This window comes from Ranitomeya variabilis, chromosome 1, assembly GCF_051348905.1.
Source record: "Ranitomeya variabilis isolate aRanVar5 chromosome 1, aRanVar5.hap1, whole genome shotgun sequence".
Lineage (NCBI taxonomy): Eukaryota > Metazoa > Chordata > Amphibia > Anura > Dendrobatidae > Ranitomeya > Ranitomeya variabilis.
This window is the reverse complement of record NC_135232.1, coordinates 1,012,648,768-1,012,767,032: the sequence shown is the minus strand read 5'-3', so window position 1 is coordinate 1,012,767,032 and position 118,265 is coordinate 1,012,648,768. Positions and strand designations below refer to the sequence as shown.

General features: G+C 44.7%; 1 protein-coding gene and 3 long non-coding RNA genes across 4 annotated transcripts; 3 read left to right on the top strand and 1 right to left on the bottom strand.

Annotated features, from left to right (window-relative positions):
- Window positions 1–4,027: 4,027 nt before the first annotated feature.
- On the bottom strand, window positions 4,028–58,480 carry NEIL3 (nei like DNA glycosylase 3). Its single transcript, XM_077279541.1, has 10 exons — window positions 58,294–58,480; window positions 44,783–44,910; window positions 42,903–43,037; window positions 40,972–41,185; window positions 35,509–35,583; window positions 35,199–35,365; window positions 34,054–34,145; window positions 27,602–27,971; window positions 10,463–10,637; window positions 4,028–4,305 (listed from the first exon to the last, which is right to left on the bottom strand). Exons 1-10 carry the CDS (start codon window positions 58,393–58,395, stop codon window positions 4,147–4,149), a joined length of 1,617 nt encoding a protein of 538 aa, XP_077135656.1. The 5' UTR covers window positions 58,396–58,480; the 3' UTR covers window positions 4,028–4,146.
- LOC143792996 (uncharacterized) lies at window positions 22,084–22,919 on the top strand. The gene is made up of 3 exons (XR_013220021.1): window positions 22,084–22,371; window positions 22,455–22,507; window positions 22,633–22,919. It is a non-coding gene; the product is annotated as an uncharacterized LOC143792996 (long non-coding RNA).
- A 142-nt stretch (window positions 58,481–58,622) lies between the features above and the next one.
- LOC143792997 (uncharacterized) lies at window positions 58,623–84,271 on the top strand. The gene is made up of 3 exons (XR_013220022.1): window positions 58,623–58,803; window positions 81,465–81,615; window positions 81,739–84,271. It is a non-coding gene; the product is annotated as an uncharacterized LOC143792997 (long non-coding RNA).
- A 14,213-nt stretch (window positions 84,272–98,484) lies between these two features.
- LOC143792998 (uncharacterized) lies at window positions 98,485–111,991 on the top strand. The gene is made up of 3 exons (XR_013220024.1): window positions 98,485–98,829; window positions 108,756–108,837; window positions 111,829–111,991. It is a non-coding gene; the product is annotated as an uncharacterized LOC143792998 (long non-coding RNA).
- Window positions 111,992–118,265: the final 6,274 nt, after the last annotated feature.

Here is a 118,265-nt window from a genome sequence, read left to right as displayed (position 1 = left end):
AAATATTTTTACAATTAAATTATTTTTTTTTTACGTTTTGCCACTATGGGACTATCATCCCCATGCTGTACAAACTGTCAGCTCTGCACTGACAGAGAAAGTTGCTGATCATGCACTGCGCATGATCAGCAAGTTTCCTATCTCTGGTGTCACGGATGTCATTACGACATTGGGTCACCATGGCAACGATCGGGACCCTGCGTCACGCTGCGGCGTCTCAGCTCCAAAGGCAGAGGGGCTTTCAGGCTTCTGCCGATGCCCAGAATGCTGCAATCGCAGCATTTCCGGGGTTAAAGTGTCGGGAGTGGTGCATTTCTGCTCCTGGCACTTAGAGCCGGGTGTCAGCTGTCAGAATCAGCTGATGCCTGACGGCAATCGCCTGTGCACGGATGATCGAAATGATGCAAGGATCTGTCCCTGGTCAAATAAGCCCAGGGCACATGCACGGATTATTACATCAGATTAAAGGAAGAAAACTCACTGAGAAGCACCATTCTAGAACATGAGTCAGATTGTAATCTGGTACCCTCAAAGCAAAGTAGAGAGACTGTGATAAGTACAGACTAAGCTTAAGGAAGTTTTAAACAACAAAAAAAAAAAGTATATGGTCCAAAAATCTCTCTCTGAAAATGTTAAGACTGGTAAAATATTGACTGGGATTATGAGAAATCAGGGAAAGCCACAAAATCACTTCTATTACAACCAGGCTGCTATCATTTGAAATATACAGGAAGTATGGGAAGAAGATATTGCCTCCTATTAGAAGTTTTGAATGGTTCCTGGGAGGAGGGAGCGTTGGCTGAGTTGATGATAAAAGGTATAATTGCACTCATACTAAAGGGAAAAACAACCATAATGTAAGAAAGGCATATAGGCCATTTATGCTACTCAACACTAACCTAAAAATATTGGCAATGACATTAAAGAGTTATTTCTAATTTGGTTCATGCTGGCCAGAACAATTTCATACCAGGCCGGAATGGAGTTTTGAATGTATGCTGCCTCTGGAAGTATGCAGTTGTGACAGGGGGATCACCGTTCCATTATGTCACCAATACTTTTGACAGGGTGGAGTGAAGTTGCCTCTGGAGGGTGTTGGTAAGCTTAGGACTTGGTTCTAAAAACATTGGGATGGGTAGTTATTACACCAAAAATCCTCAATCCCATCTATGAAGGCCAAAAAAGCATACAAGAATCAAATACTTATAAAGATGAGGCTTTATAGAAGGATAAACATATGTTTATTAGAACAATTCATTAAAAACAATAATGCAAAAGCATACATAGTGTAATATAAACGGGGAGTACAAATACAGGAAAAAGGTGGGTATACTTGGATATAAAACCTATAATGCTTTGCGATATCTCTTAGAGGACTGTTTAGGTATTAAAGGGAATTTGTCACCCCAAAATTTGAGTATGCCACCGGCATCAGGGGCTTATCTACATCATTCTGTAATGCTGTAGATAAGCCCCTGATGTACCCTGAAAGATAAGAAAAACAGGTTATATTATACTCACCCAGGGGCGGTTCGGGTCCGATGGGTGTCGCGATCCAGGTCCGGTGCCTCCCATCTTCATGCGATGACGTCCTCTTTTCTTCCCGTTGCAGCTCCAGCATACTTTATCTGCCCTGTTGAGGGCAGAGCAAAGTACTGCAGTGTGCAGGTGCAAAGCCTCTCTGACCTTTCCCGGCACCTGCGCACTGCAGTACTTGGCTCTGCCCTCAACAGGGCAGATAAAGTATGCTGGAGCTGCAACGGGAAGAAAAGAAGAGGACGTCATAGCATGAAGATGGGAGGCGCCGGACCTGGATCGCGACACCCATCGGACCCGAACCGGGACCGCCCCTGGGTGAGTATAATCTAACCTGTTTTTCTTTCAGGTTACATCGGGGGCTTATCTACAGCATTACAGAATGCTGTAGATAAGCTCCGGAGGCCGCAGCTCATGCTTGAATTTTGGGGTGACAGATTCCCTTTAAGACAAAATAATTATTCCTACCACATGATTATATGTGTATTTTTGTCTATTATATAATGATATCCTAAATAAGTAAAGGGAATCCGAACAGATTCTACAATCCTTACATCTATAAAGATCTCAGCACAGGAACATTTTTTTTAATCACTATTGTGGAGTTTATTTTCATTCCAAGATCTAGTGAATAAAATAAAGGGGTTTTCCAACAAAGAAAAGTTTAAGTCTCTAATCTCTGTGACTCCATTACACTAACATTTTTGCGCGAAGGAACTGATATGTTGTCTTGATATCAGTAGCAAATTAACTTTTTAACCACATACCCAAACAAAATAGACTCATCAAGTCTGGTAGTGTTCAGAATATTTGACATTAGCAAGTTTATGGATAGGTGCAAAAAGATCTATCATTTACACTGTAAGCTGTTTGAGTACCTGCGGCTGTTAGGCTATCCCCGCATGTGTTGCGGCAGTCTAACATTTGCGAACCATCCAGCCGCGGGGACTCGAACATAGTATTCAAGCACGCCCAGGATACTTGGATAACACGTTAACCGAGCACGATCACCCATCACTAGTGATGGAAAAAACCCTGGATGTTTGCGTTCGACCTAACAGTTAACAAATAACTTCAACTGTTTGCCACGCTGTCATGTGCAAGACAACACGGAAAATACTGCCTCTAATCGACGGTAAAATCATTACTGCTGGTCAGAGAGCCGTGGTTCCCACACTATCAAATGATAGCATGAGCCCGTAGCTGTGATCGGAGGTAAAAAGTTTACCTACGGTTACTGGTGTCAGCTGCTGGGACTATTACCACCAGCAGCCTCTGCCTGCTGCCGCTTATAACTGTGTGAGCAGGCAGCAGCATATGGGAGTGATTATTACCAGGTGCCTGCATTACCCTGCGCAGCAACTCATTCCTCAGGGGTTCTCAGCCAGGATGGTTGCATCTTTGCACCGTCCAGGTTGAAAACTTTATCCCAGACATGGATTACGGCGTGTGACAAAACGACAGACAGGTGAGGGATATGGTTGGGTTTTTTTTTTACAGACCATGGCATCAGTGGAATATGCGTTATACTCTCCTAACTGTGTGCTATTTTTTAATGAGTTTTTTAATTTCAAATAAAAGATGTTATTGTGGCTGTGTGTTTATTACAATAAAACTATAGGATTAGTAATGTGTTATATAGATGCCTCTCCATTACTAAGCCATGGGCTTTTGATGTCACCAAACAATACAAAGGTGACATCAACCCCATAAATATGAACCCCACTTGCCATCGCCAAATGGCAAGTGGGAATAGCCGGGCTTAGTGCCAGAACTGGCACATCTAATAATGTACTTTTTTGAGCTGCTATTTTTTTATTTTTATAAAATGGCCCCTTACCAGCCTGAGAATGCCAGCCACCAGTGGTCTGCTTTAGCTTGGCTGGTTGTCAAAATTGTGGTTTTTTTTAACTATTTAAGTAATAAAAGTGGCTTGGCAGCTGAGGATTGCAGCTGTCAGTTGTGCCTGGCTGGTTATCAAAAATACAAGGGAACCCATGCCATTTAATACTCCCATCAGCTACCGCCTTCTCTTGCTGTTATTAGCAACAACAGCCATAGGCTGATGGGAGTAGTAGTTCCATCAGCCAACGCCAGTGACCAGAGGTAAACTTTTTACCTCTGGTCACAGCTGCGGGCTCACACTGTCATCTGAAGGCGTGAGAACCGCAGCGTTCTTACCGGTGGTATTACCGCCGATCAGAGCCACCAGTATTTCTCATGCTGTGATGCAGATGCCAGCACAAGAAACACCTGGTGTTCGGAGTACGGAACCCGAACAGTAACAAACTTCCTGGTGAAGTCCATGCCTGAACTTTACTGTTTGAGTTCGCCCATCTCTATTCATTGTTATTTTACTTAATAGACAGAACAGCACTGCTAAAGGTTGTATGTTTCTATATTGGTTATTGTGCCATATACTGTACAAGAGAACAATATAGGTGTTTAAACAAGATGTTACCACTGTAGCAAGCTGCAAAATAAAAATGTCTGCTAAAGAAAAAAATATTTTATTCTACATTAACTTGAGAACAAAATGACATTAAGTGTTTTCATGAATTGTGATTAAATGTATATGAGCGCGCCAAGACATTGACACACGCCAGACAGTTACTCTGTGGGTTTTGCCCATTCAAAGAATTTGCATTGCTTGTCTTTGCCAAAAGGACACACATAAAAATTTTTGCCATTGTTTGGACCAAGCTTCAAAACTGTCCTCATGATGCATCTCTTCTCATGGTTGCAGAATGGAAAATGCAGATCAGCCCACTGAAACAAAAGCAGAATCATTTAGGATCTTTAAACTCTTAACACAAGTCAGCTTAAAATTCAATGTGAACTTGTGTCTGAAATCCAAGACTGTCCGCTCTCATTTCTGACATGGGTTACGTCATATTCAACAGATGACTATTGACCCCGTTGCCATTTATTTATATTTTCATCTTTAATTAGTAGCATTAGACTTATTGTGCCTATATTTTTTTTCTACCGCATAAAAATCAAAGAAGAAATGGTTCATTACTTGTTAATGTGGTCAGAGAAAAGCAATTCACATGCACAGAATAAAGGGTTAAGGCTGCTTCAAACGTCTGTGCAAATCGTCCCGAGCACAGACAACAATGCATGGACCGGCCGAGGCTCTCATCACCCGAATGTCACAGCCTCATGGACATATGAAAAGCCATCATGCTTGGGTTGGGAGATCTTAGGCCAGTCCATGCTCTGACATCTTAACAAGCATTGAATATAGATTTTAGCAGTAAATCTGACACATGTAGAAGAGGCCAGGCTTGTTACAAGAGATTAGGAGAGAGTTGCACATTGCAACCAAAAAAAATCACTTATTTTCAGAGGCTCTTTAAAATGTAAAGATATGAGTAGTTTGGTTGTCATTTTCTTTGCCCCATTTTTGATACACCCCACCCAGTAACTGGATATTTCATATATGTCTCATCTGTGCTGGACAGACTGGAAGTAGTCCACAGAATCCTCGCTGGACAGTCAGTGTTAGGGCTCATTTCCACATGCGAGGCACACGTCCGTATCTCGCATGTGGAAACCAAGCTGTGGAGCCGGCACTGAGGAGCGGAGCGTGCGGCCGCATAGGAACACATGGAGCTGCACAGCTCCGCTCCTGAGTGCCGGCACCAGGGCTTGGTTTCCACATGCGAGATACGGACGTGTGACTCTCGCATGTGGAAATGAGCCCTTAGACCATATGCGTGCCTGCAATTTCTACAGTGGATGGAGTCTTGGTTCAGAGGAGAATAGAAATCCTAAGTATTTAGCAATGACAGGTTTACACGAGTGTGTAAAAACAAATCGGTTTCAGGCTATGTTCACACATTGCGTTTTTGCGGCTTTTTTATGCAAATTTTAAGCTGAGTGGTACAGTACCAGCAAAAGCTATGGCATTTCAGAAATCTCATGCACACACTTTGTTTTCTTGACTGAACTGAAAAACTGCTGCGTTTTTGCAAGCTGCTGCATGTCCTTTCTATCAGCGTTTTTCACACACAGAACCCAATGAGTAAGTGTAAAAACGCAGCAAAAAACACAATCAGGTTTTGGTGCAAAAACTGAAGCTGAATCATGTTTTTAAGGGTGGAACAGTAAATATTATCGGATGCACAAGAGACAACAAAAACACCGGAAAAAAACGCAGCAAAACTTGCTTTTTGTAAGCAGCTTCTTTATTGCTAAGAGAGCAGGTTTTGCTTGAAGAAAAAAACCTCAGCGAAAATACAAGGTGGGAACATTGCCTCAACCAGAAATCATTTTTTTTTTTTTTTAAAGCAGCAATTACTTTACGCGCTTGATTCCAATTTACTATATTAAAGAATTACAATGTATCAGTAAAAAATGGATGCTATACGAGGGCTCCATATGGCATTGATTTTTTTTTTGTGCATCCATCAATTTAGAACTAGGGAAAAAAACAAGTGCATGCCGCTATTTTTTTCATAAGCCGATGAAGTCTGTAAGTGACTTACCATTAATTTGATGTTCCTGAAACCCATGACCGCACTTGAGAGTGGGAACTGCCCCTATCACTGGACTGGAAGCCAACAGCATAAAATAAAAACGCAATTCACACTTCCTCGCTCAATGTGGTTTCCAAGAAGTCAAGGAGGAGTCACCAAAATAATTATGATTTTTGTTAAAATATACATGTGCTTCTCACAAAATTAGAATATCAAAAAGTTAATTTACTTCAGTTCTTCAATACAAAAAGTGAAACTCATTATATAGAGTCATTACACACAGTGATCTATTTCAAATGTTTATTTCTGTTAATGTTGAGGATTATGGCTTACAGCCAATGAAAACCCCAAAGTCATTATCTCAGTAAATAAGAATAATTTACTGACACTACTAGAATTTGAACACTGGATCTCTTCTTGACAAGGTGGACGCTTTAACCAACTAAACCACAGCACACCTAAAACGAGAAAGGCAAGGTTGCAGGCTAGGCTGCAGGCCAAACAAGAAACAGCAGGCTGCAAGACATGCGAGAATCACAAGGCTCCAGGCCAGACATCAAACATAGGTAGGTACTGAAGCATTAAATCTAGATATTAGCATTTCAGAGAACAACTGTACTCACAGCCAATCTTACTAGAGGTGGCTTTAGAACAGACAATGGTGTTCTAGGATTCACAGCTGCTCCAGCCGTGTGCCTAAGGCTCCTACATCCAAAGGACATAAAACCATATTGAAGGAGGGAGTGAGATATGCCTTTTTATTGTGCCCTTGGCCTCCTGTCCAGTGATGGGGCAGATCCCTCACTCTCTCTTTCACGTGCTGTCATGTGTAAGGGGAAAAAAAATGATCACCTGCATGGCCCACGTTGAATAACATTGGTCCTATTGCGGTCAGTGTGCTGTCCATTTTTTACAGACAGAATTCGGACCGAAAATAGTTGCATGAGTGAGCCTTTATAGTGTCTTCTTGACACAAAAGGATTGTTTAAACCATGGCTGAGCAGTTAACTGCACCCTCCCACCTACTCGTTAGACATCCATCAAACTTCCTTGATTGACAACTCTGGCTTCACAAGAACCAGGAGGAGATCAGAGATAGACGTTGGTGATGAGCGAAGGTGCTCAGATATCATCAGAGTATCTCTGGCGTGTTCAAGTAATATGTTTGAGTCCCCGTGGCTGTAATCCACAACACATGTGGGGATTGCGTGTAAAAGTTTCAATATTATTGCAAAACTGCCAAGTTGTGCAAAAATATTGCCCCTAAATACATTTACGCCAGATTTTTGATGTAAGCACCTTAATGAACCACACCCTATGTGTGTATACCGTATTTTCCAGGAAAGTGGCAATACTGTGTGAATGCAACATATTACAGATTTTGTACAGTTCCTGCCTTGCATCATGTATTGTAAAACCCTTATTTTGTATAAAGATGGCCGGACCATACATGACAAGCACGTTCTACCTATTGTGTTCCCCATATTTCCTTGTAGATTGGAAAGTTGCAAGCAGGGTCATCACTCCTCCTGTAACTGTTGAAATGTGCTACATTGTATTTTTCCTTTCTGTGTATGTCCCCCGCTTAATTGTAAGGTGCGGAGCTATATAAATAAAAATGATTATTATTATTAATAGCTCAGAGCAGCATTTGAAATTGTGCAGGTTTCTGTTGAAAATAGGCACCTCCATAACACATTCTATAGTGATGTGTAATAAAATTATATATTATGGTATACGATTTTCTATATGCATGTACAGAGGAACATATCGTTTATATTTATGCAGCCCTTAGTCGTTTGGGCTTAGTTACCATTAAAAAGACATAGGAATCAATGGTATGGATTCCAGTAGACACTTTATATTCTCCTCTATTACAAGGTTGCTACAGCTGAATCTATGCAATGCGTTCCATGATTTTATTTTACTCAATACTGTACCATCCTAAAAAAGCAGAGGCGAATGGGACAGCTACTGCTGCCATACTAAGGATTTGTAGAGCACTGATCTTTTAAAAAGCCATTGGCAGAATACTTAATTCTGCTTTTCCAAATTGGAGTGAAGTTCCTAAACAAAAAACTAGGATACGAAAAACACATTTACAATTCTGTATTGAATCTCCTTGTGTATGATCAATATTTTCTCTATAAAGTGTTACTAGTCGAGCCTGCACATTAACAGAACTGTGTAGTATGTATTGGTAAAAAAAAAATAATTAAGTCTACGCTCCACTACTAAAATGCCATGTTTTTGTCACGTAAAAGAAAAAAAAAAAAGTCATACTAAGCAAAAACAACATTTCAGGACTTTTTCCACCTTTGTCACCTGAAATCTGTATAATTCAAATAAAAAGTAAAACTGAAATCTTTTTAGGTGAACCCCCCCCAAAAGAACTAAAAAAAAATGTGGTTGCATATATATTCGCACCCTTAAATAATACTTTGTTGAAGCGCCCTTTGATTTTATTTTTTATTTTTTGCAGCATTGTCTTTTTGGATAGGAGGAGTCCATCAGCATTGCACATCTAGAATTGTCAATCTTTGCCCACTCTTTCTTGCAGTAGTGCTCCAAATCTGTCAGATGATGATCTGTCAGATGATGAGTAGTAACGAGTGAGCACAAGGTGAGAAGGTGCACAGATTTTCCATTAGGTTTAGGTCAGGGCTCTGGCTCAGCCATTCCAAAACTTTGATCATCTTCTAATGAGGCCATTCTTTTGTTGATTTGGAGGAATGCTTGGGGTTGTTCTCATGCTAAAAAAAAGTGAAACTCTTCTTCATCTTCAACTTTTAAGCGCAGGCCTGACCAGTATTTGGAACTGTTCATAATTCCCTTCATCTTGACCAATGCCCCCAGTTCCAGCTGCTCAAAAACAACCTCACAGCATAATGCTGCCTCCACCATCCTTAACTGTGGGTGTGGTGTTCTTTTGGAGATGCGTAGTGTTTTTGCATTAAACATTTTTTTGAATTATTGTGAAAAATGTCAAACTTGGCATCATCAGACTATAGCACATTTTCCCACATGCTTTTGGCAGACTTGATGAACGTTTTAGCAAAGCATGGTCAGGCATGGATATTTTTCTTTGCAAGAAACGGGTTCTGTCCACAGGCTAGACATATCAAGAATATGGGAGATAGTTGTCACATGCAGTAGAAAGCAGCTCCTTTAGCATTGCTGTAGGCCTCTTGGCAGCCTCTCGGATTAATTTTCTTCTTGCCTTTTCATCAATTTTTGAGGCATGTCCAGTCCTAGTTAAAGTCAATGTTGTGACAAATTTACGCCACTTTGATGAGCGTCTTCACAATGTTCCATGGTATATCTAGTGCCTAAGACTTTTTGTGTACCCTTCTTCTAACTTATAACATTTAATAATGAAATGCTTTGCTGTGTATTAAGCTGTATATTGATTATGGCTTTTGCTGTAAAATGCAAGAAAATGTCAGGAAAATCCTACCAGAACAGTTAGGCTATGTGCACACGCTGCGGATTTTGCTGCGGATCCGCAGCGTATTTGACGCTGCGGATCCGCAGCAGTTTACCCAAAGTTTACAGTACCATGTAAACCTATGGGAAAAAAAAACCACTGTGCACATGCTGCGGAAAATTCTGCGCGGAAACGCAGCGGAAAAAAAGAAGTAGCATGTCACTTCTTTCTGCGGATTCGGCAGCGGTTTCCAACCTGCACCAATAGGAATGTGCAGTTGAAAACCCGCAGAGGAATCCGCAGAAGAAACCGCGTGAAAATCCGCGGTTTTGCACGGCGGATTTTCCAAATCCGCTGCGGAAAAATCCGCAGCAAAATCCGCAACGTGTGCACATACCCTCAAGCTTTCTATGCAGATAATCAAAATCACTAACATGGCATTGGTGTACTGAGTACTATTTAACATGAATGTTAGGGCTCAGTCACATGACTATTTTCAGTCTGAATGTGGTCTGTGAAAAAAACAGACAGCTTTTGGACCAAGCTAATTTTATCAGCAAGTTCAGATAATTTTTTTATGACCGAATCTGCGTGTGGTAGTTGAAGTTCTTTGTGCCAAATTCTACAAAACACCACAAGTAGTTCATGAATTTTGCATAAGGTAAAATAGGCTTTTCTGTTTTTTTACCTTTTTGCGACTTTAAGGCAAAATGTTAAATTTTTTACTAAAATGTCGTCAAATCCGCACAAACAAAGGAAGGTGACTAGAGTCATTTGCACAAAGACGTTATGTTTTTTTAAAGTCACAATTGATGATGCAACCGTAATATCTAAAAAAAAAAAAAAAACTACACCCACAATGACAATCATAAAACAGACTTAAATTAAAAGAGAATAAAGAGCAACTGAAACAACAAAAAACATGCAAAAAAAGGCAGAGATGCGAAAATGAATTTGCCCTAATACATGAGGGACTGCAGGGCACAGCTGAATGTGAAGACTCACAATTACTCACTTCAAAATAGTCACATTGTCTTTCCTTTGGTAAAGCACAACTATAAAACTGTCTTCCTTTGTTCTCGCCATCTTTTCTCACAACACGAAGAGCAGAGGGACGGTTGTGTTTACTGCAGTGGGGGCCATTTGCATTCAGCGGAGAGGAGCCCCCCGTCATGTTAACAGGTGGTGAACTGCAAGAAAGTCATAGCAGTACAATGAAGAAATTGGATATATACACGAAAATTTAAAGCTTTAAAATTAGCAGATAAAGGAAATCTGTCAAAAGGTTTTCGCCACCTAATCAGAGACCAGCACGGGCAACAGCTGTGCATGACAACAAACACCTTGCGGTATCGGCACCAATTGACCCATTCAATACTGCTGTCAATCACAACAGCGGTATCTAAGGCTACGTTCACATTTGTGTTGTGCGCCGCAGAGTCGGCGCCGCAATGCACAACGCAAACAAAAACGCAGCAAAACGCATGCACAACGTTGCGTTTTGCGCCGCAGGCGTCCTTTTTTTGATTGATTTTGGATGCAGCAAAAATGCAACTTGCTGCGTCCTCTGCGCCCGGACGCGGGCGCCGCAGGGACGCATGCGGCGCAAAACGCAAGTGCGACGCATGTCCATGCACCCCCATGTTAAATACAGGCTGCGGCGCAGACCGCAAATGTGAACGTAGACTTTGTGGTTTGACCAGATCAACCACAAATGATTATCGTTGCCATGGCACCCCAAGGTCACGTGATGACCCCAAGGTATGGTGGCCTATAAGATCCTGATTTATAAGCAGAGTCTTACAGGCTCTGTCAGCAAGTCACTGACCGGTCCCAGGCACTGTAGTACATGAGAACTATTAGGGTATGTGCACACGCTGCGGATTTTGCTGCGGATCCGCAGCAGTTTTCCCAAAGTTTACAGTACCATGTAAACCTATGGGAAAAAAAAAACGCTGTGCACATGCTGCGGAAAATTCCGCGCGGAAACGCAGCGGATTATTTTCAGCAGCATGTCACTTCTTTCTGCGGATTTCGCAGCGGTTTTCAACATGCACCAATAGGAAAGTGCAGTTGAAAACCCGCAGAGGAATCCGCAGAAGAAACCGCGATAAAATCCGCAGTGAAAATCCGCAGCATAATCCGCAACGTGTGCACATGGCCTTATTGCACTGCTGTCCATTTATTCATTCTACCTCCTAAAAAGCAGAATAAGGCTTGGGTCATATTTATCCTGTGCTCTCCGAGCTCTTACAATGGGTTTGTGTAAATCCCAAAAACCGCAGTTCAGACAAAACCCCTGACGGAAGCACTCACTTATGAGGCAGAAGAAGACACTTTGGACTCCGTCTGGTATCTGTCCCGGTGGTGTTATGTGATTTTAGGTATCTTTTTAGTGCACAAATATGGACGGCCCACGTTCTGTGCATGCCTAATAAGATTTATACCAATGGACCAGAAGCAAAAAGGTGTAAAAAGTGTCTCCATCTACCTCATTATACTTAGTAGTTCCGTTGGGCGTTTACTCTGAATAGCATTTTTGTGGAAACCCTGACGTAAGTGCTCGGTTTTATTTTCTCTGCAGAAAGAGTACCATTCTTGATTATGGGATGTCTGACATTGCAGAGCCATTGACTTGAATGGATGATAAGCTGCAATAACAGACCCAGCCCATGGAAAAGAGTGGCGCTGTTTTGGAGAAAAAAAGACATTTTCATAATTTAGGACTAATAGGACTAAGAATAGGAAGATTTGTTGCAAAAATGTCATGAAGTGTAACATAATCCCTTCCAATCATCTCAATGTGGTTGTTTTTACAGGAGGTGCATTGATTTCTGTAAGCCCAGGTCAGATAAATTGGCAATTCTCACAGATATCTCCATAAAATCTTCAGAGTGTGAACATTTTCTTGAGCTCCTATGGGCATAATTAAGAAACAAACCGTGCTTTTCATAAAGAGATATCCTAATGAACTGAGGGTACAGTATGTAGGCTGCTAGAAATATGACAAAGGCGGCCCAGCGTGTCACGCACAGGAATATCTCATCTATTTTTCATTAACGCTGGTCACAAATGCACACAATGGTTTAAACATGTCGCTGCGGCTCGTACTAGTGCCATGAATAAATGATACCTATGCAGGGAGTGTTTGCACTGACGGAATAATATTTGAATCGTTTTCTGAGGTTTTGTCACAGGAAAAACAAAATGACATTTCTAGAAAGCAATTACAGAGTCACATTGTTCCGATGCCACCGAAGGAGATACGTGCCGAGAAACTGCGTTAACAAGGATCAGAATAGGGGAAAGAACGATCGCGACAGTTTTTATTTCTTTAAGTTAACAAAACATGAAGGAAAAAAAAAATCATTAGATGAAAAGAAAAAAGGGTAGAAAATGTACTTTTAAAGGGACTTAAATTAAAAAGGGATGCTATTAACTTCCAGATATAGGGTTAATCTGAAGGCTGTAAAGCTTCCCGGGCCGCCACACTGAAAGCTCGACTATACTTCTACTGAGCGAGGCGCCGTCCATCTAGTCGGCACGTGAACGCATGTATGCAAATCACATACTTGTGGTCTCTCGCCCGCCGCCGGAGAATCCGGCGCGCGATGTGAGGATTAACAAGTCTTTAATCTTTTCATTGTCACAATTTATATCCATTTTCCAGGATAACAGATTTCACTTTTAGAACTTCTATCATTTTCAGTTTTTATGGTATTAAAAATGTCCGAATTCATATTGGCGCAAATGTCTTAATTCAGCCTGAAAAATCAGACCAGAATAATGCAATGTCAATAAATTAGAGCACCAGGCATCCCTACGGCGAGCCACGATCGAGGCAGAAAAACACTACCAACAGTATGATCAAGATTTCTAAAATCTCCGTCACACTGCTTTTATTCTCTTTAACAAAAACAAAGGGTGTTTTCACGTTACTTGTAGCTAAAACCTCTTGAAAAGCGACATGCCCTTCCCCCTAGTCCAGTGAAATCTGCGATCGTAAATCCAAATGGACCTTGCAGGCCATGCAGATAACATCCACATTTGGCATTAATACAGGGGGATTCATGTCTCCAGAAGCACAAGCTTGCATTACTTCCATCAAAGCATCAGCAGGGTTAAGAAATAAATATTATTTGAAAATGATAACACTTGTGGGCTTTCCAATATAAAAAGGCCCTCAATATCACTTGAAAACTAAATAGGGCTATAAGTGTTTTTTAACCTCTTCGCCCCAGAGCCTCTTTTCACCTTCCTGATTAGGCCAAATTTTTCAATTCTGATCAGTGTCAATTTACGTGGTAATAACTCTGGAACGCTTGACGTGATTCTGAGATTATTATTATATTTTTTTTATACAATGTAATTTAGGTTGATGTGATTTGCAATTATTTATGAAAGAATTGTAAGTTTTATGAAAATTTAGAAGAAATGGCAATTTATTAACTTTTAGTTTTTGTGCCTTTAAAGCAGATAGTTATACCACTTTGTCACGGGTCTACTTTACATCAGCATAATTTTTGAAACATAATTTTTTGTTGTTATGAAGTTAAAAGGGTTAAAAAGGTTATTAGAAATGTTGTCAGCACATTTGAAGTGAGAGGCCTCTGTGACAGAAAACACCCAGAAGTTACAACCATTTAAAAGCTGCTCCCCACAAACTGCTCAAATCCATATTCAAGAAGTTTATTAACCCTTTTGTTGCTTCAAAGGAATTAACCCCTTCACGACCTTTGACGTATAGATACGTCATGGCGATCGTGTGGGGCACAGGAGCAGGGCAGTGCGATCGTCGCTGGGAGCTTGGCTTAACTTAAAGTTGAGACTCAGCTGTCACTGTGAGGAGCGGTACCTGCAGTAAGACTAATGTAAGTACTCAACATAGAGCACAGGTAAGCATTTTCCAAAATATTATGTAAATTGTTCCCAACAAAACCTTCCTCTCAAGCCATAAAAAAAAGAAAGTAGCCACTCAGGTCTATCACCTGTTAACAGAAATATAGGGGGCTTCCACATTACAGGTTGCACAAAGACTCCTTCCAGTCTGAGCTTTCCACTGTGTCTCAAAAGTAGTTTTCAACCACATATGGGGTGTTGGCATACTCAGGAGAAAATGAACCACACAATTTCTCCTATTATCCCTTTTGAAAATTGAAAACTTGGGGCTAAAGCACCATTCTGTGAATCTCTTGAGGGTTAAAAATGCTCTCCTAGTTGAATTCCTCTAGAAGTCTAGTTTCCAAAATGGGGTCACATGTGGAGGTGTCTGTTGTGACATGGCATCTGCAATCAATTCCAGCCAAAATTACGCTCCAGGATTCAGTTGGCGCTCCTTCCCTGCGGAGCCCTGCCTCGTACCCAAACAGCAGTTGTCTACCACATATAGGGTTATCTGTGTACTCAATAGAAATGGCACAACATTTAAGGGTCCATTTTCTCCTGTTACCATTGTGAAAAGTTAAATTCTGGGGCTAAAGCAACATTTTTGTGGGAATGTGATTTTTTTTTTTTTTTTTGCACGGCGCAACCTTATAAAATTTCGTGAAGCACCTTTAGGTTCAAGGTATGTGTGTGTTTTTCTGATTTTTAGTTTTCGATTGTCTCTCACAGTTTAAGTGTACCTACGATATAAATTACAAACCTAAACATTCTAGATGGGAAAACTTGCGAACAGTACATGCATAATCAGCTCTGCTACATACAGACTGTATAAACTGCCACATTTTAATGTTCCTTCCAAGCATGAGACTGCTCACATGACTCGAAAAGGTGCTTCTGCTTTCCAGGTGAAAGGTTGTTTGGTTACTCAGGATGTTCAGAATCTGTGCAGGTCCTGGTAGCTTTCTCTCCTCCCTAAACATATCAGACAGATCAGTGCAGGGCAGAAGGAAAGCCATTCTCTCAATGATCGAGAAGGACATTGTCTCAATGTTTTCCTCGATCACAGAAAGCTGCCTCTGGTAGGTATTTTTAGCAACCATGGATAGTCTGCTGTCACCTGGAGGCACTTATTGCACTGAAAGTGAGACACTTATTGCAATGAAATAAAATGGGCTCCTCCCCAGCAGACTATATCCTGCTTGCTGGAGCAGGCATCCTCAGTTTAGTGTCAGTTGGAGGCAAGGTCTATCTCAGACCTATCTTAGCTTATGACCTAATCACTTTGTTTTTCAGATGGATGTCTCAGGGTAAGAGTGTAATTGTGCACTCTGTTTCACCCACGTAGCGGAGAGTACAGGCTGTAATTTTCAGTCCATATCCTCTCAAATCGGTGTGGCCGGACCAATGTATCTTGACAAAGTCGGTGCAGTAACTGGGGAGGAGGTCCGTAGGTCAACTAGCTCTTGCCACCGCCCCACAGAGCTGTGTGCATACAGCAGAAATAGGGGGATCCAGAGCATCGGGACAGGCAAGTATATCCTTGTCGTAAGCCTGATTTCCAACCCTCCCCTCCTAGGGTGGTGGTTACCAAGAGCTTTGTAGGGGGCAGGTGCTGCTGCTGGGGGTCCTACTCATCCAGCTGTTCTCTGGGCTTTAGTAGGTCACAGACTAGCCGTTGGTCGAGAGTGCGCCCATCGCAGAGGCGGTGTCTGTATTGCCATAGTTATCGGGGGTGTGGTCAAGGCATGGACATGGAGTGAAGCCATTTTGCAGGCAGGAGGTTTATGCCAATTGCAAAGATAAGAAAAAAAGAATGCGGCACTTATCAGTTCAAAAGAAGGTGCAATAGTCCTTTATTCCGTACTGTGGGATTTGGACTTAGAACATGACGTACAGGTTTTCAGAGGCATGCGGGGAGAGGCAGTGTGGACAACGGCCCTTTTGCATAACGCTTCAACGGATCCAGGTGTGTAATTCCATTGAAGTCACTCCCATTTAAAAAGGCTGGACACAAAGTGCAATGTGAAAAAATACAGTGTTATTTTTAAAGAAATAAGTGTCAATGATTGTAAAGTAATTACACTTTTTACAGACATATCGTAACTTTAGAGGAAAATAGAAAGATCCGGTTTGTCATTTAATCCAAAGTGACCTTGCGCTTTAGTTTGCATGATCTATTTAGATCTATTTAGCCTCACATCTAAGGGTACTGTCACACAGTGGCACTTTGGTCGCTACAACGGCACGATCCGTGATGTTCCAGCGATATAGTTACGATATCGCTGTGTCTGACACGCTACTGCGATCAGGGACCCCGCTGAGAATCGTACGTCATAGCAGATCGTTTGAAACTTTATTTTGTCGTCAAGTGTCCCGCTGTGGCGGCATGATCGCAGCGTGTAACAAAGGTGTGCACGATATTCCCAATGTCCCGTATGAATTCTACATCGCAACTACATCATGAAATTATCGCTCCAGCGCCGTGCATTGCAAAGTGTGACCGCAGTCTACGACGCTGGAGCGATAATCAAGCGACGCTGCAACGACACGGATCGTGCCGTCGGAGCGATCAAAGTGCCACTGTGTGACAGTACCCTAAGGAGTATATTGTTGTGGTTAACACCTTGCGGTGGATACTTAACCACTTCAAGCCCTGAAAAATGCAAGGTCTCTGGATCCAAATTATCCTGTTTTTGCATGTGGTTACTAAGCCCTAAAGAGCCTTTTGCTGATGAAATAGAACGATAATGTTCACATTTTTTCTAATGGCTGAATGTATTATTTTATCCATGGGACCAGGGCCGTATTTGCCACTAGGCACTCGAGGGCACGTGCCTAGGGCGGGGACAATGCAGGGGGCGGCACCTGAGCAAGTTTAAGAAAAAAAAAATTTTTTTTTTTTTTTTTTTTTTTTTGAAAGTCCGGGGTCGCCCCACCCAGGGGCGCCGCTATAATGAGGCGAGTTGAGCACTTCACCTCTAGCGGCATCCAGTCCCTCAAAACAGGGGGCGGCAGCACAGCGCCGCCCCCTGCAGTCAGATCAGATGTGCCGGGTACTAGCAGTAGCCATAAGCATGCCCAGGCAGCCAGGAAGACGAGCTACTTGAACGAACTAAGCACAGCCTGTGGGCGGGGACTGTGGCTGCTTGCCTGCTACACAGTAGCGTAGCGACTGGAGGGGGCCATCGCCCGGGCCCTGTCACATGAAGGGGCCCACCGGGAGCCAGGGCCACTTCTGTGACATACAGAACACAGCATAGGAGCAGAGCAGTATGATGTCTGCTCTGCTCCCATCTGACGGAGACTCTGCAGGCTGACTAGCACAGTGGCCGGCTGCAGTCTCCCTCCTGCAGTGAATGGTTTCGCCCCTTCTGACCTGATCATGAAGCTTTTCCCCGGCTGCAGTTCTTCCCTCTGTGCACGCTGGGATTGGCTCAGGCACTCTGGGTCCTAGTGCCCACATGTTGCATTTCACCAAGACACTTCCTGGTCTTGTCTGCAAACTTTATCAGTAATGCTGGGGATGGAACATTTTAGGCTTATTAAATTCAGGTATGTCACTGTGATGTGAATGTGAGACCATTGAGGTATTGTGGGAGCTGAAAGTGGGTGAGGGGGGACAGGGTAATGAGGGGGTGGATGTGAGACCATGGGGGTATTGTGGGGGAGGGAGACAGGGCACTGGGGGGTGAATGTGAGACTATGGGGGTGTTGTGGGCGCTGAAAGTGGGTGAGGGGAGACGGCACTGATGGGGTGAATGAAAGATGATGGGGGTATTGGGTACTGAAGTGGGGGAGGGGAGGCAGGGCACTGGGGGGTAAATGTGAGACCATGGGGGTGTTGTGGGGGCTGAAGGTGGGTGAAGTGGGACAGGGCACCGAGGGGTGGATGTGAGATGATGGGGGTATTGGGGCTGAATATTATAATGTTTAGTTATGAGATTATATGTGCTCCATCATGTGATATTTGCTGTGTGGGGAGGCTGGAGATGGGGGGCAGGGGGCTTTTGATGCGTACCACCTGGGTCTTTATGAGTATTAGTATAAGGAGCCGCATACAGTAACCAAGAGCTGCATCACATTTACAGCACCACTCCAGCATTATTATTTATTTCATTGCTGGAGCGGTGCTGAAAATCCACGTCCCCTGCTCCCTGTCTGATCCTCACCTTCTGGCGTTTTCATCTGTTTTTGTCTTTGCTCGGCTCCGTCTCTTGCAGTGTGTGTCCTGTCCGAGGCTCCAGTGTTTCATGAAGCGGCGCAGAGGTCACTAATCAATTTAAGTCTATGGGAGCCTCGTTCTGGCCTGTTCCTCACTCTCAGGCTATGTGCACATGGTGCGGATTTGGCTGCGGATTCGTAGCAGTTTTCCATGCGGTGTACAGTACCATGTAAACCTATGGAAAACCAAATCCGCAGTGCCCATGGTGTTGAAAATACCACACGGAAACGCTGCTTTGTATTTTCCGCAGCATGTCAATTCTTTGTGCGGATTCCGCAGCATTTTACACCTGCTCCTGTATAGGAATCTGCAGGTGTAAAAACGCAGGCAAAATCCTCACAAAAAAGCAGGAAATCCGCGGTAAATACGCATGTAAAACGCAGCACATTTTACCTGTGGATTTTGCAAAAACTGTGCGGGAAAAATGCGCATACGAATCCGCAACGTGTGCACATAGCCTCATAGTCTTACATTGAGCGCTTGTGACATTGCTTCTCACTTCTGGCCAGTCAGAAGCTGCACTCACAAGTTTGAGCGTGCCACAAAATAGTGAATACACCGGAGGATGAGTAAATGACTGGGAATGGGGACCTGCGCTTAAAGCACCACTCCAGCGGTGGAAAAAAACCCTGCTAGAGTGGTGCTTTAATAATTTAATAATAAGCAATTTAATACTATAAAGTTGATAAAGATTTGGAATAAATGTCTGCAGTCACTTTATGTGACTGCAGACTGCCAAATCATGACAGGGAGCTGCGGGCCCATCATACTGTGTATAAGGGAGCTGCGGGCCCATCATACTGTGTATAAGGAAGCTGCGGGCCCATCATACCGTGGTAAGGGAGCTGTGAGCTCATCATACTGTGATAAGGGAGCTGTGGGCTCATACTGTGTATAAGGGAGCTGCGGGCCCATTATACTGTGTATAAGGGAGCTGCGGGCCCATCATACTGTGTATAAGGGAGCTGCGGGCCCATCATACTGTGTATAAGGGAGCTGCGGGCCCATCATACTGTGTATAAGGGAGCTGCGGGCCCATCATACTGTGTATAAGGGAGCTGCGGGCCCATCATACTGTGTATAAGAGAGCTGCGGGCCCATCATACTGTGTATAAGAGAGCTGCGGGCCCATCATACTGTGTATAAGGGAGCTGTGGGCCCATCATACTGTGGTAAGGGAGCTGTGGGCTCATATTGTGTATAAGGGAGCTGCGGGCTCATACTGTGTATAAGGGAGCTGCGGGCCCATCATACTGTGTATAAGGGAGCTGCGGGCCCATCATACTGTGGTAAGGGAGCTGTGGGCTCCTCATACTGTGATAAGGGAGCTGTGGGCTCATACTGTGTATAAGGGAGCTGTGGGCCCATCATACTGTGTATACGGGAGCTGTAGGCCCATCATACTGTGTATAAGGGAGCTGCGGGCCCATCATACTGTGTATAAGGGACCTGCGGGCCCATCATACTGTGTATAAGGGAGCTGTGGGCCCATCATACTGTGTATAGAGGAGCTGTGGGCCCATCATACTGTATATAGAGGAGCTGTGTGTCGATCATACTGTGTATAAGGGAGCTGTGGGTCCATCATACTGTGTATAAGGGAGCTGTGTGTCGATCATACTGTGTATAAGGGAGCTGTGGGCCCATCATACTGTGTATAGAGGAGCTGTGGGCCCATCATACTGTGTATAGGGGAGCTGTGGGGGCCTTATACAGTGTATATGGAAGCTTTGAACTCACCATACTGTGTATAATGGAGCAGTACATGAGGGACTTAGGGGACATTATTAAATGTAAAGTGGGCACTTCAGCATTATTGTATTGTTATAGGGGCACTCAGAGTATTGCGACCATCAGAGTTGCATATTGTCACAATATGGCGGTAAAATCAGTGTTCGTTTTTGTATATAGATTTATTTTCAATAACAGCGAGGTCATATTCTGAGGTTCCCCTATATTCACAATTAGAGTGCGCAACCGTCACTGTAATTCTCTCGTGCCCCCCCCTCTGTTCTCTCGTGCCCCCATCTAGTCTCCTATGCCCCTGGTATTATGCGCTTGTCACTGTCACTAGAATATAGCAGTGATGCCAGCAGGGTGAATCCCACGTCATAAATTGCTTCCTTAATATGACAATGGTACCAGTCCCCCCTGGCTGCCTGCTGTGTGCCCTCTTTGGTACACACCAGGTAAGCACAGGAGCCACAGGCAGCAGGAGACTGTGCGACCATGAAGGTAAATAGAAGAGGATGTGTTATGTTTGTATTGTGTCCTGCCTGGCATTAAAGGGGTTGTCTGAGATGGGGAAATATACAGTATATACATACTAGTTTATTTAAAATAAATCCTACACAGAGAGATATTGCCCTCCTGTCACCCCCGGAAATTCAGCCACAGACCTCTCTGGTGGTCGACAGCGGTTCTGGAAGTGATGACTGCACCATCTGGATGTCACAGAACAGATAAAACCTGTGATTAACTGCAGCGGTCAGGTGACTGTGAGGCTATGTGCACATGTATTTTTGAGGGCTGCGGATTTTTCCGCAGAGGATTTCAGAAATCCGCAGGTAAAAGGCACTGCGTTTTACCGCGGATTTACTGTGTTTTTTTTTTTTTTGCGGATTTTGTGCGAATTTCACCTGCGGTTTTACACCTGAAGATTCCCATTATGGAGCAGGTGTAAACCGCTGCAGAAACCGCACAAAGAATTGACACGCTGCGGAATGTAAACCGCAGCGTTTCCGCACGATTTTTCCGCAGCATGTGCACTGCGGATTCCGTTTTCCATAGGTTTACATTGTACTGTAAACGCATGGGAAACCGCTGCGGACCCACAGCGGCGGATCCGCAATGTGTGCACATAGCCTTAGACGCTTCTCTGAAGGGGGGCCTGTGCCAGTCACCTGACAGTTGTGGGCTTTAATTTTCTCTTATTTTGCCAAATTTTCAAAAGAGTAAGGGATGGTCTTAAAAAATAAAATTGAAAACCCCCTATTACATTATTTAGTGATTCTCATTCGTGTCGGTGTTCCCCTCTGGTACCAAAAGTGATGTCGACCTGTGCATTATTTACATGACCGCTGCAGCCAATCACTGACCTCACAGTCATTTGCTGTACATAATAGTACGACCACTGCAGCCTGTGATTAGTGGGGGTCAAATGGTGAAGGCCCCTGCAATCATTATTATTTATCGTACATCTGGATACAGATCTACAGTACGTAGCAATTAAAGGGGTGTTCAGGGCTGTAGACATATTTCTGCACTCTATGTGACTTCAAACTACTGAATGCATGTAAAGAGTAAATGTAATGTAAATTGAATGTAAGTAAAGAGTAAACCAGATTTATTTATACTGATTTTACTATGGGGGGGGCGCCATTTTGCAGTTCGCCTCAGGCAGCATAGAGGCTAGGTTCACCCCTGGCCCCACCCACCCACCTCAGTCTTGGCTGCTGCGGGGGGAGGGGGTCTCGGGCGCAGGGCCGCCATCAGGGCATTACAGCCCTAACTACTGTATGGGGCAGAAATGGGTGCTGTACCTTTAAGCAGCAGGCCCAAGTGTATCACGGTCCTGACGCGGGTCATGTGACACGCTGCGCGCTCTTATGTAGGAGCACTGGAGCAGACTGGAGGTGTGAGAGCCCTCAGGAATACTCCGCAGGTGACGGCACAGACAGTAAGGAGTTAACTGCTGTCAGCCCGAGGATTTCCTGTCTCCTCGGTAACAAGGAACCTTTCTGTGTCATCTGCGGGGGAAGTGTTTCAGTGCTGCACTTCTTGTGCTCTGCCAGTACTGTCCCCCATGTGGTGAGAAGGTGACTGGGGGGTTTGTACAGGGAGCATCAGGGGGGTCTGGGGATATTGGGGGTCTCACCTCTGTGCTTGTCTGCCCCCTCAGATGTTGCCTGTCAGAGGGGGGACCCTGCTAAGGTCCATGGCTGCTGTCTGCAGGTAAGAGCCCTTCTGTCCTTTCTCAGCTGCTGTGCCACTATAAGTCTCAGCATGCACATACAGGGGAGACACAGATTGTGGTGATTTACACGTTTCAAGCTGGAAGACATTTTGCTTTTTTGTAGAGAAGCAGGACGGACATGTTTGTGGGAGACGATACTGAAGTCGGCGGTGAGCAGGGAGAGGAGGCGGGCAGTGTGTGAGGACTCAGGAAGCTGCAGAGAGGAGTGAGGTGAGAGAGGAGACGGGAGTCTGCTGATGTGAGTGAGGAGAGGGGAGGCTGGTAAGGGGAGGAGATGAGAGGCTGGTAAGGAGAGATGAGAGGCTGGTGGGGGAGGCTGCTGAGGAGATGAGAGGCTGGAAAGGAGAGGAGATGAGAGGCTGGTGTGGGGAGGCTTCTGAGGAGAGGAGATGAGAGGCTGGAAAGGAGAGGAGATGAGAGGCTGGAAAGGAGAGTAGATGAGAGGCTGGAAAGGAGAGGAGATGAGAGGCTGGAAAGGAGAGGAGATGAGAGGCTGGAAAGGAGAGGAGATGAGAGGCTGGAAAGGAGAGGAGATGAGAGGCTGGTGTTGGGAGGCTGCTAAGGAGAGGAGAGGCTGGTGAGGAGAGGAGATGAGAGGCTGGAAAGGAGAGGAGATGAGAGGCTGGTGTGGGGAGGCTGCTGAGGAGAGGGGATGAGAGGCTGGTGAGGGGAGGCTGCTGAGGGGATGAGATGAGAGGCTGGTGAGGGGAGGCTGCTGAGGAGAGGGGATGAGAGGCTGGAGAGGGGAGGCTGCTGAGGAGATGAGAGGCTGGTCTCATGCTGTATATGGGGAGGTTATGTGGGTCTCATGCTGTATATGGGGAGGCTGTGTGGGGCTCATGCTGTATATAAGGGGCTGTGGGGGGTTTAAAGATATATAGCGGGTGTCAGCATACTTAATTCTCAATATTAAGTGATACAATTAATACTAATTAATATTGAGTAGAATTATTTTCATGCTATTTCATGCTCCACAACAGTCATGGTCTTTCATCTGGCCCCTCGGGGAAATAAATTGCCCACCCCTGATCTAGAGACATGGAGTGAGAAGCCCACAGACGATAGCAACAGATTAGTCCGTTCTCTCACTAAATTACCCATCCAGCTCTTCAAACTGTTCTCTCTGAAACGTCCGAGCATTGCAGAGATAAAGGTCCCTGCTTGCAGTCTGACTGATGCTGCCCGTGGTTTTGGTAGTATGAATCGACTGACAGGTTGCCCTTAAAAATCTGTCAGCCAAACCGTGCAACCGTGGCAGAATCAACTGACCATGTACTGTGTATGAGATCCACCAGATTCTCACATGACAACTAATGGAAAGGTTTGCTAAGGCTACTTTCACATCAGCGATTTTCTCCGTTCGCGGCAAACACTGCAGTTTTTCCGCATCTGTCGCGTAACATATCACTTACGGGCCGGCAACTCTGCGATCGGCCTCATTCATTCCCTATGGGACTTGCGGACATGTGCGGCACTTGAGGCGAGACAAAAAAAAAACACTGCTAGCATCATTTTTTTTTCCTGTTGCTGCAAGTACCGCATTTGCCGGATCGCAGCAAAACCGCAAGTGCCGCAAGTCCTATAGGGAATGAATGAGACCGAACACAGTGTTGCCATAAGTGATCCGTTACAGATGCGGAAAAACTGCCGGATCTGCCGCAAATGTCAAAAATCGCTGATGTGAAAGTAGCCTAAGTCACTGCCGATAGTGTCTGCATTAGTCATACTCGCCAATGGGGGAGGCAGCACGAAAAGTGCCTAGGGCAGCAGAAACTCTAAATACGGCCCTGCATGGGACTACGCTTGAAATAAAAAAATGAAGCTGTGTATTTTTTTTCCTTGGTTGAATCTGTTCTACTTTCCTCCTCTTTTTTGCTGTTAGTTTTATTAAGTAATTCTGCATGAGAAATTTCACGGGCGCATTTATACGCTTCATCTAATATAGATTATGGGCAGCCACTCTTAGAAAAATGATATTTTAGTTTGTCAATTTGTTGTTCAAATATCTTATTATTAATTTTGCGTGATTACAGCATTTGACTATAAGGTAGTTCTTTCTTTGTGAGCACTACTGTAGTGTAATAACATTTGTGAAAGTGGTCTTCCGATAAGACTCAGTAATGATTTTACCTTCTTGTATGTTAATTTTGACATCTAAACATTCTATACTTTTACCTCCAAATTTCGATGCAAAACACATTTTCTATATTAATAGTATTGGGGGCCATTGTAAAGTCAGAAAATTTGTTTTTCTGTGCCAGCCCATATGATAAATACACCATCCACATACCTAATGTACTGTATGTATGGATGTATCTAAGGATTATTGCACATTCTTCTGAACTGGTGAGTGCCTCATTCTTTAGTCTCTTATTTTTGCAAATGGTATAAACTAGATGCAGAGCACCTAGTACCATTCGATCAGCAGCTGTAGCTCAAACAATGCGACATCCTTCCTTCCTTGGAACTTTCCACGTTGTCTGGTGCCGCTATTTCTTTCTCTCTTCGAACAGTTTATGCCAATCACTGGCCAGGATGTTTCCAGCCAATCAGTGACAGTGTTCTAACCTATCAGTGGCAGTGTCTCAGCGTACCAGATTCCCGCCTCTCTGGCTTTGCCCCTTCCTCAGCACAGCACTATGAAAAGGTGAGGTGCACAGTCAGAAGCAACTCAGCGTCTTCCTCCTCGTGAGATAGCAAGCAGACAGGGAGAACAGATTCCTTCAACATGGGTATGGTAGGCTGTTGGCTACTGGGGGCTGACTCTAGGCACTTTAACTTTTTTGTGTCACTGTTTAGTGGAGTCTTATATTTTTTCAGTTTTTTTGTTTCACACACACAATGTCTGAGTCCAGAGAGGACCGTGCATGCCCAATAGCGCTGGTCACTTATTACCCTTGTGGGACTTGTAATAGTAAGTCTTCCAATAGTCAGTCTGTGGTCTATTGTCCGTCTTATACCTCTACTGCCTCCTTGCTGGAAACTGCTCAGGAAACCTCTTTAACAGCTGAGGAGAATGTAGCCCCCCTGCCTGGGCTCATGATTAGGAAAAGCCTGTAGCCGGATTAACCAGGATGTCCAGGACGCTGGTTACTGCTGTGGAATGATTGCTGGTGACTACTGCTGCCTCGGGAGCTCCGACTGCCGATGTAACTGGTCAGATCCTCCAACCACCCCATACCAATATGGCCTGTCATAAAAGCAGTCCAAACAACCATGGGATACTTCCTTGTCCTGGTCACAGTCATAGGGGAGGTGCAGAGATTCCTTTTCCCCTTCCAGACTTTCAGAAGCCTAGCCATCTGGAGGTGTTGTATACCAGCAGAGCTGGTGGCTGCTTGGTCTACTCCACCGGTGGTACTGTACATACAGTACTCTGGTATCTTGTTTATCTAAATTGACCACTCTCCTTCTTGCCAAGATTGCAGCAATTAAGGATCTCTCGGACAGGCGTATAGAGTCTGTGGTGAGGTCCAGTTTGAGGCAGAAGGTTTTGCCCTTTGTTCAACCTTTTCTGGTACTTGGGTTTCTAAGGCGATAACAGCATGGGCTAGGCATTTGCGACAAAGTTTGTTGCCGGTTCCAAGGATCTGGGATTACACAGGCATGGAAGGATCTCTGGTCAGCAACCATGGATGTGGCACAGTTCTCTGCCCAGGAGGCAAGCAATTGCGCTGCAATTCGCCGCATGCTGTAGCTGAAAGTATCGAGGGCGAAAGAAATCTTTAATGCGTCTACCCTTCTAAGGGTCTCGCTTATTTGGGACCAGGTTAGACAAGATCATTTCAGATGCAACAATAGGTGGAAGCACTCTGCCACCTCAGTCCAGGGCCAGCCTTCCTTTTCGGAGGCATGGGGCCTTGCAGGTCCGTCTCTTATGCTAGTTTCCTGCACCGTTTGAGTCAGGTCGGCAGGTTAGACCAAGGTCTCCCAGGAGAGCTACCTTTACAGACACTCATCAGATGACCCGCTGGGTCCAGGGGTGGTAGGAGGGTCGATGCTTGACAGGCGGCCTTCTCTTGGGGTTTCTTCGCAAGTGGGTCTCCGCCTCCTCCTTTTTCAGGAGGCGTGGCTGGAGCAGTCAGCGATCTTTGGGTCAGCAAGGTCATTTTTTTGGGTTACAGAATAGAGTTCACTGCTCTACCTCATGATCGTTTCTTTTGCTCTCGCCCTCCTGAGTGCTCAGCTTGGAAGACAGTTTCCTCCAGTCGATAACCTCCCTGCTTCAAGCATGGCTGATTATAAGTGTGCCCACTTTAGAACGCTTCAAGGGGTTTTATTTAAACCTATTAGTTATCCCTAAAAAGACAGCTCGGTGCGTCCTATTTTAGATTTAAGAAATCTGAACAGCTGGGTTCCACTTTGACTTTTCGGAATGGATTTGTTCTGATCAGTGGTCGCAGCTATGGAAACTGGTGTGTTTCTTTCTTCAACAGAAACTGGAGATGATTATTTGTATGTGCCAATTTTTCCGGTCCATCAGCAATTGATGCTGTTACAGGGTGGCTATATAACATAGTCAGTAACTGACCGATATGATGTGGGCTCAACTCCTGAGCCCACTCCATTTATGGGTACTGAGATTGGAAAGGACATAGATTTCTTGATTTGGAAATCCATGTTAGAATGGCTATATAATCCTGAAATGTAAGTTAGTGTCTTGGAGAGAACACATTTGCATTAGTATTTCTTGATTTCTGCAGTTACAGGATAGAAAGACATAGCTGGACAGCAGTGATGCTTTATGGACCCATTTACTGTGAAGGGATCCATCAGGTTTCCATCATTACGTCAGTAATTTTACCAGAACAAACAGCTTATGCTTTTCATGAGCTGAACCCCATCTCTGCTCACCCAGCCTGACTTACAGCTTCAGTTTGTACTGGGCAGTGTGAGATTTCAATAGCAGTAGGAGAAGGAGATGCTGAGGGGATGTTAAGACAAAATCATGAAAGCAATTTTTTTTGTTTTCACTTCCTGTCTTCATCTCCATTTAAAAACACTTATGTCACTCCAGGCTAGGGAGAGACATAAGAAACAACAGATTGTCATACCAGAGTGGAGAGCATTACCTTACAGACAAGATTGGATTGCTACTTGGTGAGGGGTGTTCAGTCTTCTGTTTCTTCTTTTGTTGAGTGAATGAACTGGTGCAATTTGCGGCATTCACTGTCCAGTCTTCATTCCCACTGCTTCTTCTCTTACTGGACACCTTGTTGTGATGTGTACTAGAAGAGATGCTTGCTGGAGACATAGGAGTACTCAGCGGTTCTGTAATTGTATTACTTTTCGGACTGAAATCGCTCAACACCAATGTTGTAAATCCAAAAGCTGTTTTTCTATTAATCTTCACTTCAGATAGCGGTGTTCGAAAATTATTACACGGATATTTAATCAAGCCCGAGTCAGAGGCGTCATCTTCATTGCCTAGGTTTCTGGGAGCTTGAAAAGAAAAAAACATTGAAGAATTATATAACAATATTACACCCGAGCACATCAGATCACCTGCCCTCATGCCTTTCATTATTGATCACAGCTCTTGGTTTTTCAGGAATAGTTTTATATTAAGTAAATAAAAAATAAAATAAACACCGTTTTCTCCATACTTTTTCCTGAATTACATCAGGGTCTATCAGTAATGTAAAAGAAAACCTTTTTACTTCCTCATAGTATGCACCAATGAAAGGTTTATAACTTCCCTGTGTTAACCCCTTCACCCCCAAACCTGTTTTCGCCTTCCTGATCAGGCCAAATTTTACAATTCTGACCAGTGTCACTATGTGAAAATAACTAACGCTTCAAATGATCCCACTGATTCTGAGACTGTTTTTTTCATGACACATTGTACATTGTGTTAGTTGTAAATTAAGGTAGATTATTTTTGTGTTTATTTGTGAAAATATAACAATTTTGGTGAAAATTTAGAAGCATCTATCAATTTTAAAACTTTCGTCTTTTAGATCATCAAACCAGTTACAATCTGTACAAAATAACATATATAACATTTGCTACATGTCATCAGCATAATTTCTTAACCCATTTGTGCCTGTACAGTACTACTTTGTCATACTGTGAGACTCGTGAGGGAAGGAGTGCTATTTGATTCTTGGAGAACAAATCATTGTAGAATGGTTTGTAAACTCCATATACGGAGCCCTAAAGTGCCAAAAGAGCAGAATTCCCCCTCAAGTGACCCCGTTTTGGAAACTTCACCCCTCTGGGAATTTATCTACAGGTATAGTGATGCTTTCGACTCCATGGGCATTTTTAAGAAACGAGGAGCAATGGATGTTGCCAAGTTAAAATTACAAATCTGCTTTTGTAGTGCCCAGTATATTATTCCCAGTTTCAGCATCTGGAGATACGCACCTGAAAATAAGGAGGGCTCTTATCCCTACAAATATGCCAAACATTTGGCTCAGAAGGAAGAGGGACATTTGGATGTGGCAGAGCAGAAGTAACTGGATTTCTTTTAAGGAACTGATACAGAAAAGATATACCGTATTTTTTGGATTATAAGATGCACTTTTATGTTCCACAAAATTAGGGGGAAAATGCTGGTGTATCTTATAAACCGAATACTGTTCTTACAGAGGAGTCAATGCTGCGGGGCCCGGAGCTGGGGGTGTTGCGGTGGTGGTGCGGCAGTGAGCGGTGGTCCTGCGGTGGTGCGGCAGTGAGCGGTGGTCCTGCGGTGGTGGGGTACGGTGGCGGCGGCATATGGCAGCCGCCATTCTTCTTCCGGTGTCCGGCTTCTAACTCAGCGCAGATGGAGGAAAGCCGATATCGCCATCCGCTCCTGCCTCTATGTGATGTCTCCAGGAAAATGGATGCGGATGCGACGCAGATGGAGATCTTGGCACCAAGATCTCCATCTGCGCATGCGCCACCCAGGCAGCCATTTTCCCAGAGTAAATGCATAGTAAACAGTGCGGGGGCTCTGGGCTTTCACAAAATGTCAGCGGAGCCACCGCACCACCGAACATCTGAAGTGCCACTCTTGCCTCCTTCAGCAGCGACCTTGGGACCCCGCTTCACCGCTGCCACCACCCTCAGTAAGTAATAAGACACCTAAATTGTAAGAAGCACCACCATTTTATTAAAAAAAGTTTTTTTGTCTTATTTTTCTCCTCAAAATTTGGGGTGCGTCTTATAATCCACTGTGTCTTATAAACCGCAAAATACGGTACCGTATATCTTTGTACAGTGTTAGACAGTAGATAAAAAAATATTTAGAATTGAAAGTCCTCAGTGGCTGATACCTTTTAATTGGTAACTGAAGAGATGGTAACAATTTATTACCATTAGTGATGAGGGAATATACTCGTTACTCGAGATTTCCCGAGCACGCTCGGGGGCCCTCCGAGTATTTTTTAGTGCTCGGAGATTTAGTTTTTCTTGCCGCAGCTGAATGATTTACATTTGTTAGCCAGCATAGGTACATGTGGGGATTCCCTAGCAACCAGGCATCCCCCACATATACTTATGCTGGCTAACAGATGTAAATCATTCAGCTGCGGCAAGAAAAACTAAATCTCCGAGCACTAAAAAATACTCAGAGGACCCCCGAGCGTGCTCGAGAAATCTCGAGTAACGATTTTATTCGCTCATCACTAGTTACCATCTTTACCATTAAAAGGTATCAACCACCGAGGACTCAATTCTAAATATTTTTGGGAAGTGAGGATCCATGGCGTTTTTCCAGAGACTTATACTAACAGTAACATATAAACACCTATATTTCCATTTACCGATAACGGACATGTGTGGTTTAAGTTGAACCTTTTATTGGGAACATTTTACAGTAACTGGTGTTTTCCCCTCAAGCTTTAAACATGCCTCAATCACACCTATCCTCAAAAAGCCCTCTCTTGACCCATCCTCTGTATCTAGCTATCGCCCTATATCACTTCTCCCATATGCCTCAAAACTACTGGAACAACACGTCCATCTTGAAATGCCCTCCCATCTATCTTCCTGCTCCCTTTTGGACCGCTTACAATCAGGCTTCTGGTCACACCACTCCACTGAAACTGCCCTAACTAAGGTCACCAATGACCTCTTAACCGCCAAGAGCAAGCGACACTACTCTGTCCTTCTCCTCCTCGACCTGTCCTCTGCCTTTGACACAGTGGACCATTTCCCTATTACTACAGACCCTCTCATCCCTTGGCATCACAGACTTGGCCCTATCCTGGATCTCATCATACCTAACTGACCGAACATTCACGGTCTCCCATTCACACACCACCTCCTCACCTCGCCCCCTATCTGTCGGAGTCCCACAAGGTTCAGTTCTAGGGCCCCTGCTCTTCTCTATTTACACTTTTGGCCTGGGACAGCTCATAGAATCTCACGGTTTTCAGTATCACCTCTATGCTGATGACACACAGATCTACATCTCTGGACCAGATATCACCACCCTACTAACCAGAATCCCTCAATGTCTATCCGCTATTTCATCCTTCTTCTCCGCTAGATTTCTAAAACTTAACATGGACAAAACAGAATTCATTGTCTTTCCCCCATCTCACGCGACCCCCCAACGAACCTATCCATTACAGTAAACGGCTGCCCACTCTCCCCACTCTCCCCAGTCCCACAAGCTCGCTGTCTCGGGGTAATCCTTGACACTGATCTCTCCTTCAAACCGCATATCCAAGCCCTTTCCACTTCCTGCCGCCTTCAACTCAAAAATATTTCACGGATCCGTACATTCCTAAACCAAGAATCTGCAAAAACCCTAGTCCATGCCCTCATCATCTCCTGCCTCGACTACTGTAACCTCCTGCTCTGTGGCCTCCCCTCAAACACTCTCGCACCCCTCCAATCTATTCTAAACTCTGCTGCCCGACTAATCCACCTGTGCCCCCGCTATTCCCCGGCCTCTCCCCTCTGTCAATCCCTTCACTGGCTCCCCATTACCCAGAGACTCCAGCACAAAAGCCTAACCATGACATACAAAGCCATCCGCAACCCGTCTCCTCCATACATCTGTGACCTCGTCTCCCGGTACTGTCCTGCACGCAACCTCCGATCCTCACAAGATCTCCTTCTCTACTCCCCTCTTATCTCCTCTTCCCACAATCGCATACAAGATTTCTCTCGCGCATCACCCCTACTCTGAAACTCTCTACCACAACATATCAGACTCTCACCTACCATCGAAACCTTCAAAAAGAACCTGAAGACCTACCTCTTCCGGCAAGCCTACAACCTGCAGTAACCACCGATCGACCAAACCACTGCACGACCAGCTCTATCCTCACCTACTGTATCCTCACCCATCCCTTGTAGATTGTGAGCCCTCGCGAGCAGGGTCCTCTCTCCTCCTGTACCAGTTGTGACTTGTGATGTTCAACATTATTGTACCTGTTTTTATGTATACCCCTCCACACATGTAAAGCGCCATGGAATAAATGGCGCTATAATAATAAATAGTAATAATAATAACATTATTGGTCACATTTATTCGGTCCTCTACGCTGAGCACTTACTTTGGGGTTTCTAAATCTCCAAATGGCACGAATCAAATGAAATCCCGAAGGATCCATTCACTGTAATAAGGCAGCAGAGTTACTCTGGACTCAGTCTGTCCTATGTTGTCGCTGTGTGCCTCCATCTGCCTCATCATAGGAAATGTTCCATCAGGGGTTCCGTCTGAATCACGTATTTCAGAGATTTACACAGAAAACCCGGGGTAAACGCTCAGCGCAGGATAAATGTGAGCCGAGCCTCACTGCGATCTTTGTGAGGCAGAATGAACAAATCAACAGCAGATGATGAATTGGTTTCATTTTTTACATCATTCCTCGTGCGGTATAATTGATTATACAACTTTATTCTTTGGGTCGGTGAGATCACAGTGAAACCAAATTTATATAGTTTGTTTGGTTGTTCTCACACACTAAAAGACACTGTTCACCATGTGGTAAAAGTGATAAGACAACTTTATTCCTCAGTTCAGTACAATTAAAGAGATCCCACATTTAAATATTTTTTTTCAATGGTTTAGTACTTTTTACACAAACGTTTATAGAAAAAAAGAATTGTTTTTACATTGCTCTATTTTCAGAGCTATAGCTTTTTTTATTTATTTGATAACGGAGCTGTATGGTGACTAGATTTTTGCTATACCAGATGTTTTCAGCAATACCATTTTTATTTACGTTGGACTTTTTAATTGCATTTTATTCCACCTTTTTTTGGCAGTATAATGAAAAAGCAGTGGGGTTTTTTTACCCCTTTTTTTACGGTGTTTACTGAAGGGGTTAAAAGTGACAGTGTGATAGATCGGGTTGTTCTAGATGCGGTGATAACAAATGTGTATTTTTTTGGTTTATTTTTAATATGTATTTTATGGTTTTTTTATTTTGTGATATTTTTTACAAACATTTGTACAATTATTTATCTATTTTTTATTTACTTAGTCTCTCTATTGGACTTTAACTTTTATGACCTTGATTGCTGATATAATGCATTGCAATGCATTAAACCTGTCAGTGTTGCACCGACAGAAGCCCTCCTTAGACCATGCTTCTGGTACGGTCCAAGCAGGCTGCCGTAGCTGGTAGACCAGGAGGTAGTCATATAAATGATGGGGCCCTCACAATGATGTCATGGGGAAGGGGGGCGTTTGTAAGGGAGAGGGAGCCACCTCCCTCTCCCAACCTTCTAAATACTGCAATCTCTACTGATCACAGCATCTGGGGCATTAAATGCCCTGGGACAGTGCTCACACGGCTCCTGGCTGTGACAGCTGGAGCACGGCTTTCACTTAGGCTAGTTTCACATTTGCGGACGGGGGCTTTGCGGAGGGCTGCGTAGTTCCTCCGTTAAGCCCCGCCCACTGCTGCGCCTCTTCCTTCAGCTCCGCCTACGTCGGCATGCATCCTGCGTACCCCATCTTTAACACTGGGTACGCAGGCCATGCGGATGTATGCGGATGCCTCCGCATGAGTCGTTTTGATACTGCGCTGACCGCAACAAAATGCATCATGTTGCGTTCAACACAGGTCGGCGCAGCGACAAAACGACGCATGCAAAGGCATCCAAATAAATCTGCATGGCCTGCGGAGCCAATGTTAAAGATGGGGTACGCAGGACGCATGGCGACGTAGGCGGAGCCGAAGAGGCGCGGCAGTGGGTGAGGCTTAACAGAGGAACTATGCAGCCCTCCGCAAAGCCCTCGTCTGCAAATGTTAAACCAGACTTAAACAGAGCTTCCAGCGGCGATCATGACAACTCTGCTCCTGTGCCCTCATGATGTAAATTTAGGTCATTTTTCAGGTACCCCTTACCGACCATGACAAACTTACTTCAAATGTAGTGCAGGGGTTAATAGAGACTGCCATCTCCTCTTGACAAGTGTAATTTATATCCAAAATGTAAACCTTATGCCAATAATTACTTTGATTTTGTCAACTATTAAAGGTGTTGTCCCATAAATAACAGTAAATCACCCATCCACAGGACAGACCATATATGATCAAAAAGCATTCTGTACACAATAAGACCTACACACCTTCTGGCCTAGGAGTAAGGCAGGCATCACAATTGTTGTCTGATGGTTTATTAATGAGAGTGCAAACTTCACATGCCCAATCTTCCTCTTCCCTTTTGGACAAAAGTAGAAGAAAATAATAAAAAAAAAAAATTAAGAAAGAACACACAGCATAAGTACTAAAGTATGCGTTCACTTTCCAAATTATGAATACATCTATTTATCTGAACATTCTGAACCCTCTCACAAGAAAGTCTGAGGACCTTTCCCCAAATGTTTCATGTTGAACTGGATACACAATGTAACAGTGGCCTAAGGGCAGATTAAACCTTTTTTTTTTTATTTTGACTACTGCAAAGATATTAGCAATCAAATATTTGGCACCTAGTAATTTAACTGGTACTGATTTACAGCAGCGTATTTGCTCATTTTGTTTTTATCTTAGTTTGCGTGTTTAATGGTCAGGGTGAACATGTGCCTGCACGTTGCATGCATACCAAATTATTTTCCAGTTCATCTCTTTAGGTTTTTGCATAGACTCCCTTTTCTTTGAGCTAGACATTACGTTTATATAAGCTTCCCTTGGCTGGGTGTCCATTAGTCGGGGTCTAGGGCCTTATTCATAGTTATGTCGTTTGACATATGGTAAGGCTTTAATACTAGAGGTTAGGACCATCCCAAATAGGGTCACCTTGACACGATGGGATGGCTTTTACGTTTTTATTTCAATCAAATTATGTTAACTACCGTAAGTGCCCCATGTTATTTTCATGTACTACTGCTATTTATTTATTTATTTATTTATTGCAGGGTATTTGCTCGTTTTGTTTTTCTCTGAGGTTTTGCAAGTATGGATCTCTGGATCAGAGGGGTCCTAGCGGTCAGATAACAGTCATAAGTATGAAGAACCATTTCAACCAGTTTTAAAAATAAAAGCTATAAATCCTGTAATTTTGCAGTAGTATTTACCATGTCTGTGTGAGGATGGTGGTACAAATCACCAAAATGGAATTATTGTCCAAGAGTAGTATTGTTTATGGATTCAGATGTGTACTAAATGTCAGAAAATAGTTTTGGAAATGTATTTTCAGCCCGTTTTGGACCAATAAAATTCCATTCTAATTCAATCTTGATGGTTACAACAGTCGAGAAGGTCTGTTCTGTACCTTAAATCATCCTGTTCAGGTTTATCCTTTTGGCAGTTTGAGCAAAAGTATGTCATTCTATTGTTTTCTCCCAGACGACACACTGTAATTTTCGTCCCACACTTGCTACAGACAGGTTTTTTGTACACCCTGTAATGTTGGTAGACCGCAGAGCCATTCTTTCTACACTGCAAAACACAAGATATATTTTTTCTGAATGAACCAAGACCTGCAATCCAGAGGAAAAGAACAGCTGATAGTAGCTCTACAGAAAAATAAACACATGTAGCCACAGCCTAAATGACCCCACTGAATATACCCCAATAACTACCTTATAAAAGAGTATGGTGAAGTCCCGTGTCATTTTGACCAAATGGCTCACTTGCTTGTCAGTTAGTAGACCAGCCTATGATGTAGGACACAAAAGACGTTTTTTTTTTTTTTCTACTTTTCCCAACACTTAACCTGAGAACGAAAAAAATAACTGTTCCAACATACTAGATCAGAATTATAAGATTAACATTTATTTAATCCATCTGCAGCTATTAAATGGAACAACCTTTTTCAGTCGGAGATTAAACAGTTTAAATGCACTGTGTGCAGAATCATTAGCCAATTTGTATTTTCGACGATTAATTTTTATTATTAAACAACTACAATGCTGTCGGTCAATACAAAAGGTTAATAAACCTGAATATTTAAGAAAGTAAAAAATGAGGTTTGGTCTTTCTTAGGAGAATACCTATGTGTGCAGAATTTGTGTCTAATTAAAGTGAGAGTTATAATCAAACAAGTCAAAATTGTCAAAATACACTGTGCGCGCAAAAGGGAAACAAGGTTTTGAACTTCTCTCTTTCAGGCTCCATATCTCACCATCCACTAGTGCTTCAAAAGTGAGACTAGGGGTAAGCAGGATCAGATAAAATAAAAAGAATATTTAAAACAACACAATAATTCTTCTGTGAATTCAACCTGTCCAGTTATGAAGCAACACTGATTGTCAATAAATGTATCCTGCTGTTGTGCAAATGAAACAGAAAACAGTAGAAATGATAGACAATTAGCAAGACAAGTTTTGGTCACTTTTGCATTGTCATTGCGCTCACCCTAGAGGTTCAGAAGCATGAGGCTACAACCCACAGCTGTGTGTCTCAGCACAGTGTCCAGAGCATGGGAGCAGATACCAGGAGATGTGAAGGGGGCCGTAGAAGGGCAACAATCCAGCACCAGGACCACTACTTCCTCCTTTGGGCAAGGAGGAACAGTGCCAGAGCCCTGCAAAATGACATCCAACAGGCCAGCAACATCCACGTGTCTGCTCAAATTGTCAGAAACATACTTCAGGAGGGTGGTATAAGGGCCTGACGCCCACTAGTGTGTGTTGCGCTTACAGCCCAACACCGTGCAGGGCGATTGGCATTTGCCAGAGAACACCAAAAATGGCATATTCAACATTAGAGCCCTGTGCTCTTCACAGATGAGAGCAATTTCACCCTGAGCACATGATAAAAAAAAAACTGACTGGCACTTCCAAGCTAATGTGAACAGGATACCTCCTTTACAATAAACAAAAAAAGTTGCACTCTGTAGTGCTAAAGCATGTCTATGTGAAATATATGAAATATGAATAGCAATACTGCTTCTGGATACTAGGAAAAAATGAGACCCTTAGCACATGATTTGGCCAATTCATGCATGCCGAACAATCAACAACAAGGTGGTCTCAAATCTGCTGGGTCCTAACGTGTCTAGTGTGAATACCTCTCTAAAACTGTAGTCTGAATTCCTAGGTAGATGTGAATACCGCTCTTCGATGTCTGAGTACCTACCCATAAAATCAGACTTTGAAGAGAGGTATTCACATCTACCCAGGATTTCCGACTTCAGTCTTAGAAAGGTATTCACACTAGACACGTTAGGACCCAGCAGATTTGAGACCACTGTCGTTGGTTGTTGGGCATGCATGAATTGGCCAAATTTTGTGACAAACATTTCAATTTACATTGATTATTTTTATGTTTTATTGTTAGCAAAAAACTTGGCACTCATGGTTTTGCAGAAAAAATTGAACATTACTTTTATTGTGCATCCAGTTCCAAGATTTTAAACGTTTTCGGTCTATTCACAAGACCTTCATAAGAATAATCTTTATCAAAACTGAAATATATACAAAATCACAAACAGATTTAAGAGATAATCTGAATGATGCACAGTCAGAGACAACAAAAATCACAATGAATTCTATCTGTAACCAAATTCCGTCAAACAGAAGGCTAAAGGTGACAACTGTGGCGGCCGAGAATCCATGCTAGTGCTCCGTAAGCCATGGAGGTTCCAATTAGAAAAATCTATAGGCTGTGAGCGTGGATAAGGGAGGAATGAAACGTGATATAGACATTTGCTCATGTACGTTAGCATATAGCATTACTGCAGCTTCGATACCGTGAAGGATACGGAATAGGAAGAATATGAGGAAAACTTCCAAGGTGCTCGGCCGTAGCGCTAGATGTGAATGTGCAGCGGATATCTACAAGGTGAATACCTATAACAGAAATATATACACTATAAGTATCAATATACACTGCGCCTATATAAGATCCTGTGTATCGAGCTGCAAAAAAAGAGCACATAAGCACGTGACAACATAAAATACAAAGAAAGAAAGAACCATAGCATCTAAATAGTGAAGCCAGAGCTAACTACTGAGCCTGTGAGTTGAACTAAGCTACTGTGATACAATGGCAGTATGTGAAAGAGAAAATGCAATGCATGTAGTACCTGGAATAATGAGCACGATATGTGGGCCTGAAGGCCTGCGTATGGCGCCTGCGCATTAAGTTTTTTTTTTTCAGGCGTGCGCAGTTGCGCTGCCCTTTGTACTTACAGCGCAGGCGCCGGGGATGATAATGCAGCAAGAGGAGGCGGCGCCCGGCGCGCACAGGCCTGGAGACACGGCTGTGCTGCGTCTGATTAGGAAGGAAAGACCCATCTCCCTGGCGATTTCAGGGTATGAGGGAGGACATTTTATAAACGTTTATTTTAGCATGTGCAGGCATCATAACTAAAAGCCACCTTGTCAGAATGCAGCATTAGTGCTGCACAAGATGGCTCTTTTAGTTACAAACACCCGAGGGGGCTGACAGGTTCCCTTTAATGTGTTGACAATGTGTTGGGCAGCACAAACCACAACCCCCAGACACTAGTCAGATAGGTGACTGTTTTTCGTCACAGTAGATCTCCAGTTTTAATAAGGGCCCACAAGTTCTCAGTGGGGTTCAGGACAGGTGAGGAACGGTCCATGTCATTATTATTTCATTTTTAAAGGGAACCTATCACCCCATTTTTCGCCTATAAGCTAAGGCTACCGCCATCAGGGGCTTATCTACAGAATTCTGTAATGCTGTAGATAACCCCCCGATGTAACCTGAAAGATTAGTTAGATTATACTCACCCAGGGGCGGTCCCGGTGCAGTCCAATGGGCCTCGCGGTCCAGTCAACAGGGCAGACAAAGTATGCATGCGTAGGAGCCGTGACAGGAAGCAAAGAAGAGGACGTCATCGTATGAAGATGGGAGGCGCCGGACCTTGACGCCCATCGGACCGGACCGCCCCTGGGTGAGTATAATCTAACTTGTTTTTCTCATCTTTCAGGTTACATCGGGGGCTTATCTACAGCATTATACAGTAGAATGCTGTAGATAAGCCCCTGATGGCGGTGGCCTTAGGTTATAGGCAGAAAATGGGGTGACAGATTCCCTTTAAGGTCTTTACTGGCAGCCAAGCAGTAGAGTATTACAGTGCATGTGATGGAGCATTGTGCTGCATTAAAGTCATGGTTTCCTTGAAAGATGCAGACTTTTTCCTGCACCACGGCTTGAAGAAAGTGTCTTCTAAAAATGGTCAGTAGGTTTGGGATTTGATTTCGAGTCTATCTTTCAACCAATTAGCCCATTTTTAATAATAACAGCCCATAGCAGTACCACAACTCCACCTTGTTGGCATTTTGACCTTCTGAGTCGATGTCGAGGTCTATGCCTGTTACTGATACAGCCACAGGCTCATCATCTGGTCATCTGGTCCATTAAGAGTGTCATCTCATCAGTTCATAAAACCTTCATAAAATTTTTTTGGGTAAATGTCAAAAATAAAAATAGATATCACTAAAAGTAAAATTAATTGAGACATCAGTAGGTTAAGTGTTTTTGAATATCCATATTGAATCAGGAGCCCCATATAATGCTCCATGCAGTTATGGCCCCATAGATGCCCCATATAATGCTCCATGCAGTTATGGCCCCATAGATGCTCCATATAATGCTCCATGCAGTTATGGCCCCATAGATGCCCCATATAATGCTCCATGCAGTTCTTTATGGCCCCACAGATGCTCCATATAGCATTGTGCCACATGTAATACTGCTGCTGCACTAAAAAAAAAAAAATATATGACATACTCCCCCTCTCGTCGCTGCTCCTCAGCGTCCCGTCTCTCCGCACTGACTGTTCAGGCAGAGGGCGGCGCGCGCGCGCACACTAATACGACATCGTGCCCTCTGACCTGAACAGTCACTGCAGAGGATGCGGAAGACGAGGCGGCGGTGGAACGCGGAAAGGTGAATATGACATACTCACCTGCTCCTGGCGCGGTCCCTGCATGTCCCGCGGTCTCCGGGAGCGGCAGCTTCTTCCTGTAGTGAGCGGTCACATGGCATCGCTCATTACAATAATGAATATGCGGCTCCACCCCTATGGGAGTGGAGTCCATATTCATAACTTTAATGAGCGGTGCCAGTGACCGCTGAACAGGGGAAGAAGCTGCAGCGCCCGAAGACCGTGGGACATGTGGGGACCGCGACAGGAGCACTGGGAGCAGGTGAGTATTTGACAGGCGTCGCTCCCCCTCACCCGCTGACCCCCCGCCTTCCATGACTCGAGTATAAGCCAAGAGGGGCACTTTCAGCCCATTTTTTTGGGCTGAAAATCTCGGCTTATACTCGAGGATATATACAATATATATATATATATATATATATATATATATATATATATATATATATATATATATATATATATATATATACATACATACATACATACATATATATATATATATATATATATATATATATATATATATATATATATATATATATATATATATATATATATATATATATATATATATATATTTCTTTGCCCAGTCTTGAAATGTTAACTTCTGTGTCTTGTTCAGTGGCGGTCGGGTTTCTGCCTTCCTTACCTTGGCCAGGTCTCTGAGCACTGAACATCTTGTACAGCATTGGAGGATAATGGTTTCCTGCTCGCTTCACATCTGATTCTTGTCAAACCTTTGGCAGTTAATGTGCGCTTAGTTTCTCAACATGATTTTTTGTGATGCTGTCGACAATTTGCAACAAAACATTTGATGGTTCTGTGATTACGCTCCAATATTTTAGCAATTACAAGAGTGCTGCATCTCTCTGTAAAGACTTAATTTTTGACTTTTGACCATCTCTTTTGTCCCATTTGTCAGAGGAAAAGAAGCTGCCTAATAATTCTGCATACCGTGATAAAAAATAATTAAATAGTTGATATCCTTTCGCAACCCCCTCCCTCATGACAAAATTGCACATCACCTCGCCTGCTTCCCCCAATAAGCATTCACATTTATACAAGCTTGGAGTTGGAAAATTTGCATAAAAATGAGGATATGGTAAAAATACTCACTTGTCTAATAATTGTGAACACAATGTAATTAAACCACAGGCCAGAAGCCGAGATGATCACAATTTACCTGAAAGGCTGGATGGAGGCCACTGTCAAAAAGTGCTTCATTTTTAATAATGTTCCCAACTCCGGGCAGCACGGCCTGATCGAGGAGCACGTCACAGAGCATACGGCTGCCCTGCATCTTAATCTCACTCTTTGCTCTAGAGAAACTGAACTTGAAGGAGCAGACATCCAACGACTCAAAAGATCGGACTTTTTCTTTACAGTCTGATGCATTCCTTAAATAAATGAATAAATGGGGGGGGATGAATATTAATCCATTCATCTTCATGATTTTGGAAAGCGATGTTAGAAATTGTATCTTAATGAATATTTCTACTCATTTTCTATCAGAAATAACAAGGAGATAAAATGATTGGTAATCTATACAAATATATATATAAAAAAAAGTAGTGTGCCTCTCTATAGGCACTTACAATCTAAATGAAAAGGCAGAATGACCATATGTACAATGAAATACTCAAATTCCCTATAATTTAGTTAGGATATGGAATATGAAATAAAGATGTACCACCACTATGTGAGCCTACATGAGTATAATGGGCAGAGAAGGGTAACTGGGTGGATGTATACAGAACTGTGGTTATGTCACACAGATCTTGCAGAAATACTTCTTTTGAGGCTTTCATAAATTGGGAATGTTAGGAGCGAGCCTACTGATCCAGAGGCAGGAGGGAGAGGATGTAATGAAGAAGGCCATTGACTGAAGATAACTAAGTGGGTTGGTAGACAGTGATAGGTGTATATATAGGAAAGTGCCACATACGGGAGAGTTTGTCCCACTAGCAGAAGTGGTTTGAATCCAACACAGCCATAGCTACCCAGTACAATAAATACAGAGCAGATGTGTTATTTTTCACACTAATGAAAAAAAATAACCTGACTGCTGGATCCATGATAGATCAAAGCAGAGTCAGTCCGTTAAGTACAATGAATGAACTATAGTATTATTAGATTTTATCAAGGTTGTCCTTTTACAGGTGCGAAGGTCAGATCAGAAGAAAGACAAAAGATTTGTAAGGAAAACAGCGCAGGTCTATACACGTACAATACCAATAGTGGATAATGTCAAGTACTGCACTCACTTATTTTAGTTGCGCTGCGTAGTAATAGGTCACTGCCGTGTGTGCAGCTTGTTAGCTGTGCCAAATATGAAGATTAAATGACCACAGGATGGAGATGGAGCTGGGGGGGGCCTGATATGCATTACCAGCAGCAATCTTGAGACTTGTAGTACGTCAAGATTTTTTTTATTTTTGATTGTGCAAAATAACACGTTTTCAAACCTGAACTGGATTATTCTTCATTTAAAGCACAAATATTCATGTTCCTTTCTGGGGCACATGCAGAGTGAGCCAAGAACACTCATAGCCAGGAGCAAACAGCTTCTTCCCAAAGTTCGGGTTACTGTCCATACCGTTCATGAAGCTAATCCGTGGCCATAATTTTGGCAGAATGGGAAAAAAATAGCAGAGTGATGGGTGCTCGACTCTTGGACTAGTCAAAGTCATTAGCATGTCGGGCACAACAATATTAAATGGCCGTGTTTGATAAAGCGTAGGGAACTTTTTCTAAACAACTGCGATCAGTTTAGAAAGTAACATGCAGCAGCGTAATTGGCTTATAGGGTTAAATCCCGCTGACAAGTTCCCTTCAAGTAATTTCTGTTTATACAGGTTTATTACTGCGGCAGCGCTGAGACATTTACCACCAGTGATATTAATATGACGACTGTTCTCCGTCAATGAAAAATGCAGCTCTGCTAAATCAGTATCCAGCAATCAGATGCATCATTACACCATACACAACACTGGAAGCTCCACAAACCTACCTGATCCAACACAAAAAATAAGGTATTAGAAGATTAGCAACATTTTTTTCTATATCCTCTTCCTACAGAGCAATTTACAATAGACGACGGAGCCACAGATTTACCTGACATCTACTCTGGAGTCAAAGAAGCAAATCAAGTCCTTGGTGAGCTGCACTTCCAGAGCGGCTGGAGCTCCACTTCTATCCGTCTTCTCTGCTGGATTAATGCGCATTGATCCATTCATTCCAAAATGGATTCTACAATGGAACAACAGGACATTAAGTGTGATTATAGCTGCAAGCGACTTGGGAAAAGCGTACGAGCAGTAGATAAAACTGGCCAGCTCATTAGCGGGTCATTTTCTTGGCATGAGGTATGCAAGTTAAGTTACAAAACATTTTATATAGGTCTCTTCTAGAAAGCGACAAAGACTATTACTTCCATGTAAGTTGAATGTATGGGTCATTGCAGTTCTGATTTCAGAAGTTCAGCAAGTCCTGTGACCGGCAGAGGTGAAGTTAAAAGGCACTTTAAAAAAAAAAAAAAAAAAAAACATTAAAAAGGCATTGCGCCCAGCCTTGTATACTCGTACTGAAGACAACAGAGTATTGATGTTTGTGTTTACTGAAAACATTGAATTATTTACAATTAAATTATCTTGTTTTCTCGATCTTTAAATATTTATCCAAGGTCACTGTGCAGACGCTCGGCTACATGGAGCCTCCTGAAGACTTGTTTGTTTTACAAAATAAAGATGGAACTGAAGGCTGCTCTGCCGCAAGAAGCAATATATTACATGGAGTGGAGGTGATCGGGGTGCTGGATAAAGTATTTGTTACTAGCCGCCTCCGCTGGAAACTTATGCACTTACCAAGCAACTCAACAGGTCATCACTCAGAGAGAAAAATTAAGCTGGATGTTCTCCCACTACGACATGCCCTGTTCTAACAGAATATATCGGCTCAGAAGAAGGAAAAGCACAGCAAATGCAAACATGACAAGTGTCCACTGGACACACAGCTACATGACAATTCCTTTAATCTGGCAGTAAAGGGCACTCATTAGGGGGGCACCCCACATTGCCGGCTAGGTGAAAGACAAATTCAAACATGTACTATATGGACAAAAGTATTGGGACGCACTTAAATGGGATGTTTGGCCTAAGAACACTAGTCTGCAATCACTCCATGTGATCGATGGATCGTAGGCCAGAAAGCATCCAGTGTCTCCATCTGCCTAAATATAGGGAATCTTTTCTCAGGGGTTGCGTCTGAATCACGGATTTCAGAGATTTACAAGGTAACTCTGGTGTAAGCACTTAGCAAAGAGCGCAGGATACATGTCAACTAAGCCTTACTGTGATCTTTGGGTGGCAGAATGAATAAATCAACAGCAGGTTTTATTTATTTTTTTACGCCGCTCCTCGTGTGGTGTAATTGATAAGACGACTATTCTTCGGGTCGGTACGATTACAGCGATATCTGATTTATATTGGGGTTTTTTATGTTTTGCTGCTGTCAGCTGTTTTTTTTTATCACTTTCTATTCCGATTTTTGGGAGGTAGAATGAACAAAAACCAGCAATTCAGGAATTGTTTTTGAGGTTTTTTTTCTTTCAGGTCAGTATGATTACATGGATATTCTATTTAATTCTATTTATATATTTTTTTTTTATGTTTGGCACTGTCAGACAAGGAAAGCTATTTTCTAAAAAAAGCATTGTTTTTTTGCCTTTTGCGATTCCGCAGAAATATTGAACATGCTGTGGATTTTACCGCTATGCGATTCCGCAGCGGGAAAATCCACAGCATGGGCAAAGCAACTGTGGAATCCCATAGGATTGCATGGGAATGCAGTTTTTAAGTGTTTTTTAAGTGTTTCTGCTGTGGCAAAAAAAACATAAAAAACGCAACGTGGGCACACAGCCTAAAGGTTTGGATGGACGTGAATTCATAACAACATTAGAAGGCTTTATAAACAGATGAAAACATTAAATATCTTACCGTAAGGCCTTCAGTCCAAAGTACATGAATAGTTCTTTTCCTAAAGTTTCCACCCCAGTAAAGTTGCACGAAACCAAAGACTGGAGAACACCGCTATTTGAGTCAGGGGCCGCATTGGTGGCTGATTTCTGTCAGTAAAAAACAGTGAAGAAAAAAAAAAAAAAAAAATTAAAATAGTATTTTTGAAATCCAAATAAAACAGTTAATTTTGTGCCTCTTCTAAAAACAGAACATTTAATCTGTAGCAGAGAAAGTGAGATCTCCCAATTGAGATTCTGTCTTCCATAAAGTTACAAGTACAGAAGCAGCAGGAACCGTATGTTTTTGCCATGGATCTGGTGTCCTCCCTCTCGATTGACCCGTTTGCATGGTTAGAGTGTTTTTCTGAAGAGTTACTGCACATTTACTATATATAAGACCTGACATAAAACCGCATCATACTTTACAGGACCTGTCAATTCTATATAGACGTGTTCCCCTTTGTGGAGGACCAGCTAGGGTAACCAGGGCTAACTCATGCCTTCATAAACTACATTGTTATAGAGCTGTGTCTCGGCCCTGCTCACATCATCTATGTTCACGGACCCACATCGTAGGCTATGGAACTTTTTTTTTATAAATATTTTCCTGTTTGGTGGAACTCAATTCAATAAGAGTGGACCAAACCAAGATATCCACAATCAAGCCCTCCATTTTTTTTTTTTTACGTACCAGTGTTTTTTGAGGGGGGTCCAGTTGAAAAACAACATCTTGTGTTTTCAAAATATAAAGATCTATAATTTATTCCTATAGTTCAATTAACAAAGGTGACGGGATCTCTAGCACGCTCTATCTTATGGAGTAGTGGGTAGATCAGGGGCTTAAAAGGGACGTCCAGCTTGAAAAAAAAATCATATCTACTCAAAGATTAATTAAAATGGGATGTTCTGGACTAAAAAAAAAACAAAAAAAACTGATGACCTTATGCAAACGATAGGTCATCAACAAGAAATCAGTGGAAATCTGCCCTTGTGATTGCCAGATATATAAGCAGCGTTTGGGTCAGAACCCAGCAGCCGCACATTCCCATACAAGTGAATGGTGCAGAACCCAGTAGCTGCCATTAAATAATGTGAGGCTGCAGTTTTCTGACCTGGGTCGGGGGGGGGGGGGGGGGACCCTTTAACAGAGGTGCCCCGATCCCCAGGTATTAGTGAAGATTCAAAGTACTCCCCTTCTGGCATGGATTTTACCCAGGAGCGTTTCCATTGGCAGCACATGGCCAGGGCTGTGTGTGTGAATGGGGCTGACTGCTTATTTCCATAGATCTGCCAGATCTTCGCATTAGCAGTCCAAGGGAAAAAATTCCACGGGAAGTACCGCTGCTGTGGCCGGATTCGATATTTTAACATTAGGGTACCTTTGTTACTGCAAGTATTTTAGCGTGCACATATATACATATATGTTTTTTGCTTTCACCAGCTGGACATTCCCTTTAAATCAGCGATCCAGTTTCTGAATGAATAGAGGGTGTTTGTACAGAAATGAATATCCCCCCAGAGCCACAAATCTTTTGTGACCGATCTGAAGAGGATTCTACTTTCCAAGGGATTTGGTACCAGACAGGAACCCCATAAATCGGACCAGCGCAGCCTCCACTGAGGCACAGCAGCCGGAGGAGCCGCACAGCTCATTAAGCGCACGGCCTTATTTATGCCATTTCACTAGACCCTTTAAGTCTTTTAGGAATTGAGAAGAAAAATAAAAGCTTGTGATTCTGCAAAGGTCACTGATAGAAACATATGGGAACGCTCAGCAGGCGTGATTTAGGGAAGAACATGGCAGCAGCCACAGCCATTTATCCAACCAGATAGGTCACCTTGTTAATATTCTATATACTAGAAGATACAGTGTGGTAGAAATGCAAATTTTTTTCGCGTAGGATAACAAGGTCTCTAAGCTCTCCCTGCAGCCATGACAGGAACCCTAATAAGCAGCACAGTCAGAATGTATAGCCTCGTCTGTTATCATCCCCTCCACCATATTGATAGCCCCTAGATTGTCCCCAAGAGCACTTTCACAGTGAAATGACCCCTTTTAACCAGCACCGTTCTATCTGAGAACAGATCACTGGAATATTTATTTTAATAATTTAATGTAACAAAATCTCTTAAAAAAAACAACATCTCACTGCCATAGAACAAAATGCTCCCCAAATCTCTAGGAGGGGTACAACGGCATCGATGAATAACGGCACAGGCTGAACGTTGGCGTTGTGACATGTAAAAGTCTACATCGCAGTCAGCGCCTGGACGAGACGGAGAAAAAAAACCCGGACAGCAAATAAGAAAAGGATAATAAGTAAAAAGGAGCTGCCGGTGTCACTAATGGACGGCAGCGCTCATCTGCGGCCAGGTAATTATACCGCCACCATTGGCATATGCTCCCGGATACTCCATGGTCAATTACCTCGTTTCAGGGCTGAGCACAAATCTGTAATTAAAAGATGAAGTCGACATCACTTTAAATACAATTTAAAACGGGAAATGACTGCGAGGGAAAAGGAGGCGTTGTAAGGGGAAATGGAAGAAAAGGCGACGAAAATCTGCACTATTAAAACAGCATTAATATTACTGAAATATCCCAGAAGCGCAGATATCTGCTCTCCTGGATGCCCCATACATGGCACAGATGCCTCCCCGGTGATCCGCTCTCCAATGCGGCCATACATAGATCCCTCACTGCCGTCATCGTATAGCAATGGGTGACAATACAGCCATCGAGCAGTACGACATATGGAGGCGCCATTACCTGTCAGGCCCTAAGTTACATGTTAGAGGGGGCCCGACATGAGATGCACCTGTAGGTCTGAGGAGCGCTTTATCCGCCGCCTAATGATGCCTGTATTACCCTAAAGCGCTAAGTGCAAGGGTTAAAAACTACGGCGACCATTATGATTTATTGATTTTAATATTTTCTCCTCCAAGTGTCTTTGTCAGAATTCTGGTGTAAGCCATTTTGATAACTCGCTAAATTTTTCAGCAACTTGTTGAGTGAAAATTTTGTGCCTTTTGGAGTTTTTTTTCCTCATCGGTTTTACCCAGCTCCTCCTATATGGACAGAACGAGGCGGAGCAGGGACGTGACGGCTCAGCGAGTAAGAAGCGATGCTGGAGTTGGTTTCTTATTCAGAAGTTTCTTAGCAATCTATTTTTTCCTGTTTTTTACAGCTGTAACAACAAAAATACAATACAACAAGGAGCCCTGAGGTGCAAACACGTACTGGCAGCTTCAAAAATTATAAAACTGGCATCAAAGTGGGCACTGAAGGGCGTTATTGAAAGGGTTAAATGACATTGGGCCACTGATCTCACACCACCATTACATACACAGTGTTGCCCCGCATCAAATTCAGGTCCCTCCAGCCTGGCCCACATTGGACTTGGGCATCAGAACTGGCATGGCAAGAGGGCAAATAGCCACTTTTCACAGATTTTAATAAGTAGCTGATGTTTTTCAGGGGTTAAATGCCTTTTTGGCCACTGATCTCACACCACCATTACATACATAGTGATGGCCCGCATCAAATTCAGGTCACTGCAGCCTGGCCCAAATGGGTCCTGGGCATCAAAGCGGGAAAATATTCAAATGTGTGAAGAGTGGCTAAGTAACTGGTGTTTTTTAAAGTATTAAATGACCTTGGGCCACTGATCTCACAACAGCAGCACTAAACAGGAAGATCCACATCAAATCCGTTTACTTTCAGGCTGGCCTGAGTGGCTACTGATCAAAAAAGCTGGCATCGAAGTTGGTAAGTTGCAACTTTGTACTGAATTGAATAAGTGATTTCTTTTAGGGTTAAAGGAATTGGCCAGGCTTAAGCCGCTCTATGTGACTGCAGACTTGTGAATCCTTCCATCGCATGCACTGCTAACTGGGAGGATTCTCCGGTGCCGGGCATGTGATCGCAAGGATGTGATTTGCACACGTGCTGTCACGTGACGACTAAATGGGTGTGGCTTTGCTTAATGCAAGGAAATTGAGCGAGGCCAGACAGAATGTGGCCGAAATTATGCAAATAACATACTCGTGGTCACACGCCCGCCGCTCATGCCGCTGCACCGGGGAATGCTCACAGTGCGTGCGATGTGAGAATTCACAAGTCTGCAGTCACATAGAAGAGACAGTGGCATAACCAGAGTCTGATGGGTCATGATACGTGATTTGGACACCCCCCCCCCCCATCCTGAATACATTTTACATCTATATCTATTCCCCATCCTGATATATATGTCCCTCATCCTGGCCCTGCCTCTTATACTGGGCCCCATCCTGATATATGTATCCGCTATCTTGACATATGTCCCCCATTCTTCCGCTGTTCTTTAATGTATGAAAGAAAATAAACCTTTATACTCACCAGGGGCATAGACAGTAGTCCTGAGGCCCCATAGCCGAAGTTCTCATTGGGCCCCTTCCACCCAACAACATAAAAAATAGTAAGGTATAATGCACCCCCCATAGTCCTCCATATAATATACTGCCCAGCCCATAGTCACCCACATTAGAATGTAAGTCCGCAAGGACTGGGTCCTCTCCCCTCTGTACCAGTCTGTCACTGTAAATTTGTTTACTGTTAACGATATCTATAACTCTGTATGTAACCCCTTTTTTCATGTACAGCACCATGGAATTAATGGTGCTATATAAATAAATAATAATATTAGAATGCCCAGCCCATAGTCACCCACATTAGCAGAAGGCCCGGGCCCATAGTCACCCACATTAGCAGAAGGCCCGGGCCCAGAGTCACCCATATTAGCAGAAGGCCCAGCCCATAGTCACCCATATTAGCAGAAGGCCCAACCCATAGTCACCCATATTAGCAGAATGCCCGGGCCCATATTAGCAGAAGGCCCGGGCCCATAGTCACCCACATTAGCAGAATGCCCGGGCCCATAGTCACCCATATTAGCAGAAGGCCCAGCCCATAGTCACCCATATTAGCAGAATGCCCGGGCCCATAGTCACCCATATTAGCAGAATGCCCAGGCCCATAGTCACCTACATTAGCAGAATGCCCAGGCCCATAGTCACCTACATTAGCAGAATGCCCGGGCCCATAGTCACCCATACTAGAATGCTCAGCCCACAGTCACCCATATTAGCAGAATGCCCAGCCCACAGTCACCCATATTAGCAGAATGCCCAGCCCATAGTCTCCCATATTAGCAGAATGCCCAGCCCATAGTCTCCCATATTAGCAGAATGCTCAGCCCATAGTCTCCCATATTAGCAGAATGCTCAGCCCATAGTCTCCCATATTAGCAGAATGCCCAGCCCATAGTCACCCATATTAGCAGAATGCCCAGTCTATAGTCACCCATATTAGCAGAATGTACAGCCCATAGTCTCCCATATTAAAATGCTCAGCCCATAGTCTCCCATATTAGAATGCCCAGCCTCCCATATTAGCAGAATGCCCAGCCCATAGTCTCCCATATTAGCAGAATGCCCAGCCCATAGTCTCCCATATTAGCAGAATGCTCAGCCCATAGTCTCCCATATTAGCAGAATGCTCAGCCCATAGTCACCCATATTAGCAGAATGCCCAGCCCATAGTCACCCATATTAGCAGAATGCACAGTCCATAGTCACCCATATTAGCAGAATGTACAGCCCATAGTCTCCCATATTAGAATGCTCAGCCCATAGTCTCCCATATTAGCAGAATGCTCAGCCCATAGCCACCCATATTAGCAGAAGGCCCGGGCCCATAGTCACCCACATTAGCAGAAGGCCCGGGCCCAGAGTCACCCATATTAGCAGAAGGCCCAGCCCATAGTCACCCATATTAGCAGAATGCCCGGGCCCATAGTCACCCATATTAGCAGAAGGCCCGGGCCCATAGTCACTCACATTAGCAGAAGGCCCAGGCCCATAGTAACCAACATTAACAGAAGGCCCTGCCCATAGTCACCCATATTAGCAGAATGCCCGGGCCCATAGTCACCCACATTAGCAGAATGCCCGGGCCCATAGTCACCCATATTAGCAGAAGGCCCAGCCCATAGTCACCCATATTAGCAGAATGCCCGGGCCCATAGTCACCCATATTAGCAGAATACCCAAGCCCATAGTCACCTACATTAGCAGAATGCCCGGGCCCATAGTCACCCACATTAGCAGAAGGCCCAGCCCATAGTCACCCATACTAGAATGCTCAGCCCACAGTCACCCATATTAGCAGAATGCCCAGCCCATAGTCTCCCATATTAGCAGAATGTCCAGCCCATAGTCACCCATATTAGCAGAATGCCCAGCCCATAGTCACCCATATTAGCAGAATGCCCAGCCCATAGTCACCCATATTAGCAGAATGCCCAGTCTATAGTCACCCATATTAGCAGAATGCCCAGTCTAGTCACCCATTTTAGCAGAATGCCCAGCCCATAGTCACCCATATTAGCAGAATGTCCAGTCCATAGTCACCCATATTAGCAGAATGCCCAGCCCATAGTCCCCCATATTAGCAGAATGTACAGCCCATAGTCACCCATATTAGCAGAATGCCCAGCCCATAGTCACCCATATTAGCAGAATGTACAGCCCATAGTCTCCCATATTAGAATGCTCAGCCCATAGTCTACCATATTAGAATGCCCAGCCTCCCATATTTCAGAATGCCCAGCCCATAGTCTCCCATATTAGCAGAATGCCCAGCCCATAGTCACCCATATTAGCAGAATGCCCGGGCCCATAGTCACCCATATTAGCAGAATGCCCAAGCCCATAGTCACCTACATTAGCAGAATGCCCGGGCCCATAGTCACCCACATTAGCAGAATGTCCAGCCCATAGTCACCCATATTAGCAGAATGCCCAGCCCATAGTCACCCATATTAGCAGAATGCCCAGTCCATAGTCACCCATATTAGCAGAATGCCCAGCCCATAGTCACCCATACTAGAATGCTCAGACCATAGTCACCCATATTAGCAGAATGCCCAGCCCATAGTCACCCATACTAGAATGCTCAGCCCATAGTCACCCATATTAGCAGAATGCCCAGTCCATAGTCACCCATACTAGAATGCTCAGCCCATAGTCACCCATATTAGCAGAATGCCCAGCCCATAGTCACCAATACTAGAATGCTCAGCCCATAGTCACCCATATTAGCAGAATGCCCAGCCCATAGTCACCCATACTAGAATGCTCAGCCCATAGTCACCCATATTAGCAGAATGCCCAGTCCATAGTCACCCATATTAGCAGAATGCCCAGTCCATAGTCACCCATATTAGCAGAATGTCGAGCCCATAGTCTCCCATATTAGAATGCTCAGTCCATAGTCACCCATATTAGCAAAATGTCCAGCCCATAGTCTCCCATATTAGAATGCTCAGCCCATAGTCTCCCATATTAGAATGCTCAGCCCATAGTCTCCCATATTAGAATGCTCAGCCCATAGTCTCCCATATCAGCAGAATGCCCAGTCCATAGTCACCCATATTAGCAGAATGTCAAGCCCATAGTCACCCATACTAGAATGATCAGCCCATAGTCACCCATATTAGCAGAATGCCCAGTCCATAGTCACCCATATTAGCAGAATGCCCAGTCCATAGTCACCCATATTAGCAGAATGTCCAGCCCATAGTCTCCCATATTAGAATGCTCAGTCCATAGTCACCCATATTAGCAGAATGCCCAGTCCATAGTCACCCATACTAGAATGCTCAGCCCATAGTCACCCATATTAGAAGAATGCCCAGCCCATAGTCACCTATACTAGAATGCTCAGCCCATAGTCACCCATATTAGCAGAATGCCCAGTCCATAGTCACCCATACTAGAATGCTCAGCCCATAGTCACCCATATTAGCAGAATGCCCAGCCCATAGTCACCCATACTAGAATGCTCAGCCCATAGTCACCCATATTAGCAGAATGCCCAGTCCATAGTCACCCATACTAGAATGCTCAGCCCATAGTCACCCATATTAGCAGAATGCCCAGCCCATAGTCACCAATACTAGAATGCTCAGCCCACAGTCACCCATATTAGCAGAATGCCCAGCCCATAGTCACCCATACTAGAATGCCCAGCCCATAGTCACCCATATTAGCAGAATGCCCAGTCCATATTCACCCATATTAGCAGAATGCCCAGTCCATAGTCACCCATATTAGCAGAATGTCCAGCCCATAGTCTCCCATATTAGAATGCTCAGTCCATAGTCACCCATATTAGCAAAATGTCCAGCCCATAGTCTCCCATATTAGAATGCTCAGCCCATAGTCTCCCATATTAGAATGCTCAGCCCATAGTCTCCCATATTAGAATGCTCAGCCCATAGTCTCCCATATCAGCAGAATGCCCAGTCCATAGTCACCCATATTAGCAGAATGTCCAGCCCATAGTCACCCATACTAGAATGATCAGCCCATAGTCACCCATATTAGCAGAATGCCCAGTCCATAGTCACCCATATTAGCAGAATGCCCAGTCCATAGTCACCCATATTAGCAGAATGTCCAGCCCATAGTCTCCCATATTAGAATGCTCAGTCCATAGTCACCCATATTAGCAGAATGCCCAGTCCATAGTCACCCATATTAGCAGAATGCCCAGCCCATAGTCACCCATACTAGAATGCTCAGCCCATAGTCACCCATATTAGCAGAATGCCCAGCCCATAGTCACCCATACTAGAATGCTCAGCCCATAGTCACCCATATTAGCAGAATGCCCAGCCCAGTCACCCATACTAGAATGCTCAGCCCATAGTCACCAATATTAGCAGAATGCCCAGTCCATAGTCACCCATATTAGCAGAATGCCCAGTCCATAGTCACCCATATTAGCAGAATGTCCAGCCCATAGTCTCCCATATTAGAATGCTCAGTCCATAGTCACCCATATTAGCAGAATGTCCAGCCCATAGTCTCCCATATTAGAATGCTCAGCCCATAGTCTCCCATATTAGAATGCTCAGCCCATAGTCTCCCATATCAGCAGAATGCCCAGTCCATAGTCACCCATATTAGCAGAATGTCCAGCCCATAGTCACCCATACTAGAATGATCAGCCCATAGTCACCCATATTAGCAGAATGCCCAGCCCATAGTCACCCATACTAGAATGCTCAGCCCATAGTCACCCATATTAGCAGAATGCCCAGCCCATAGTCACCCATACTAGAATGCTCAGCCCATAGTCACCCATATTAGCAGAATGCCCAGCCCATAGTCACCCATACTAGAATGCTCAGCCCATAGTCACCCATATTAGCAGAATGCCCAGCCCATAGTTACCCATACTAGAATGCTCATCCCATAGTCACCCATATTAGCAGAATGCCCAGCCCATAGTCACCCATACTAGAATGCTCATCCCATAGTCACCCATATTAGCAGAATGCCCAGCCCATAGTCACCCATACTAGAATGCTCAGCCCAGTCACCCATATTAGCAGAATGCCCAGCCCATAGTCTCCCATATTAGAATGCTCAGCCCATAGTCTCCCATATCAGCAGAATGCCCAGCCCAGTCTCCCATATCAGCAGAATGCCCAGCCCATAGTCACCCATATTAGCAGAATGTCCAGCCCATAGTCTCCCATATTAGAATGCTCAGCCCATAGTCTCCCATATCAGCAGAATGCCCAGCCTCCCATATTAGCAGAATGCCCAGCCCATAGTCTCCAATATTAGCAGAATGCCCAGCCCATAGTCACCCATACTAGAATGCTCAGCCCATAGTCACCCATATTAGCAGAATGCCCAGCCCATAGTCACCCATACTAGAATGCTCAGCCCATAGTCACCCATATTAGCAGAATGCCCAGCCCATAGTCACCCATACTAGAATGCTCAGCCCATAGTCACCCATATTAGCAGAATGCCCAGCCCATAGTCACCCATACTAGAATGCTCAGCCCATAGTCACCCATATTAGCAGAATGCCCAGTCCATAGTCACCCATATTAGCAGAATGCCCAGTCCATAGTCACCCATATTAGCAGAATGTCCAGCCCATAGTCTCCCATATTAGAATGCTCAGTCCATAGTCACCCATATTAGCAGAATGTCCAGCCCATAGTCTCCCATATTAGAATGCTCAGCCCATAGTCTCCCATATCAGCAGAATGCCCAGTCCATAGTCACCCATATTAGCAGAATGTCCAGCCCATAGTCACCCATATTAGAATGGTCAGCCCAGTCACCCATATTAGCAGAATGTCCAGCCCATAGTCTCCCATATTAGAATGGTCAGCCCATAGTCTCCCATATCAGCAGAATGCCCAGCCTCCCATATTAGCAGAATGCCCAGCCCATAGTCTCCCATATTAGCAGAATGCCGAGCCTATAGTCTCCCATATTAGCAGAATGCCCAGCCCATAGTCACCCATATTAGCAGAATGTCCAGCCCATAGTCTCCCATATTAGAATGCTCAGCCCATAGTCACCCATACTAGAATGCTCAGCCCATAGTCACCCATATTAGCAGAATGCCCAGCCCATAGTCACCCATACTAGAATGCCCAGCCCATAGTCTCCCATATTAGAATGCTCAGCCCATAGTCACCCATACTAGAATGCTCAGCCCATAGTCACCCATACTAGAATGCCCAGCCCATAGTCACCCATACTAGAATGCCCAGCCCATAGTCTCCCATATTAGAATGCTCAGCCCAGTCACCCATATTAGTAGAATGCCCAGCCCAGTCACCCATATTAGCAGAATTCCCAGCCCATAGTCACCCATATTAGCAGAATGCCCAGCCCAGTCAACCATGAAGAATAATGCACAGCCCATAGTCACCCTTAAAGTATAATGCACCCCATAGTCATCCATATACTAGTATGACCACTGATTTAAAACAAAAAATCATCTTCCCTTCCATGTTGTGTGGCGTCCTCTGCTTAAGCCGGCAGCTGACTTTGGTGTGCAACGAGAGCACATGACGTCACTGCCATGCACCCAATCATGTCTACGCAGATGTCAGCTGCTGGCCTCGAATTGGCCGGCAGAGTGTATTATCGCACATGTACCCAACTGGTCTGTGCACCGCAATACACTTCAACTGGATGTGCGTCCGAGTCCTGTCGCAGCTGTGAATACTGTCGCTACGCCCCTGACTGCAGACTTGGCTTGTAACCCAAGGCCAGACAATGACTTTGGGTTACTGATCTAACTTTGCCAACAAACAAATATTGATGCGCTATATAAAAGTGAGCTCCTGGCATCAAAATGGGCAATGACTATTGTTTATTGATTTGAGTATCTTGACTGATTCTTTAACCCCTTAACGACTGTCGATATGCCTTTTAATAGCAGCAGATAAGGGGCCTTATTCCTCAGTGCTGCTTTTTAATGATGCTGAGAAATAAGTGTATATCTCCCCCCCAGCGTCGGAAAATCTCCAGGAGTCATGGCTACTGGGGGTAGTTGAGACCCTGGAGAACATGATTCGGGTTGGTTTTTACAGTCCCAAGTATTGCGATCACTTAATTCAGTGAATAACGGTGATCACAAAAAAAAAGTCTGATTTTCCATTTATTTCTCTCTGATATGATCAAGCATACCAGGAGAGAAAAATGGGGTCCCCCGAGACCCCCGCATCCCCAAATCCTCCTACTCTGTCCCCCGGGCCCTCCACGTCATCTTCCTGGAAGAAAATGAAGGGCGCAGGCGCAGTGCGCCCACCGAGGTCTGCTGGCCGGTACCCGACAATAGATTTTTCCTATTGTTTCATTTTGATCTCTGTGATAGACCCCTTCACAGTGATAAAAAAAACTTTTGTCACCCCCTTAGATAAAAATTATAAAGTAAGGCCAGAGAGGCCCGATGCCTGCGCACTGTAGTACTTTACTCTGCCCTCAACAGGGCAAATCAGTACGTCTGCGCCAGAGCCGCGACAGGAAGCAAAGAAGACGACATTGTATGAAGATGGGAGGCGCCAGATAGGACCGCGACGCCCATCGGACTGGACCGCCCCTGGGTGAGTAGAATCTAACTTGTTTTTCTTATCTTTCAGGATTCATCGGGGGGCTTACTGAATGTTGTAGATAAGCCCCTGATGGCGGTGGCCCCAGATTATAGGCAAAAAATGGGGTGACAGATTCCCTTTAAGGGCAAAAATATTAAAAGTTTGAAAATTGCAAAATGTTAGCCAAATTTTTTTATTTTCATACATAAACGCAAGTTATATAGAAGAAGTTTTACCATTATCATGAAGTACAATATGTCACGAAAAAAAACAATCTCAGAATCACCGGGATCCGTTGAAGCGTTCCAGAGCTAAAACCACAATTAGGGCTGTCCCACACGTCCAGATAATTCCGGTACCGGAATAAATCGGTACCGGAGTTATCCGTGTCCGTGTGCCTGGGAACTCACGGAGGCCATACGTGCGGCACACGTGTGCCGCCCGTATGGCGAGTGGGTACCACACGGAGCGTGTGGTACCCACTCTGCATGGTGCTGAAGCTGCGATTCATATCTTCCCTGCAGCAACGTTTGCTGTAGAGAAAATATGAAGAATAGTGTTTAAAATAAAGATCTATGTGTCCGCCGCCCCCCCGCTGGTCAGAAAATACTTACCCGCTCCCTCGCTGCTTCCTGGTCTGGCCGCGGCTTCTCCTGCATGCGGTCACGTGGGGCCGATCATTTACAGTCATGAATATGTGGCTCCACCTCCCATAGGGGCGGAGCCGACTATTCATGATTGGACATGACACATGGATCTTTATTTTTAACACTATTCTTCATATTTTCTCTATAGCAAACGCTGCTACAGGGAAGATATGAATACCGGCTTCAGCACCATGTGGGGGGGACAGCGCTTACTGTAGCGCTGTCTCCGGCACGCACACGGACCCCAGACGGAGAATGTCCGTGTGAGGTCCGTGTTTTACGCGGACCCATTGACTCTATTGGGTCCGTGTAAAACGTGCGCTCCCACGAACACTGACATGTCTCCGTGTTTGGCACACGGAGACACGGTCCGCAAAAAATCAATGACATCTGCACAGATGCATTGATTTTTATGGGTCTACGTGTGTCAGTGTCTCCGGTACGTGAGGAAACTGTCACCTCACGTACCGGAATCACTGACGTGTGAAACCGGCCTTAGTGACAGTGGTCAGAATTGTAAAAAGTGGCCCGGTCATTAAGGGGTTAAACTCGGGTGAGGAATGGGGGAGCAACTGGAATTTGATGGGGGTCATCTCATCACTATCTATGGAATGGTGGGAGATCAGTGTCATTGAACCCTTTCCATGCCGCCCCTCAGTGCCCACTCTGATGCCCATTTCTGCGCCAGGTTTATAGTTGTAGCTGCTCCTCGCTGGTTTGTGTCTCATTAATGTATTCTTGTGGTTAAACCTGTAAGTTTCAGAGAAAAAGAAATAAAAAACCAACGTCAGCCCCAAATAAGAGCCCACCCGGCCCAGCACGGGCACCAGCAGACTGTGCCCGGACATGTTACCCCGTGCGCCGCACACACATTACATGGCCGTTACCGTGCCTCCCGCACTCCCCCGCACGGCCTGCACACGCTGTCCCCGAGCCACCCGAGCCCGGATCTTCTCCCCGTTCAGCGTGCAGCCCGGACCCTCCACCATGGCGAGGACAGCTGTCACCGCTCCGCTCCAGGTATTCAAAATGTGGCGGCAGCCGGGATCGCAAACACCGCCCCTCACTCTCCTGATTGGCGCAGAGTGAGCAAGTGGAAAGTGTATACAAACTTTCCATTGGGTAACTTCTGCAGACATCGCGATTGATTGGTCGAGGAAACTGCTCATCAGTTCGGCCTGTCTGAGGCATGTGTGTTGTACGGTAGCGCCTAGAGTACGCCAGTGGCACGTGACGCCACACTTTCCTCTAGACATAAGGCTCCCCGTGTGAGGGGATGAGGCCGGTCTCTGCAAGGTGCGGGGCCTCCGCCATTCCGGTGCCAACCCCAGAGCAGGAAGAAGCGTGTGCTGAGGCTGCTGGAGCGGCGAGAACTGAGCTCCACACCACGGAACCCTGTGAGGTTGGGGATGAGGACACAGGAGAACTCTGAGGGTGTATTCTGGGGGCAAGCATGGGTAATATAACTATGTGGGGCTGCATGTTGGAGGTTTGCACTGGGAAATGGACTCTGCCGTTTTGTATGGGGCTACTTATTGGGGGCATTCACAGAGAAAGGGTTGGTGTTACTTGAGTGGGGCAGCATGAGGAAGATGATGAGGGGTTGTGCAGACAAGGGTGATGATTATTAGGGAGAGGGGCTGTGCGGAAAAGGGAGTGATAAGGGGGGTGATGATGAAGGGCTGTGTGGACAAGGGGTGATGATGATGGACTGTGCGGAGAAGGTGGGATGATGATGAGTGGCTGTGCGGAGAAGGAGGGATGATGATGAGTGGCTGTGCGGAGAAGGAGGGATGATGATGAGTGGCTGTGCGGAGAAGGAGGGATGATGATGAGTGGCTGTGCGGAGAAGGAGGGATGATGATGAGTGGCTGTGCGGAGAAGGAGGGATGATGATGAGTGGCTGTGCGGAGAAGGAGGGATGATGATGAGTGGCTGTGCGGAGAAGGAGGGATGATGATGAGTGGCTGTGCGGAGAAGGAGGGATGATGATGAGTGGCTGTGCGGAGAAGGAGGGATGATGATGAGTGGCTGTGCGGAGAAGGAGGGATGATGATGAGTGGCTGTGCGGAGAAGGAGGGATGATGATGAGTGGCTGTGCGGAGAAGGAGGGATGATGATGAGTGGCTGTGCGGAGAAGGAGGGATGATGATGAGTGGCTGTGCGGAGAAGGAGGGATGATGATGAGTGGCTGTGCGGAGAAGGAGGGATGATGATGAGTGGCTGTGCGGAGAAGGAGGGATGATGATGAGTGGCTGTGCGGAGAAGGAGGGATGATGATGAGTGGCTGTGCGGAGAAGGAGGGATGATGATGAGTGGCTGTGCGGAGAAGGAGGGATGATGATGAGTGGCTGTGCGGAGAAGGAGGGATGATGATGAGTGGCTGTGCGGAGAAGGAGGGATGTTGATGAGTGGCTGTGCGGAGAAGGAGGGATGATGATGAGTGGCTGTGCGGAGAAGGAGGGATGATGATGAGTGGCTGTGCGGAGAAGGAGGGATGATGATGAGTGGCTGTGCGGAGAAGGAGGGATGATGATGAGTGGCTGTGCGGAGAAGGAGGGATGATGATGAGTGGACTGTGCGGAGAAGGAGGGATGATGATGAGTGGCTGTGCGGAGAAGGAGGGATGATGATGAGTGGCTGTGCGGAGAAGGAGGGATGATGATGAGTGGCTGTGCGGAGAAGGAGGGATGATGATGAGTGGCTGTGCGGAGAAGGAGGGATGATGATGAGTGGCTGTGCGGAGAAGGAGGGATGATGATGAGTGGCTGTGCGGAGAAGGAGGGATGATGATGAGTGGACTGTGCGGAGAAGGAGGGATGATGATGAGTGGCTGTGCGGAGAAGGAGGGATGATGATGAGTGGCTGTGCGGAGAAGGAGGGATGATGATGAGTGGCTGTGCGGAGAAGGAGGGATGATGATGAGTGGCTGTGCGGAGAAGGAGGGATGATGATGAGTGGCTGTGCGGAGAAGGAGGGATGATCATGATGGGGGCATGATAATGATTAGGGGCTGTACGGAAAAGGGATGATGATAAGTGGCTGTGTAGAGGGGTATGAAAATGATGGGGAGATGATGAGGGGCTGTGAGAAGAAGGTGAGATGATGATGCGCTGTGCGTAGGGGGATGATAATTATGATGGGGCTGTGCGGGGAAGAGGAGATGATGATGGGCTCTCCATTCATGTGTCATGACTGTCACACAGCTGGGACATATGCAGCTGCGGCGCTGATCGGCCTGCGTGATCCAGGAATCCAGGTTTCCTCTGCAGCTTATTCGGCAAGTGCTATAGCTTGTCGAATAAGAGGGAACCTGAGCAAATTCACTCCTCTCTCATCCTCACTTGTGCAGACCAATTATTAGGTCCCAGCCGTGCCTCTCGGTGCCTTCTGTGGCCACATCTTCCCTGCGGCCCATACAGCTTGATCTGTTGTAGAAGTCTAATGGAACAAAACAAATTTTTATGAATTTTTATTAAAGGGAACCTGTGACCAGTTGTTTAGTGTGTGATCCAATGCCACCACCTTTCTGAGTGCCGTACACATTACATAAATGTGTACATCCTCTCCTAACTCCCCCTGTATACTATCAAAAATACCTTTTTATTTTCCCATCAGATGTATACTAAAAATACTTAGTTTTAGTAAAGTTCCGCAGGCACTGGGAGAAAGAATCCTGGTGCACGCACACTGTAGTACTCCTGCACAGGAGCACAATGCCGGGGACTCTGGGTGACATAAGGACACATCATCCACGTGAAGCAAGAAGGAGGACGCTATCGAAAGAAGAAGGGAAGCATAGGAGCAAGACCAATGTCATCCTGCAGACGGTCCTGCAGGTGAGTATAATAAAAGGTAATTTTCTTGTCTTACAGGTTGGTTTGGGGACAGATATATACAGAATTCTATAATGCTCTATATCTGGCCTGAAAGGCGGTGGCCGTAGCTCATATCGGTCAAATCTGGTGACAGGTTCGCTTTAACCCTTGCAGCGCCAGAGCAAAGAAAGCCAGAACTACTAGTAGGATGATGGAGCCATTCTAACTACCACAGGTGTATGTTTCACCAGCTGCTGCGATCGCCTGACCCCACTCTATCATGGTATACCCTTGACGTGTGTGTGTGAGGATAGTGTGATGGCATCGTACTCTGTGTGTGTGGGAGGGGGGCTGTGGGGCAATGTATTGTGGGAGGGGGCTGTGGGCGCATTGTACTGTGTGTCGGGGAGGGTGGGAATTATACTGTGCATGGGGGGGGGGGTCATCGTATTGTGTGTGTGTGTGTGTGTGAGAGGGGCTGTGGGGGCATCATACTGCGTGTTGTAGAGGGTGGGCATTATACTGTGAGGGGGAATTATACTGTGTGTGGGTATCGTACTGTGTTGCGATGGCTGTGGGGGAAGTGAACTGTGTGTGGACTGTGCGGACATGCTGTGTGTGGCGGAGGGATGTGGTGGCATCGTACTGTATGTGGCGGAGGGATGTGGTGGCATCGTACTGTGTGTGGTGGAGGGATGTGGCATCGTACTGTGTGTGGCGGAGGGATGTGGTGGCATCGTACTGTGTGTGGTGGAGGGATGTGGTGGCATCGTACTGTGTGTGGTGGAGGGATGTGGTGGCATTGTACTGTGTGTGGCGGAGGGATGTGGTGGCATTGTACTGTGTGTGGCGGAGGGATGTGGTGGCATCGTACTGTGTGGTGGAGGGATGTGGTGGCGTTGTACTGTGTGTGGCGGAGGGATGTGGTGGCATCGTACTGTGTGGTGGAGGGATGTGGTGGCGTTGTACTGTGTGTGGCGGAGGGATGTGGTGGCATCGTACTGTGTGTGGCATTGTACTGTGTGTGGCGGAGGGATGTGGTGGCATCGTACTGTGGTGGAGGGATGTGGTGGCATTGTACTGTGTGTGGCGGAGGGATGTGGTGGCATCGTACTGTGTGGTGGAGGGATGTGGTGGCATTGTACTGTGTGTGGCGGAGGGATGTGGTGGCATCGTACTGTGTGGTGGAGGGATGTGGTGGCGTTGTACTGTGTGTGGCGGAGGGATGTGGTGGCATCGTACTGTGTGTGGCATTGTACTGTGTGTGGTGGAGGGATGTATCTCCGCATTGTGTGATTTACATGGTTTAAATAAAGGTATTTTTTGTATTTTTGATAAACTAGCTAAGACTCAGTTTTCTTTTTTATATAATATATGGCCAGAGTCGCTATTTTCACAATATGCAATGGGCATATAGATGTAGACTTATACATCGCACTATATATATGCAATAATGACTTGGAGAGGTTATATATTACAATCTCAGTATGATGGAAATCTGTATCATATGACGATGCTTCCATGCAGGAATAGAGAGAACTAATAGAGAGAGCGGAGGGATGTGGTGGCATCGTACTGTGGCGGAGGGATGTGGTGGCATTGTACTGTGTGTGGCGGAGGGATGTGGTGGCATCGTACTGTGTGTGGTGGAGGGATGTGGTGGCATCGTACTGTGTGTGGCGGAGGGATGTGGTGGCATCGTACTGTGTGTGGTGGAGGGATGTGGTGGCATTGTACTGTGTGTGGCGGAGGGATGTGGTGGCATCGTACTGTGTGTGGTGGAGGGATGTGGTGGCATCGTACTGTGTGTGGTGGAGGGATGTGGCATCGTACTGTGTGTGTGGCGGAGGCATGTGGTGGCATCGTACTGTGTGTGTGGCGGAGGCATGTGGTGGCATCGTACTGTGTGTGGCGGAGGGATGTGGCATCGTACTGTGGTGGAGGGATGTGGTGGCATTGTACTGTGTGGTGGAGGGATGTGGTGGCATCGTACTGTGTGTGGCGGAGGGATGTGGTGGCATCGTACTGTGTGTGGCGGAGGGATGTGGTGGCATCGTACTGTGTGTGGCGGAGGGATGTGGTGGCATCGTACTGTGTGTGGCGGAGGGATGTGGTGGCATCGTACTGTGTGTGGCGGAGGGATGTGGTGGCATCGTACTGTGTGTGGCGGAGGGATGTGGTGGCATCGTACTGTGTGTGGCGGAGGGATGTGGTGGCATCGTACTGTGTGTGGCGGAGGGATGTGGTGGCATCGTACTGTGTGTGGCGGAGGGATGTGGTGGCATCGTACTGTGTGTGGTGGAGGGATGTGGTGGCATCGTACTGTGTGTGGCATTGTACTGTGTGTGGTGGAGGGATGTGGTGGCATCGTACTGTGTGTGGTGGAGGGATGTGGTGGCATCGTACTGTGTGTGGCATTGTACTGTGTGTGGTGGAGGGATGTGGTGGCATCGTACTGTGTGTGGTGGAGGGATGTGGTGGCATCTTACTGTGTAGCTGTTTATCAAGGTACAATGGCTGAATAACGGGAGCAAATGACTTATAAACTTTATAAAAGCAGTGAATTATCTGGTGCTGATTCGCACTTACAAGTAACAATAGAAGGTACAATAATCCCTATTGTAACATGTAGCAGCAACTCAGCAGATTTAATTCCGATCAGATAATATAAAATAATAATTATATTAATATTGAGCAGAATTAATTTCCCCCTCTTGGTTCGACCCTCCATAAGTCCCAGTCTCTCATGTGGCCCCTTGGGAAAATAAATTGGCCACCTCTGGTGTGTGTATAATACTACAATCTCAGTATTATATAAAAAAAGAAAACTGAGTCTTAGCTAGTTTATCAAAAATACAAAAAATACCTTTATTTAAACCATGTAAAACACACAATGCGGAGATACATAAAACAAGCAACGTGTAAAGCAGCCAAATAGACTAATAAATAAACACTGGGTCAGTGACCAAGAAATCCCAAGATATAGGGTATCTGAAGGTCATCTTGTACTGAAACGTATGTTGGGGAGTGGGTCCCGGCTCCATCGCACTGCACCATGACAGGTAATGGTATCTGACTTCAGTTTTTTATTTTATTTTTTTTATTTTGTTTTCTGTGCCGCCAGCATAACATCGATATCTAGAGAGGGGTGAGCAAGGAGTATGAAGGCAATATGGGGGCCCCTATGCATTTAGTGGTAGCTTGTAGCACCTGCGGGAGTGCCCTTGCTAAATTTTGATTACACCTTTCTTCTGCAGTTAACCCCATCTTTTCTAAGAGTACTATGTCTATGGTGGCACAATAAATGTTACAAGCCCTTGGTGCACTGCTTTGCAGCCGGTACCCTATATCTTGGGATTTCTTGGTCACTGACCCAGTGTTTATTTATTAGTCTATTTGGGTGCTTTACACGTTGCTTGTTTTATGTATCTCCGCATTGTGTGATTTACATGGTTTAAATAAAGGTATTTTTGATAAACTAGCTAAGACTGTTTTCTTTTTTATATAATATATGGCCAGAGTCGCTATTTTCACAATATGCAATGGGCATATAGATGTAGACTTATACATCGCACTATATATATGCAATAATGACTTGGAGAGGTTATATATTACAATCTCAGTATGATGGAAATCTGTATCATATGACGGTGCTTCCATGCAGGAATAGAGAGAACTTGTTTTCATCTGACCACCCCTTTATCCCCCAGCAATGGGATATAACAGTGGGGACCTGCCCTGGTCGGCAGAATGGGGCACTTTTATCTCTTTTAGAATTGAGCAGCACTGCACATGCTCAGTCTGAGCTGCATTCTTGTCCTAGGCGGCTGCGGAGCGCTCTGCTTTTTCAGCAGCGACGTTGAGAATGAATGGAGCAGCGGTCGGGCATCCAAGCATTTTATAATGAGGATGAAAATTCCTTGTTTTGCCAATCGGTGCAGGTCCCAGCGGTCACACACTCACTGACCAGCAAGTTGTCACCTAGCCCACAATTAGGTGATAACTTGTTTTCATTGCACAGCCCCTTTAAAGGGAACCAGTCAGCAGGCTTGTGCACAGTAACCTACAGGCCGGTGCTGTTATACTGATTACAATGATACCTGGTGATTAAATCCATCTTGTGATTGTTTCTTAATCTTTATTTTCGGTTTTGTGGTACTGATATGCCCGTGTCCTCAGGCGCTGGTGTATGTGGTGCTCTGATTAGCCTGCTGATATGGGGCGAGTCAGTGAGGGATCAGCAACCTAAGTTTACATAATGAATACCTAACATACTGAAGAAAGAGACAAAAAACCCTCCTGCAGTCAGGTGCCGGCCGTGGCTCCTGCTCTGCAGCATAATCGCATATTGTGGCAAGAATACATTTTTTTGATGTTATCCAGCTGGGGGAAAGAAATTGAAAATGGCGCCCGCCGCGTCTGTGCAGTAGCAGCTATCGGTGTTTAGCTGTGGTCCGACAGTTGCTGCTGTGCATGTGCCAGCGGCACCGCCTTGGAGGAGGATTTTTTTTTTCTTCTCCAGTAAGATGCCGCCGCCAGCGAATGAGCAGTAGCAGCTATGGAATCAAGCTAAACACTTATAGCTGCTACTGCTCGGGCGCCATTTTCAAATAGTTTTTTCCCTAACTGGATAACGTCAAGAAAATGTATTATTGCGACACTAAACATGTGGTGATGATGCTGCAGAGCAGGAGCCACGGCCGGCACCTGACTGCAGAAGCATTTATATATGAGTATGTGTGTGTTTTGACAAATATTTCCTTTGAAAACGATGTGTAAATACATAGAGAACTGCTGTATGTAAAGCTCATGTTAAAATCACATGGCAGTCGCATGTAAATGAAATGCTAGGTGTGAAAACTCAGATTGTACTCGCATGACACCCGTGCGACTCTCGGCAGGGAGACTCGGACCGATTATTCATACATGTGACTCTGGCCCAACCACAGGTCCAGCAGAGCATGTATATTGCTATAACTGTGGTGTCCAGTAGAGGGCGCCTATTGCTATAACTGTGGTGTCCAGTAGAGGGCGCCTATTGCTATAACTGGTGTCCAGTAGAGGGCGCCTATTGCTATAACCATGGTGTCCAGTAGAGGGTGCATATTATTATAACCACGGCATCCAGCAGAGAATGCATATTGTTATAACTATGGCTCCCAGCAGATGGCACATATTCCTATAACCACCGTGTCCAGCAGAGGGCACACATTGCTATAGCCACCGTGTCAGCAGATGGCACATATTGCTATACCTACAGCATTCAGCAGAGGGCATATACTGCTATAATTATGGCGAACAGCTGAGGGCGCACGTTGCTATAACTAGTGTCCAGCAGAGGGCGCATATTGCTATAACCATGGCTTCCAGCAGAGGGCGCATATTGCTATAACTATGGCATCCAGCTGGGAACGACTAGTCTGGGGGATTCAATGCTCCATTGATAAGTCAAAAGGTTCATTGCATATTAAAGACAGGCTTTAGAAATACATTTTCTAAAGATCTGTTAAAGTGTCAAACACTATAAAGACACTGTTAGGGAATTTATAAAGGAATATAGAAATTCTACTGATTTAAGGGGCATAGTGGACCTGTAAGGTTCCCTTTAATATGAAAATATTCATTACATTATATTATAGAAGTGTAGGCTCAAAACAAACAATAACAGGCCCATTAATACATACCTGACAAGTTTTACTGAAGAGAACAAACTACCTATATTGCAGATTTTTGGTCACATTCCTAACCACGCCCCCTAACCAAACCCATTTCTTTCTTCCCTGGCAGGGGAGATGTCTGAATGGGCATGGTAGCAGTAAAGGACATTCAGACTGCCTGGAACAGCGGGACATAAACCTAAATGTAGCCTTGTGCTGCTGTATCGAGGACAGTTGGAACCTATGTGTGGAGATACGAGGGTCAGTGGGTGCTCATGGACCAGGGCTCAACCCACTGACCGCCCGTACTCCTTTCCCGTGGACAGAATATCTCTCAGACAACACAGGATGAGGGTAAAACAGTAGGGCAATACTTTATTGAACCACCAACAGACAATAACATATAGAACAGTCCAAGCAAAATACCCAAGGTGGTGCAAAATTACCCTTCCGTTGACTCGCCTAGAATACTGGACCAGCGACTTCGGGCCTACCAGAGTGGACTACCCCAACCTGTGGAACCCCGCTTTTGAGATGCACCCACAGAGAGGAGGTAATGATAATCTTCAGAAGCTGACAGCCAATGAGGCATGTGGCCAGTTGATTGAAGGGTCCTAACCTGGCCTCTCCAAATGTCTCCTTGGGGCCAGATGACCGGTGGGTCCCAATCCGGCTTTCACAAATGTATCCATGGGGACAGGTGACCAGTGAGTCCCAATCCTGCGTTCCCCAAATGTCTCCATGGGTTCAGTGATAATAAGTGGAGCTGATCTGTATTATTCCATCCTGTAGCATGTCAAATCTGTATTCCCCTTGATGGAGCCATGGTGCCTTGGCTGCGGTTCTGTAGAGACTCTCTACATAAGGACATAGGTTCCTTTTTAAACCTACATCTGTGGTTCAGGCCATCTACCCCCCCCCCCCTAACTTTAACACTCATATGACAACAGTCTATCTTTCTTGACCCACCGAAGAAAAACACATAAATTCAATAGTCCACATTTAGACAATAGCCTATGTCTCTTGGCGCACTGAAAATAGATGTGTGGCATAGATATGATTGAATGCTCCTTCCTGTAATAATGTCCCCATCTAGGCCCCTTGCTAATACTTTTCTGTACTATGAAAAGTACAGTATTAAAACCCTGCTCATATCGGCACCAAAAACATAGTTTTAGAATTTTTAAGGTTGATGGTAGACATACAGTAAGTCCATAGAGTTCAACCTAAGAGGCAGGAGTGACATGTATTACATGGTATAAGCTGGTCATCAAGGAATGTATACAGCCCCCAAACTATATTATATGCATAAAGCTCTTTCATAGACAAGTCTAGCGATACCTTTACAGTCCTTTACTGAGAAATCAGCGTATGAATTGATATGCAAAGGAGGCTGTAGCTCTTCTGATCCTCTGTCACTCTAGCTCTATTCCCTACCCATGGTTGCATTTTCCTCCTTGAGTGACAGCCTTTATGCTGCGTGACTTCAGGAAAAGGAATCATCAGTCAAGCAGGAGGAGGCGGCTCTCAGCAGGGAATAGAGCTGGAATGGCAAAGGCTTCAGATGTACCATAGTCCTTCATTTGCATATAAATTTATATGCTGATTTCTCAGTAATGGATGAATGGATTTACCATGTAAAAGTATCACTGAACTTGTCTTTGAAAAAAGCTGCATGCACATATAAATAGTTTTGGGGTAAAATCCTGCTCACAGATTCTTTTTAAATTAAAAAAAAAATTAAAGGAAAAGTTTGATCCTGGAAAACTTAAAGGGTATATCTGGCACTTTATGGAAAAACGAAAAATGTGCCTAAGCACTAACAGTAATTGCAACTTACCTGCCTATTGTGCATGGCGCCGTTCTTCCCCGGCACAGACCGCTCCGGCCGTGCATTCACCTGCTCCTGCTGATTCGACGGGGTGGGACTTTGGGCGTCATTATGATTGATAGCCAGCTCCCCCAGTTAGGAGGCAGGAATCCATCTGTCAATCAACATGACGTCGGAACTCCATCCTGTCGACACAAGGGAAACTGAAAAGAAGCCTCCGCTCTGCAGACGTGACCTCAGCAGAGGCTTCTGAATCCCCGGCGGGAGCTGTCTGTGACCGCTCTGTGCTGGGGAAGAATGGCGCCATGCACAACAGGCAGATAAGTTGCAATTACCTACCTGTTAGTGCTTAGATACATTTTTTTTGTTTTTTATAAACGGATATACCCTTTAAAGTATCCTTCAGACTTTTTTTGTGTTGCTTTTTTAGTTTAAAAAATGGGGTATCATTAACGAAAACAGGCCACAACTAGAGCATTTTCACACCCATGTCAAAAACAGTTACACAAGTGCACTTCTCGTGGCATGTTTCATATGTTCTTAATGAAATCAATCTAACTTCTGGCTGCACTTTTTGCCGTCAAAAAAAAAATATATATATATATATATATATATATATATATATATATATACACATACTAGATTGTGACCCGATTCTAACGCATCGGATATTCTAGAATATGCATGTCCCCGTAGTATATGGATAATGATGATTCCAGAATTCGCGGCAGACTGTGCCCGTCGCTGATTGGTCAAGGCAACCTTTATGACATCGTCGCCATGGCAACCATTATGACATCTACGTCGATACTGTGCCCGTCGCTGATTGGTCGAGGTCGAATTCGCGGCAGACTACCCGTCGCTGATTGGTCGAGGCAACCTTTATGACATCATCGTCGCCATGCTGTGCCCGTCGCTGATTGGTCGAGGACGATGATGTCATAATGGTTGCCATGGCGAAGATGATGTCATTAGGTTGCCATGGCGATGATGTCAGAATGGCTGCCATGGTGAAGATGATGTCATAATGGGTATATGTGCATGGGACTATGGGAGGGAGGATGTGTATGATGGGCATATGGGCACGGGACTATGGGATGGAGGATGTGTATGATGGGTATATGGGCACGGGACTATGGGATGGAGGATATGTGTGACGGGTATATAGGCAAGGGACTATGGGATGGAGGATAATTATTATAATTTGTTATAACTAACCACAGTTGGTTGCTATGCCCGGGCTCTTCAGCTAGTAAATAAATGAGAAAGGTGACGCAAAAATGTTGTGTGAAACCACCGGCAAAATGTTATATGTCAACATTTACCTAATTTTATAGTATTTTGTGGAACTCATAAGATCCAGATGAATGCTAAACACTTTTGAGCACACTTAGAACTGTTGATTTTATGATGAGTTTATTGACCAAAACACACAAACATATCAATAGAAAAACATGTCCAAACTCTTACGAGCTTTTCTGCAAAACATCCTGAGGCCATGTGCACACGCTGCGGATTTCAATGCGGAATTTTCCGCAGCGGATTTGATAAATCCGCAGTGAAAAACCGCTGTGATTTTTACTGCGGATTTATCGCGGTTTTTATTGCGGTTTCCTCTGCAGATTTTCAACCGCATTTTCCTATTGGAGCAGGTGAAAATCCGCAGCGGAATCCGCTCAAAGAATTGACATGCTGCGGAAAATAAACCGCTGCGTTTTCGTGCGTTTTTTTCCGCAGCATGTGCACTGCGGATTTTGATTCCCATAGGTTTATATTGTACTGTAAACTCATGGGAATCTGCTGCGAATCCGCAGCAAAATCCGCAGCGTGTGCACATACCCTGAGTGCTGTGATACATATCATATCATAAAATGGATGATTACACCTGGACTCTGAGAAAGCCACAATGTTATCACGATGAAGGCTCTTTCCCGTTATACGATGCTGGTAGAAGCGGTGGAGGGCTATGCTGTAATTACTTTTGAATATTTTAGCAATTATCTTAAGCATCAGAATGGATTTGGCAAAGATTATTGGAAATTACTGCTGCCAATATAGACTAAATAATATGTATGATGGGTGCCACATGTTACAATAATCTTTGAACTCGGCATATAAACATTTGGGTAATTATAAACCTCTAACAGGTATAATGTAAATTATTTGGCAGCTACAAGTGATGCATTAGCTCTCCACTCACTCCCTTATGAGTCAATGAAGGATACAGTCTAATATTATTTATACTAAACAATTGCTTCTCCTAATGCTCAAAGCAATTATAAACTCTCAATGGCTTTTTAATATCACTTGATTGGTGCTGTTATGCAACATCATGCTTATGGCTTTCATTTTGCATGGGCCATAACTTTGTAAAATAGATTGGAACAATATTCTATTCGCATTAACAAATCCATTCAGGTCGTCTTTTCTTTTTAATTTATTTTGGTCTCTTTGAAAACTTTTCGGTATTAAAAGAAAACAGACCTAATACTAGAACCTAAATATTAGATTAAAGCTTTGTGCAATGATCAGGAATAGTATTTTCAATGTCTCTAAAATGCTGTTTTCTAATCACGCAGTTAAATCCGGTGTTTTCTTGTCTCTGCTGCAGAAATTGACCTGTGATGGCTCATAAAGCCATACTGAAAAAACAATGCTTTTTATCATACTTCCTAACAAAAAGTGGAGTAAAATGCAAGGTAAAAGACAAATATAAATAAAAATTATATAGCTGAAAACATCATCTTAACCTGCAAAAATAAACAAGCTGCCATACAGCTCCATCAGCAGAAAAATATGAAAGTTATAGCTCTTAGAATAAAGCAATGCAAAAATAATTATTTTTTCTATGAAATAGTTTTATTGTGTAAAAGCGCCAAAACATAGCAAATGATATAAATGTGGTATCACTGTAATTGTACTGACCCAAAGAATAAAGTTGCCTTATCAATTTTACCACATGTGGAATGGCAAAAAAACCCCGCAAAAAACGCAATCTCAGAATTGCTTGCTTTCGTTCATTCAAAAATCAAAAAATGTCATGTGCCGGGAGATGGTACCAAAGCTCTCAAAATATGGCGATGCAAAACCTAGTTTTAGGGTGTGACAGCTGCCTAGCATAAAAACCCGATATAAATCTGGTATCGCTGTTATTATGGCACTGACTCAAAGAATAAAGTCGTATAATTACTTATAGCGCACTAGGAATGAAGTAAAAAATAAATAAAACCAATTCTTCAGCTGTTGATTTGTTCATTTTCTCACCCAAAGTAAGGCTTGGCTCACATTTATCCTGTGATCTGTGTTGTGCCTTTATGCAAATGCATATAATCAGTTTTGCTATGCTTTGTATTGAACTGTGGTGTATTGTGATAACTTATCCAATAACGCCATCTATTGACAATGTTCTCATTACAGTTTACTTTCTGTTTCATTGCTTACTGTGCAAATTAATCTTTAAGGGTACCGTCACACATTGAAATTTCCATCGCTACGACGTTACGATTCGTGACGTTCTAGCGATATCGTTACGATATCGCTGTGTCTGACACGCAGCAGCGATCAGGGACCCTGCTGAGAATCGTACGTCGTAGCAGATCGTTTGGAACTTTCTTTCGTCGCTTGATCTCCCGCTGTCATCGCTGGATCGTTGTGTGTGACAGCGATCCAGCGATGTCTTCGCTTGTAACCAGGGTAAACATCGGGTAACTAAGCGCAGGGCCGCGCTTAGTAACCCGATGTTTACCCTGGTTACAAGCGTAAACGTAAAAAAACAAACCGTACATACTCACCCGTCGGTGTCCTTCAGGTCCCTTGCCGTCTACTTCCTGCTCTGAGTGCCGGCCGGAAAGTGAGAGCAGATCACAGCGGTGCTGCGCTCTGCTCTCACTGTACGGCTGCACTCAGAGCAGGAAGCAGACGGCAAGGGACCTGAAGGACACCGACGGGTGAGTATGTACGGTTTGTTTTTTTACGCTTACGCTGGTAACCAGGGTAAACATCGGGTTACTAAGCGCGGCCCTGCGCTTAGTTACCCGATGTTTACCCTGGTTACCCGGGGACTTCGGCATCGCTCCAGCGCCGTGATTGCAACGTGTGACCGCAGTCTACGACGCTGGAGCGATGATTATACGACGCTGCGACGTCACGAATCGTGCCGTCGCAGCGATGAAAATTTCAATGTGTGACGGTACCCTAAGGCTCATCAAGTCTTCCGTAGTTTCCCAGCAGTCTCTGCATTAGCATTGCCCCCTTCTTCTCCAGCAGCCTTTTTGGCCTCATGGATACGGACACGCTGATTATCTCTCCCTGATTTTCAGCCCATCTGGTTGTTTACCTCCACATAGCACAGTTGGTGAGTTATTTTCCCCTTGTTAGAGCTCACCATGTTGTATTATATGGCTACTCTGTTCCATATGTTTTAGATCAAAGTAGTCTTGATACTACAGATGTTTATACTACCACCATGTTGTGCAATTACGCTGTGAATGTCCTGTACCATACATAATGCTACTGTATGTTATTTAGATATGTTGTATGCCTTGTACTGAGTACTTTCATTTTTTCTTATAGTTTTACACTATCCTATTAATAAAAGTTGTAAAGGACCCCCTGCGTCTACCTCAATGCATCGATAGGAAAGAGTTTAGCTGTCTGTCAACTCGCTTTTCTTAAGCACAAAGTTGAGGGTGCCAGAACAATCTGTGCTGAGCACTTGCATCGGGGTTTCCATGTAAATCTCTGAAATACGTGATTCAGACAGAACCCCCGGTGGAAGATTCCCTATGAGGCAGATGGAGACACTGGATGCCGTCTGGCCTATGCTCCGGCTGTGTTTGTCTTTGTCTGGCCTCTTTTATGTACGCCTAAAGAGTCCAGAGTAGCTGCTGCCTCATTATAGTGAATGGATCCCTTAGTGGTTTCATCTGAATCACATCATTATGAGATTTAGATGGAAACCCTGAAGTAAGTTCTCAGGGTAGACCGCCAGATAAATGTGATCCAAAATGTTGTGCAAAATGTTTCCACTAAAAGCTTCAACTCAATCCACAAAAAAATGCATGTCCCCACTCAGTTCCGTCATCTGTTATCGGAAACCTAGTGTGCTTCCATGTTACTGGTAGTACAAAGGCTCTGAAAAAGCACTATGGATCCTCACCCGTCAAAAGAAATTCAGCGAATTCTGTACTCCAAAACCTAAGTGCACCACCTCCCTTCTTAGCCCCCACAGTGTTCCTAAACCACATTTACAGTGCCTTGCAAAAGCATTCAGCCCCCTGGAACTTTTCAACCTTTTCCCACATATCATGCTTCAAAAATAAAGATACCAAATGTACATTTTTGGTGAAGTATCAACAACAAGTGGAACACAATTGTGAATTTGAACGGAATTTGTTTTCCAGTCCACCAGCTGACAGCACCATTGGAGGACGTCCTTCTTATCCGCAGTGGGACAGGAACCACAAGTTAAAAGGACCCTCCCCACTCCACCCACCAGTGTTTTTCCTGTCCCACTGCGGATAGGAACTGCAAGACGTCCTCCGACGGTGCTGTGCAGATGGTGGGGATCGGGGGGTCCAGCCTTTCCTTTCCCCGCCGCAAGATATCTGCGGCTGATACCTGCCATGGGGGGTCCCTCAGCCTCCCCAGTGTAGCGCTGCTCCTGGGGTCGGGTCCCTTTCCTCCTCGGGGGGGGCTCTCGGCCCGGGTGCCTGTATGCCGGGAAGTGTGTGCGGCGACCGCTTCCAGCAGCGGCCGGTTCCAGCGTGCGGCCGCGGTTTCCGGGTCCAGCGGCCGCGTCACTTCCGGTGCGGCCAGCATGGAGGATGACGCCGGCAGCAGCGCCGGCCTCGGTGAGGGGCACAGCGCGGTCACCGCAGCGGCGGTAAGGAGGGCAGGATCAATCTAAGAACATCTTTTTTACCAGAAGACAGACAAGAGGCCTTGATCAGGCACATCCATCAATTCAGAAGTACCCCCTCCATAAGAGATGCAATGAGGATACTCGGCTTCATGACAGCATTGTTACCCTGTGTGAAATGGAGCCAATTCCACTCGCGGGAGTTGCAAAGAGAAGTCCTAGGATCCTGGAACAGGAAACAGAGTTCCCTAGACAGGAAGATGCTTGTGTCTCCGTCGGTGAAGAGATCCCTAACCTGGTGGACCAGACCGAGGAACCTGAGAGAGGGAGTACCGTGGGTACTCGATCCCTGTGTTACGGTTACCACAGACGCCAGTCAATACGGATGGGGCGGTCATTTAGGAAGAACATACTACCAGGGAGAATGGACTCCTCAGATTGCGGCAAGATCATCGAATTTCAGAGAGCTGTATGCGATCTGGAAAGTGTTGGGCCAGGCCCAGTCATTGGTCCGAGACAAATAAAGAAAAAACCTAGCACTCAACTGATGCTTATGTGCAAATTTTATTGTAGTACCCAAAACGTTTCGGTCCCTCAAGCGGACCTTCATCAGTTACGTACTAAACTGAAGCGGTGGACACCGCGTCTGACAGCAGCACTTCACGCCTGATCTTCCACAGCATTCTATCCAGTACAGCGTTCTGCCAAGACACTGCAGGTACAAGTGCCCTGAGACAATATTGTCTCTTATGCCCGAGCTTCAGTTTAGTACGTAACTGATGAAGGTCCGCTTGAGGGACCGAAACGTTTTGGGTACTACAATAAAATTTGCACATAAGCATCAGTTGAGTGCTAGGTTTTTTCTTTATTTGGATTAAGGTGTGGGAGCCTACCTTAGCACCATTTGACCAGTAGTGCACACGCTATTTTCTACTAGCATTGGTCCGAGACAGACACGTGAGAAAACTGTCCGACAATGTCACAGCAGTGGCATTTCTGAGACACCAGGGAGGTCCGAGACATCCACCACTGCAACACTTAGCAGACCAGATTTTCAGGTGGGCAGAAAGATCTGTCAAATCCATCTCGGCAGTTCACCTGGAAGGTGCCAAGAATCAACTAGCAGATTTCTTGAGCCGAAAGTCGGTACATCCCGGAGAGTGGGAACTGAACCCGGAAGTATTCAGCGGTCTATGCCAGAAATGGGGCGCACCTCAGGTGGACCTCTTTGCCGCCAGGTCAAACGCAAAGGTCACAGCATTTTTTTTCTCTGAATCCTCTAGATGGAGCCACAGGAGTAGACGCCTTGTCTCAGTATTGGGGAGAAGGCCTCCTGTACGCATTTCCGCCTTTTCCTCTGATATCGAAGACACTCAGGAAGATACGAGACGAGAGAGCAACTGTAATCCTGGTGGTTCCTTTTTGGCCGAAAAGAAGCTGGTTTTCTCTACTGTCCAGGATGTCAACAGAAGAACCAGTCTTTCTACCGAACAGGCAGGACCTTCTATTTCAGGGTCCGGTGTTCCACAAGAATCCAGACTCTCTGCACCTATCTGCTTGGATCCTGAACGGCAAACCCTAAGATCCAGAGGCCTGTCAGAAGAGGTCATTACCACACTCCAGGCAAGCAGAAAGCCGGTGACTTCGGCGATTTACAACAAGATCTGGAAGCGGTATTGTTCCTTTCTGGGAAAAGGTCATGTGGATACTTCAAAACCAGATATCCCTAAAATCCTCGATTTCCTGCAACTCGGATTTGACAAGGGCCTTCGGCCTAGTACTCTAAAAGTACAGATTGCAGCACTTAGTGTATTTTTTGATACATCACTAGCCTCCCATCCCTGGATAGCGAGATTTTCCAGGGCCACACAGAGAATGAGGCCACTTGTGAAGAAATCAACTCCTCCTTGGGACCTAAACCTAGTCCTTAACACTTTGTGTAAAACCCCTTACTTACTGTCAGAAGATATGGACATAGCCAATCTCTCCTTTAAAACCGCCTTCCTAATTGCCATCACATCGGCTAAAAGGCTAGGGGAGATGCAGGCTCTTTCTATCCAGAACCCATATCTTCAAATCTTTGACGACAGAATAGTCTTCAAACATAACCCAGCTTTCCTCCCCAAAGTAGTATCATCTACCAATATAAATCAGGAAATAATCCTTCCTTCTTTCTGCCAACACCCTAAAAACGCAAAAGAAGGGGTCTACCATAACCTTGACGTTAGGGAGACTGTTCTAAAATACCTGGGGGCGACAGAAAGCTGGAGACGGGACACTGACTTATTTATTCAATACGGTGGTCCAAATAGGGGTTGCAAGGCAGCAAAATCAACCATTGCTAGGTGGATTAAAAACATGATTAGCCTAGCATATACAAACCAAGGGAAAGATCCCGGGGACACTCTTAGGGCCCACTCAACACGAGCCATTTCTACATCATGGGCAGAGAAGGGGGGTGCCTCAGCTGAGCAAATCTGTAGGGCGGCGACTTGGACTAGTCTTTCTACCTTTGCTAGACACTATAAATTAGATGTCGTATCAGACCAATTAGCCTTTGGTAGGAAAGTCTTACATGCAGTAGTCCCACCCTAGTTAACATCCTTTGGTATTCTCCAATGGTGCTGTCAGGTGGTGGACTGGAAAACGGTAATTAGTTCTTACCGGTAATTGTATTTCCAGGAATCCACCTGACAGCACTACTAGTTCCCTCCCACTGCAAACTTTTACTACTGACTAATGTGATGTAACATTGGTGTGTAATTGTAAATAAACTCTCTTTTTTGCATCCATCCAGATGTGGTACTTAGAAAATCACTGGTGGGTGGAGTGGGGAGGGTCCTTTTAACTTGTGGTTCCTGTCCCACTACGGATAAGAAGGACGTCCTCCAATGGTGCTGTCAGGTGGATTCCTGGAAATACAATTACCGGTAAGAACTAATTACCGTGTTTTTGTGGAAATTCAAAAACTGAAAAGTGGGGTGTGCAATATTATTCGGCCCCTTTAACTTAATACTTTGTTGCGCCACCTTTTGCTGCGATTACAGCTGTAAGTTGCTTTGGGTATGTCTCTCAGTTTTGTACATCGAGAGACTGAAATTCTCAAGCTTAGTAAGGTTTGATGGAGATGGTTTGTGAACAGTTTTCAGCTCTTTCCACAGAATCTCCATTGGATTGAGGTCTGGACTTTGACTTGGCCATTCAAACACCTGAATACATTTATTTGTGAACCATTCCATTGTAGATTTTTCTTTGTTTGGGATCATTGTCTTGTCCCAGTCTCAGGTCTTTTGCAGACTCCCAACAGGTTTTCTTCAAGAATGGTCCTGTATGTGGCTCCATCCATCTTCCCATCAATTTTAACCATCTTCCCTGTCCCTGTTGAAAAACAGCAGGCCCAAACCATGATTCTGCCACCACCATGTTTGACAGTTCAGGGTGATGAGCTGTGTTGCCTTTACGCCAAACATATCGTTTGGCATTGTTGCAAAAAAGTTTGATTTTGGTTTCATGTGACCAGAGCACCTTCTTCCACATGTTTGGTGGGTCTCCCAGGTGGCTTGTTGCAAACTTTAAACAACACTTTTTATGGATATCTTTGAGAAATGTCTTTCTTCTTGCCACTCTTCCATAAAGGCCAGATTTGTGCAGTGTACAACTGATTGTTGTCCTATGGACAGACTGTCCCACCTCAGCTGTAGATCTCTGCAGTTCATCCAGAGTGATCATGGGCCTCTTGGCTGCATCTCTGATCAGTCTTGTTTGAGATAAAAGTTTAGAAGGACGGCCGGGTCTTGGTAGATTTGCAGTGGTATGATACTCCTTCCATTTCAATATGATCGCTTGCACAGTGCTCCTTGGGATGTTTAAAGTTTTGGAAATCATTTTGTATCCAAATCCGGCTTTAAACTTCTCCACAACAGCATCATAGACCTGCCTGTTGTGTTCCTTGGTCTTCATGATGCTCTCTGTGCTTCAAACCGAACCCTGAGACTGTCACAGAGCAGGTGCATTTATACAGAGACTTGATTACACACAGGTGGATTATATTTATCAGCATTAGGCATTTAGGACAACATTGGATCTTTCAGAGATCCACAATGAACTTCTGGAGTGAGTTTGCTGCACTGAAAGTAAAGGGGCCGAATAGTATTGCACGCCCCACTTTTCAGTTTTTGATTTTTCCACAAAAATTTATTATAACCAATAAATTTTGTTCAACTTCACAATTATGTTCCACTTGTTGTTGATTCTTCACCAAAAATTTACATTTGCTTTCTTTTCTTTTGATGCAAGATATTTGGGAAAAGGTTGAAAAGTTCCAGGGAGCCGAATACTTTCGCATGGCGCTGTAGCGTCCACATGTTTGGCATTTATTTAGCAATGAAAGCCCACTTAATTTACGGGTGTGTGTCTCTAGAAGCATGAGCTGACCATAATGTACTGGGCGATACAATGTATGGGCACTGCAGAGGCAGATTGGCAATTTTCACTCAGCAACATCCGCTGCTGCTTGTTTCTGGAAAACATTTGTGGATTCAAAATCATCACTACACCTGTAGATATATTTCCAAAAGGGTATAAATTCAAAATGGCGTCACTTGAGGGGGTATTCTGCTCTTCTAGCACTTAGGGGCTCTGTATATGGAGTCCATAATCTGTTCTAGGAAAATCTGCTCTCTTCAGGAAGCAAATGGTGCTCAGTCACTCCCGAGTCTCACCGCGTGGCTAAGTAGTACTGTACATCCACATATAGGGCATTTCCACGTTCAGAAGAAAATGTGTGACAAATTTTGGTGACATTTTTACTCTTTTTTCCCCTTGTGAAAATGTAACATCTGGAGCCAAAACAAAATTTTAGTAATAAAAATGTAATATTTTTTTTCTGCACTGCCCAATGGTATAACATTTTGTGACACACTGTGGTGTCACTATGATCACTGCACCCTTAGATGAATCCTGCTGTTCTGGCACCTCAGGGGTTTTCCCAGTGGGCCATGACACCCACAAACCACAACAATAAAATCTTCACTAAATTATGGCTCTCCTTCCCTTCTGAGCTTTGCACTGTGCCCCAAAAGTAGTTCCCGATTACATGTAGGCTATTGGCGCACTCAGGACAAATTGCACAACTAAAATGTCATTTTTTTTTCCTATTAGCCTTTATAAAAATGTAAAAAAATTCTGCTAAAACATTAGCTGTAATAATTTAATTATCCTTTCTTCACAGCCAAATGGTATACATTTTTGTGAGAAACATGTGGTGTCAAATGCTCACTGCACCATAGATAAATCCATTGAGGGGTGTAGTTTGTAACATAACATCATTTATGGGGGGTTACAGGGTAGTGTAAAATACTACACATACCTTCCTGCCTGCAGATAGATATTTCATTAGTGAAGAAACGTGAATCTGTAAATGTAGATGAGACTGTAAGTTCCCAGACCTCTGTATTAGTATGCAATTTTATTCATGTTTCATAAAGTTCTTTTGTTATGGCAGTTGATGTGCAGTGCTCAATGTCCATAGAACAGCAATCAGTTTCTTGGTCTTTGTGTCTTTGCTCCCAACACAACAAGACCTTCTTTTCCCAACCATAACTGATGGGCTTCTAAGGGATGGTTGTAAATGGTGGAGTGGGGCCCCATAAAATATAATATAGGATATAGCAGCCCTAGTTACAGTGGTTTCTCTCTGAGGAGGCAGAAGGATTGATACCACATTTCTTGAAGACTTGTAAGTTCACTGCACCGCACTATAACATCAAAGAACTTTCTTCCTGTCTGCCACCGTGATCCATGTCTCATGCTAGTTCAGAAGCAGAGTCTGATGAGAGACAGATAGAGAAGAGTAACAACTCTGAGGATGATATTAAACAGACTGATTGTCCGCCCCCCTGTCTGCCACTACACCAAAATTTGATATACTCAATCTAAATCATGTATTAATGATGGACAGGTAGATGAATATGACTATAATGAAGAAAATGACTATAATGAAGAAACTGTCATTAACGGGGAGCAGGAGAGCAAGGAGCACTCCTCTTAGTATAATAAGTATCTGAGCCACTCTTAATATACTAACTCTGAGCCTAATATGGAAAGATAAAATAGAGATACAAGTTCTGGCTCTGAGAAAAGGGAGGCAATGGATCTGTTATATCAAACAGTAACATAGACAAAGCTGACATTGAAATATCCAGTATGGCACAAAACCAAAAAGACATGGCTAATTCTTTTAATACACTGCAAAAAAAAATGTAGACACTCGACTCAACTGGCAAATTTTGAGGATAATTCAATAAAAAAATAATTTAGGCTAGGTTCACATTGCGTTAAAGCAGCCCGTTCAATACATGCATTAAACGGGCTGCGTTAACGCAAGTGCAGACATGTCATATCGCTAGCGCAGATAGATCTAGCAGGTGCTCTATCTGCGCTAGCGGTGACGGACCCGGAAATGCTGCAGCCCGCATCCCAGGGTCCGTCACTCAATGATGGGACATTGCTAGCGATGCGCCCGAAATAGAGCTTAATGGCAGCATTAACGGACTGCGTTATGCTGCGGTGTAATGCAGTCCGTCTAACGGACTTTTAAGACGTAATGTGAACCCAGCCTTAAAGATAAGAGGAGTTCCTAAAGCAGTTGCATTTTCTCAATTGAACAACTACAGTATATTTCGAAAATGACAACTCAGCTTGTTCCACACTTGCTTGAGCGGAAAAAAGTAATGTGTATAGAATTTCAAAACCCCATTATTTGTCAGATAAAATACAAAGGGATATTGTTAATACCGGTACTTAGAAATCTTTCAGTGTAAGAAACAAATTAATGGCCTTGACCAGAGATGCAAAAAATTTGCCTTACCCAAACTCTATTCTTCTCTTTAAGGACTTATCCAAAATGACTCTACAAACTAGAAGAACAGGATCGAACTTCACACTTTACAAATTGGAACATAGAATTATTTCCCTCGTTCATCCCGGAATACAAGAAGTACACCTACACAGCAGCGACTTGCTGGGGAGACTGTGTGGATGAGGTAGGGACACATTATGCAAGCGAAACAAAAAAAAAAGTACGGAATCACAAGAAGGGAGGCACCAGTCCAAAACCAGTGACACCCAGGGGAGTATAATAAAAGGTTTTTTTTCTTGTCTTGCAGGTCGGTTTGGGGGCATATATATGGCATTATAGAATGCTGTACATCATGCCTGAAAGATGGTGGTGTTATCGCATATCGGTCAAACCTGGTAACAGGTTTGCTTTAAGACATTAAATCTGCAAAACAAAGACATTTCTTGACCTCAGGCATATCTCCAAGATATTACTATTTTGGTGCCATTGCTCCCTTGCATCCCTCATGCGGTGCAATACACAATGTAGTAAAGCTAGGTAGGACAAGGTTAAAACCTAGCACTAGAGGATCTGATTACTTGAATTTGGCCAGCTATGTTTACATCCAGGCCCTATGTTCATTTTTAGTCAGCTGGGTAAGCTGAGCAGTCTGTTTGTTGGTTCTGGTAAGTAAGCAGCAAATGTGGGCTGTCTGGAAGTTGAACACTTCTCTGTGGTAGTGGAGATGAATAGTATTGATTTACAGACTGTGTCTACTGTTTGCAGGAAATGCAGGGCAAGAGTTAGAAGAGCTAAAGCCAGTAATAAAGTAAGGCTTGCAAGGGAGATCAAAAGCAGTAAAAAAAGGATTTGGAAGGTATTTCGAAAGCAAAAGAAAAGTCAAAGATGCTACAGGATTTTTTACAGGCTGAAAAGGGTGAAGTGGTCGAAAATGATGTTGAAAAGGCTGAACTTTTAAATTCCTATTTTGCATATGTGTTCTCTATGAAAGCAATTGTGAGATCAACTGATCTTCACAGTGCCATCAAAGGAATAAAATAATCCACACTATCCATAAACACAGAGATGGCGAGGAAACACTTAGCTAATTTAGATGAATTTAAATCTCCTGGTCCAGATGAATTACATCCTAGGGTACTGAAAGAGTTAGCAGAGGAAATTGCAGAACCACTAGCCAGAAGCTTTGAAAAATCCTGGAGAACAGGAGAAGTCCCAGAAGATTGGAGAAGGGCAAATGTCCCTTTCTTCAAAAAAGGAAAGCAGATAAAGCCAGGAAATTACAGGCCAGTGAGCCTTACTTCTGTACCAGGAAAGATCCTTGAGCAAATTATTAAACAGCATGCACAGTATGTAAGTACTTGGAAAAGAATACAGTAATTAACTAGAGCCAGCATGGGTTTGTAGCAAACATGTCATGCCTGACTAATCTAATTTCCTTCTATGATGGAATCACTGGCTGGGTGGATCAGGAAAATGTGGTAGATATAGTATATTTTGATTTCAGAAAAGCATTTGTTTAAGTATCTCATACTATCCTTTTTTTAAAAAAAAAAAATGACCAAGTATAGGATTGACAAGGCTACGTTACGTGGATTCATAACTGGCTCAGTGATCGTACTCAAAGAGTCGTAATAAATGGTTGCACAACCAATTGGAAAAGTGTTTCAAGTGGGGTACCACAAGACTCTTTCCTGGTCCCAGTGTTCAACATTTTCATAAATGATTTAGATAAGGGAAATTAAGGTAAACTAATCAAATTTGCAAACAATGCAAAACTAGGAGGGACAGCTAACACTAGAGAAGACAGAGAAAGGATTCAGAAGGATCTAGAAAAGCTTCAACAATGGACAGCGACTAATAGAATGGTATTTAGCAGAGAAATGCAAGATCTACAGACTTGGGTATACTAATAGATCACAGACTGAACATGAGTCAACAGTGATACAGCAGAACAAAAGGCAAACACAGTTCTAGGATGTATTATGAGAAGCACAGAGTCTAGATCACGTGAATTAAGTATCCTCCTCTACTCCTCCTTGGTCAGGCCTCATCCTGAATACTGTATCTAGCTCTGGGCACCACATTTTAAAAAAGACATTGAAAAACTGGAGCAAGTTTAGGGAAGAGCTACCAGGATCGTGAGCTGACTGCAAAGTATGTCCTACGAGGAACGGTTAAAGGATCTGGGAATGTTTAGCTTGCAAAAAAGAAGGCTAAGCGGAGACTTAATAGCTGTCCACAAATATCTGAAGGGCTGTCACAGTGTATTCACACTTATTCTCATTTGCACATGTAAACATGGGAAGCAATGGAATGAAACTGAAAGGGAGAAAATATAGATTAGATAGTAGAAAAAACATTTTGACAGTGAGGGTGATCAATGAGTGAAATAGACTGCCAGGAGAAGTTGCTCCTTCAATGGAAGTCTTCAAACAGAAGCTAAACAAACATCTGTCTAAGATGGTTTATTGAATCCTGCATTGATCAGGGGGTTAGACACATTAACCCTTGAGGTCCCTTCCAACTATAACATTCTATGATTCTGCGACAGCTAATGCCAATGCTGAGGTGTGAGTACAACCATGTTAATGTACTGTGCTTACCCTGACAAAAGGACTGTGTGGTTTATTACTGTATATGTTTTTTGCTAAAGAAAAGCTGTTATATTTTGATTATCTTATGCTGGAGAAAGTATTTATTATTTGGAATACGTAGAAATTAAATAAACTTTACCTTGTTTTGACCCTAGACCTGTATCTGTGCTAAGTAAGTGCCTACTGCTGAGCGTGAATCCCTACAACATATATGCCACATATTTACTGCAGATCAGTTGCAATCTAATATATAATTGCCTAGAATACTACTTCCTGCAATTTGTGCCAACTTCCGTGGCTTTGTCCGGAGCTAATGTCCGGAGCTAATGTCCGGAGATAAGTGACGTCACCAGTGTCCTACACCCAGGCAGAGCACAGGGGCCCCAGGCAGCATATGGGGCCCCAGGCAGAGCACAGTGGCCCCAGGCAGAGCACAGGGGCCCCAGGCAGCATATGGGGCCCCAGGCAGAGCACAGTGGTCCCAGGCAGAGCACAGGGGCCCCAGGCAGCATATGGGGCCCCAGGCAGAGCACAGGGGCCCCAGGCAGCATATGGGGCCCAGGCAGAGCACAGTGGCCCCAGGCAGAGCACAGGGGCCCGAGGCAGAACATGGGGCCCGAGGCAGAGCACAGGGGCCCCAGGCAGCATATGGGGCCCCAGGCAGCATATAAGGCCCCAGGCAGAGCACAGTGGCCCCAGGCAGAGCACAGGGGCCCCAGGCAGCATATGGGGCCCCAGGCAGAGCACAGTGGCCCCAGGCAGAGCACAGGGGCCCCAGGCAGCATATGGGGCCCCAGGCAGAGCACAGTGGTCCCAGGCAGAGCACAGGGGCCCCAGGCAGCCTATGGGGCCCCAGGCAGAGCACAGTGGCCCCAGGCAGCATATGGGGCCCCAGGCAGAGCACAGGGGCCCCAGGCAGCATATGGGGCCCAGGCAGAGCACAGTGGCCCCAGGCAGAGCACAGGGGCCCGAGGCAGAACATGGGGCCCGAGGCAGAGCACAGGGGCCCCAGGCAGCATATGGGGCCCCAGGCAGCATATAAGGCCCCAGGCAGAGCACAGTGGCCCCAGGCAGAGCACAGGGGCCCCAGGCAGCATATGGGGCCCCAGGCAGAGCACAGTGGCCCCAGGCAGAGCACAGTGGCCCCAGGCAGAGCACAGTGGCCCCAGGCAGAACATGGGGCCCCAGGCAGAGCACAGTGGCCCCAGGCAGAGCACAGGGGCCCCAGGCAGCATATGGGGCCCCAGGCAGACCACAGGGGCCCCAGGCAGCATATGGGGCCCCAGGCAGAGCACAGGGGCCCCAGGCAGAACATGGGGCCCCAGGCAGAGCACAGGGGCCCCAGGCAGCATATGGGGCCCCAGGCAGAGCACAGTGGCCCCAGGCAGAGCACAGGGGCCCCAGGCAGCATATGGGGCCCCAGGTAGAGCACAGTGGTCCCAGGTAGAGCACAGGGGCCCCAGGCAGAGCACAGGGGCCCCAGGCAGAACATGGGGCCCCAGGCAGAGCACAGGGGCCCCAGGCAGCATATGGGGCCCCAGGCAGAGCACAGTGGCCCCAGGCAGAGCACAGGGGCCCCAGGCAGCATATGGGGCCCCAGGCAGAGCACAGTGGTCCCAGGTAGAGCACAGGGGCCCCAGGCAGCCTATGGGGCCCCAGGCAGAGCACAGGGGCCCCAGGCAGCATATGGGGCCCCAGGCAGAGCACAGGGGCCCCAGGCAGCATATGGGGCCCCAGGCAGAGCACAGGGGCCCCAGGCAGAACATGGGGCCCCAGGCAGAGCACAGGGGCCCCAGGCAGCATATGGGGCCCCAGGCAGAGCACAGGGGCCCCAGGCAGAGCACAGCGATATTTTGGACCACTGCGGTGTTTCAGACCCCCTGTGTGACGTCTGGGGCCCTGTTCTTAAGTATATTAAAGATTAAAGTAACGTATATTAAAGTATATTATAGATCAAATTTGACACGTTGAGTGATATACTCAAGAATGACATAATTTTTCAACATTTTATGGTTTCAAACTGTAAACACTCAGTTTTTTTTACTTCAACCAGAAAACCTTAACGGTTCATAAAAAACTTGACTGTTCAGGATATGATAAAAGTCATAGTATTCTGAATCTTTAACTTATAAAGATACCTTTTACATGGGGTGATTATTGGTTCCAGAGAGGCTTTCGGACGATAATCGTACACATGGCTGGTGACAGGACAATACAATATAAACGTTCAAAGGTAAACACTGATAACATTAAAATCTAATATATAATTGCCTAGAATACTACTTCCGGCAATTTGTGCCAACTTCCGTGGCTTTGTCCGGAGATAATGTCCGGAGATAAGTGACGTCACCAGCGTCCTACACCCGCTCAGGGTGGACAAAGATATATGCCTTCGTGGTGCGCGGCACTTTTCTGATTGGTTGCCGCCTGCCGCGAGCGACCAATCAGAAATGTGCCGTACTGTCAAGAATTGTCAAGAGCTGGTGAGTGCAGCCATTTTTTGTTCTTTCTTACTATTATTTATTAATTGTATTATTCTTACATTTGAATAAATAATGTTTATATGGATTCTAGACTCCCGATTCTTTAGAATCGGGCTGCCATCTAGTACACTCATAATAAAATGATGTAAGCCTACATTGATATGGTATGCTGAACTAACCTAATAAAAACAGAATTCTGCTGAAATCTATAAATAATGCAGATGACTATACCCATAATACATTTCGGACATGCCCTACTGCAACGACAAACTATTGCAAGTAAAACTGGATAGAGGAAATGCTATTTGATATAAAAAAGAGTCACCTTGTTGTTTTAAATTTGATTATTTCTATTTCAATGTGTATACTTGCATCTGAGTTGGTGAGCATTTGATAGAGATCACATGATGTGTTTAACCACTTGCTTCTCATCAGGAGTGTATTTAGTGCTCACATACATCTTCTATAGCAGCTGTGTTCAAAACGCATTGCTTGATGTCCCTCATCTGATGACATTTTCCTCCTATATCCTTCTGCCTATTTGATGGATCTACATAAAATTATAATTTTTTATATGAATAAGTAAAATGTTTTTATTGGAGCTGGGTTTTCCTTCTTTCTATGAACTAGCCATACGTCTGGTCAGAACGCATATTCGTTCTCCATTCCATGAACCGCTGAAGGTGAGCTGGCAATAACTTTTTTTTTTTTTTTTCATCGTTCCCACTGACCTGTTTGCGGTGCACACCTATGTGTTATATTATATCATTATTTCCTCATGGCCATTTAAATATATGGACATTAAGGCATAGGGAATTGCTCTGCCCTTAAGGAATTGTGTCTAGCGGTTCTTTTGGTTAATTCCATATTTTTCCACCATGTCCGATCCCACCTTGAACAGAATCCGAAAAGCCTCATAGGTTTTTTTTTTTTAACACATTGGGACCAGAACCAGCAGCTGGCTCTGTTTGACTAAATAAAAAAACTTGGAAAATTGATGACTGCGGAAATGAAAACCTGATGGGACCGAACCACGGTTCTCTATTATCATGTTCCTTGAATCTCATGCGACTAATTATCGAATATGAGAAACAAAAATTAAGCAATATTCAATCTGCGATTAGTAAGTCTTCCTCCTCCATCACCATTCCAAGTGTTCTTACACAGGTCTCCAGCCACAGAACCTTAAATTCTTTACCCCTTGCAGTTGGAGTGAGTGAGAGCTGTTATGGAAGTTGAAATGCCTGCTGTTTCTGTTTCGGCTAGCACACCACATCTTTCTCAATCTACCATAACATATCTGCCTGCACCTCACTCATAGTCCAGCAGTTTGTCCTTTTCACCCTACTCTACCCTCTATCAGCACTGCAGCCAGCCCTCGGTCCTGCAGTTGTGGTTACTTCTGCACATGCCAAAGCTAAGAGCTTGAACTCCACCATCTCAAATCTGTTGGCCATGGAAATGCTGCCTTTCCGCCTGGTGGATAAGCACGGTTTCCGAAAGCTGATGGCCGTCACTGTCCCCCAGTACCAGAGGCCCAGTCGCCATTACTGCTCTAAGAAAGCTCTGCCTGTGCTACACCAGCATGTCACAGACAACATCACCCATTTCCTGAAAAAACTTGCCAGGGTGCATTTCACCACTGACAACTGGACGAGCAAAAATGGACAGTTGCGTTACATCTTGCTGCCAGGGTGACTCTGGTGGCTTTGGGGCAGTTGGGCAAGGGGCTATTCCACAAGTCTTGGAATTCCCAAGGCTTGCAGCACAAACGTCTGTATATAACTACTCCTCCACCTCCTCTAGGGCCTCCACCTCTGCCCTCAACCTCTGTCTTAATGAGACATGCATTCCAACAGTGCAGAGAGAATCTCCCCCACCTCTGTACTGCGCAACCAGGCCTCAATGCAATCAGGCAGTGTTTAAATTAATATACCTTGGAGATCACAGTCACACAGCTCAAGAGTTGTGGACAGCTATCCAGGCCGAATTTGAGCAATGACTGTCTCCACTGAACCTGGAGCCACAGAAAGCTGTGTGAGATAACGGTGCGAAACAGGCGGCAGCCCTACACCGGGACAACCTTACACATGTGCCTTGCATGGCTCATGTGTTCAACCTGATGGTGCAGCAATATCTTTGCCACTATCCTGGCCCGAGTGTGCTGCTGTAGAAAGCACAGTCGCTGTGTACTCACTTCCACCAATCGCACCCTGCAGGTCATTGACTTGCATCGCTACAGACGTCTTTCGGCGTACCGGTTAACCGTTTGATTTGCAATGTGATGGCACGATGGAATTCCACTCTGCACATGTTGCACTGTGGCATCAGCGATGAGTACTGGTGCAGTATGTCCTTTTGCATAGCCTGGGCCAACGCTGTACGGATGTTGTGCAAATCAAGCTTGCGGAGTGGGCACAGATGAAGGACCTCTGCACCCTTCTGTACAGTTTCAAAATGGCTACTAAGATTGTTAGTGCTGATGATGTCATCATCAGCATCACTATTCTGGTCATCTACATGCTGGTGCACACTTTGAATAGTCTGCAGGATGAGGTGGTGGTCTCAGAGGAAAGCAGAGGAGAATGCGGAATGGATAACAATATCTCTAAGTTCTGGACTGTCATCGCACAGGCAGGTGCCATGGGATCGTGGATTACAGCATTCAAGGAGGGCCCATGGAACCAGACAATCTGTTAGTGAAGGTGCATGAGCCGGGGAACAAATGGAGGAGGAGGAAGAGGTGTTGGGCGTGCAACAGTCAGGAGATGAAGAGAATAATGATCCCCTCTCTGTTTGTGCTTGGCGGGAGAGAACAAGGGAAGCAAGCTTAAGTGTTACCCTGCCACCAACACACCATGGATTGGACTTCATGGAAGTGCTGACACATGAGCACCTTGCTGTAATATGCAACATGCCCGTATTGTTAGGATTAGAAATAATGCCGACTACTGGGTTGCCACTCTGTTAGATTCATGGTACAAGAGTACATTTTGCCAGATGCTTCCACCCATGGAAAATTTGAGCTGTTTGGGAAGCTTTTTGGTCCCTTCTTAAGATCTTGTCTATGCATTCGGTTTTGTCTCCCATTGAATTCCATGGGGTTCGGGTACATTCGTTGAACCATTTGGTGAACATCGGGGTGTTCCAAACATCGGACGGAACCAAACCTTGAAAGGTTTGCTCATCTCTACTTGTGGCTGCACCACAGAATTAGCACTCCAGATTTATATGCCGGAAGGTCAATTTAACACCGAATCCTATCTATCTGAACTAGCTGAGAATAAACCACCTAGCTAAGACTACTTGCAGCAGCCTTACTATCCTGTCACATTGACAAAATGGCGCCAAAGCCACATGTCTGCCTTTTATGTGGAGAGGGACATTGCGTCTGGACGTTGTGGATGGTTTCTGCTCCCTGATTGGCTGTGAAAATCTCCATTCCATAATAATAAAAAAGATCAAACACGTCACCCCTGCTCATAATACAGCACCACTATCCTAGCCAAAGTCCTAACAAAAGCATCAGTGAAAACTCGATGATTTACTGAACTTTGGCTGAATTTTGCCCCCCGAGGAAGCAATATTTGCGAAACGCGGGGGCTCCTCTCTTCCGCATATCGCTACAGGGTGACTCTACGTGTGCATATACCCTTTCATCTGTAAGTATACTACATTTTGACTGATGCATATGCTTGGGATTTTTCCTTATTTCACCTAGGCACGGATACTATGATTTGCTTTCAAAATATGCATGAGGCACTTTATTATCCCCTGTGACTCATATGCACACCTATTGTCCCTTTGTACCTGCTCCCCATGTGTGAACTGTCACGCTACTGTTGCCAATATATTTGCATACAGATATGATAATTAGGTCTCACATATAGGGCTTTTCTGCCATACTTAACTTACATTAGGCACCTTCATTACTTTAAGTTTTCTTGATCACATGCCTTGTTTTTTATACCTGCTTTTTATATGTGAACTATTACCTTACTAAATGACAGGTTATTGGCTGTGTATCATGATATATACTTTATAATATCATTGAAATATTTATTGTATTGAGTTATGGTATATTTCCCTTCCCTTTAATTATCTTCAGAGCAGGATACATGTGTATGCGGCACTAGTGTCGCTCTTCTACTACTTATTACAATTTTTGTCTTTATCATATACTTTATTTGTATGTATTGTTTTAATGGTTCTTGAATAAACTGTAATTTTTAGCTTTTGGAGTCCATCTTTTTCTTGGTTTATTTGGCTGAATTTTGCAGAATTTAAGGAAAATCTGAATTTGAGATTGGCAAACTTTTTTCAAACAAGTTCACTCATCACGGCATCAGGGTTTTTCATGGATGAATAAAGTAAAAAAATCAGTTAAGCTTCTCCTATACTTTGCGATGTTAAACATGAGCAGGGCACATGGATGTCCTACGTGTGCTGTATGTGTTTTTCATGAACTCATATCATAGACTTGTGTTGGCCCTTCTCATCTTTGACAGCATAAAATAATGGACATGTGAATAGCACCATAGATTATAGTGGGTACGTGTTATATCCATGAAAAAAGCGGATACAACACGTACATGCAGCTTGGACTTGTGAATGAGGCCTAAAGGCCCCGTCTCACATAGCGATTTACCAACGATCACGACCAGCGATATGACCTGGCCGTGATCGTTGGTAAGTCGTCGTGTGGTTGCTGGGGAGCTGTCACACAGACAGCTCTCTCCAGCGACCAACGATCAGGGGAACGACTTCGGCATCGTTGAAACTGTCTTCAACGATGCCGAAGTCCCCCTGCAGCACCCGGGTAACCAGGGTAAACATCGGGTTACTAAGCGCAGGGCCGCGCTTAGTAACCCGATGTTTACCCTGGTTACCAGCGTAAATGTAAAAAATAACAAACAGTACATACTCGCCTTCTGATGTCCGTCAGGTCCCTTGCCGTCTGCTTCCTGCTCTGAGCCGCCGTACAGTGAGAGCAGAGCGCAGCGGTGACGTCACTGCTGTGCTGTGCTCTCACTGTACGGCACTCAGAGCAGGAAGCAGACGGCAAGGGACCTGACTGACATCAGAAGGCGAGTATGTACTGTTTGTTATTTTTTACATTTACGCTGGTAACCAGGGTAAACATCGGGTTACTAAGCGCGGCCCTGCGCTTAGTAACCCGATGTTTACCCTGGTTACCAGTGAAGACATCGCTGGATCGGTGTCACACACACCGATTCAGCGCTGTCAGCGGGACCTCAACGACCAAAAAAAGGTCCAGGCCATTCCGACACGACCAGCGATCTCACAGCAGGGGCCTGATCGCTGGTACGTGTCACACATAGCGAGATCGCTACTGAGGTCGCTGTTGCGTCACAAAACTTGTGACTCAGCAGCGATCTCGCTATGTGAGACGGGGCCTTAAAGCACTGCTTGTTTGTTTTAAAGCAAACTGCAACGGTGAGACAGGAGTTTTGGAAAAATTCTATTGTAGGATCCTAAGGTGACGAGCATTTGAGCTTGCGATTGGCTATGTTGTAGATATGGTAGTTGCTCTCAATAAATATCTAATGTATTAATTTCAAAACATAGCTGATGTTTTACAAACTCACTTTGTAGAAGCAAAGTAAACTTGAAAAAGGATAGTGTTAATTTACTAATGAAAATCTTTTCTCCCACTCAACATCTGTCTCTTTTTTTTCCAGCAGACGAGCAGTAATGCATTTGGCAATTTGTGGAGCTGCTACTTTGAATAAGCTTGTTAGGTATCTGTATGACAACCTTTGGCATATTAAATCAGTAATACATCAAATTACTTTTCAAACATTGACATTTTTGCATCCCAGAGAGACAGCGCTGTTAAATAAGATGCTTTCACTTCCATTGTGTGTGTCTCATATGCAGAGGGTTAGCAGCGAAAATCATTAAATTGGATGAGTGCACTCCTACAGATTCACATGGGATTATTATCTTTTTGGGAAACATATTTGAAGACTAATGTACATGTATCCATTGTCAAGTTTATTTTGCGTAGGCATAGTAATGTTCTTATTTCAAATGTTATTTAAACTACATTTATTTTATATTTATATTCCATATTGACATATTGCTAAACCTTATAATGCACTTTGAAGACAGTTAATCACACTGTGATGCACTGATAATAGGGAAATTGTTACCCCCTTCTAACATCCTGTTGTTTTAATTGAATATATGATTGGATACACTTCAGCTGGGATTTTCTATTGGATGTTGTAATGTTATCCATGTGTAAATTCTAAAAATAATAGAACTTAGCGAGGAGGTCCATGGCCAAGTGTAATGTCAATGATGGAATTCTGAGGTCACTTTTAATATTAATATAGGGGATGTCCAGGATAAATATATTAATAACCTATTAATAGGATACATCCTCAATATCAGATTAGTGGGATTTCAAAACCCAAGACCCTCACCTACAGATAACAGATGTTACCTTCTCCACTAGTGGTTGAACATTGCATGGAGTTGAAACTGTCATGCGCCTGGGCTCGAACCCTTGAGCCTGTGCTTTGTGGTCTGCTTTTCTATCCTTTGATCCACAGCAGACACACCTTTTCTCCATGTGTTTAGTTTATGTTATCCTTGCTTCACTGTTTTTTGGGTATCAGTTGTTTTCATTTACTCATTTGTCTGCCCTATCACCTTTCGGGTGTGACTTTATATACTTTCCCCCTGCTAGTATTTCCTGCTGGCGACAGTCTCATTTGGATGTCCAGCCATACTGCTGTAGTTTAAGCCAGTCAGTGAAAGACCAGCTAGGGTTTATCTCTCTGCTGTTTATGTTCTTCACCCTGCACCTATCTTTTGTTTATTTTTAGGAAGGAGAAGGAATATTCATTATCAGTACATATCTAAGCTTTTATTTAGTTTTTCATGGCGTTTTTACTCACTCTGGAATTTCTATTTCAGTACACTTTTCCTTCTGTAAGTAATTTGCACTCTGTTCGGCCCTCCGGTTCCTTAGGAGGAACGTGAATCCCTCAATGCCGATCAGGCAGCATAGGTCCGATTTGCCATTGTCTAGTCTGTGGTTGGGGCTATCTCAGCTCACGCATGAACCACAAGAGACTGCGGGGCCAGGATCTCTAATCTATACAGGGACTGGCAGGGAAAGTTGCAGTTTTTAGTGTGTTACCTATTTTCCCAACTGAGTTGCTATACTATCATAACATTGCACCTTTTCTGCTACTCAAGTGTTTGACCCCCACCAATCTGATATTGTTGACCTGTCCTATGGATAATTAATCAATATGCTCCTAACATTTAATATTTTCTGTTAAGAAATATATAATTCCTTTATTGTCTAGTTCAGCTGTTTCAGAACTATTTATTTAAGACAAAAAGGTGAGTTTCCTGTCCACCATTGATTAATCAAATAAAGGGAATCTGTCAGCAGTGTTTTCCTATTTATCATGAGAGCAGCATAATGTAGGGGCAGAGAGTCTGATTCCAGTAATGTGTCAATTGCTCAGCAGCTTTTTGTAGTGTTAATACAATTAGTATTTTACCAGCAAGAGATTATAATAGCAGGACTAGGTGTCTCATGTCAAGCAGTCCACGGAATCTGTGTTCCCGCCACCACCATTGATTGGCAGCATGCTGAAAATGTATAATGTACACAGGAATCTGCAATGCAGGGGTGTGAGTGGGTTTATGCACAGCTCAACATTTATAGCATGCTACATCTACATTAATGAAAACAGTGATTTTATAAAAATTGTTCCAAACAGTCCAGTAATAAATACATCGCTGGAATCAGGTTCTCTGCCCCTATACATCACACTACTCTCAGATTACATAGTAAAAACCTTCTCTCAGGTTCCTTTTAATATTAAATGTATGAATTTTTTAATAAAATATCAGAATCTGATGTGCATATTATTGTGTTATGTAGCATCTGAGATACAGAGCTTCAAAATATATATCATACATAAAAACAGCAATAGGACACTAGATGAAGTGATGAAGAGTCTTGATAAAGGAGACTTTAGAAATCTAATGGTATGTGCACACCTTGCAGATTTGCCTGTGGAATTTCTGCGCAGATTCTTCCTGTCTTGGCAGAAAATGCAATTGAAAATCCACGGATTTGATGCATTTTTTATGTGTTTTTGATGCAGATTTTTATGCGTTTTTTTCATGCGGATCTGTATGCGTTTTTGTAAGCTAAATAAAGATCTATTTAACAAAAAGAAAGAATTGTGATGTCATTTCTTTGTCCAACCTCTTCTTTTACATACTTTTACAAGACAGATGATAGATAGATCTATAGATAGTGTGATGCAGTGACCCCTGTTACAGCTAGGGGGCACTGCATGCTCTCCTCAGAATGCGCATGGGGACGTATTGAGGCCATGGGAATGCATGGCAGTCGCAGGCATAACTGTGATGATGAGACAATGTCTGGCGTTATTGTAAATCGCCGGTATGTGTCGCAGAGGAGAATCCTCTGCACTGTAAGACGATAATGTTGTTCTGGGACCTATAGTACCACAAGTATTGTTGTGTAGCTTTAAAGGGAGGCTTACAGGGTTAGTCAGAGAGCTGGGTGGGTCTGACTACATACACCTACCACATATGGGAGTGGTTACTAGTATATAATGTGAACTTGGTGTGGTAACATGTTAGCGAATGTATGGACCTAATTGGTCCATATGTAAGGTCCTGGAAGGCCTGTGTGTTGGATGGTCCCAGGTGGGGACGGACGTCCTGAAGAGCACATTGTGAGGCCTTGGATCTGGTGGCCTGTGTGTTGGACAGTTCCAAGTTGGGACATATGTCCAGAACAGCACACAGAGAGGCCGTATGTGCAGAGTCTGTGATGGCACTGCGTTTGGGGGAGCTATCGTTCATCTGAGGATCTGGACTGTTGGGAGTGCACTGGTCGCAAGGACGGTGATCCCAGTTCGGCAGCTTCCCCAGGAGAGAGCACTGACAGGAAGTCAGCGTGTGGAGCAGGAGCTCCAGGAAGGTAACCTAGAGATGGGGGACTGTGTGCACTGACGAGGGTCAGTTAATGAACTGTGCGGTCACCCATGGTAACTGGTCGGAGAAGACACAACCAGAATAAAGTATTTTAATTAAATAAAACAACAGTTTCCCATCTTTATTGTACTCCTAATTCTTGCGACGCCCTCAATCACCTGTGAAAAAATAAAATAATAAACCAACACAAATACTCCCTGGTCCAACGTAATCCATTTAATAATGTGTCCCACGACGATCTCCCCTATAGAGCCGTCACATCAGGAGATGAGACCGCTCTACACTGCCTCCAGTGACACATTGACAGGAGATAATGGCTCCCACTGCGTGACAATTTTCTCATACAGCGTTGCTGGTGACAGCATGAACTCAGGTGACCTCTCTCCCGGAGGTGGAGGGATACAGTGCAGAGAATTACCTCCTGTCACTGTAGCCACTGTTGAGCGGTCACAACTCCTGATGTGACAGCACTACAAGGGAGATTGTCGTGGGACAATTGTTATTAAATGGATTACATCGGAACAGGGAGTTTACTGTTGGTTTATTATTTTATTTTTTTTGCAGGTGATGGGGGGCATCAAGGATTAGCGGTATGGTGAGTATGTGTACTGTATGTGTATGTACTGTGTTTTTTTTTTTTTTATTACTATTCAACACAGTAGCCGGATGATGGGACTACTACTCTCCCATCATCAGCTAGCTGTCACTGTAGCAGACATAGCCGGATGGGACTAGTAGTCCCATCGGACGATGCCTGCCTATACACAGACCCGTACACACACACACACAGACCCGCAGACCCCACAGACACCTGCACACACACACCCGCACACAGACCCGCACATATTCACCCCACATACAGTCTCCGCCCACACAGTCTCCTCCCACACACTCTTCCTCCTGATCTGCAGCGTTTCTCGCACGCAACTCTGCAGCAAAACCGCAGATCTGTTTAAACCTGCGGTTTTGACTGACTCTATTTAAGCCAATGGGTGCAGAAACGCTGCAGATCCGCAAAAAGAATTGACATGCTGCAGAAAAATATGCGTGGATTTGCAGCGTTTTTTTTTTCCCGCAGCATCTGCACAACAATTCTGAATTTCCCATTGACTTGCATTGGTAGTGCATGCCACTGCAGATTTGATGCAATTCCGTGCATCCAAAAACGCTGGGGATCCACATCAAAATCCGCAATGTGTGCACATAGCCTAATAGTTGTGATGGTTTAGTGACCACTAAAGCCGGGTGCCCACGATCCGGAAGTAGCAGAGCATGTTCACTGCGTCTAAAGCGGTGCCGTCTATCGAACGCTGGTAAATCTGCATTTATTCACTGAACTGTGCAGATTTACTGCGTCCAATACATTTTATTGGTGAAATTTCTCTTGCGTAAACTTGCGTCTGAAAGAAAAGTTGACATGCTCCGCTTGTGATCCACATGCGACTATGGACGCATAGTGGACATGGGATTTTTAGAAATCCCATCCACTATGCTGTAACATCTGGCTCTTGTGGATTTGATGCTGTATAAATACTCAACGTCAAACCCTCTGCAATTGCTGATCGTGGGCACATACCATAACAATGTCATTGCCTTACATGTTGCTGTAAAGGCCCAGAGAAAGTAGTGATATCATATATGTAGATAGATACAGTATGTTAAAGGGTGCCAACACTATTGAGTGCTATGACCAAACAGTAGAGTGAAATAGCGGTGCCTCACACCTATGTTATTTGCGCTCTCTTCAAGGCTTATATATAGTAGAAAAAGATTTTTTGAAGGAGCTTCCTTCTAGTAGCTGGAATCCCAAAACGACCTTGAGTGAAACATCCGGTGATGAGAAGTATGATGGACAGTATATAAATTTGATAGCAGATACAACACTTCATGAACCCTACTTCTGCATTGTACAGAGACAGGAACTGTACGGTTACACATTGCGGTACACTGCTTCCAATAAATATTACAGCAGTACAGCAAACCATCTTCCCCTGTGAGGACCAAACTGTCAAGGTGTGTCGTTACGGCCCCCCACAAATCATCTCAACTCACAGATGATTTGTGAGGACCCCACTGGCTGAGATACGTCGGTATGACTCCTCCCTTCAAGTCTCAGCCTCTATTAGATGAGTGTTAAGGCCCCGTCTCACATAGCGAGATCGCTAGCGAGATCGCTGCTGAGTCACTAGTTTTGTGACGCAACAGCGACCTCCATAGCGATCTCGCTATGTGTGACACGTACCAGCGATCAGGCCCCTGCTGCGAGATCGCTGGTCGTGTCGGAATGGCCTGGACCTTTTTTTGGTCGTTGAGGCCCCGCTGACATCGCTGAATCGGTGTGTGTGACACCGATCCAGCGATGTCTTCACTGGTAACCAGGGTAAACATCGGGTTACTAAGCGCAGGGCCGCGCTTAGTAACCCGATGTTTACCCTGGTTACCAGCGTAAATGTAAAAAAAAACAAACAGTACATACTCGCCTTCTGATGTCCGTCAGGTCCCTTGCCGTCTGCTTCCTGCTCTCACTGACTGCCGGCCGTACAGTGAGAAGTGAGAGCACAGCAGTGACGTCACCGCTGCGCTCTGCTCTCGCTGTACGGCGGCTCAGTCAGAGAGCAGGAAGCAGACGGCAAGGGACCTGGACACCGAAAGGCGAGTATGTACTGTTTGTTTTTTTTGGTAACCAGGGTAAACATCGGGTTACTAAGCGCGGCCCTGCGCTTAGTAACCCGATGTTTACCCTGGTTACCCGGGTGCTGCAGGGGGACTTCGGCATCGTTGAAGACAGTTTCAACGATGCCGAAGTCGTTCCCCTGATCGTTGGTCGCTGGAGAGAGCTGTCTGTGTGACAGCTCCCCAGCGACCACACAGCGACTTACCAACGATCACGGCCAGGTCATATCGCTGGTCGTGATCGTTGGTAAATCGCTATGTGAGACGGGGCCTTTAGAAGCTCTTTGCTGTGGAACTGCATGTTCAGCTTCCTGTCAGAGAACTCTTGTCCCAGTATGGCAACACTCTAGCACAGATAATTGTTTGCTTATGACTGTATTATCTGAAATTAACAATCTTTCCTTCTGCCAGTTTTCTGTAGGATGTCGTCCTGCTGGTCACCTGAATGATCTTCCATCCATTTACTTAGGCCTCCTGGTCTGGAATAAATACCTTGTCCTTTCCTTTGTCTTCACTAGGCGCTCTGCCTGAACGCCGGAATCCTGCTGCTACTTAATCTTTTGCTTCCCTTCAGAATGCATCTGATATATGAATGATTCTCTTCACACATAACATCGTTACTATGTAAGTCTGCAAGCATCTAGACCTTAGGTCTGTTACTGCTCAGGTACTGTCTTTGCCAACAAACAGGAAACTGCAACTCTTCCCGTCGTATGTTGTTCCCCAACTGTTAACCATATCTAACTCACTCTTGCTGGGTATAAAATAAACAAACAACATTTCAACACCTCACAATGCATTATATAATGATCAAATCTTCAAGGCAGATTGTGGGCAGGTTCTCCACTCACTTACATTGGCACTTTCTCTTACAAGTTGTCACATGTTCGTAAATGGTTAAAATTGCATGGTGCTTGTAGAAACAACTTTACAACTTATTTAAGGATCAAAATAGCTTCAGAGCCTATGCTCTTCTCCAATGATGCAAAGGCAAAGCTATCTCTGCTAGCTGCATTGGAGAGTGCACATTTAACACCAGTGGCTCAGCCATCCTGCTGGCCTAACTGTCAATCTTCAGAAGTGCACTAAGTTAGGATGCAGAGGAGTGGTGCGCGCCTGAAGAACAAACATGAGAAAACTGATTCTGGGAAATTATTATTATTATTCATTTTTATAGCGCCATTTATTCCATGGCGCTTTACATGTGAACGGGGCAAATATAGACAAGTACAATAAACATGAGTAAAACAAGGCACATACAAGTACAGGAGGAGAGAGGACCCTGCCCGCGAGGACTCAGTCTACAGGGGATGGGTGAGGATACACTAGGTGAGGGTAGAGCTGGTCATGTGGCGGTTCAGTAGACTGGGGATCACTGCAGGTTGTAGGCTTGTCGGAAGAGGTGGGTCTTCAGGTTCCTTTTGAAGGTTTCCGTGGTAGGTGAGAGCCTGATGTGTTGGGGTAGAAAGTTCCAGAGTATAGGGGAAACATCGGAGAAGTCTTGGATGCAGTTGTGGGAGGAAGAGATGAGAGAGGAGTAGAGAAGGAGATCATGAGATGATCGAAGGTTGCGTGCGTGCAAATGAGAAATTGAATCTGAAGGAGACTAGCTGCTACGATCTCTCCCATACACAACAGATCACAAAAGAATAGGTCTCATCTCTTTATCCTTTAGCACATATAGAGGAGTTGCAGCAGATTAAAGGAAATTATACAGTAGTCCTGGGCAGTGTAGATGTGAATGCAGCTCTGTTGAGGGAAAATACTAGTTAGAAAGCTCAGCACAATCCTCCTATCTGTTTTCTCACTCTGCTTCTCCCTTCCTCTCCATGGATTATAATAAACTGAGAAATCTGACACCTTGCTGTGCTTCAGTCCATCTTGTCTTAAACAAAATGAAGTTGAGCTTTATTTTTCCAGAGTAGATGGCAAGTTTGGAAGATCGGGGGCGGGAAAAAAGTGGTTCATGAGTGAAGAAAAAAAAATCAGCATTCTCTGATTATAGAAATTGCAAAGTTAGTTATATTTGCATGTGCTATTGATTTAAGAAAATTTTGTAGAATGTACAGTTCCCTTTTAAGTAAAAACAGAATTAAAGAGGTTGTCCAGATTTGACACAAAACGTCTGTAGTCCTGCTATGTAACTGCACATTTGTGAATCCTCACATCATGTGCTGACAAGATTTAGGATTCTCTGGTGGTGGCGCTGGGAGTGGACAGTCATGTGACCACAAGTATGCAATATCCATATGTAATGGGGTGCAGAGTGGTAGTCATTGGAAAGTGTCACTGTGACTCCGGCCCACTAGAGCCATTGGAGAACCTTTGGGTCCTTGGGCATGTGTGGATTGCAGTGGTGTGATGCGGTGGTTATTCTTAGTCCCGTACATTCTTCCTAACTCTTTTGGTCCTCCGAATGAGACACAATACCGCTTTAAAAACATAAAGTCCACTTTACTTTTAGACAACTTCAAATACAGGGAGTAGCAGGTGACACGATTGACATGTTGATCTTTTACCGGCAATGGCACTCTCACAGTGGTGCGGACCCAGAAACCGTTCCCACACTATGAGCTATTAGTGATGCTCAGCCCTAATGGAAACTACCGTTGGAACCTTGATGTAAGGGAGTTTCTGCTTCCACCTTACTGCCCTACTATCTGACTCTCCAGGATCCACCTTGCATATAAGGCTGTCCCCAGTTCCGGCACATTCAATGCTGCGTTGCAGCTGAAAAGGTCAGAATCCACAGATTGGCCTTTTGAGTAAAACTGTTTTGAATGGTCCCTGTTGCTCCTGATAACAGACATTTTCCACACACATTCGTCTTTTCTTCTTGCTTACTAAAAACTCCTACTCCTTTCTTCTCTACCTAATTAGCCAAGTTTCTGTTCTTGTTTCTAACCCACAATCCCCACTCCTGCTCCCTAACCTGGGCCGGCCTACACTTAATCCTGTCATAACTGTCTCTGTTCCACTGTCTGTCTCTTGGCAGACGTCACCTTTCACCCAGCTCTGTGCAAAAGCAAAGAGAGACACAGCAACATCTTATAGCTGTTGGTTAGTACTGCATTTTCCACAAGGAAATGTAACACTTGTTACCACAAGAACACACATCAGGAACAAAACATTCACATACTACATATTCTATACCACAATATCATTGATGTCTTCAGTCGGGAACACGGCAGTTGGTCCACCTCCTAAAACATACTCCTGGCCGCATTCTGACTAGACGTGCTCGGCCATGCTCAATACAAGTGAATACTAGTCCATATCACATACCTGAAGTCACATGACTGCCCAGTCTTGCCACTGGCATCATAGAAACATATCTGCACATGCTATGTGGTTTGTGAAGATTCACAAGGCTGTAAGCACATAGAGTGACTACAGACTTTGGTGCTAAATCTGGACTACCCTTTAAAGATAATAAATAAGGTGTATCAGTTGTTTTCGAAGAACAACACTAATTTTCTTTGTCAGAACCAGCTGATAGGAAGTGTCCCGATTCTTTTTTGGGAAAAATATAATTAAAATAGATGTTATGAAGCAACTATGACCACATGAGTGTCTCTGGTTTGGCTGAAAACCTAAAGAATTTTGAAAATGTAGAAATACTACTCTGAATAGTTGGAAGTTGACATATTGAGTTCCAAGTATAGGAAACAATAGATAGCATTTTTTACTTTCATAAAGCCCCAGTACCTCAGAAACCATGAACACCCCATTGAGAAGCCTAAATACAAACCCAACTGCTCTGCAGAAACACTATTCATATAACCACCAAGAGACAGAATTGACTTGACAAGCTCATATTAATAACATTAATGATTTTCTATCGGCTTCCTAAAAGTAAGATTACTGTCAGCATTGTTGACTTGCAAAAAGCTTAATGTATAAAGAGAAATGTAAATGTGCAGTATAAACAATATGTTAAGTAAGATTAATAGCGATATCTGCTCATTTACCAATAAGACAGATCTAAGCCAACGATGAGACTCATTTGGCAAAACACATAGAAAAGTGTCATTTTCTTCACGCTCCTCATCCAGATTACACGTATAACAGGGAAACAATGGGGAAATACGTCCTTATTTAATTGAATTAGGTTTTTCATAGTTGCTGAATAAAACTATGTATAAAGCCTATTTGATATCCGCGCTTTGCTTTGTAGTTCCATGATCCAGATAAAGCGCAGCATACTTTTATCAGCCGTCTGCATATGTGCAGAGTTTCATTTTAATTAGCTTTAAGATTCTCAGCTTAGATTGCATAGCAGGGGTCTCTAATTATCTTCACAAGCCAATGATCGTCCCAAAATGTGAAGAGCAATTAAGGCAGCAGGTAGTTGGACGCCAACATTCAGTCATTTTTGTTCCCAGATATGTAAAATGAGGAATGCCACAGGCAGTTCTAGTTCTGGAATCTGTGCACTGATTGTCATTCCAAGAACTTTATACTTACGTCAAATCTAACGGGGATCTAACCTTACCATGGCAATGATGTTCCCCTGCCAGAAGACCACTCCTTCATATTCTCTCAAATTGTAATTGTCACCAGGGTAAGGCGTTTGAGATTCATAGCCCTGTTTGGATTAGGTATTGTTTTTCAATCAAAAGGTTAAAATATTTGTTCTCGATTATTCAAAACAGGTGTAGTTTAAAGGGAACTTATCACCAGCAAAAACGCTATTAACTTGAAGATATGGGCTTAATAGCCGAATGCTCCGAGGAGAAAATGAACTTTGTTCTCCCTGGCAACATTTGGCTTCAGTCTAGGAGGCAGCACCAGCGCGGGTTCAGTCATCACTCTTAGGGTATGTGTCCACGGGCCGTATTACATCTGGAATAGCTGCGGATTGAACGCTGCGTAGAGCCGCAGCGTTCAATCTGCAGCGTCCAGATATTACAGCATAGTGGAAGGGATTTTATGAAATCCCGTCTCCACTATGCGTGCAAACACGCACCCGGCGGCCCTGCGTTTTCGGACATGTGGATCGTCTTTTTAGAATGCAGCATGTCCGTTTACCTTGCGGCGACGCTGCGCCACCGCAAAGTAAAACACAGGGCCCTACCTATGTGTGGGGTGCAATGATTCACCGCGTCTACAGAAGGGGGCGGGTTTTCCTCTCCATCCAAAGCGCCGGCCATCCTGAACGTGGACACATACCCTTAGAATACAGAGTGGAACTACTGCTGGAACCACGCCCCTGGCCCTGATTGACATTGGCTCTGCATTGTGACCGGCTCTCAGTCATAGGGGACACGATTACAGCAGCAGCCGCTCTGTATTCTCAGAGAGGTGACTGACCCTGTGTCAGCGCCACCTCCTTGACTGAAACCGAAAGTTGCCAGAGAGAATAAAGTTCATTTTCTCTCTGGAGCGTTTGGCTAATTGCAGACGCCGGACAGGTTAGTAACACTATTAATCTGCCCATTAAGCCCATATCTGCAAGTTAATAGTGTAACACCCCAGGTTCCTGGTTGTTACATTGGCATTGCTTTCCTCATGGGAAGAGTGATGTCATGCTTGAAAGCGAGGAAGGATCCCTTTAGCAGGTATTCACAAACATGCAACATGTTCTTACTCCAGGCCAGAAGGGGGAGCTCTGATCCAGTTTGTGGGTGGCTCCCCTATATATATTCTGGCTGGAAGGGAAGTTAGAGGAGTCTGTAACAGAGGAGTGAGGAGTCAGTCTGTGAGAGAGACAGAGAGATTCAGGAAGAATGAGGGGCCGTGCAGCCACGTGAAGTGCTGCAGCTCCTGGAAAGGAGAGAGAAAAGGATGGAACAAGCTGTAGAGAGCGTGAAGGAGGAAAAGAAGCAAAGGAGAGTTGAGAGCTGGAGAGAAATGCTGAGACTGGGCTTCCTCCAAGCTGAGCGCAGATATCGGTAGCCGGAAGACCGAGGTTGTGGGGGTAACTCTATGCCCCATGGCAGAAACCGGCAGACAGCAGATTGCAAGTTACCTGTCCACCATTAACACCTGAGGACACAGTAGCAGATTGAGCCTGGATCGTGATAGAGATTTTGTAAAAAGGCTCAAGCTACCTGTTGTACGGGTAGTGTCCTACCTATAGGGGGACAGCGCGAAACGTGAGGACCTTGTGTGAGGCCTAAGGCAGCAAGGGACTACAACGCAGCGCTAGAGAGAAGATTTCCAACCCCACCTGATAAAGGGGGATTCCAGATTCGCTTCCAAGCCGGCTGGACCTTACCTATACCTGTGTACAGGTACACTGGACTGTGGCTGCCTGAATTCATCAGTAAACCAGGTAAAGAGACTGCAACCCTGTGTCGTCCATTTATTTTCCAGCGCCACACCATCCTTGCCAACCACACCGGGAGCCCTGGAGACCCAGCTTCACCTGTGGGAAGCCATACCATTCCTGCTGCCATAACATCACCCCAGAGGACCCCTTTAAGTAGCGTCTGTCACCCCTGACCGAGTACCACAGGAGGCATCACGAACTTTGTTTCACAAACCCCTTTAAAGACAGTTCCTTTAACATGGGCGCCCAGGGCCACGGACCAGGTCGCCACCACATGACACATCCCTTTAAGTACCGGACCTGGTGCAGAGTACCCCACAGCCCTGGCGGGCGTTCCAATAGCATTTTTGCTAGTGACAGGTTCCCTTTAAGTGATTTCACCATCAATACTTCATGACTCATGTTTTACATTTTTTATTGGTGTATGACTTTCTTTTATGCATTACGAAGTAGAGAAAATGTCAAGATATTGAGCCATGGGGCAGAATTCATGAAAATCTCATGTTAGGTTTCCTTACAAAGGCCGCTCACTGCTTTTTCCGGGTGAATTAGTGTAGTGAGTGGCATCAGAAGAAAGGAGACAGAGGCAAAAGCTAGAGGCCATTGCATGCTCTGCAGCCAAACACACAAAGGCAGCATTTATAGAGCACTCGCTCTGGCTAATGAGTTGCAAGTGCAGAGAGCCAGGATGTTAGGCTATGTGCACAAGATGCGGATTTGCTGCGGATCCGCAGCGGATTGTACAGTACAATGTAAGTCAATGGGATAAAAAAAATGCTGTGCGGAAAAATCAGTGCAGAATTGCTGCGGATTTCAAAGAAGTGCATGTCACTTCTTTTGTGCGGATCTGCAGCGTTTCTGCGCCCCTCCATGTAAAAAATCTGCAGTGGCAAAATCTGCACAAAATTGGCATCAATTCTGCATAGAAACGGCACAAAATCCGCATAAAAACTGCGGTAAATCCGCAGCTGCGGATTCTGCCAGGAGATGCGGATTTTGTGCAGAAAATTCTGCACCTCTTTTCCTACGTGTGCACATAGCCTAACACTTTTTTTTTTCCTGCCTGAGGATTATCTGTACCCTAACTTGCATCTGGTCTATGATTGACAGGTCAAATGCCAGGGAGGCGCATGTGCTGATCGATTTCTCAGCTCCATTATGTTATTTTGAAGTTTCGTTGCATGCCCACCCCAAAATCCATCTGACATCTTCCTTTATATTCCTATATTTTGATATATTATATTATATTTCTAATCTACTATATAATTGTCTAAGGGGTACTTCCGTCTGTCTGTCCTTCTGTCTGTCACGGATATTAATTGGTCGCGGCCTCTGTCACGGAAATCCAACTCGCTGATTGGTTGCGGCAAAACAGCCACGACCAATCAGCGACAGGCACAGTCCGGCGCCAAAATGGCCGCTCCTTCCTCCCCGCAGTCAGTGCCCGCTCCATAATCCCTTCCAGTCAGCGCTCACACAGGGTTAATGGCAGCGCTAACGGACCGTGTTATGCCGCGGTGTAACGCACTCCATTAACGCTTCTATTAACCCTGTGTGACCAACTTTTTACTATTGATGTTGCCTATGCAGCATCAATAGTAAATAGATCTAATGTTAAAAATAATTAAAAAATAAAAAATCATTATATACTCACCTTCTGCCGCCTTTCCCGCTCCTCGCGACGCTCCGGTGACCGCTCCATGCAAGCGGCAGGTTCCGGTGCCAAGGATGGTATGCGAGAAGGACCTGCCATGATGTCATGGTCATGTGACCGCGACGTCATCACAGGTCCTGCGCTCATACCAACCCTGGGACCGGAAGCTGCCGCGTGCACCGCACACAGGGCCAGGACTTCAACGGACCTTCGGAAGGTGAGTATATGTTTATTTTTTATTTTAAGTCTGTATACTATGTGGCTCTGTGCTGTACACTTCGTTGCAGTGCAATATACTACGTAACTGGGCAATATACTACGTGGCTGGGCAATATACTATGTGGACATGCATATTCTAGAATACACGATGCGTTAGAATCGGGCCACCATCTAGTACACTGATAATTGTTTCCCAGCACATTACAGCTCAATGGGCGCACTGACGTCAGCTGCTAGACTCTGATAGGTCAGCGGCCATTTTAAGTGGACCGTGCCAGATCTGGGGAAGTGAACGCTGGGTGGAGTTGGGAGCGCAGGCAGGTAAGAAGAATCTTTTTTTCTATTTTTCTTCTGTAGATGTGGTGACGTGCCCACAGGGCCGTGAGGTACTCGGTACCGGGTCCTGCGGTTCACAGGGGGATGTCACGGTGGCGACCCGGTCCGTGTCCCTGGGCATCAACGTTAAAGGGGAAGGTCTTTAAAGGGAATAAAGTTTATGTTCGTGATGCCACCTGTGGTGTTCGGTCAAAGGGGACCGACGCTGCTTTAAGGGGTCCTCTGGAGTGATGTTAAGGCAGCTAGATGGTATAACTTCCCACAGGTGAAGTGTATCCCCAGGGCTCCCGTGGTATAGGTTAAAGATGGTGAGGAGTGCAGTAAAGAACGAGGACACAAGGTTGCAGTCTCTTTACCTTGGTTTACTGAAGTCTTCAGCATCCACAGTCCAGGGTACCAGATCACAGGGCAGGCAGGGTCCGACCGGCTTTAAGGCAACTTAGGAGTCCGCTTACCCAGGTGGAAATCAAAAGCCTTCCTCTAGCGCCGTGGTGGTGTAGTTCCTTACTGCTACTACTGGTGTAGTTCCTTAAAGCTTCACATAAGGTCCTCACAGATGTTATCTCTCTTTCTCTGTCCCCCGGATAAGATAGGACATAACCCGTATGACTGGTGGCTTGAGGCTGTTTATAGGGACTCTAGCACGCGTCGGCCTCTGAGGGGTGCCACTGTGCCTCCTGGGTGTTAGGTCGGACAGGTAACTTAAAGCTCAGCTGTCCTGCCGGTCTCTGATGTAAGTCATAGAGGTCCTTACAACCTAGGTGTTCTGGCTACCGGTCTCTGCGCCTCAGAAGGAGGCAGCCTGCTCGGGGCTGGTCTCCCCCTGATATCTTCTCCTGTGCTTTGCTCTCCTGCACGTTCGCTGCAATCAATTCAGCCTTGTAAATGTCTCTTTCCAGGAACTGCTGCACTGTGGCTGCACAGCTCCGTAAAACCTTCCTCTGCCTCAGACTGATCCAGTCTGTTTCCTGGCAAGACTGAACTAACCTCCCTACAGACTACTAGATATATATATATATATATATATATATATATATATATATATGAGTCACCTAGCAAGTAGGATCAAAAGCTCCCCCCTGTGGCCTGGAGTGTGAATGTGTTGCATGTTTGTGGTACCTGGCTGCAGTTATCCCTTCTTACCTTCAAGTGTAACATCACTCTCCACATGAGGAAAGCAATGCTACTGTGATGACCAGGACCCTGGGGCGCCACACTGGCATGATGTGGGGGCAAGACCAGGGACATGGGGCCAGCCCAAGGGACATGGAGCCAGGACCAGGGTCATGGGGTCAGCACAAGGGACATTGGGGCCAGCACTAGGGACCAGCACAACGGACATAGGGGCCAGCACATGGGACTTGGAGGCAGCACAAGGGACATGGGGCAGGATCAGGGACATAAGGCCCTCATAAGGGACATGGGGCCAGCACAAGGGACAAGGAGCCAGGACCAGGGACATGGGGTCAGCACAAGGGACATAGGGGCCAGCACTAGGGGCCAGCGCAAGGGACACAAGGGCCAGCACATGGGACTTGGAGGCAGCACAAGGGACATGGGGCAGGACCAGGGACATAAGGCCCTCACAAGGGACATGGGGCAGGACCAGAGACATAAGGCCCTCACACGGGACATGGGGCCAGCACAAGAGACATAGGGGCCAGCACCAAGTAAACAGGGTCCAGAACCTTTGACATTGAGGCCTAAGATGGGGAACATAGGGATCCAAGATGGGGGACATTATAAATTAAAAGGGCCAGGTTAAGGGACTGAATTACTGTATGGAGGTCAAAATGAAGAACATACATTATTAGGTTATGGTGGCAAGTGGACGGGCATAAATACTGTAGGGGCCAATTCCAATTTGGGAACATTACTGGTGTAATATCATTTACTTTTCAGAAAACTATTTTTTATGGGGAGAACAAGAGGGAGGTCCTGTTACTGTGCAGGGCAGCACTATGTCGCCTTTTTTCTTCATCTGGCATAATGTATAAGTCAGAGAATAAGTGGGGAATGTGCTCTAGAAGAGATTTGCTATTGATAACTGTGTGTTATTTTCTGCAGATATGAGGGCTGGCTGGATGGCGGTCTGTGCCAGATGAAGAAGAAAATCAAAGATGATGGACTTCAAATACAGATGTCACTGGTAAATCAGTGTGTTACCTGTACACTTACACTATATGCTATATACTATACACAGAGCTCCTGTGTATAACATAACTGTGTACTGTATAATGATCAGTATTGTTATATTCGGTCACTATGTTGTAATATGTGGTCCAGTTATGGTGTAGCAGTATTTATCCCTGAATGTGGTATTATTCAGTCACGATGTGGGCTGGCCATGGTGTAGTGGTATTTCTCCCTCCTTTGGAATTATTTGGTCTCAATATGCTGGTAATATGTGGTCTGGTCACAATGTGGTGGTATTTCTCCCTCGTACAGTATGTGGTATTATTCGGTCACTATGTGCGGGTAATATGTAGTCCTGTCATGGTGTGGTGGTATTTTTCGCTTGTTTTAAAATTTTTTGGTTGCTATATGCTGGTAATATCTGGTCTGGTCACAGTGTGGCGGTATTTCTGCCTTATGCGGTATGTCGTATTATTCGGTCACTATGTGGTGGTAATATGTGGTCTGGTCACAGTATAGCAGTAGTTCTTCCTTATATGTGGAATTATTTGGTCACTTTATGCTGGTAATATGTGGTCTGGTCATGGTGTGGTGGTGTTTCTCCCTTGTATGTGGTATTATTGGTCTTGGAATAGTGGATTGTGTTGTGTTCTAGCGGTCAATTGTTCTCTCTAATATTAATTTGGAGAAGATTCTTTATTTGCATTAGCGAATAAATACTTAGAGCAAGATGCACTTACAGGGGTTCAATGATGAAAACAAGTAATCACCTGTCTGCAGGATAAGTGATAACTTATTGATTGGTGGTGCTCTGACTACTAGGACCCACACAGTTCAGTAGATTGTGGCACATTTATCCGCATTAGACTGGAGCAACATGTGCAACTTGACCACTGACCCATTTATTTCCTCAATGGCTGCGAGTGCTGCGCTTGTTTTTTTCTGGAAGCCCTAAAGAGAATGAATGGAGCTGTGGTCAGACATCCCATCTGCCGCTCAATTTTAAAATGGGGATAAAAGTGTCCTGTCAGGGATAGAACTTCCCAATTCTACCGATCAGTGCGGTTTCCAATGGTCGGACTGAAATGATCAAAAAGTTATCACCTATGGGTGTGTTTTTACCTCTTTATGACCTATGATGTACCTATATGTCATAGGTCACCTCCCCATCTTTTCAGGCACGTGACAGCTCTTATGATGGAAAATCCCAAGGTGAAGGTGTTAACCAAAGAACCCCTTTAATACAAGCTACCATAATTGTACATCCTAGTTATGGTGTGCACACAGCAGATGCGCAGGAGCCGCCTGTGTTTTACAGTCGATGCTCTACTATAACGGGGCTAACGGCTAACAGGTATATGCATATAGTTGTAGTGTGGTCCCCTGAAGTCAATTCCTCCTGTGGGCCCCAGACACCTCAGTCCAATGCTGCCTATCTGGGGTGGTAGTTTAACTCACTTGGCGATACACGGAGGTAGAAAACAGGAACACTGTCTCTTTAATTCTTTGGTTGGTTTATTATATGGTAATATAAACCAACAAGAAGGAAAAAGTAAACACAGACCTTCAGGCAAAAACAGAAAAACAGCAAAGAAAACAAAATGCTGTAACAGAGTCCATATGTTTGTGGGTAGCAGCCCGCTCTAGAGCAAGACAGGTTCAGTCTTTCCCTCTTAGGCCACAAAACCACTGGAGGTCCACTCGCCAGTCTTGCTGAACAAAGACTGGAGCCCAGCTATTTAAGCCCCGCCCCACACCATGAGACTCCTCCCCCATGTGATGGAACACATGACTGTGACATCACACAGGTCTTGTCAGCACCCGACGGTACCGGCTCTTCAGGTGGAGATAAGGTGGACATCCTCCCACCGACTCTATGGATGTCCAGATAAAAACCAGCCTATTTATGCAAACTTGGGTTAATCCTTACAACACGTAGTGTGCTAGAGGAAAATGTTCTGGGTTCTATATCACTGACGCTATTAAGCGTAGTGACACATATCTCCCTTCCAGTACTTTACCAGTGACTTTGTCACATAGGTCTTTTTAGTTCGCCATTTGTTGTATTTTACTGTATATCTGTTTTGGTGTTGTTACTAACCAGGATGAGAGTTGGACTACTCTGTCGTCACCATCATTATATCACTAATAATGGAACAAGGAATAAGTTGCTTGTTCAAGGGCACATTCAGACATCAGTGTTTTTCTCCTACATGAACAATGGTTTGAGTTTTATCAGTGTTTCTTATCAGAGTGTCATTAGAGTTTGGTCAGAGTCTGTTTTTACCATCAGAGTTTAATCAGTTTTTTTTTCAACGAAAACAACTGATAAATGGTTCTCCAGCTTCTCTTATCAAACAGTCCATGAAAAGCAGACCCCACACAGATGGCATCTGAGTGCAGGCCAATTTTTTTCATGGACCCATAGACTTGCATTGGTGAGTTTGATGTGAAACTCGGATCAAAAACAGATATGTTTCCATTCAGCCTGCAAAAATACACGGACATTTCAGCAACTCCCTAGATCAATGTTCTCCAAGTCCGGTCCTCAAGAGCCACCAACAGGTCATGTTTTTAGTATTTCCTTAGTATTGCACAGGTGATAATTGCATCACCTGCACAGGCAATAATTCCATCATCTGTGCAATACTAAGGAAATCCTGAAAACATGACCTGTTGGTGGCTCTTAAGGACCGGAGTTGGGGAACACTGACCTAGAGTATATTAGGTACAGGTTCTATCCATGGAAAAGAAAGCTAGAACTCGAATGACAAGAACTGACTTGTGAATGAGCCTAAATCATTATTTCTAAGGATAATATAAATCATGTGCTTGAAGGCAATAATTTTGTTGGTTGCTTTATGGCTCATCTTATCAGAAAATCATCAGTCCGTAGTGACTCGTGTTCCAAAAAGTAGCTGCGCTGGCAAACGTAGTTCTGGTACATGAGCCGGAAGTACGTGTGTCGGCACATGACACTTTTGTTTTTTGACTCTTCCCGCAGTTGGGCAAAGCATATTACATAAGTGCGAAATGTAATATTTCTGAGCAGGCCCAAGATGTCGCACAGTGCAATAGGCGTGATCCATGAAGTAGGACAGCGAGCAACAGCCGATGGGAGTGATGTAGAGGCCCGAAACCACGCTCATTGGACCAGACTGAGAAGATTGCCATTCAGCGCAGGAGAAATTAAAAAACGTTTTCGTAAATATTCAAGGGGAGTCAGGGGGTTCTATAAGGATGTAGGGAATGCATAGCAGACGCTGAGTAAGACAATGTTTTTAGTTGCTATGTCACAAAACTGGTGACAGGTTCCCTTTAAGGCCACATTCATACTGACCAAATACTGAACATGTGACTGTAGCCTAAATAGCATTTCTGGACTTGACAGGTTCCCTTTAAACCCCAGCACATATAACGATGCACTAACAAATGATTCGGATATGCAGGTGAGCCCCCCACACAATAGAAAAGTTGAGATTATTTCTGTGGAAAAATAAATGTACCCATAGAGTATAGGTGTACATGGCTAATTTCATCTTCATCTAGTGGCTTTTTGACTATTAAAATAAATTTGGACAGGGCTCAATCAGAGGGTCTCTGGGATCTCATGTGTAAGGGCTTCCTAGACCGCTACCAACAGTACTGCGTGTAAAGCTCCAAATGGCGGCACTGAATATACATAAGAAAAATTATTCAGCTCATACAAGACCTCAAAAGGAAAACTGGCAAACAATCTGTCAATGGTACTCAAAGAGAACAAGTGGAAATTCATATGTAAATAAAAAAGTTATACTAGATTATTAAATGTACAGATAAATAATACATGAAGAAACAAAAGAGCAGAGTAAAACCAAAAACACTCAGTTTCAAAAAATCACAGTAATCCGCAAGTGCTAGTAAAAAGATGTAAAAAACAGGGTATTTGGTTGATACGTTTTTTGCAAAATAGAGCAGTCCTAACTGATGTATGCAATCCCTATCTGATGTATTTAAAAACCTGATCATCTGTATATTACCTGTGTGAACAGGGTTCAGAGAGGACATGTCCATGTGGACACGCTGAGTGGATCAGCTTTTGTGCAGCCCACAAGGAGTGGTGGGTAACTCCCTAATCTGGTAGACACAAGAGAACAATTGCTATAAAGTGCAGAGTGCGCAGCTAAGGGTCGGGGAGCAGGAGAGTGTGCGCCTGCCCCAACGTGCGTTTCGGTCCGTCCGTCCTCTCCTGGTCCCCTGACTCTTAGCTGCACACTCTGCACTTTATAGTGAGTATGCAATACTTATACACTGTATTACAGCATGAAGTACCTGATTGGAACTTGACATGGCCAACAGTCACTTTTGTGACGGATTATAGGTATAGGGCAGCAGCAAATATGGGATTAAGATTCTTTTCAATATGTTAGACTTCTCTGATATTATAAATATACATTGGTGGGGATATACAGGGGTGTGTGCGCCTTGGTATTAATATGTTTCATGGTTGTGATGGACATACACCTGGCCAACTTGTTTTGTTATTGTTTTCAGTAAAGAGTATATAGATTTTTAAATCGGACTAGTACATCGTTTTATTCGCTAGTGGAATTGGGTTGTTTTAAAGAATAAAGCAGAGATTACTTAGAGACTTAGCAGAGATTGCTGCAGAAGTATAGCTTGCCTTCCCTTCACCTTGGGCATAAAGTGAAATGTACTATCCTTACCTAGCATCTAACTGCTCCAGAAAAGAAAAAGTGACTTGCTTGCACCCCACTGACATTCAGCATCCAAGAAAAATGCCCCACTTCCCCTATCCCCCAGCTCCCTTAATCTACTATATAATTGTCTAAGGGTCACTTCCGTCTTTCTGTCTGTCTTTCTGTCTGTCTGTCATGGATATTCATTGGTCGCGGCCTCTGTCTGTCATGAAATCCAAGTCGCTGATTGGTCTCGCCAGCTGCCTGTCATGGCTGCCGCGACCAATCAGCGACGGCCACAGTCCGATTAGTCCCTCCCTACTCCCCTGCAGTCAGTGCCCGGCGCCCACTCCATACTCCCCTCCAGTCACCGCTCACACAGGGTTAATGCCGGCGGTAACAGACCACGTTATGCCGCGGGTAACTCACTCTGTTACCGCCGCTATTAACCCTGTGTGACCAAGTTTTTACTATTGATGCTGCCTATGCAGCGTCAATAGTAAAAACATCTAATGTTTAAAAATAATAAAAAATCATTATATACCGTATTTTTCGGACTATAGGACGCACCGGACTATAAGGCGCACCCAGGTTTTAGAGGTGGAAAATAGGGAAAAAAATATTTGAAGCAAAAAAAATGTGGTAAAATATTTAATAACATAAATAACATACTATTATATGTGGTGTTATTATATATAATAGTACGTTATTATGTTGGAAGCTGCGGAACCAGTGTGGTGTCTGTAAAGTACTATATGAAGACACTGGAGGGTGAGTATAAGAATGGGTGCACAGGGCTTATAGTGAAAGCACCACTCCAGCACTGCAAAATAACACTGGAGTGCTGCTTTAAAATCCCATGGGAGAACTATAACTCCCAGCATGTCCTGCAGATCCTATGACATGCTGGGAGTTATAGTTCACCAAAGGAGTGGCAGAGTGCTTTATTGTGTTTTGTAAAGACTAACCTCTTAATTGTGGGAGCCAGCCTGTGGTGAGGTAAAAGCTGGAGCATCCCATGGCTGCACACACAGAGCCCTCTCTCTTGTTGCCTTTCCACAGCGCACGCGCAGGACATAAGAGGAAGCTGCAGATTCTAGGTGGGAGTCTGAAGGACCTATGATGATGTCAGAAGAGGGAGGGCTCTGAGCTGCCATGTGATGCTCCAGCCCGCCCACTTCTGACATCACACAGGTCCTCCCTGTGCACCAGACAGCTCAGCGTCCAGCACAGGCAGGTATGCAGCGATCTCCTGGCCCCTGCTGCTGCTGCCTCCTCCCCCGGACACACAGATTCTCCCCAGAATCAGTGCTGGGGAAACTGTGTGTCGCTGCTTAAGTGCAGTATTCATTTGCTGCTCCCGGCTCACCGCTCAGCTGATCGGTGGGAGGGGAGCCGCTAATGAATATTCACTGCACTTAATCAGCGGGGCCATGTGGTTTCCCCAGCAGCTGATTCCGGCAGCGGGGAAATCCTGAAGTGGGATATCATTGCAATACCACTCGCTGCTGCCCCCCTCCCCACATGCTATATCTGTAAGACGCACCCACACTTTCCTCCCAAATTTGGAGGAAAAAAAGTGCGTCTTATAGTCGGAAAAATACGGTACTCACCTTTCCCGCTCCTCGCGACGCTCCAGTGACCGCTCCATGCAAGCGGCAGGTTCCGGTGCCAAGGATGGTCTGCGAGAAGGACCTGCCATGACGTCACGGTCATGTGACCGCGACGTCATCACAGGTCCTGCGTGCCTGCGCGAGAAGGAGACGACAGGACTACAAGGGTCCCTGGAAGGTGAGTATGTGTTTATTTTTTTTTTAACCTGTGACATACGTGGCTGGGCAATATACTACGTGGCTCTGTGCTGTATACTACGTCGCTGTGCAATATACTACGTGACTCTGTGCTGTATACGACGTAACTGGGCAATATACTACGTAACTGGGCAATATACTACGTAACTGGGCAATATACTACGCAGCTGGGCAATACACTACGTCACTGGGCAATATACTACGTGGCTCTGTGCTGTATACTACGTCACTGGGCAATATACTACGTAACTGGGCAATATACTACGTGACTGGCCAATATACTACGTGGCTCTGTGCTGTATACTACGTCACTGGGCAATATACTACATAACTGGGCAATATACTACGTGGCTGGGCAATATACTACGTAACTGGCCAATATACTACGTGGCTCTGTGCTGTATACTACGTCACTGGGCTATATACTACGTAACTGGTCAATATACTACGTGGCTGGGCAATATGCTATGTAACTGGGCAATATACTACGTGGCTCTGTGCTGTATACTACGTCACTGGGCAATATACTACGTCGCTGTGCAATATACTACGTGGTTGGGCAATATACTATGTGGCCGGGCAATATACTACGTAGCTGGGCAATATACTACGTGACTGGCCAATATGCTACGTGGCTGGGCAATATACTACATGGCTCTGTGCTGTATACTACGTCACTGGGCAATATACTACGTTACTGGGCAATATACTACATCACTGGGCAATATACTACGTGGCTGGGCAATATACTACGTGGGCTGGGCAATATACTACGTGAGCTGGGCAATATACTATGTGGTCTGTGCAATATACTACGTGGACCTGTATATTCTAGAATACCCGATACGTTAGAATCGGGCCACCATCTAGTTACTGCATATTTGTCTAAGCTATGGCACTCATGTTTTTCTGTACTCTGGATATAAAATGTCCATGTATTGCTTTTATCCATCATTGTATTCTCCATATGTAGTGGAAAGCATTTAGCTACAGTACAGACCAAAAGTTTGGACACCCCTTCTCATTTAAAGATTTTTCTGTATTTTCATGACTCTGAAAATTGTACATTCACACTGAAGGCATCAAAATTTTGATTAACACACGTGGAATTATATACTTAACAAAAACGTGTGAAACAACTGAAAATATGTCTTATATTCTAAGCTCTTCAAAGTAGCCACCTTTTGCTTTGATGACTGCTTTGCACACTCTTGGCATTCTCTTGACGAGCTTCAAGAGGTAGTCACCAGAAATGGTCTTCCAACAATCTTGAAGGAGTTCCCAGAGATGCTTAGCACTTGTTGGCCCTTTTGCCTTCACTCTGCGGCCCAGCTCACCCCAAACCATCTCGATTAGGTTCAGGTCTGGTGACTGTGGAGGCCAGGTCATTTTTGGTCAGATAGCCCTTACACAGCCTGGAGGTGTGTTTGGGGTCATTGTCCTGTTGAAAAATAAATGATGGTCCAACTAAACGCAAACCGGATGGAATAGTATGCCTCTGCAAGATGCTGTGGTAGCCATGCTGGTTCAGTATGCCTTCAATTTTGAATAAATCCCCAACAGTTTCACCAGCAAAGCACCCCCACACCATCACACTTCCTCCTCCCTCCATGTTTACGGTGGGAACCAGACATGTACAGTCCATCCGTTCACCTTTTCTGCATCGCACAAAGATTTCCACTGGTCTAATGTCCATTCCTTGTGTTCTTTAGCCCAAACAAGTCTCTTCTGCTTGTTGCCTGTCCCTAGCAGTGGTTTCCTAGCAGCTATTTTACCATGAAGGCCTGCTGCACAAAGTCTCCTCTTAATAGTTGTTGTAGAGATGTGTCTGCTGCTAGAACTCTGTGTGGCATTGACCTGGTCTCTAATCTGAGCTGCTGTTAACCTGTGATTTCTGAGGCTGGTGACTTGGATAAACTTATCCTCAGAAGCAGAGGTGACTCTTGGTCTTCCTTTCCTGGGGCGGTCCTCATGTGAGCCAGTTTCTTTGTAGCGCTTGATGGTTTTTGCCACTGCAGTTGGGAACACTGTCAAAGTTTTCCCAATTTTTTGGACTGACTGACCTTCATTTCTTAAAGTAATGATGGCCACTCGTTTTTCTTTACTTAGCTGCTTTTTTCTTGCCATAATACACATTCTAACAGTCTATTCAGTAGGACTATCAGCTGTGTATCCACCAGACTTCTGCACAACACAACTGATGGTCCCAATCCCATTTATACGGCAAAAAAAATCCCACTTATTAAACCTGACAGTGCACAACTGTGAAGTGAAAACCATTTCCGGTGACTACCTCTTGAAGCTCATCAAGACAATGCCAAGAGTGTGCAAAGCAGTCATCAAAGCAAAAGGTGGCTACTTTGAAGAACCTAGAATATAAGACATAATTTCAGTTGTTTCACACTTTTTTGTAAGTATATAATTCCACATGTGTTAATTCATAGTTTTGATGCCTTCAGTGTGAATGTACAATTTTCATAGTCATGAAAATACAGAAAAATCTTTAAATGAGAAGGTGTGTCCAAACTTTTGGTCTGTACTGTATATACACAATTCCACTAGAATTCCATTGCTGTCCCAATTGTGGCATGTTTACTGATATTTGCCCCGCTGAGCGCTATGTACAATGTAGTGTGCACTGTATTCCACAAGATGGCGCACATCTATTGAGGAGAGCAAAGCCTTCTGTAGAGTAGAACCTGTGCAATATACTAAACTTGCTTTGCCCATATTCTTTATATTGTTATTACCAAAATTACACACTACAGAAAACTTGTTTGAGGGGTTGAAATTGCTAACAGGCTTGTGTGCCATGAACTAACTTATGTCTTGAAGGCTGGCATCTGAAATTGCGATGATATTAAAAACCATGGCAGTTTAATCTATTTTGAAATGAAAACTTATAGGGAAAAAAGCAATTAATTAGCTGTTTACAAGCTTATTTTGCTATC

Bases quoted from the DNA above. Each gene is read 5' to 3' on its own strand.
- NEIL3 (XM_077279541.1), bottom strand. From the start codon at position 58,395: ATGGTGGAGGGTCCGGGCTGCACGCTGAACGGGGAGAAGATCCGGGCT. The intron at 44,911-58,293 runs GTAACGGCCATG...TTTTACTGACAG, and splicing joins GGGGGAGTGCGGGAGGCACG to AAATCAGCCACCAATGCGGC. The intron at 10,638-27,601 runs GTAATGCTCTCC...ACTTTCTTGCAG, and splicing joins AATCCAATCTTGTCTGTAAG to TTCACCACCTGTTAACATGA.